The sequence below is a fragment of the Osmia lignaria genome, chromosome 2 (genome assembly GCF_051020975.1).
Source record: "Osmia lignaria lignaria isolate PbOS001 chromosome 2, iyOsmLign1, whole genome shotgun sequence".
NCBI lineage: Eukaryota > Metazoa > Arthropoda > Insecta > Hymenoptera > Megachilidae > Osmia > Osmia lignaria.
In genome coordinates, this window is record NC_135033.1 from 11,906,415 (window position 1) to 12,028,310 (window position 121,896).

The 121,896-nt window shown below is 37.1% G+C and overlaps 3 protein-coding genes across 6 annotated transcripts in view; 1 reads left to right on the plus strand and 2 right to left on the minus strand.

Annotated features, from left to right (window-relative positions):
* LOC117606873 (zwei Ig domain protein zig-8) overlaps window positions 1–16,702 on the minus strand; it is a 146,343-nt gene extending 129,641 nt beyond the window's left edge. Inside the window, exons 1-3 of one of the 2 annotated variants that reach the window (XM_034329867.2) lie at window positions 16,585–16,702; window positions 16,378–16,517; window positions 265–494 (exon numbers count right to left, since the gene is read on the minus strand). The gene's annotated coding sequence lies outside the window, so the exon portion shown is untranslated. The remainder of the gene's footprint in view (window positions 1–264; window positions 495–16,377; window positions 16,518–16,584) is intronic. The other variant, XM_034329869.2, reaches the window with a different exon arrangement.
* Window positions 16,703–58,051: 41,349 nt separating this feature from the next.
* Window positions 58,052–103,223, minus strand: LOC117606918 (zwei Ig domain protein zig-8). Of its 3 annotated transcripts, none has more exons than XM_034329949.2 (7): window positions 103,025–103,223; window positions 82,793–83,050; window positions 66,174–66,358; window positions 65,496–65,709; window positions 60,998–61,184; window positions 59,937–60,058; window positions 58,052–58,658 (listed from the first exon to the last, which is right to left on the minus strand). In XM_034329949.2, the coding sequence occupies exons 2-7, from the start codon at window positions 82,947–82,949 to the stop codon at window positions 58,525–58,527; spliced, it is 999 nt and encodes a 332-aa protein (XP_034185840.1). In that variant the 5' UTR covers window positions 82,950–83,050; window positions 103,025–103,223; the 3' UTR covers window positions 58,052–58,524. The 3 variants fall into 3 exon arrangements, with proteins under 3 accessions (XP_034185840.1, XP_034185841.1, XP_034185842.1); XM_034329950.2 differs by lacking the exon at window positions 103,025–103,223 and adding an exon at window positions 84,105–84,237; XM_034329951.2 differs by lacking the exon at window positions 103,025–103,223 and adding an exon at window positions 83,840–83,969.
* A 4,991-nt stretch (window positions 103,224–108,214) lies between these two features.
* Window positions 108,215–117,024, plus strand: LOC117606917 (cilia- and flagella-associated protein 58). Its single transcript, XM_034329948.2, has 11 exons — window positions 108,215–108,353; window positions 109,107–109,193; window positions 109,570–109,698; window positions 109,880–110,112; window positions 111,658–111,934; window positions 112,582–112,814; window positions 114,159–114,570; window positions 114,902–115,172; window positions 115,293–115,807; window positions 115,902–116,126; window positions 116,287–117,024. The coding sequence occupies exons 1-11, from the start codon at window positions 108,303–108,305 to the stop codon at window positions 116,557–116,559; spliced, it is 2,706 nt and encodes a 901-aa protein (XP_034185839.1). The 5' UTR covers window positions 108,215–108,302; the 3' UTR covers window positions 116,560–117,024.
* Window positions 117,025–121,896: the final 4,872 nt, after the last annotated feature.

Sequence of the window (121,896 nt, forward strand, 5' to 3'; positions counted from 1 at the left end):
ATACAACCCCCATGAAAAAAAGTGAAACGAGTCAATGATTGTACAGAAAAGAGGGCAAATATTCTTATAAATTTTAGAATCAAAATTTCTTATCAGTTTGTAATCTGACAGGTATCTAAGAAAACCATGACTATCATTAGGACGAACAATCTGCATGACCGTAAAAAGTTTATTCAATTTGTCGAATCTGGGTAGCAAATAAAAGGTTCGCAAATGGATGTCGCAATGAAAGGGCAAAACACAGGAACATACAAAGGTGCTTACCTTTTGATGGATGATCTCAAGGTACGAAAACAGTGAACTTAATGCTTCTTTCCACTTGATCCATCTCAGAGCAGTTTCTTCTGGCCGGGGATGCGGTGGAGCAGCTCTCGATGCTCGATCTTTTCTCGTACGTGACCAAAGAGAAGCCTCGGGAGAAACCACAAGCAAAACCTTCACCAAAGTCCATTATCCATCTTTGAAACTCCTCGGGAGACGTTCTCGTTCGCGAACTGAAGCAACCAAGTTATTCGAGTCCTCTAACTTTATTTACTTCACAATGCGAGCACGTTCGTTTGTCAACACCTTCACCACCCTACCACCTTCCCTTTAATTCGATCCCGTCTTTCCGGTCAAGTTAAGAATTCAGTTTCTAAAGTCAACCAACACAATGCACACATCCGAGTTCCATAACGCGAACAACTTTCGTGTTTCGTCTGATCGCACAATAACAAAACAAAACAGTTTCACTACACTTTTCACTGGGTCTCGCGTTTCGTCCCGCGGAAAGGGTAACACGGAACCGCCGAAAATCGTGCGGGTTTTCCCTTTCGCCTCCGAGGAAAGGTACGCGGAGGATGTATCGCTAACGCGGCGGAAGCGTGGTGACAAAAAGCGTTTTCCAACCGCAAGGATAGCGTAATCTCGCTCGCGAGGTGCAGCGCTCTTCGCAAGGGGCGCGGCGTAACTGAACTCGACTAACCAGCCCACCTCCTTTCTCTCTCTCTCACTCATTCCTCTTCGCATTCTCCCCCTATCTCACTCACGCAGACGCTGTCCCTCTTTCGAAAGATCCGTTCCACCCCACGTTTACTTGTTCGCTCTTCCTTCGTTTTGGTCCTGTCCCTTCTTTCTTTTCTTTTCTTTTCTTTTCTTTTCTTTCCTACCCTTTCGTTTTCTCGCTATCCATCGTTCCGCTTTTCTTTTACCCGCTAAACCCGTCTCACCCCCCCTCGCAACAAGCTAGATGCGCGAGCATATTTCTCCGTGACCCCCATACCAACCCCTTCTCACCTGATCCCTCAACCAATACTGTCTCTCTTCCCGCCGAGTTTTACTTCCTGTTCTTCTTTCCCTGCGTGTCATTTGCACCGCTCTACCCCCGGCCATTGTCGTCGTGTTTATAATAGCAAGCGAAGCCTTCTTCTGTCTCCCTGTCGACTTTCTATTTTTGTTCTTGTTGTTATTGTTGTTTGCTCCATGTCCCCCGTGTTTCTCATGGGCTGCTGAACGAGGCATGCATTTCAGTCAGTCTTTAGGTGTCATAGTTATCAAACTGATACCACAGGGGAGGATGACTTGTAACTTAGGGGGTGAACGTCTGTTATTTGTACGAGGCTTATAGTTTAACGGATAAATGGGTACATTATTGCTATTTGGTTTTGTTTCTTTTGATTTTGAAACCAAAGCTCAGTATATCAGAATGGTGGAAATGTTCATTTCATAAATTTTCTTATATTTTCTTATACGACGGTAGTCACAAAAAACGCTTTTGTGTCGCAGCTGTGTATATTCAGCAGAGATGAAAAATAACTCGATACTTCGCTTTATAATGCAACTTGACAGGTTAATCATCCCTTAAATCGATTTCTTCGAGCACGTGTCACGGAAGTGGCGAGTGTCTGTACTTCTGAACTCGTACGAGCGAGAAAACCGATATATCAAGCATCATCGAGATTGTTGAGACTTCCAAGTATTCCTACACGAGGTATTATCAAGACGATCAGTTACTAATTGATCGATGTTCGTAATTGTCGGCTATCTGTTAACATAATTATTATGGTGTTGCTAGTCTAACAAGATTTCAAGACAGTGAAGGTTTAATTAGAATATTTGGCATCCAATTACATAAAGGTTCAATTAAAATAAAAAAGTGAAATGATTGCATGATTCCCTTTACAGCAGTATGTCGCTCGCAAAAGAACTAAAGACCTATAGGTATTTGAGAAACATCTCAACTTTGGAGACTGTTTAATAATGTATCTTTCCTTTTTCTGTCAGTTTTACAAGTCTTTGACATTTATCTACTTATTTCTTTTTTGACTTTTATACGCGGTCTAATCCAAAATTAACGAGACTATGTTTATAGAAGTTTTCTCATGTTGCATTTTTACTCTTTGAAGTACTGCTAGAAGTTTTCATAAATTGCAAAATTTGTAACTGGTCATTTATTTTTCTGAGTTATTAAAAAAAGTCACTCCCGTTATTTTTTAATTAAACAACATACAAGTGCACCTAAGTGCCTTAAGAAGTTTGTTACAAAAATCAAAGTTTTCGCAGCTGTAATTTCAATTTACAGATATAATCATAAAGAGAGTTAATTTTCTGTAAGTACCATAAAACTGCTACCTGTTGCTAGAAATGGTACAATTAACGAAGTATTATAAGCTCATTAAATCAATGATTCTTTGTTTATTAATGCTTCATATAACAGGTAATTCAAATGATTTAAATCATTTATACATATGTATCTATGTCGGTCTAACGTGCTTTACAATTTGTTTTCCCACACATAAAAGGGTGAATAATATTCAACAAAGTTTAATTCGATCAATCATACCACTTCAATCGCGCGACAAACGATCGTTTCATTTTATTATATATAACCACACAAATTTGCTTTGAAAATATTTTAAAAAATCCTACCAACGATTCGCTTTAACGTTCGAACAACGATCGCTCTTCTAGAACGGTGCTTACTGCGACGATTTCAATAAAAGCCAACATTCGATACGATTTTATTGGCCTTCGAACCCAGATCAAAGGGACAATTCGGTTAACCGTCAGCGATCGATCGGTTAGCAGTGCCGTTTGGGGACCGAAAAACTTAATCTGTCGTACAGTCTAGCGAGTTCGGAAATTAATTTTGCGAAAAGCAGATTAGCCTCGGACGACGAACGTTTCGTCGTTGTACCTTGAATCGAACCGTTCGATGATAGAGCGCTGTTTAAATCATCGACGATTACGCTTGTACCGCGACGGTACTCCTGTAGCGACTAAAACGCTGCATAACGCGTTGTACGACTATTATAGACCCGACAGGTTGTAATGGCGAGACTTGATTTACGTTTAAGGCTTCAATCACGTCCTACTTTCATTGCAACGCTCGGTCATGTATCGACGTTTACGGATGCTGTCATGAGGTGTCACGATGATTTGGCGTTGAACAATGATGCTCGAGGAACATCGAGAATATTTGATAGGAACTGCGATATCATTTGTGCGGAAATAAATTATTTGCATTAAAATATTAATTTAATTATTAATGATAGTATCGAGTACTAGTCTGAGCTAAGAAAGTTCTGTCAGCAGGTTCATTCCGAACACTCTAACGATGGTACCTTCTCATTGTCACGGAAAATTGAAAACTCGATCTTACACAAAGGGGTGATGTAAGAACACAGATGACTTTCATTCCTGACGATTGCAGTGGAAGATGAATCGACTAGCCAGACAGTTGAAGTAGAAATCGAGCCTTTGAATGATATCTACTTGTTTGTCGAACAACTGCTCTAATTGCGAGGATTCGAAGTGACTCTGAAATGTTTGTGAGTAATTAACTTTTCATCTAGACGACAGTTCATCTAATTGTAAATGAATTTCATCTTTAATTTTGATTCTTGTAAATTTCATTTGTTCTGTAAAATTTGAATTACTTGAAAGTAATCTATCTAAAAATTATCAAAATTTTAAATATTTTCTGCAGTGTATTTGAAAATATGGCTGTTCATATTTTCCATCTGTTTTCTAAACCTAAAATCGAAAATTCAATTGTTCCCTTTTGCACTGTCTCTGGTATTCACGTACGAGTTCTTTCTCCCCGTAATCTAACATTCAAAAGGTAGTCCGCAGTCGAAAACAAAGAAGCTTCATAGCATGAATTGTCCGCTGATCGTTGACCAACGAAACCGAGGAGAATGGACGGAGGAATAGAAACGCAGAGTATCTCGAACATGTCAAGTCTGGTTGTTTTGCAATCGAATGTCGAGCACAATCCAGCCATGTCTGTCGAGGAGCAAATAACAGAGTCCCTCGACAGACAAAGTCCACGACAGGCTCGGTAAAATTTCAAATTTCGTCACGTTGCAACAGCTACGCCTATATAAATATTTTATGCGACCAAACGACAAGGGAGATCGGCTGCGCGTACCATCGATGGTTCGTCTCATAAATTTCATGCTTTTATATCATCCCTTTTCGACGAAGGGATGCACTCCCTGCTTTTATGCAACTGCGTTCGAAATACTTTCGATGCACCTTTGCCCTGATTCCCGACCGACCATTTTTATTCATCCTTAAATTCTACATTCAGATTCCATTTCACATGGATGCCAAAATAATGGTCATTTTTTAAGCTAGTATCGATTCGAAGAATTGGCACACTACTGTTTGATTAAAATATTTGGTGCATGCAAAAACAATGGTTATTTTTTATTTCAGATTGGTATTCATTGATGATTAATTGATACCGGCTTTACTTTTTGCCTCGAAAATAACTTTTAATCTTCTTGGCATAGGATGTACTAGTTTTCATGAAATTTTTTGTCATTCTTTTTTCAAAACACTTTTAAGACATTCTGTATTAGTTATATCGCATTTTACTATATTTGTTTTGTAATAATCCAAAATGTGGTCTCGGGTTTAGTAAGATTCGTTTATCAATCTTATTCTGATATTACTATTTCGAAGTGAATCGAATATCGCACACTTCTTTGCACAGTCAGATTTTTCGAAAGCATTGCAAAGCTCTGAAGGCATCACACTGAAATCATCGATTTAACCGCGGACGGTAGAAAATATTTAAACTTCCGGAACATGACGTGACACAAGAGCCCTTCTAGTCTCGACGGGCTGTCAATAGACAGATATTTCTTGCGTAGCTGCAAGTTACACACGAGTGTGGCCACACGTTGTAATGTAAACTAACGATGTAACACATTCAATTATAACTAATTGATTGAAATTCCTTAACTTTTAATGAAAATCCTTTGTTTTTTTTTTGTTATTTTCAATAACATCTAAATATTGACATTCTCCTATGATAAAATTAAATTGACAGCGTGAAATTGGAAATGAAAACAATACGTCGAGGGATTAAAATTGACCTGGTTCGATACATACGAGCGAGTATTAATAAAACGGTTGAATGATTAATAGGTTCACGGTTTAAGCTTGTGCTTTACGTTCTCATCTCTAACGTGGAGAGTGGTAAATCATTCTCTTTATAAAAGGCGGAAGGACTACTCATTTACGGTACGGTTTTAAGGGTAAGTTGGGAAACCTGAGGAGGAAGAAGGTAACGAATAAATGATCTACTTTCTGACGATACCTTGGAAAGAGTTTTTTAAACCATAATAGAATATGATCCGTTCAGAAAGAGGGGTATTTATGAAGCAAACAGAAGACATGATTAAAGAAAATTTCATTCTCTTCTCGCAATTATGAATAATACAAATAACAAAATAAATATTGTAAAAATATTACGTGATAAAATTTTCAACAGTTTTAGAAGGGTAATGTACGAAAATTATTTGAAAAAGTGTGAAAATTTCGATGTGCCTAAGCAGGGTGGTAGGAAAATCATTCAACTTCGATCGATGCCACAAGTCGTATCCCAGCGTAGGTAACTGGAGTAGGTGCGGTCGAGAGAGGCTAGTCGGTTTGCCTCAAATTTCCGACATTGCACCCACCTTAATGTCGTTCCTGTGCGGATATTGGAGGTAACAGGTATATAGGTTGGTAGGTACGTTCTACAACACGACCAGTATTCCCGATATAACCGTATCTATCGCTCGTCCGTGGATCTGACACACATACGACCAGCATCCACCTACGCTACCGCTAAAAAAGTTCTGCGTAAAAGATTGAATTTTACATCGAATACTGAAAATTTATATAATCATTAAAATTGAATTTTTTAGCATTTATTTGAAGATGGATTAAATATGAAAATCCTCCTGATACTTTTGAGCCATAGTGTACGTATGCATACATGTACAACGTTCCAGAGAAATGACTGCTGGATGAGAGGAGAACCAGCGAGAAATAAGACGGCGAGAAGAACATTACTGAACGACGAAAAATTGGCTTCCTTTGCAGATTAAAATGTAACTTCCATACGATGAAATGAGAATGGAAATGAAATTGCTGCCACGTCCGTGAACGATATTTCTTTCAGAACTTGAACCACATCCATTATGTTGACCTTATTCGCTATGGAACGTGTGATGCTGTGAAAATGTTAAGTAACTTGTATATCGCTTCTCTGCGAGTTTAATCTCTTGCTAATTACCGTTTCAAAAGAGACAATTAGTAAGCTCCAATTTTCATCTCTATGTATAGTAAGTCATATAGGTATTCCGTGTTCTTTCAATTACTTCGTAGTATACCTCAATACTTTTTCGACTCAAAAGATACTACCGCTGAAAAGCATTCGTCCATTTATATCTCTGGTGTAGCAGGAAATTCTTGTCACAGATAAGAGCATTGGGAATTGAATCCCAGGTCTTCCGCGTTGTAACCGACCGCTACATTGTCCACGCATCCCTATTCCAACAATTTCTCTTATTATTGGATCTGGGAGATCCTGATCCCTCATTCGGCCGCCCTGCTGCGATTCGCCCAGAAATATCCGCTTCTCTCTTCCGTATCTCGCAAAATCTATCCTTTGTTTCCCTGTTACATGGATAGGCATCAGAGTAATCTCTCAGAGCGATGCGATGCACGGTAACTCGAACAATAGTGTTACTTGAGATGCTTAATACATTGTCTATTACGTCACTAATACGCGAATGATGTTTGAATTTCCACAGTATATCGTACATATCATTAGAGATCCTTTTACCTAATCAAAAATAAACGTAGTTCATCCTGAATTCAGATACACGATCCGTCATTTATCTACTGAATAGAATGGAATAGGTTCAGCTGAAATAAAATCTAGCTCAACATTTATTTAATCCTTCCTATGGAAATATTTATTCACTGCATACTTTGGTTCTCTTCATTGTTTACGAAGTGCACTTCTCCGCATTAACAAGCCACAAGCTTAGGAAACTTTGAAGTCAAATTGCAGAAGGATTACACTGCACGAAGCAGTAGAATATTCTTGGCAATTGCATCCCTTATCAACAAGCACGATGATAAGAAGGTTAAAAGTGCACCGAATGATATTTATGATCGGATGTAAAAGCATCAGAATGCAATGGTACAAGTGTAATCGAGAAATCAGTGTGTCCCAGTAAACCACTTGGTAATTAATTAATTGGACGGAAGGCTGTTACCCAGTGCTCGAGTTATTCGAATCATTACTCATTGAGAAAGGATGAACCGTGGGAGGCTTAACGACTTCGTCATGACAATTTTCTTCTATCCCGATAACGATGGAGAAACGATGCTCTTAAGGGACATTGTTCACCGACATGTAACAAATGCTTCTCTTTTTCCATGCTTTCCGCTCGATCTTTTCCGCGAACACGTCTCACAGCCGTTTTCCGCCAAGTTTTGTCGTTAAGCAGAGATTTACAATTAAGTTAGATTATGTTATCGCACCTTATTTCTGACTATTCAAGAATGTCTATATTACGTTCGAAAATTTTTATGGATTTTCGCGTTTTATACATAGAATGTAACTAGCTTCGCCGAAGTTAGGAATCTTAATTAATTAAACTTTGTGATGTCAAAGTACCCAGCAGTAGAAGTAGTGCCCTCGCGATCAAGAAAGTGCAATTTATCACAGTTATCTTCTGCTTACCTTTAACGAGTTTCCAACAATTAAAAAAAAGAACGGGATGGAACTTATGGTACTAAAATACATCAGAAAAATCTCATTCTTCTAATTAAGAAACTACTTTGCTACAGTTATTTCTCACTTGCTTTACTCGAAATGAATGGAGAAAGTTTGATATTATTAGAATAATCCTCAAAGGAGCAATTTACAGTTTCTCACTTACATTACAAATATCCGAGGCTATAACATGAAAGCTTTAACAAGCGTTCAAGATGAAAGGATAGAAAAAAAAAAAGATGGCACCGAAGCTTCATAGAATAATGGAACGAAAGCAATATGCAGCCCGTGAACAGCCACTTCCGTTCAGGTGGAGGCTGGCAAAACCGTGTATTACTTTCAATGGCTGACAGCGTCTGAAGTGTTGATATCTCATTATCATGGAAGCAAGGAAGGAGGAAAGTATGTGTGTTTTGATAAGCAACGTCTCGTAAACGTCTACCCGCGGCATAACAATTACGCTCGAAGTTGTAGAATGCGAGGAGGCCGCCTAGCTGTTACGTGTATTCGGTGCGGAGCGTTGTTACGGCACAAAGCGGATTAATGCATTCGCTAATGTCACATCAACCGAGTCATCCTGAAACTCCTGCCACTCGACCCGACGTGCACGTAGTCACGGACGGGATATCAGAACGAAGCAATTACTTTTCCACGCGAAAATGTTTTCCCCGGTTCCTTGAACTGTACACGTTGCCGAGATACGCTTCCGAGAGGAAACGGAGTCTCTTTACGTGCACTCTGTTCCGGCCTAGTTTGACGGTTTAGCTTCTTAACTACCGATGTATGTGTACGTTTGCACGCGAAACTTTCCCCCGTCTTGCTGCGGATTTGCGTTACTCGATGTGTTTTTCAGACGCTCGTTGACAAAATAAACACAGCTCGATTTAACACGATACACCGTAGCATGTCCTGTAGCAACTAGAGGAGGTTACCTGTTCTTATTTTGATCAATTCTAAAGCGTTCGAAATAAAATGACAAACAGGAATAAGGGGGGAAAACCTTCGATTCGACTTAATATCGTGGTAGATTCGAATGAAACGTAGCTTGAGCGGGATGTGATCGATGTAGAAAGGTCGTTAGCGGATGCGCTGATCCGCTTCGGCCTCATTTCGATTCCATCCCCGATATACAGGGGTATAAAATTGCACCAGCGAACCGCGTCGCACAGCACTCGCGGATGCGTTTCACGATATTAAAAGTAAATCCGTTTTAGACGGTGATTCGACGGAAATCTACAATCGATTGCTTGATTAATATCTTCGTGGCTACGAAAAACATCGCTTCTCATATATTCGTATCCCCACTGTGTACCGATCTACTTTCGGCTCGAGTGCGTGTGAAACACGAGAAACGCTTATATCCCTCTCCTTTTCTTCGATTGTTCTTGCTTGATTATTGAAAGCTCGCGAGCTTTCGCGATGATTTCAAGGGGACGATTTTTACAGGTTGCAATTTAAACGAGTGCGAAATTAACAGATACGAATTAACTTAATTAAAATAAGGGTGTTGCACTGTGAGATTACTATATGGTTGTGGTTGGTTGTTATTTTTTAAATATTGGAAAAATTTTTGTTGTTAATTGAAACGTGAGATTTTAATTGCTTCACTTTAATTGACGTATTATAAATTGGAATAAAGTCAAGTATACACCATGCCAAATGAAAGGAAAAGTCATTTCGTATATCTACGAAACATAGAAGCATACCAATCTTCCCTGTTTCATAGTATCGTTCCACGTTCCTCACCATTTCCCTTATGCTTCTTTCTTCTACATATTTAAACTGTTTGTCCTCCTTTCGGATGTTCTTTCATGCATTCTTTGAGTAGCCTGCTCTTCAGCTGTCAAATGATTCTACACCATCTCTCATTTACGCTCTCTTATTCCAATTTTATTTTTCCTTGAATTCCCATTGTCATAACCCAAATATACCGACTTATGGAGAATTTTTAAAATTTCAAAACGAAATTTTACCTATTTTTCTCCTTAATTAAAACAATCTATTTATCATTTTTTCATTTTTCGAAAAAATTTTGCAATATTTAAAATTTGATATGTTTTTCATCTGTTTCACAAAATTCGAAAACAGAAATCGAGCTACAATCCGAAGGATCATTTGGAACAAATCTAACGAATCTAATCAACATCTGTGGCTTAAGAATCGTTTGCACTTTCCGAGGAAGCTCGTAAACCTCAGTTTCACCGTTGCATTTTCTATTTGCCATACAACATATTGCCTCCTAAGGATTTCCGCACCCCCTCCTTCCATTACTCGATGTTTTAGCAAATTGCTTGCACTCGCTAACCGAAAGAAGTGCAGGAAGATAGCGACAACAGTCATTGGTTTAGAGAAAGGAAAAAGGGGATCGGTGAAGAGTATGGGCGGTCTAGAGATGAGAAGAAAAAAGGGAGGGAAGAAAAACTGGCAAGCAGTCGATTCTGCTTTTCAGTAACGCTGAGAAACGTTCTGAAATTCAATAAGTTTCGAGCGCACTTGATCGAGTTTGATTTGGGCTGAGTGCAACGAACCAAGCCGAGGTTTTAAGGACAACAATGGCTCGAAATGCAGCTTGTTAAAATGCACACACGAATGAACCAAGTGGAACGTAACAAACATGCATTGCTAAATAAAATCAGGAGAAACCTTGAAATTTATTGCGACAAAGATTCACGAATGTTTCATTTCGTCAAATCTTTATGAACAAATGTCTCCCTTTGAAAAAAAACTTTTGTACAGTTTCTATATTATAGATTTTGGAAGATAAAAGCATACGTTACGATATAGTGAAAAATATTTTTCTTACCTTAATGTCCGTATGACATCATTCTAAGTCATGGGATTAAAAGTTACAGAAAAACGAATATTCACAACTTTCTCGTTGCCATCGAAGACAAACGTTCCAGAAAAGAGTAATGTTTGTTGAAATCACCGCAGGAAGCATTTGTATTCCAGAGATAGGTGCTTCAAAAGCAACGGCGACTACAAAGAGAAACGTATGAAGATTTACACCACATCCCCAAGGAGATCGAGCTCAAAGCTTCAGGAACGTTTTTCCTTTACAGGAATTTGTTTCGTGAATTCGATGAAATAAGAAGAAAAATATATTTGTGGTACAAAGGCAATGTTACGTTCCTTTCGAAGTTTATTCCTTTCTCCATCTATTTTATTTTCTCTCCTAAGAGGGATGGAAATTTAAAAAAAAACAAAAACAAAAACTATTTTTATATGTTATAATGAATTTTCATTTGCACAAAAATTCACGATGTACCGCGCGCTAAAAATCAGATAGAAAGGAAGATTTTAAACTTTGTTGTTCGATTATCGATATCTCGTTTAGAGAGTGAACGAAGAAACGAGCTCGATCATCGAAACGGAACACATAAATCCGATCGGAACTGGCTGGGTTTAAACAGTACCGAACAAACCCCTTTTATTTTCTTTCGTTTTTCGTTTATACGATGCTGTTTCAAGAAGGATCCAATACCAAGCGTTACATTATCCACCACCCCGGCGGAAGTTATGGGAAAGCGTGCAAAGGTGTACGATCTGTGTTATTAGTATCGCGAAGCTTCGATCTTTGTTTGCTGGACGATGAAACTGGAACAATCGTACCACCACCGTTCCATTATTCTTCCTTCGACGCTGCTTATGATTATCAAATTGACGATGCAATCGATTCCAACTGATTCCTTTCGATTCCCTGATACACGATTGTACCAGATTCTTCTGAATCGTACGGAGGAAATTTCTTTCGGAATACTTCTTTTCTTCTGAATTGTATTAGCATCGATATATCTTTTTGCAAGCCTAGGCTTCTTACGTTCTTTCGGGTCTGTATTAGACAGTACCGTCTGGGATATTGAGAAACGTTGAATTATCGGGACTATTGTAGTACTATTATTAGTAGCTTTTCAATGGTATTTTGTAGTTTCTTATATGAAATTTAAATTTGAAGGATCAAACTTCTTCGTTTAAGTAAGGGCGGAGAAAGGTAAAGAAAAAAAGAATTCGTCTATTGGAACGGCAAAGGTATCGTTGCTAACGCTAGAAATTTTTCCACTTTGCAATTTAATATCATCGAAGCTTGCGACAGATTCTTCGTTCCAACGTCTAGAAAGGAAACTCAAAACGAGAAGGACACATCATTGGAAGTTTTACTCTGTAGAAAGATGCCATGAAGTTTAGCCGATAAAAAGGCAAACTTGCCGCGAGAAAGTTCGCCACCAGGGAAGGAAACATGATTTCGTTATGCCCCCATAACGAGTTTCTATTTTACGCCGGATTGTTATGCTGATGAGCCAGCGTTTAACGAGCTATCTGTATGTTTCAATTCCGTGTCAATTGCAACACAAAACATCCGATACACGGTTTTTCTTCTTTTTTTTTAAATTTAATTTCATTACAAAGGTTACAGATATTAATTAGAATAAAATTAAAACTACTTATTAAGATCTACACCTCATGTTTCTTTTTTTAAAATATTTTTTTTTTAATTGCCATCAACAATATTTGAAATAATTAAAATGTCATTTATTGCTTACGTCCAAAATTGAATTTTTATACGAGTTAGGGTAGTTATAGAGTCCAGAGTGGAAACTTTCGTGAAGAGAATAACGATTTAAAGAAACAGAGATTCGGACCGGTCATAATCTATTTTCAAATGCCACTTACGAAAGAAACATCCTGAATCTTTCCACACTGGCCACGATGTCTGAATTGCAATGAATCCAGATTACTTTTCGCATCAAAACATAGAAGAAGCTAGTGGAACGAGTTCAGAAACAGATTTCACGATCGTGACCAAAACTTTTCAGATTTTCCATTTATTTAGAACATTGCATCCTGAAGCGTGTACGACAGTAAAATTGTATAAAATCAAGAAATACATTGAAGAAGGTATTGATATATCGTGTAACCGAATCGTGAAAAATAGCAACAGTTCATCCCCTTATCGCCTCGAAAAGAATAACATTTTGAAAAGGGACAGATTTATTCGCTTTTCTTGCGACAGATACTATTGATTCTCACTTCCCAACCATCCAGAAATATTTCGAATTTTTCATCGACAATGCGTGGCTATGAAAATAACGACGGGGAATCTGTCTCCAGTATAATATTTTAGAAATAGCGAATTTTGAATATGGATATCGGTAGAAACCTCGCGAACCATGCAGGGTTAAATTAACCCCAGCGATTTTAAAATTCCTATTAAAATTTATATTCTGAAGCCCGTGCAAAAAATAAATTTCTCAACATTTACAATTCTCTTTCACTGTACGTATAAAAAAAGACAGAAAAACATTGTTATATATCTCTGGCTGGTCAATAAAATGTTAAAACGTACCATCTACTTTCACGCTTCTCGGCTTGGAGAACATTTTTCGTGGAAAACACGAAGCACGGATTAAACCACCCTTTAGCCTTATTAAAACTAATCCCGGTAAAGTTTGCAGCCCTGAAGCGAACATCTTAGCGTAGCAGGTATTTCAAGGTAGTTAAGACAAGCAATGATTTTATTCGTCTGAGAAACGTTGATTTAAAAGAAGTACAAAACGCCGTAAAGTTTTTGTTCAAACTCTCACAGTTTGGTACGTGAGAGATCCGAATAAGGATTTAAATTTCAAGAATTATTTTTAAATAAATACTTTTTTCTAAATCTTATTAGAAGCAATTGCTATATATAAATATTCGAATAATATCTATATTATCTTTCTCGATTTTAATTATCATAATTTTCTTAATTAATCGCATTATCGTTGGAGTTAACACTTTGGTCGACAAATTCGTAGATGTGGCTGGAACGACGTAAAATTAAGAGACTCCTAATCCTCTGTTTGACGAGGCATTTGCATTTATTTACCGTAGCTGGCGTGGACGGCTAAACTTTATTCGAAAGTTCCGAAAGTCCGTAGTCGGTGCACACACGCGCGGACGTATTACGCTCTCAAAATTTCCTAAGTGCATCGAATGGATTCAGCGAGCGTACTTTGAGGGACTTACTTTTTCCATCCTCCTCCGACTCGCGGAAAAAAGTAGATAGTAAAAGTTTTGCGAGCATCGGTATTGCATAATTAATCAGCGAGATCCTCTACAACATCGAAGCTCAATGATGCTTGAATCATTAACTTACCGACGCTCTATTAAAAGAAAAAAAAATGCAATTCCACTTAAAAAATCATCAATGATTTTAAAAATTCCATTAGGAAAATCCTTTGGTTATCGTAAAATACCAGACGGCAAGTTTTTGGAGAAAATCATCTGAATTGATGGTGTTGGATTATTCAGAGCTGGAATTTCGTAGATCTACTAGGACGTAGAGAGTCGGCAGAAGTTAGCGACGATGTAACGTTCGAAATTCGTGTCCAGCATTGAATTGCATGCACGGCCGTTTCGGAAGGTTAATGCGCGAGAATTGCTTTGAAAGTGAGAACGTTATGGGGAAAATGAAATAAATGGAGTTGGACTGAAACGGAACTGTTTAAACGACTACTCTCCTATCCGCTCGCGGTTAGTCAATGAAACTTCGTCACGTTTCCTGGCCAAATTAACAACTGATTTCCGTGGGAATATGTTGATCTGCTAACTCGTGATTAATTATCATGCTCGACGAAACGAACAGTTGCCACGGAAATTCAGTAGAACTCGTGCGTTCCTTTTGAATTCGATTCGTTGATTCTTTCAAAACTGTTCGATTCCGGATCCGTACACGGGATTTTAATTGAAAATTTTATATAAATCTTCGTTGTTCCACGGTTTAATTGATATATACACAAAGGTGGATCATAAATTATGCGGTTCAGTTTGCCTTGTCAAATTGGACCCAGAAATAAAGTGGATACAGTTTTTAATTTCTACGGAAACATTTTATCCCGTGGGGAATTAAAAAGTGTCCGTCGTACGGACTTGTTAAGTGTTAGATAAAATATAACGACGGCCCGTGCGAAACTTCTCCTCGTTTGCATTTCACTATATTTCTCCTTAATTTGCATTTTAGTCGCATTATTCGAGTCTGTCGGGCGAATTTTTTGTTTCGCCAGGGAACTCCTCGTCGCTGACTTCCACGGAACGTTGTCACTTGTTATCGGACGAAATGACAGTGTCGGTAGCTTGTATTTGACTTTGAATAAAGAATACTTGAGAAGATATACAGCGTGATGTAGGGACAGGTTGCATGACCAGATAATTCCCTTGCACGAAAATAAATCGAAATTGTGGAATAACAGTTTCTAGTTTCGGACTTCATTTTTCAGGAAATTGAGTTTGAAAATTTTCCCAATTCTAACTTTTAATTTTTTTTCATTCTGACAAATTGGTGATTGATTGGTATTAGTAATTATTGTCTAAATTGGAAGGCTTAGAACAGGTCCCTCTGGAAACTGAAAGCCGGGGTTAAAACCCCCTTAGATCTTTCAATAATTAAAACAAAATATTGTTTAAAATTGTTAAGTCCATGTTAGAGAGCGTGATTCGCACCCACGAAAGTACAGTCAGGCACGTACGTTTTTTCCACAAGGCTACGATGTTACAATTCCGGTAAGGAAATTTAATTTCCGCAATAACCGTAGTCACGTAATTTCCTCGAAAGATTATAACATTTTCTCGCACGTTTCAATTATGTTCTATAGAATTAGTGGACGGCATTAAAACGCACATATTCCACGGCGTCTGCCGATAATTTGAAGTCACGTTGCCTCGCACCGGTATAATTAGAGTTGTGTTCGCGTTCATTTTCGAGTTTCGTTTAATTTAAAATTCATACCGGTACCCCTGGCACGCATATTTTAAATAAATTTTGTTGAAGGCACTAACCATTTTCTACGTTCATTTAAGATAAATTTGTTACAATTTATTATGATAAGAGGCACACGTGCGACGAAATTTCTACGCCTGTTAATCTTGTGTGGCATTTGGAAACGAGTGAATTTATTTCAGAAAAATTTAATGAGATTTCTCATGTTACATATGAAGATCATCCTGAAATTAAAATTGACAATAATTTGGCCAACCTTTGGCCCTTTTCCGTATAATTAAATTCCTTTCCAATAATTTTCAATTTTATCTTCTTTATTATACCTATCCGCAATTCATTGGAAATCAGAAATTCAGTATTTGTGGAAATGAATTTCTTTCTAACCTCAAACGGATCGACATTTCTGTTTTGAATTTAACCCACCTTAATCTCGTTTACGACTAAGACGACGTAACCTGACGGAAGAGACGTGTAATTTATTGCAAGTAAGCGTATTTTCATACTCCTCGTACCTTTCCCATTCGACTCTTCGCTTGAAAATACATGAATATGTAAGAAGAACAGCGTTCAATGTTCTTACCTGCGAAATCTGTATTCAATTCCTAGGTTAGTTTCCGCTTTTGGAACCCGAACAGCGTCGACCGAGTGAAACTTTGCAGAATTTTGATAACTGCAGCAAATTTGCTGCTCAAGAATCGCTGTAATTTTCCAAGTCTTCGTCTAGAGGTTTAACAATATTTCAATTTATGGTGCAATCTCTAAACCCCGCCGTTAAAGTTCAACTTACGATGCAATTTTGAAAACAGTCCTCCGTGTTAGGCTTTCTCATAAAAACTCAACAAAATTGCTCGATGCCGTACGAATTATACTTGGAAAATGGCTAATTTCACGTCGTTGAATAATTTAATTAATCACCAAATTCCATTAACATTTAACGTATAAATTTTCCCTATCAAATGTACCATACATTGTTTGTTTCGCATTAATTTTAAACAGCCTTTATTTTCAATCTATTCATCAGGGTGTAAATACGTATGCTACAGAAAGCAGCGAAATGTTTGTTCTCGTTACTCGAACAGAAACGAGTGATAATTATCAAGAATTACTTGATTAACGAACGCAATAAAATTTTCCATTCGGTAGCGAGCACGAATGCAATTTATTTCATTCAGCACATCACGCATTGTTATCGATACAATAATTTCTTGTACTTTTTTGAGAAATTAGGACTAGTTTATTAGGTAATGTTCAAGATTGTCGATAATATCGATTCCGACAAATACCATGGAGGCTTGCTCGCGTATAATCAAGTATCGATATGCTTCTGCAAAGTATTGCGTTGGAACTATCGAGTTTTGAATCGACTCTGCGAGCCATGTTCGCGTCATATGCGACCAACGATTACTCGGACTCCCAATAGTGTCGCGAGTGATCGCTATTGTCGTTCTGCGACATTCTTGTTCGTCTTAGGTCGCCATCTTCATCGCGTCGTAGTTTTTTTCCCATTTACGTTCTAAAACGTGCCCTGCCTGCGATAAGATCTCCGCTCGTTTCGCGAACAAGATCTCCGTCCGCGGATAACCCACAAGATGTCGGATTCGGGGAGTGCAGTGGCACGTGGACAATTTCCGTCGAATCAACGTTTTGGCGGCGTGCTTTGACGTTCCATACCACTGTACAAGTGTAAACCATTGACGTTTAGTGCGCGTTCCGTACTGCCGTACATGTGTTAAAGTGAAGAGTTCATTGTTTAAAGTACATTTTATGTTTCACTCGGCGTCTCTCCACCTCCAAGTCCTCGTCTTCAGCTAACCGCTGGGCGGATCCGGTTGCATCAAACAGGTAAGGTGTTAAAAACATTGAAAAATGGTTGATTAGTGTCGTTTGTTTTAAAATTTGGATGTTATCAATGTTGGCTGTTATGAACATGGTATATGCCGTTTGAAGTTGTATCAAGATGGTGGTTCTTATGCTAGCCAGGGACGCACAGCGTGACGTCATACGAGTGACTAGGGAACAGGAAACTGTGTACACTCTGGCTTCATAAAGCAGCTTTATCTAGATCGCCGTTGAAGTCACGGCCCGAAAGTACAGGCTATTAACTCGCGAACTCGGTGTGAGAGAGCTGTGTGCCGACGGGGGATGGTTCTGACAACCCTCTGAGAGATGTTTATGCTCATATCAGTCTATTAGCACCGACGTGTTCAACGCTAATAATTGCCCTAGCGGCGCCAATCATCGTGTTTGCTCGTATTGCGTCGAGTCATGGTAAACTTTATCTGTTTGCCCAAAAGCAGGTGTTCTAGTCGTCACAATAGATACGGTTATCTTAGTTTGCGACAATTAGCTGTTTAGATAGCACGGATGTTGAAGCAAAAATGAGGGAATATTAATCCTTAGGCTTAGGCAATTAACAATTAAAAATGTCAAATATTTCATGTTTTATTTCAATTTCTTGACGTTACACTAAATTTGAATATTCCCAATTATTGAATCGTATAAATATCTAATTACTATGTGGAGCTATTAGAGGAATAGTTTTAATTAATTAAATTCTTCAATCTCCTCGACGTATCCAATGTTCAATTATAAAAATGAATAGCAGGTGTGATATTAAATCAACGACCATTGAATTTCTGATATTCCATAGTTGCATCAACGAGCTATTTTGAAGTACATCTTTATCGAGTAAAATCATGTATCCGTAGTATCTACGAAGATAGTATATTTAGCTCGGTAAAAAAGTTTTGTTCGTAAAGTTGGTTTGGTTTTAAAGTTGCAGCAATTCTGTCCGACGATAAATCTTCGGTTTCGGTGAGAAGTTTTTCCAGGGAATTAGGAGCCGACTTAGGCCTCTCGAAACTTTTCCTCGATCGAGGATAAATCTCAATTACCTGCAGAAACCTTATCATGAATTAGATCTATTAGCAAGAACGAATCTAAAATTTTCGACTGTACGAAGGAGTGTGATTTATGACTCGGAGCTTTCTAATTACTCTTTCATCTAATTATTCCACAATCAAGAGAAGAATCATTAATTTTTATATTTGATACTATTACATTCTTAAATTTATCATTGTACAAATTAGAATTCAAGTAACATGCTTGATTTTAATTTTAATCCTTTCGTGAAATTTTAATTAGCGTTCTAAGATCTTGTTGAGCCATCTTGTACATATTGTATAATTATCAGACAAATTTTCCCCGTACAGAGTTTCAAGCAAGCAAAACAGTGTTTGCTTACAGTGCAGCTCTAATAGACTATTTAAAATCAAAACCACGTTGGCCAAGTTTTGGACCGATTGCAATTTAAACAGTTTGCTCATGTAAACATACTCGTTGACTCGTGATACTTTAAGCGATCTAATTTCGCGGTTTGTCATATTTTGATAAGCCTTTTTGTCTCGCAAGCAATTGTACGTACTAGAAACAGGAAAGCTTAACGCTTTAAGAGGAACACTGTTGCTGGATATTTGAGGAAGCGCTTACCACGGACACGTTAAAGTTTAATCCTTTGAAAGGATCATGAAAAGGTCGACGGTTAGGTCCCTAGTGGTTTCTGGACACCATAATATAATAGTTGTTGACAGTTAGAGACAGTTGTTCCTGAAAACTCACACTGGGAACGTTAATTCCTTCTCTACCAACTTTACTAATTCCTCTGTATAAAATTTAAACAAAATTGTCTATGTATTCACACTTTAATTGAAGCATTGTATATTGTTGGTATAGAAATGAAAAATTAACGTAATATAAAATTTTATCGTTCTCCATTTGCACCGCAATTATAAGAAAATTCTCTGCCAATTCTAAAAAGTAATTTTTACTTAGAGGATTAAACAAAATTTCCCGCCACATTTATCCGAAACAACTGGATTATCCGCAAAACTCCGAGTACAAATATGCGCTCGTGGTTTGACTTTCTTGTTCCCATTACGTGTCGTGGAAACTTCTCTAAAAGATCGTGCAAGGCGTTCGGTTTCTTTTTTCTCCTGTTCCCGAAGAAAGAACACACCCCGTCGCTCGATCCCGGTGAAAACAAACTCGCAAAGTCAAAGTTTAATCCCCCTGAAAGATTATGGGGGCTTCGGTAGTTCTGCTATCACGTAACGAGTATCTTATTGAGAATCCTGATGTCGTTGCTGCAGCTAGGCTCATCCATGGTTCCATGAAACTTAAACGTCCTTTTTTTTTCTTTTCTTTCAGACATCATCTTCGTTGCACAAAACATATTTCCCAGATTTTATAACGATCCTTGAACTTTGGCTGCCGGAATCTTTTCGAACTTTCTTCGATCAATCAATTTAATCTTTCTTCGATTAATCTTGGCAATAAGAAAATTAATCGGTGCATGGTACAGTGATCCGAAAGAGGGAAGAAATTTTCGTTGCTTTAAGTTCGTTATTGTGTAGCGCAGAATTCTGTCGACATCAACACCGCGTGAAATTGCTAGCCACTTGAGAAACTATTCTATCATCCTGTAAAGTCAAAGTTTAATCCTTTGTAGAAGCAGATTGCCGGGTCTGTTATAGACGCGTAGATTATATACATACGTTGTTTGTTCAATTTGCATGACAACCTGTGCTCTCGTAAATCTTTGCTTAAATATTTCATGTAAAGTCTATTTAACTCGAACAATGTCAGAATTCAGATTAAGGATCTTTCGACCACTTTTGAAATAATAAGCAACACGTATGGAATTAATAATCTTAATGCACATAACACTTGATTGCCTCCCCGTTTATTACAGTATCCCTTAGAGCAAGCATTCGTGAGTCCTAATGCTAAGTTCCGACGTTAACTAGTTATGCAGTTGGTGGGCGATTATCGTGCTGGTGGGAATCGAAACGGGGATGACCATTAAGTTCAGGATATGGAACACCTCAATTGTAAACTTCATTAGAGGTGTATAGTTGGTTTCAACGGAGATGCTTTTATCAAAAGTGAAACAACAAAATTAATTTATAATACTTCTTATCAAAATATACGTCACTTGAAAATACTTATAAACCTCGCTAGAACGTGTCGTTGATAAATTAGAAAAGAAAGGAAAAAATTGGGGTGCAATTGGTTAAGAAAGCTACAGACACCTATCCGAATAATAGTTAGCAGAGGCTAATGGAGTTGTTCAACACTTGGTGTCACGTTATTTCCCGTCAGCGGGAGGGAGAGGCAGTTGCTCAGCAAGTCTGCTGCTTGCACGAAGAAGAAGGAGGTCAGCTCGTCTGGCGGGTGTTGGTCGGTTGTGTTAGTTTGCCGTTGGCGAAGGGAGGTTGTCACCGCGGGAACCTGGGACCGAGGAGACATTAATTACTCTTATCTGTGCAAACAGTAGGTCCGTTACAGGCAACCGAGGTCGGCTCCGGAGACTCGGCAACTCGTCCGGTTAGTTGCGGCCTGCCCTCGTTCCGCAAGCTCTAAAACCGCGTCGCTTTCAATCGCGCTACACCCTAGCCCGAAGATACCAGCCTTTCGACCCTGTGCCCTGACCACCCCTACTAGGCTCCTCCATTCACCGGCATCAGGCTTTCGTGCCACGAAATACGAGGCTTGCCGCAGTTTAACGAGCCGAGGCTTGTAGGCGGGCTAAGCTGCAGCCGGCCGAATGGCAGAGGACAGCTATACGTCGACACGAGAAAGGATTAATTATCAACCCTTTGCCCCTTGAATTTTCACTTTGATAAGTTCTTTTATGTTTAAGCCAATTAGCAAGGTGTATAGGTATTGGGTCTTTATTTTGGGTCTATATTTATACATGTACTATCAGTACTTGGTTGAAAGTTTATCCATCATAGAGTGTCCTCCTTTTATTTTAATTGTCAAGCAATTAAATTAATATTTTAAAAACACATTTGCTCAGATCCACAGAAATGGGCCATAATTATTATAATGCGATATTAATTTTCGAACGTAGTGAATCGTTGATTACTCTTTCTCTCAGATTACATTTGCTACGTACAGGAAGTGTGTCATCCCAATGACATTTAATCGATGTGAAATGAACGACAGTGTAAGGTAGCAGCTGTCACGTTAAACGAACGCTACCATTTTTCCACGGCCGTCGCCGTGGTCGACGCGAGTGCAAATAAATCCCCAGACAATTCTGCGAGCGTGAAAATTACTTTCACGTTTTAAATTCGCAAGCTAATTGCGACCGCAAATTTTCCAGCGGCGAAGTGCGTCAAGAGCACGTGTCCCGTGTTGCGGTTCTTCCGCAATGCTGATCCGCAACTGTGTGGCGGAATAACAAGCTGGAGTAATCCACCAACCCGCGAAGCGATTATATGCTTAAAAAAATATGAACAAATAACTGGGAGATGTTGAATCATCGGTGTTTTGAATTTTCCATCGACGTTCCAGCGTTTTGAAATATAAATTTCGCGCGTACTTTCTTTGCTCAAGTTGTCATTCGAAGAGGACAGGGAATGGTCTAACTTCTTTCATCTAAAATTTCGTAGTAACATGGCCAACAGTTGACCCATTTGGCTGAAGTTTCCACGGTGTGGTATCGCTTAAGCTCAATTTACGTAATATCGGCGTAGCCGAGGCTGGCCGAAACGTAATTAAGATCAGACAACCGTACGGAGATAGAAGATGATACAACAAAAGACAAAGAAAAATTGAAGGGAGAAAGAAAAGGAGTTTCTACGTTTCCATGGCATAAGTGCTGGAATTAAGAAATCGTATTCGAAAAGACGAGAAAAGTGCCCTGGGTGAAGAAACAGGGAAAGAACACTTGAACGAGCGAAGAAATACGACACAAAGCGTGAATACTGTACAAGAAAAGTAGAAGATGCAACACGAATTTCAGTAAAAATATTTACGTTGCTCGGTGGAAAGAAAAAGCAGCCAAGAGGCGCGCTGGGAAGCGCAGAAAAATAAAGGGCAAGGAAGTAACAGAGATCGCGGTTTAAAAAGTATAGAGCAAAGAGAGAAAGGCGAGTCAGAATCGAGGAGAGCGAAAATACAAGCGAAACAGAATGGATAATCATAAAGGCATCCTAGAATTGAGAAAAACCTTAAGTGACGTTAAAGTGATGCGTCGTCTAACACCTGACATTTTGAGAACTTTGTAGGTCCTTATCTATTATGATGTCAGTAGGGTTAACTGAATATTTCAGCATACTTTTGGGCGTCATTGTCGCCTAGTGTCAAACCCTAGTACTTGGAATCACCCTATACAGGACGTTCCAAAAATGGTGATAGAAACTTAGAGTGGTGATTTTCTATATTCCCATATGGAAATAATCAAATATGGGAATTTCCTATTGCATTTGTAAATAAGCCCACGAAATCGAAGTTTAAATATTTATTTAATGCTCTCAGACTTCCCCTGATTAAGTTTTGCCGACGAAAGCTTCTCGAGCAGAAGGCTCCCTCTTTTTCTTCTCTCTTTCCGCCATGGAGTTACGGTGTTTACGCGGACCTCTTCTCTCATATCGCGGCTCGTTTCGACGCCAATGACGTTTGTGACGAGCCGAGCAGCTCACCTACTCGCTTCGCAAAAGCTTCGCAAATTTACGAGACGTCCTCCTGATTCGGAAAAATCCCTGGTCCCACCCTCCTCGAGTGCCACTTACCGGGTTTACTATTCGAGACCGCACGAATAGAGCCATTCCTCGTCTCTCGTGACCGCGTATCTGAATGTCTCCGAACACGAACCTCCTCTTTACGTTCTTTAAGCTGATACCTTTTAACCCGCGACAGCTTCGCAATGGGATGAGGAATATTGAAACAGCGAAAGGTTTATCGGGACCGCTATCGTTTAAACGGAAACAAGAATAGACGATGAATAAGAATGAGGGGTGGATTTTCAGAGACTTTCGTTTCGCGAGTATCGTTATTTACTTGTCAATACGCGAATTGAATTTGCTATTTTTTTTTTAATTCCGAAGTGGATACGTTAGATTCTGCTTTAAATGTGTTCGCATTCATGGTTGAACAAAGTTAATTCGCTATTAGTAAATTTTCGTTCATAACGCCCCTTGTTAGAATTAATACCTGATTAAGAGTTTGGTAATTAAGTCTTGATGAAATTACTTCGAGAAGCGACTGTGCATTTGCAGCTGTTTGCATGGCGATCGTGAACATAACGCAGAGTTCTCGATAAATTTTTTCTCGTAGCAGATCGCTGAAACTGCTGCGAGGAGTTTCGAGTGCTCTTTAGGGCGTATTGAAGCGAATCTCCGAGAAGAAGTCGCGTTAATTATTATCCATTAATGAAACAGCAGCTCGGAGGAATCTGAATCCTGGATTACATTGGCGAAAGTTCCGCCGACCGTGATTTTAAACAACTTTACGTAACACTGGGCCTTCTTAACTAAGTGTCGCCAAGAAATTTTAAGATTTTTCATGAATTTCACAGAAAATTATATCAGACGAAGAGAAGAAAGAGAATTTATGAGCATTTCTTTAACAAGAACTGTTTTGAAGTCTGGTATTGTTATTATTGAGTTGTAAGTGTAAAGTTTTCCACGTTCTCATTTGTGAATTCTTTTCATTCCCACTGAAGAATCTTTTTTCTCGGATAAAGACGTCGGGGACTGGAGTTTCGACATCCGGTTTCCAGCTTCCTGTCACAGTATGCGGCGCATGCTGTGGCGAAGCAGGACATCGGATAGAAAGGTGGAAATACAGTGAGTGTACGAACTGGGATAACGTATAGGGGTTGTAAAAGTAACAAAAGTTTTTTCCAAATGTGATACTACAGGAAAGATGAAAGCTTTATCCTCCTTGAATGATAGGTCGTATATTAAACATATATTTAGTTATATTAAAAATGCCAGTGTCAATAAAAAATTTGTCTGAAATTGATATAGCGAAAGCAGGAAAGTTTTATTAATGTTTCAGAATTCATCTTCTTTCATTGTATCTGATCATTCGAAAGCCATTAATTTGAAAATCGATGCGTGCACGCCATCCAATGCGTCAACTAATTACCAAAATAACGACATTATCGGAAAATGATTAGTTCGCGTGAACGACTTTCCCTTCGAGTCGTGACTTGTTCTCATTAATGAATTTCACGGGGTCATCACTAATTAGCGCGCCTATATTTTTTCCCAGTTCTCATGATCAGCCGAAAACAAAATTCGAAGTTACGAGTGCCTACTTAACCGGAAAATCAACGGGATGATTGTTAATTAAAGCTAGTGGGTCCCTCGAGTGATTCGAGTGATTCGGCTGAAGACATGCACCGACCGCGTTCAAACATTCAGACCCTTGAATATTCCAAACTTCTGCTACTTCCGTCCCTGTCAAGCATCAATTTTTTATCGACGACGATAGATAAATTTTCCATGAGCCTCCTCAATGCTCTTTCGAAACCTCAGTGACTCGTCTACCCTCATTTTTCAATAGAGATTCAGCTTTAGAATTCCATCGATAAGATCAGGTAGACTCTGTTAAAACTTCTTCCTACTTCAAAAGGAACATTAATTTATTTATAAAATATGGTCTTCGTTTAATACCTACCGCAATTAAAGAGTTCCGGGATTAAATCATTCGGCCAAGGTTTAGCGACATCTATTTCGTTACGTCCTCATTGCCGGGGAATATTAATCAAGCAAATTGAAAAGAAATTAACGCGCTACTTCACTTTTAGTAATAACCTGAGAGCGTAATGAACTGGATTTACGATTGAAATGATTTCGTGTCCTCAGAAAAAATTCGTATTTAACGTTGCTTATTTGCAGTTTAATTTATAATAAATGGAAATCGGGTAATTAAGTCAATAATTTGATTATCGTTCAATTTAATTCAAGAAATTCTGATCACAATTGCATTTTCTCTTTACTCGAACTGTTGCTGTCTTCGAGATTCAAAGTTGAGCGCATCTTGCACTAAAATTTCTTATGTACCTCTCAGAGCGTATGCAAGCACTTGTCATTCACGTGCTTGATACGTCTTCCGCTTTTCTTGCGGCGTCCTCTCGAACCGGCGATCAACGAGGTCGTCCCCTCGTCGACGACGACGTTAATCGTTCCTGCAAACTGCTCGACGTCGTTGTTACAAACCGGACGACCTGGTGCATCGCTGAAGACGGCGATAATCTTCCTTAAAATTCGCCAACGTCGACGGCCATTAAGTACGTTCGAGTTTGCGCGTCTCTTTACGTGGATGCTGAGGATAAGGGAGAATGAAAGAGTGACGGTAAGGGTGGCAGAAGCGGAGTCACGTTGGCTCGGTGCCAAGCAACCCTCTCGGGAAGCCTCGAGATCGAAAAACTCATCTGTCACGACCTTCGACCTTCTCCAATCGAATTTATCTCCCCAACTGACAGAAATTATACGTTCCCTAAAAACCAGGACACAAAAGACCTTATTGAGCATTTTTTAAAGTTTGAATATCATTAACTTTGATCTACATATATATGAAGCAGTCCATATCAGTCCATATATTAGAACCAAAAGGAAGCTAATTGACTATTTCTATTCTATCATTGAAAAATGGTAAAAAGTATCACTTGCATCCCTTTGGTTCTAAGTAATCGAGCTATCGAAAAATTAAGACTATAATTGTTTATTCATTCGGTATGGAATACACGAGAGAAGAGAAACTATTAATGCTTGCTACGTAACACGAGCAACGGAAGGATGAGTTCAACAAAAACGTATCCTTTCTGGACAAGCTTATAAGATCTCGAGGCTGGGCCAGTTCAGCCTGAGCCATTCTGTTTCGCACGCTAAATATTCATGACACGAGACCGCATATCTCGGCCATTGTTCCAGGTTGCGGCATGGAAATACCATGAAACCACAGGAGGGTCGAACAGAACCCCCCTTGGCCTTTCTTCGTTTCTTTGCACGACATACTTCACTTCTACCACCTTACCATTCAGCATCTCTTGTTTGCACGCGCAACTTATATCCCCGAAGCCGTTGTCTTATTCTACTACCGTCTGTTGTGTATATCTTCCTCGGATTTACGCGAAATTTATCGGGTATCTTAATTCTTTTAAGAGTTAGCGTACATATATCATCTTTCATGAAACATACACCCCTAGTACTCCTTAATCATTTTAATTGTCAGCACTTAAGTCCGTTAGCACGCATCAAACACGCCATCAATACTCTATTTATCTTTCCGATGCGCGACAAATGATCCTCCCTTCTATCGCAAATATTTGTTCCCCTTACAGGGAGTATTCCAACTACCCCTTGACAACCATTCGTAGTAGCTGCCATTATCGTTGGAAGTGTTTTGTAATTTAGACCGTGCTAAGCTGACAAGCTTTGATAATCAATTACTCCATCGCACAGTTGTTTACATTTCCGCACCCTTGTACAGAGATGAGTACGTACCTGAGCTACATAAACGTGTACTCCAGCCACAATGCGAGGCAATTAATTGAACAGGATCTTATTATCTATCGAACAACCCCGTTTCTTCGAGTATCGTTGCATATCAAATTTAAATTCAATTTTTAATGAATCAAGTGGTTCATCCAAATTTCATACAATTTTTTTTTTTTTTTTGTTCGGTTTCCCAAGAAAGTTTAAAATAATGATATTATTTTCTCAGAAAAAGTTCAATTTGCATCAAACAATCTCAAAGACCTAGATTAATGACATTCCACTGAAAAACTTACATCTACCTAATTGCCAGCATTAGTGTGCCATGAATCTACACTCCTTAATCCATCACGCAGTTTGTCTACGGTCATCCATCATTATTCTCTATTGTTTGAAAAAACTTGCAAATTACAAGATAAGCTAACTTATCTTGAGGTTCCACCTCAGTTCAATCACTATAGTGACATATATGTCACACCTACTTCGCTTCCTGTAAGTAGTATAGAATTTTCGAATTTGTAGCATGGATATTTGAAAAAATAGTATAATTAAATTTAAGTGTTTTAATGAATTATTAGTACAGGAGATGGTGGATTAATTCCATTGAAATGTAATTCGAAGTTAATTCATAGCCCATCTGAAACATGTTTTCGAAAAGGGTGCTCAAACGAAGCAGCTTTTACCCCTTTACTGGAGCAAAGCTTCGTCGTTCAAACAAGAGCGTTCCTGATGAACAGCTTAAGGCACTGTAAAGACACGAACTCGTTTCGAAACACAAAGAAACGTTTCCTTTTCGCTGGAAGCTGTCGCTCGTTTCACGCGCCAGCTTCCGCGTTTGGAGCGTAGATAAAAGGATCGTTCACGGGAGAACGGTTTCAGAATCGTGGGACGTATTAAGTCAATTTTACCGGATTTACGATCAATCATACAAGCTGTTTACGTTTCGAGTCTCGCGCGAGCTGTTTGGATTTACGATTAGACCCCACAAGATCTCGGCGTTACGGCTCGTTCTAAATGCGATACAGCAAACGGTAGTAAAAATTCTGTCCATTCTTCCAACGGTGTCGCAGTCGTTTCCTTTCATTTTCACTTCGATCCCAATCCCGCGATCCAGCGGAGCAATAAATTCACTGTCCCAACGTGGACAATCGTGAAAACGACGTTCTTAAATTGAACGTTATAAATGGTGATCGAATCGCAACTTGCTGTTACGAAATACAATTGTACAGAAATAACAATGTACAACAGGTGAAAGGGAGATGGTTATATTGAAATCATTGACGATCGTCTTTCATCCACCATATTTCCACCGACGCTATTTCATCGACAATTTTAACCATTATTGCGGATACTTTTGCAGATTTATTTCTCGCACTTGACACTAAAAGATTATCCATAATTCTTTCATCCACTTTTTCACGAATTGTCACCTACATTAGGGTAATTAGGTGAAGTTTAGGGTGAGTCTGATTCACAAATTATTAATTACCCAAATAACAAATTCATCTGTTTTTAGAATTTTCTTCTAAATTTCTTCGATATCATGAAATTTCACATATTCATGAAGATATAAAGCACGTGTGCCGCGTGACACTTAAAAAATAGCGCATAAATGGAGGGCTGCAATCTCTTTGACGCTTTGCAACCGGTGCTTCTGCAACTCTGTATAACACTTTCTTACCTTAAACCTTTACTAGCTGCATTCTTTGTAGCTCCCTCTGGCACAATTTCCTCTCTGGTATTCTAAAGAACTCTCATCCGACACTTTATTCACCCTTCTCACCCGACACTGAGTTACGTATTCACACATACGTGCCCTTATCCATCACACGATTAGTTGCAGACCGTAGCTAAAATTGCATGCGAAATCTTCGAGCTTTATGCGAATGCTCGTTACTATGCATAGCTAAACGAAATTTACCCCTCAACTTTTAATATTTTGGTTCACTGTCCTGAATTCATATTTCATGTACATTTTATTTATATTTATATTAGAAATTTATCTGAAATTTTTTAGATTATTATTATAATATTTCTTGATGAATAAGGGAAATAATTACTTTTGATTCATTAAAATATTAAAATATCCTGATTTTTTGTTGAAATTTGTAAAATCGAAGGTGTTACTTTTTATTGGAGGTGGAAAAGTTCGATACAGTTTTATACCCCGACGCAATGTGTTCTGCAGGTAATAAATAACCGGGTTAACCGTACCAAAGAACGTAATATCTCGCCGTGAAAGCGGTGTCCAGAGCATGGTTTAAAACAGGGCTGCGCAATTCAAATTCTGGCACGAATTCAACTGTAATTGAATTTACCGTGGTCGAACGGTGGAACCTTGGCTCGCGATATTATTCTTACGCAAGTGTGTGACACGAGTATTGCCGGTGACATCGGGAAAGAGATGTCAACCGGAAATTACAGTAACAGCAGCCCAATTAAAGAGTTTTTCATTAAGGCGGAACATCTGCTATTTCTACAGAAAATTTTTCTTTATTAATTACAAATCAAACTTCAATAATATTTAATTAATGTCCTCGAATATCAATCATCGAAATTGCAAAAATTAAAATTTAATTTGAAATTATATTTATTTTCATTTTCTAAGCTTTCCTATTCTACGCTTAATCCCAGTATAGAGTAAAACAACGAAATCCTCGAAATCTGCTTTCCCTTTGCAATCCGATCACATGAAATCTATTAACTATACGTGACCGTGCTCAGCCATTGTGTACCCTTAATTCAAAAGCACAATGGCTCTGTAGTTCGCCTTTATATCGGTCTCGAATCTCACGGGGGTTACAGGTCGTGGCGGAAATGTTGACATGCATGGACGCTCGCCTTAAAGAAGAACTACAATCGTTGAAACACGTACAAGTTTCGGAGTGGCGGTGCTTGCTACGACAAGAAAGATCTTGTTCTACGACGGCACAAAGGGAACTTCGTTTTGTCATCCAGCGGCTGTAACTTGTTTTCGACCTTAGACCATTGTACGACCAGGCTAAAGGCGTAGTTAATCAAAGAACACTGGTCAGACTCGTGTACGGATTTTGAGAAGAACACGACTAACAGAGGACCATAAAACAGACTTTTGTGTGATATTCTGGGATCATGAAGTGAAGAATGACTTTGAATTTACAGTTGCTTGCGAAAGTATTCGAATTTATAACATTTTCTGCTTTTCAATAATGTATTTACTAAATTAAAATCAATTTGTCAATATTAATCTCGAAGACACAAGTGAAAATTATTTTTTAAACATTTATTAGATAAGAAAAATAATATATTTTCTAATTGATGAGATTGGAAGTATTTTCTGACATTCACGATTCCAAAATAATATTGCAAACTTTCAAAGATATTACAAAAGTATTCGATTTCGTCTTAATTTAGATTAATAGGTACTTAATAAAACTATCTTTGATATGGTATTTGGAAAATTCAATTCATTATTTTTTGGACCAGTTATTACTCTTAGACATGAGACAGTTCCAGGACTATGTATTAACAAGTCTCATTCCAATTGTTATAAGAAAGAAAAGAAAAATTTTGCTGAGAATGTAACGGGAGCATGTGCGGAATTCCAAACAACTAGCGGAGCAGAATGCTAGGCTAGTGGTAGAGAAAAATTGTGGTCGAATTCAAACGAGTTTCGTCGAGACGATGTTTCATTCTTCCTTTCTCTCTCACTCTCGAAATTTCCCTCTTCATTTTCGCCTCTCTACCTTTTTTTTTCACCTACACTCTTGCCATGCTCTTCACCCTTTCGCCTCTTTTCCATCGGGCTTCTTTCCCGTTCTCTTTGCGCAGCGTCGCTTTAAAACTGCACCGCTCCGCCGTTTCTGCCCGCGCTTTTATTGCACCCGCTTATGCCCTGATAGCCTGCTGCACTCGTTTAAGATCGTATCGCGGAATTAAGTTCGATTCAAGCATATGTACTTAGCGCTTCTCTGGCCACGATAAGATCCGTGTACCTTTCTTGTTTCGACCTGTCGCCGCAGGTGAAAGAGATTAAAAATCGTAACGCTCGTTCTTTTCGTGGAAATACCAGCTAAATTGCGATTGCAGTGCTCGGTTTATATCATCGTCGACCCTTTGTGTGCATCAAAACGATTTTGGAACATGGAGCATCCCTTTGACAAATGACCTCGTGTTTCTTATGTCTATTCATCAATGTTTGAAGTTGTGCTCGTTGTTCATCATCGTCTATTATTTCCACAAACCTCTGTTCAGCCGTATGTTTCGGGACAAAATACCTTCTCCCTGTGGGGACAGTTCCTCCACACTTGCAACGGATGAAATCTCATGGAATACCCATGGTATTGTTTGCGCGGACCACGGTATCCGTCTACCTAGGTCCAGCTACACAGCGTTCCTTTATTTCCGCAGGGACCGCGATGTTCCTTTTTGCAGGCAAAACGTGGGAACGTTTTCTAAAACCATAATATCCTGGAATATATTGGACGATTGTTCGACTAAAGGTATTTCGAAGTCGCTGAATTCGTCATATCTTTATTCTTTTGTGCAAAAAAATCTATAGAGGTTATTGTAAAATTTTGCTTTCATAAACATACTAGTATCTGAACCGAACGGGAATGATTATCTCTTTTCTAGATTGATAATAACGAGTTTTTCGATTCGCCCCATCGCCTTCGATCTATCCTTAACTCGTTAACGAGACTTCCCTCGACTGGCGATCGTAAATTTCGATATCGTAGCTGCCCGATAGCGTAATTATAAGGTACACCACGCGGGAGTTATGGTGAAATTACGCGACTTCCATGGGGATTCCTGGCTTATTGCCGCGACGTACGTCGCCGTGGGATTGCCCTGTCTCGGACCTTTCCTTGTAGACTGAATCCTCGTCCTCGTGTCCAGACTAAGATTCTGCCCCTGAACATATATGACTTTACGGACAGTTAATTTGCAGGGATTTGGACGCTATAGTTTTTGTATTATAAAAAAGAAATTGGGTAAAGGAAAATTGTCAAATTGAGCTAACTGCCTGTATGAACTCGTTTCAGAAGTTTGACAGAAATATGAATTACATAGCTCCTCTTTCTTCTCTCCTTCTTCTCCGTCATTGAGTCTAATATTTTTTTCGAGCTCAGCCAATTTTTTTTTTCACGGCTCTGCCAGCAGATTTGAGCTGCATGATCGCAGAAATAGGCTGGTTCACAGGGTCCTCCCGTAAAGTGGCGGATTTAAGTGAGACGAATCTTGCCGGCGAGGATAACCGCGATTAACCACGGATTGGCGTGGCAGAATTACCCGGCTTGTGAGTCGCGTCGAGTCCAGACGAACGGACATTAGAACGATCGATAAGCTTCCACGGTTATATAGCTATCGGATTTTCCTCGGCCTAGAGCCGGTTAGATTAGCCGCCAAGCGAAACCCATTCCCTCGGTGATCGACGACAGGTGCGAGCTTTGCTCGGCCAAAGGGTTATTGCTAGCCAGCTAGGGCTTTCAGTGCTAAAAATCCGGGTTATCGCATGTACAAGTTGTGTTATAAGCTGTAAGAGTATACAGAATAAGGTGCAAATATGCTGATATGGCCCTTGGGGTGGTTTTGATGATTTAATCAAAAATATGCAAATGGAAGGTTGCTGTAAAAAGTACCTTTGAAAATATTTATTTTTATTACAGATTTTTCATTTTATATATTAAATTTTTCCAAGGTTATCTTAAAATCGCTTGTTTTCACAAGTAATTAAGAATAAGCAGGTCCTCAATAGCTGTATAGAAACTGTGAAACTTTAACATTATATATAATCAATATGGGTGGTTCGGTAAGCTTGTCAAAGCTAACAGGTTGGCATCAGAAGAGCAACAGCCCTACTATCAACGCTTCAAGCTATCGCGTTAGTTTCGCGAACCGAAACGAGATACGCCTGTTAAACGCCCTCTTCTTAAGCTCCGTTCACACGCCCACGACTGGCAGCTTAACGCATATACCCGTACATGTAGTGGAGCTCGCGTCATAAACAGTTTCGAAAACTTTAATTAGAACCCAGCACGGATATTGGTAATTAATTCACTTGATTTGCCTTACTTGCTATTATCATCCATATTTCCACTTACACCAAGAATGTTAATTTTCTATGTATAATATGACGACGATCTAATGATAAAAATCAAATGATAATAGAATTCATTAATTAGAGATCGATCGTTAAAATGTACGTTTAGCTCGAATTAATGACACTAAATGCAAGACAACTTCAGATCTCGATGAATTGTCTTTCGCTGCGAATCTTCCACGGTCGTTGGAAAGTAAAGAAAGTTAATGAAAATTCTTAGTCGATCGTATAGCCAGTCGAGCGTCATAGTGAAATACCACCCCTCTTTACGCCCGTCTTACTTAATCGCACGCTCGAAATAACTTTCTATCGGGGGCGTTTCTCTTTGACGATGGGCGACAACGAATTCGATAAACTTCAGAAAGGAAGGAAAGCTCGTTAAAGCGATGAAAAGGTTTATCCTCGGAGTGTAGTGGCTCGATCGAGGAGGACGATCTTCGTTTCCCCGAGCAGCTTCCGCATCGATGATCTTTCGGCCATGTGTTTTTCAATGTAAAAGTCGTCTCGTGAATGAAAACGATCGGATAGCGTTTAATTAGATGCATCGGACGTGAAAATTGAATCGTTATAAGGAAAACGGTGATAGAAATAGGTGAGAACGGTGAGAAACAACGGGTGAGTATATAGGGGATGAAAAATAGAGTCAAGAAAAAAAAATAACATAAGATTACAGCTGGTAATTTGGTGTGAGACAATTTAATGATATTAAAACAATTACTATTAATTTTATGTTTGAAAGGTTTAGATTGGAAATTAATAAATTTATTTTTTAATCAGAATTTTTATTCTTTGAAACTCAGTCTTACATCATGATACATTTTATGAATCTCCAAGAGCTTTTATAAGGCACTTTGGAAGCTTTCCATCCATTACACTCTATGAAAATAATTACTTAATTTTACTCAGCGATTCTTGATTAACGACCGAGTTAAAGAAGCAGTGTTTAGGAGGAGGGTGAAACCTTTATTTGCAACATAATGGAGGGTCGCCGATAAATATTCATGTTTAGAAGAACCCGTAGGGCGGACTAATCTCTTTAACGACTCTGTGATCACAGATAATGATCAATGTGGTCCTAAAGCTTATGTAACATCATCTGCTTGATCGAAGGGCATTTACGATGAGCTTCTTACGTGATCATTTAAAAATAGCCTTCAATAAAAAAGGGAATAAATTATATTTAAGTAAAAATCTAACGAACAAAATTGTTCTATAATCTAGAACAAATAATTGAAATATTTGAAAAATCGACAAAACATCCAACCTTTTATCATTAAAAATATTGAAGGATAATTGGGTACTATATTCATTTTATTATACGAGGTTTCGATAGTAAGTACAGACTATCCTATCATTACGCATATATGTCGTTCAGCTAATTAGCATTATTGTATGGTTTGTGTAGCAATATCCTGACTGCGTTATGGTTCATTGAAGAGAATTTCCACAATGCATATTACCGGCTGAAAGCGAGACAGCTCGACGTTACAAAGGGAGCGAGGGGGCTGCTCTTTGCCGGGGAGTAGTTTATCAAATTATCTTGAATATGAACGTGGAAGCTTGCATCGGAGTAAATGACGTAAGGGATTTAGGGAGTTTTGTTCAGACAGAATGGATGAACAACATTTGTTGTTAGAATCGGTTAGAATAGAAAAAATTCTGGTTAATTGCCTTTTTCAAGTACCGTCGCAGCAGCGAGAGCCTTTAACAACAGCGCTCGATAGGACAGGGCAATCAAGCTGTAAATCTCTCACCCCTTTCGTCAAGCCGCTTCTTTTGCATAGAGATTCCAGCGGGGGCGGATTAGCGTGTCGCGAAAGCGTGGCCACGTGGTGAATAGACGTTAAGGGAAGAGGGATCGCAAATTACGTTAGTTTAAAGGAAGATTGAGCGTGCAGACTGATCGACGTGTGCGTGCTGATCACCTGTACAATCGATCAGTGACGTACGATCGATCGGGAACGTTAATCAACGCCAGTCTGCAATTACGTTGCCAGCCACCGTGAGCGTTACACGCTTTGTCGAAGATAATTCACACGACGAGGATTACAAGGCAGAAGTACCGAGCTCGCGTAATACCAAATGAACCCAGGTCTTTTTCAAACACCGACAGAGATCGTATAATTAACCGTGTAATCTTTTCAACACGATACGTGAGAATAATCATCCGATGATTAAATCAGCTTCGCTGCACTGGAAAATCATGATTTCAATCTGTGACCTGAGCCTCGATGATTACAACACTGTATGATTACAGTTAATCCAGAATGTGATCTTAATTCTCTTTCAAAATTTACCCTTCGCTTGGTGAAATATTAATTTCGCCTAACTGGAAAAAGGAAAATTGCACAAGCGTTAAATTATACACTTTGCGCATTGCATAATGAAGTACGTCGGGATTAAAGCCTCAGCGATCACTGCATTATTCATTCTTGTGGTTAGGGGTTGTTTCAGTGGAAGAAAAGTGTACGTTTTCCTCTAATGCTAAGACTAAAATCGAACAAATTTCGTTGTTGTTAAAATAGAATAATAAATTTCAAACTATTAATCAGTACGAAGGAATTGTTATAATTATTGTTTACAATTTACCAAGTGCTACATTTGTAACACCAGAGCTAGGTCCACCATTATGGAGAGGAATAATTAATTCTATAAGTGTACACGGTTTAGTTTGCTTTAAGCTGTCGGTGTTATTTGGTCGTGCACTTGATTACAACGAAATGGTTGCATGCAACAGTATTCAGGATGTATGTAATTTAGAGAAGTATTAGTTTAACTTTGGACAGGGATTAATTTAGATGATACTTAGGTAATCGTAAGTTAGAGTAACATCGTGCCTCACTATTTCAGCTTCAAGCAAGGATAGTTACAGCTGAAGGTACAATATAAATGCTAATCACTTCTGATGTAAGCGTTGCGTTGGTACTTGAAATTGAGACGTTGAAGCGTTCGCTATGCTTCTAATACATGCATGTATACATATAAAGCACTACTTCTGACAGGTAGTATTAAATTTTCTTTTTCATACAATTTCGAAAGAAAATATTCCAACGATGCTCGGTAACGTACCATAGGATAATAGAATACTGTATTTCATTATCCGAACTAATTAGATAGAATTTCTTAAATAATCATGTTGATATGATTTTCTTTTCACACGTAGAATGTAATTACGAAGTAGAATAATTTCCAATAGGTGAGTGAAATTATTCTGACGCGATAGCTAAGGTGAAAGTCTATTCGCGAGCGATGAAGCGCACCCCGACGACATGGCCGATGGAAAACGAGCACGACAGAAGCGAGCGGCGCGTACCAAGCTAAATTATCAAATTTGCATTCGATTTCCGGCATAGCGGCACGCAGCCGTTGATTGACAAACAAGAGAGCCGACACGTTGGTATCGCGCTCAATAGGAAGTCCGATGTTCCATTTAAATTACAGGACGCGCAAATGAATCTGTGCAAGACTAGCTTATACTGGCGCATCGTTAACTTGTTTGGTTGAATGAACCAATTTGACTGGCTATCGGTATATACAGGGGTCATTGTTCTCCTGTTCTAATCTCATTGTTTCATCATACTGTCAATCACATTATTAATCTTCCGCAATCTGAATTTTTCATGTTTTCAGTAACAAATGAAAATATATGAAGATAAAATTATTTTTATCTATTGAAATTGAAATTAGTTTTGATCTAAAAGTAGGAAATGTGACAATCAAAGTATTAAACCTACAGAATGAGGGATCCAATATTGACGACAATGGAACTGTCTAGGCTCAAAGACAATATAGATTGAATTTAGCTGGGCTCAAAGGAGCCGACACGAAGGTCCTAGATTAAAGGGAAGCGATAGGGATGACCATGTAAATTTAACAGAAGCTACAGTGAACCTTTGAGACTTGGTAAAAACTGTCCAGAGTGAATTGAGATTTCTTATTTGAAATAACAAAATTTATTAAAGTGTTCTAATCGAGATGAATCTTAATTTGTATTTTCTATTATAAACTTTCCATTGAAACATCAGACGAGATGTGCACACGAATGAAAGAAAGTTTGCTCAAACCTTCGCGGAATGTAATGCTGCAACATTAACTTCTACGGAAGCTCGCTCACCGCGTTTCCGTTCATGTTATTCTTCTATGTGGTTTACATTTAATTCAAGAAGCCTCTGTGTTTTCATTGACAAGAACCTATCACTTTAATGGAAGTTTATTTTCAAGCTTTCTAATTAATTAAACAAATTAATATACTCGGAATTTGTCATAGCACAGTATAATGTTGATGTGACATTTTACTATTGCAGTTATATTTTTATTATTACTTTTGCAAAAGTTATGCCATAAAGGTTATGATAACAAAGGTTTCAATCCCACGGATCCCAGAAACGTTCAAACTATTATTGTCGATCCATTTCTGTTCCGGTAGGAATCCGTACCGCGGTGAAGTGAAAGGAAACATAATATTTGTACCCGAGAATTGGGTGCCGTTCGCCATTGAATCTCGTATAAATTTTCAGAAATAACGCTTCTGATCGAAATATTGGCGAGGCAATATCAACGTCGTCGCATTGAAGTAGAACAACAGCGTTGTCTATGTCTTTTTGATATAGATAATGCTGGGACATATGGTCCATGTAGATACAGCACCCTTCTAATTTTAATTTGATTAAAAAAAAAAAATTCCAGAGTTTATGTTACCTTGACCCTCGTTAGATCAAAGCATGGTTAACCTTCCACGAATAGTCTCGTTGATTCGCACGAGCGGGTAGTAGAAGATGAAAGAATACTTTTCGGTACAATGCATGAAACTAGAAGCAGGTAAAACCACAACGCAGCCTCAAAGCAAGTCGCTGAAGTACGTGACCACGCAATAAAGAACATCGGCCAACCGTAAAATCGTGTTCGCCAACTTTATCCGTCGGATCGTTTCCGTGAAAACACTGCCGGGTACGAGCCATAAAAATGTCTTCTCGACGTACCCAATGTCGCGGATAAATTATTTGGTGCTGTTCGAAAATTCAAAGAATCGTGACCATCGTTTACCGATAGAATTTCGATTCAACCGATAGATCAATCTTCTAATCACCGTAACTACTTATTACTTATTGGTAATTGCGAACGTTCGATGATTTACCTTCAATGAAATCTAATTCAGACCGTGTCCATTAAACTTCTGAAAGTGAAACCACCTTTGCTTCCATTGTCAATTCAAAACGGTAGCTTTTAAGATACAATAGAATACAAGGATAGCCTCTAAAATAGCGGTATTTTCAAGTTGCTCGATTTCAAACGATCCGCTGGAAAGGTTTCTCGGTGAGGCAGCAGCACCGCAAGAAATTTAGGACGGCATCGTACTTGAAGGAAACTTGAAGAACGGTCCATTTGTCAGACAACGGGCTAAGGATTCCCTGTAGCTAACCGAGCCGGATTTCAGGTCAAGGAAATAAACTTGCGAAGCTCGAAGCTGGTTGATAGCTGGTATTTCGTAGCCGCAGTAAACACGTGCTCGCACCACTAACGGGACATGAACTTCTACTAAAGGATGTGCACCCGGTAACTACATAGGGAACGTTGTAATTTTCACGGGTAAACGAAGGCTAACAAAGCGTTGGCCGCTTCGGGAACTGGAAAGCAAAATTAATTTATCTAGAAAGGGGCACAATGGGTAGACGGACGCGTTACCGCCGTGCCTCGAAAGTTGTCTCGTGCTTATAACTCGCGCAGCTACTTTTTTAATTAACGTGATTTCATTGATCCAGTTAACAAGCGCTTATTTTTTTTCGTTGTGTAGATTTTTAATTGCATCGCTTATCCTCTTACCAACGCCACTTGCATCGAAATATTCTTACTTTGAAACTTCTGGTTTACCGGTAGAAATTATATTGCTTTTGTGAAAGAAATTTATTGAAATTTCAACAACTGTGCGGCAATTGAATGAGACGTAAGTCGTCAATTCTGATAGTATTATAAATAACCTAGATAAATACATTCAATATTAATAATTGAATCTGATGCAGCGCTTCCAAGAAAGCTAAATTGACGTTAAGTGGCATTTCGAAGAATACATCCGATGTATGCTTCAAGGGAAATAAAAATTCTGAAATTACCTGGATAAAAATAAAATTCAGTGAAGTACCATTCAATTGTCTGTAGGGAATAAATTTATATTTCTTGAGGATATCATAAAACAAGGGTTTAAACCAAGTATACCAAGTAGAAATCTGATAAAAGATGTTTAAACTAATTTCAGTCCCTCTCGTAACAGCAGCCACAGTATTGTCATTTAACTAAGGGAACAATTCCGGAGTCCACTGGCATCTCTCAACACTCGCCTGGAGTTATAAACTGCGAAGCGTCCCGTGGAAAACTAACAAGTGAAATTCTGTGAACGACAAGCAGGACGAACAGTCCTCATAAACGACCATGACCCTCTAATAAACTCACTCTTCCGCCTCGTAAACTCAGAAACTAAGAACCCGACCCTCTCCCTAGCTGTCGGTCATCCTAACCGACCATAAACATTAAAGATTAAAACAACAACGCTTGAGAACAGGATGAAAACCATGATCGGTCGTTTAACAGTTGGAATAAGGTCACTTGGCTTCTCTAGTTCGTTGGGTAACTTTTATTCTAACAAAACATCGCGCCACTTTAAGCAAATCCCAGCCTGGTCGAGCTTTGCCAGAGTCCCGTTTTCCGCTCGACGCGACGCTCCCTCTGTTCCAGACACGCCGACAGTCTTTGCACCCCGTGTTTCTAGCGCACGCCTCCATTTACTCGAGGAGAAGGGGATGCAATCGCCAGCGGCACCTTTTGTCTTCACTTTTATGAGCTGTCATTTTTCAGGCTTCCACTTTAACAGCGTGTCACGCATACGAAAACACCTACCTGCGAATGTCTTTCCCGTCGCTCCTGCAACGGGTCTGTCAAAGGGACGCTTTGTTTCCTACACGGCACAAAGGGCCAACAGCGTTTAGGAAGCTGCATGTCCCTGCTATCAGAGTAAATAGCCCTTGTGCTTAGGTGACTCGCGATGAAATGAACAGCTCACGCCTGAGAGGGTATGCGTTGCCTGTAGCACTAGTAACACGACTTATGGCACCACATTCTGAATAAGACCCTTAGTAAGTCAGTGTAGCATTATATTTCATAGAATCCTTCTTAAAATTCTCAAATTTTCAAGCATAGATCATTCGTTTATTAGTCAATTTTCAATCGTTACTAATTAAAGAAAATTTCTAAAATTCTTAATTGATTTTATCGAGTAAGGAATTAAAGGAAATTGAAGCGATCCAATTGAATCGATGTCGATAGAAGATTTCGATAGCTAATTACTCGAGGAAGCGTGGAAGACGGAAAGAGTCACGGGTGATCGGGTAATTCGAACGAAAGGTAATTGATTTCGTAGTTTCGGATATGTGTGCACGTGAGAGAACTTGTATGATAGCTAGCCGTGGGGCTAACGATAATAGATAGATTTTACCGAAGCGCATCACCGATCGCGATAATATCTCGGCTAATTGCTGGTTACCCGCAAACCACCGGCTGCACATCCCTTCTGCAACCAGCAACGGTATCACCCCAACCCCTCCTCGCACCCTTACCATCCTCAGAACTGTCTACGCCAACCTTTGCTGCCTCCTTCGCGGCATCGTTCGATCAACTTTATAGAAACGTGGTAAAATTTATTCGACGGTACTGATTTGTAATTAGTGCATCAATTATGAATTGGCCTAGATTATTGAGATTTAATTACTGGAACGAGAAAAGCATATCCGCAATAACGTTTGAATATCTTTATTGCATCTGGTAACATCATCGCTTAAATTAGAAGTAATTAGCGCGACTTTGGTACAATCATTTCTCCGACGAAAGTGCAATAACAACGAGACATTTAGTAAACACCTGCAATTTTCGATTCCATTTGTACCCCGTTAATGTGTTCCATTGCAAGGGCATTGGATGAAAAGAATTTCAAGGAATTTCGGTCGAAATTAAAGCGAATAAATTGCCACCCTCATCTGCTACCATTGTGTTATGGTACAAAGGAAAGTTTTCAATTGTGTCTTGGAAAATGAAATGAGAGATGAAACATTCAATTGTAAAGCGTTGAATTAAAAGGACGGAAAATTGGTGAAATTTTTTCAAGCATAGATAATTACGTGATATGTCTACTCCATTGCTGGATTTTCTGTAGTAGATTTATAAAAAATATACGCGCTTTTCGTTAATGAGAAGCGGCTGTTAAATGATCATCCGTTATTAGCTAGAGGGGACTTCGTCACGACTCGGTTTCAATTAACACAACAGCAAAACTGTGTCGACCTAAATTCTCGAATCGCGCAGTGGTTTGTAACGGTGGATTTCTTCATTCCGCAAATATTAGCGAAATAATCGCTAGTAACCGCGGAAAAGACGAAAATCCAGCCAGTCATGCGATAATCCCAATGCGGATGCGGTATCATGCTGTAAAGCTGCGAAATTCTGCTTCTTTACTCTGTTAAATTGCACGACCGTATAACTGAGCTCGTTGTTAATACGTAAGATTTCTTGTTCCGCGTACACTCTGCTTGTTTATTTTCTTATGTCTAGTAAAGTGGATTTCCTTGTTAACAGGGAGGAAAGTAACTTCAGCAAAATCTCGGTAAACGTTGTTGCAATAAAGAATACATGTTTGCAAAATATACAAATAATTATTCATTTTAATCTAAATTATTTTTAATAATTTATAATGTAAAATGTAGCAAAAATCAGGATGACAATTTCTTATTTTAGTAAAAAATGTACTGTACGGTAATATAGTTCAGGAAGAGTTTAAAAATATCGCTTTCGAAATTTTTCAAATAAACGGTACAATTACCATATTGTATATGATTTTGAGATTTCAGATCATTTATACCGATGGATCCTGTTTATTGTGTATTCGAGAAGCACGGAACATGCTAAGCGGAATGGTACGGTCAATTACTCCCCGAGGTGCGGTGTATAGTAATTGCGGTCTTCCTTCGTTATATACAAGTATATGCACCCTCCTGTTCAAGTTGATTCAGTTTCCATGTAAAATACGATAATATTTGTTCTACGAAATGTTTACGTGTAAAACATTAGCCCTACAGATAATTCTCGGGGGAACTGAAACACTTCCGGAGAACACTGGATAAATTCTATCAAAGAAATAAATCAGACAATTATCTAAGCAAAATTGTTAAACGATAGGCTAATGGGTATAAAGGTGTTTCTGTGTTCCGAACCTTATAGGTAGAAGGTCCTTCAAGAAATCGTCGCTTTCCTATTAACCTCTATCTACTTCTTACCCTCTCGTTTAACGACACAAAACGAATAGCCAAAAGATATTCCCATTCTCTCGCATTTTATTATCCACGAAATTCCCAAGTACCGTATTCCATTCGCTGTGCTTCTATCACATTCACGCAATGCGTATTCAAATAAACGGCACTGGGTGTTCGATTGTACTCATGAGACTGCAGTATCTCTTCGTTGATGAGCTAAATATATTTAGTCAGAATAAATGCGCCGTGATCCATTTGTCACCGAATAACACGCTCCTGTAATTTCCAGTTTCGAAAATAAAATACCCATTACATTTACAGTTAGACTGTATATTGCATTTTTGAAAAAGTAATTTTAGCATAGCATAATTGGAACTCTTAATTGTTTTTTTAATATTCATTTTTAATAAAATAACTTTGATTTTTTTGGAAAAGCTGTATTTGGTGATGAAACAAGTAGTCGCTTGAGAAACCTAATACAACAACATAATGGATTCCAACCTAAACCAACGTTTTCATTTTCCAAAGAAAATCAGATGCTGAAATTAAAATGTAATCCTTTCAGCAACAAAGGATCTGCATCGCTCATACCTTTTTTTTTATTCGCCAGTAAACCAGAACAAACATTCAGTATACCGATTTCATTCGATCAAACAGTGCCATCCAATCAAACAACGAATAACGATAAACAATTTAAAATTCAATTATCGAGCAACCATCCATCGAACAGGATGTCTGGAAAATGGCTCGTTCAGTGTTCGTAAGAGTTTGGCGTAAGTGCTTTAGCCGAGTCTGTTTAAGTTCGTTCCCTATGAAACGCTATTCCGTGGATTCTTAATTTCATCCCCTTTCTCATTCTTCAATTTTCCACCGATTGAGCCGTTTCATCGTCCTGATGAACGATTGAGATTCAATTATTGAACACGTATTTATATCAAGACGTTTGGCCTAACTCCAATTGGGTCGATTCATTTTATTTATTTCTTACTCCTACAATTACTGTGTTAATGAAGGCAGGTGTTATTAATAAACATAGTTCTTGGTAAATGTTAGACATTATCAGCATGAGATACTCATTAACCTCACTAAAAGCTGTACCCGTGAAAGATGTACCGTGGTATATTCACTCACCTCTAATGCAGCTTCCCTACTTTCTTTGACCAGGTGTATTGTGTTCTCCCTATTCATTTTTCATTTCTCTGAAAAATGAAGTTTATCGCGATCCACCCAAGAATCCGCAAGAACGTATCATTACCTCGTGTCCTATAATAACTACTTCACTTTATCCTATGAATAGCTCATATGTAATTAGATGAGCATTCCTAATGGAATTACTATAGGGATGATACAAGAAAAACAATCACAAAGACAAATATAAAAAACACAATTGGGACACGGTACAGGATGAATGTTTTGGCTGAAATCGGGTCAAGCTCGAACGACAATTAGAAATAACGATCAGACAATTTTCGCTGCTGCTGTTTTTAGAATAGCAGATTACCTACAAGCTTTTACAACTGGTGATTATGCCATCTGAGTGGAGGTAATCAGACGAGTTAACGAGGAAACAGAGTAAAAAGGGAAGAAAGTAGCTGCGATTACTGTAACGCTGAAGTATCGATCGGTCAGCTCGTTAATGTTTAAATGAAAATGAGAGGAAAATCGATTCTTCGATATTTATTGAAGGAGAACCTGGAACACGGACGTTCGTGGCATCAGTCTCCGAGAAAAAGAGAAGGATTTAATGCGAGTTTAAATGTACTTTTGAAAACGAGAAACGATGCTATGAATGGCGACAGGAAGAAGTTCAATTAGCAGTGAACGTGAACCGATTTGCAAAATGGGCTTGAATTTAGAAATGATACGTTTTTCTTTCCTGAATAAAGTGTCAATGGATGGTTCGTTTCAATTTACTTATTTTCTTTATTATTTATTTTGAAAATTTAATTTAAATAAATTTGTTTCGAAATGAATAATCATTTCATCATTCGACCACTCGAATTAGTTCAGGTCGATCTCCTCCTCTATTCTCCCTCTATGAATATTTCTAGTGATAATGACTCTCTGAAGATAGGGAGTCGCCGTTTCACCTCGTCCTATTCCTTGCAACTACTGGCCGTAATGTTCTGGACGGTTAATACCGGGTTTACAATCGAGATAAGCGGACCAGGTAGACTTTACTAGCTCGCCTGGATTTTTCTTCGTTGGAAAATTAATCCCACGTGATCGTTTCACGGTTATCTGCGAACGATACGAATGTGTTCCCCGCTGCAGGTTGAAATTTTCTTTCAAAATTTTGAAAGGAAAAAAAGGTAACACCAGGCCGACCAACGAGGTTCAGGATTATCTACAAAATTTTTATCCATTTGAAAGCTTCTTCTGGTTGGGTGAATTTTGCTAGTGAATTTAGTTAATTAAATGTAATAGGTGATCGTTATTTCTATTTTTGAAAATTAATTTAACATTTAAGTGAATGTTAGACATGAGAGCATGTAACAGTGACGGCATTAATGTCGTCGAGTAACATTGTCACAATGAAACTCGATAACGATGATGGGAGGTACCAATCAGATTTCACAAGTCCAGATCCGTTTCAATTCTGTCTACCGATTCCGGAAATGTTCACGCTTCGCTCTGTGCGCACGAGGTGAACGACATGAAATTTCATGACCCTTGAGACCTAGATAACCATGGCTACCCGAGTTCGAGGTCATCGTTATTGCTTCACCATGGATCCACGGACTCAGAAATCTTGTCCCACATATTGGAATTCTGGATATTACGTTTCTGATTCTTTGCCACGCTGACTTGGTGCAATCCTATATCAAATCGACTTTCAAATTCCTCAGGTATTCAATAGTACGAGCTTCATAAAATCGGTATTGTATCGTAACACTGTTATTCGAAATCCGATCTTCTAAATGACTATAATCCCTATTGAACAAAATTTTGGATTTGAAATTGAGGACACCCAGTTGTTTATAATATTACCATTTAATTTTGTTAAATTAGAAGAAAGGGAAATTTTAAATATTAATTGCATAGAGTAGCAATTAATTAAAAAAGGCTAAAAATAATTGCAATTAAAATGCTTTGTCACTTCGAACAATCAAGCACGCGATATCGCCTGAGTTACAAAGAAGGGGTTAAATTTCTTAGCACAAAGTTCATTACGTTCATTTGTCAAAATTTCACCAAAATTAGCGCAAGGTAGAACAATATAACCAAGACGTTTTATCAGGCTTTTTGTAGCCAGCCATCATATATTATAAATATTCCCTTAAATGGGACTAAAAGCGCCATTAACCCTAAAAGGCTGAACGGGATGAGGTAATATAGGTCAGTGTCGTCATCTTGCGAATCGTTGGCTCGATACATTTACCAGACAAGTTTCTTCGTAAGATTTGAATACAGAAGTTTCGTTTCAACCAGCCGGGCATAGATAAAACCTCAACAGAGGATCGTTTGTGATAAGTTCGCGTGTAGTTAGCACGTGTTTACGGACCTTTTAATGCTCGACATGATTTATGCAACCAAGCTTTTAATCCTCCGAATGATAAAACTTCACTCTGGATGATTTATTATCAATTATGATTTATCGCCTGCTCGTTGATTATTCGCATGCGCTTACCACGACGTATCAGCCAGCCTCTACGAAATGTTTTCTAATAAGCCGTTGATGGTTTCGACAAAAGCTTCCTGGCTTGTTTTTAAAAACAATGCAAGGGAAATTGGCGACAAAGGAAGCGAAGTAGGCCATCCAAGGCCAAGGTCTAACTTTCAGGAAAGCCTACAAAGCTGAGGTATTCTAAAGGCACGCTATTATTCCAAGTTATTTCGTTCCAACAGAATTAAGGTACAGCCTCGACAATTTGAATCGCTGCCAAACTGTTCCGAATAATCTTACGATTTCTTCTTCGCTTTAAAATCACTGTATTTTGCAACGAGTCCTGGTTACCTGAAAGTTATCGCTTTTATAAAACATTTGAAATATTTATTAAAAGAATCAGCGCCAGTTGCAGTATGCTAAATATTTTAGAATATAAATAATATATGCAAATAAATGCAACTTCAAAGTAAGCAGGATACATACATATTTCAAAATGTGAACATTGTAATCGGTTTTCGGATAATTGACGCTCTATTGCATAATAATCTGACCTATTATTCTGCCACGAAATTTTAATAATGAATTGGTCTAGCTGGTAGCATAGCATACATTAGCGCATTGAAATCGGACACATTGTTCAAAGCAACATCGACACGGATTGCAATATCGAAGCGTCGGACAATTACAATCGGAACCGTTGTATTTCGGATTCAACGGGTTGATGGGCGCCGGCTACATCCACCTCTAATATAGTTTTAGAGACCAACGACCATCTCCATCGACGAACTGGCTGATTGGCTGGAGTAATTGATAATGTATTGGACTGGAAACAGTCGTATGTTGAACATGAGCAGTCATTCCTTGAATTGGGTTGAATATTGAAGGATTTGAATAGAGTAAATTAGAGTAGTGGACTTATTCTAATACAATTGTAATTGATAATTCATTATTTTTGTACGAATACTAAGAGTTTTTATCAAGTTTTCGTAAATAAGAATATCTTACAGTTCGTGAAATGTCTCTAATGGAGATTCCACCAAAATAATGGTATCACACGAAACCATCCCTTAACTTCCGGTAGGGAAGGTATACTGTAGAACTTCTGGACTTTGGTAACTTATCTTCTCGAAGTCTCATGTTAAAGAAGTTTAGGAAATAATGACTCACGTTGAGACTTCGACCATTTAGAACTTGTTTAAGCGATACGAAACAACTAGATGCACGTGAAATTGTCTGAACGAAAACGACCAAACTTAAGAGCTTGCTTTATCTGTGTCAACGGAGTTCTTATCCTAAAGGAAACTTTAAAAGTCATCAAAGTTACACACAATAACAGAAACATAAGTATGTTCATATAGGCAGCTAGAATTTTATATAACACTTCTGAATTTATTGACAAGTCTAATAGTTGGTAAATTCGGGGAAGAAGTGTTTTCTTTTTAAAAACAGCGCCACGGAAAGACGTCACCCCTGCCACCTAATAGTCAAATTGTAGATTATTTCCAAAACGTTGAACTGTTGAAATTTAACCCAAAGTCGGGAATTTTCCATATGTAGCTCTAGGGGTTAGTGTATACTCAGGATGCACCGCTGAGTGGCGCTAAGGTGATGTTTTAGTTCGGGGTAGTTTTCAGAGGTGTAATCCGCTATCGGTAACATGTTTCTTTCCTCTTAGAAATTTTAATACCATCATTTGATGTAAAGTCTAAAGATGTCAAGAAGGTAAAACAGACCACAAATTTAGTTCCTCGTTTTTCTGTAGGGCGCAGTTGATTCGTTTAGTATGTGGGGACCTTTAGCTGTATGCGAAAGGTTGCGCTTGATAGGAAAGTGTTATTGAAGCAATATTCCCCTTTATTTATTACATAATTACAATAATATAAAATATAATACAAGACGGGTGTTGTTAAAAAAAGTACATCATTCGATTTTTTCGCTGATATTTATTGTATAAACGATTCCATTACGATTAGCATTACAGTTTCGAAACTTCTACCAATGTGAACCAGTAAGTCGATTTTTGACGCAGTACAGCATTCCTCTTCGAAGCTTTGTTCGTCTTGCACGTGTCTGCAACAGGTAAGATTAAATTATCTTCAAATATTAAATTAAATTGTCTTTCGGGTGTTGAAACTACAAAAAACAGAAAGAATAGCCGAAGAGAAGTCTAGCTCTTTGTTTTTTGACGTTAATTCGAGGTTATCTTTAAAAATACGTGAGGTTAAATTTGTTGCTCTTCACGATGAAGTTAGAACAGCAGAATCTGAATTATATTCCCTTTATATCAATAATTTTTCGAATATTATTGCATTTTTTCATGTTTTTAGTACATTTTTCCCGTAATTTATTGTTATATATCGTGATAATTGATTTTCTCGTTTTTTACTATTACGCCGTTATAGATACGAATTAAAATAACATTTCCTTCATTTATTCTGCTTCTATATCAATAATTTCTTAAATCCCGTCAATATCTTATATTTTTTCTACTTTGTTTCTTATATTTTGGTGTTTAAAGTTGAAAAAAGTAATCTTGATTTTATTTCAATATGGCGTCGATAATTTTTAACGAACCTTTCCCTTACGATTAGTATTAAAGTTTCGAAGCACTTTGAAACTTCTATCGATGGCTGTGATTGGTCGTCCCATGTTGGCGTCCTCTCATTTCGACCAATCAAACACGTCGTTGTGTGAGCGAGTGCGTCGATTTGTGGCGTAGTTCATCAGTCCTCTCTGAAGCTTCGTCCGTCTTTCACGTGTCTGTAACAGGTAAGATTAAATTATCTTCAAATATTAAATTAAATTGCCGATCGGGTGTTAAAAGTACAAAAAACAGAAAAAACCATCGAAGAGAAGTCTAGATTCTTGATCTTTGACATTAATTCGGCATTTTCTTCAAAACTACAAGAGTTGAAAATTTGTGCTCTTGCCGCGATTGTACGATGAGGTTGGAACAGCAGAATTTGAATTACTTTCCCTTTTATATCGTTAATTTCCGAACCGTAATTATCGTTAATTGAACGTTTCTAATATTCTTTCACACAATTTACTGTTTGATATTTAATAACCTTCTTTCTTGAGCATCGTAATATTATGAGATCTGTTCTTCTACCGGCTTCGGTTCGGCTGGAAACGAACATTACCGAATAATACCGAATCGTGCTGATCGGTCTTCGGCAGGAAGGAAGGTCTCGTCATTTCTCTCGCGAACGTCCAAGTGACAAGACGTGTTGAGAGCATCCTTCCGTATAAGTAGTAGGTTCGCATCTTACATATTAAAATATTTTGTATAAATTATAGTTCGATCATTTATTAGTAATAATTTTATTATTGTTGATTAAATTTTATTTACATAAATTGGTATTTCTTATTTGTTACAGATATTTGATGAATATTGAAAGGACGCCGGGACATCTGATATGGGTTTGAAGTAGAATTTCGTAACAATTTATTGTTTTAATTTATTCTAATCAATTAGTAACATTTATTATTACTTGTTTTTTATAGTTGTTAATTGTAAGCATTTTTGATAATTACTTGTTTCCAAAGTCAAGAAAGGAAAGATCAGAGACATTTTTTTTCTTTAACCAATTCATAGAAAAAGAATAATTAATTTTTCATTTTATTGAATAATTTCGTCCAGTATTTTAATACATTTGTTTTAAACTAGAACAAAATTGAAATAATTCGTATTCTACTGCAAATGATTACTTCTCTTCTGCAATTATTAATTATTTTAAACAATCTATTTTTGTTAAATCATAGTAATTATATTATAATATCCAGTTTTCGATGCAAGATTAAATTAAAATAGAATCACGTTTTTAAATCACATGCTGTTTAAGCATGGTTAATTATTGGACTTTGCTTATTGAAACGAATTAGATAATTTATAAATCATACTGTAATAGAATTTCTAACAATTTGTAGTATGCTTACAATCTTAACAACAAAAGTCCTCTGCTTTAATACAATAGTCTATTATCCTGATTACAAAATGATTTTCTATCGATGTAATACTCATTGAAATAATTATCAACAATTATTTAAAACATTTCATTTTAATCTAGGATCAATATTCAGCTTTAACAATATTTGTGCTCGTCGAATATATTTCATGAACATAGATAACAGTATTTTCGCCATTAATAACAGTATTTTCGTTACAAATGCTCAATAAGAAGAATGTTGTTTTGTATATTTCCACCCAGCCCATCCCTGTTCACTAAGTTTTTCTTTCAGGAATTGTTGTGGCCGCGCGCAATGCGGTCAGTAGAGTCAGTGTTTGTACGAAGATATTTCCAATGTTTTGATTTTTTCAAGGGTGAACTGGCCCTGAATAAAGTTGCGTTTGTATAGTTAGGAATCACGCGAAAGTAGAGTCAGTGTTTGCTACGTATTATAAAATATTTTCTAGAGCATCGCAGCTCTGATTTTCCTTTTTCCATCGTGAAAGTAGAGTCTTTATAATTGTTCGCCGGAAATTATTCACGGTCGCGTTACTATTTTTATTTTTAATTTTTTTTTTAATTACTCGATATACCCGGAATTAGAGTCAAAGCACCACTGAAGAGGAGTCTTGGGCGTTGCTCCATAAGGAAAGAGTGTAAGTATCTTATTACTGTATTTAATTAATTTTAATTGAAATAGAATAATTTACAATTTCAATACTTGATAATTGAGAGTTCTTCTTAATTGCTATTACTAATATTTTATAAAATTCAATGTCATATATAACTTTATTAGAATAAAAATTGATAACTTGCAAAATTAACCGTAATTCTTTTTTGTTTTGTTACAGATGAATTTTTTGTTTTTGCCGAATTCCTGGACATCCTGAGGATGGCTTTCTTCACGACTTCCGTCTTGGTACGTCACTTAATTGCTTTTTATTAAAATAGAATAATTTATAATTTCTATACTTGATAATTGAGATTTCTTTTTAATATTTTGCTAATATTTTATAAAATTCAATTTCATATATAATTTTATTAGAATAAAAATTTATAAGTTTCAAAATTAACCGTAATTCTTCTTTTTTTGTTACAGATGAATTTCTTCACGACTTCAGTATTCTCTAACAAGGCAGCCTCCTACCTGGTGTTGTCCATCCTCCTACTTGACTGTCGGAAGAAGAGTATATCTGCGAATGGTGAGTCGCATGTTTTATGATTCCTCTGGTGCCCAATCATGTCGTAGGACGAATGGTCCGAATCGACACGGGCTACCAGTTGTATACGTGGTAGACAAGCATAGTGACCATGGGTATGATTATACCCATGAGTAGTAACATTTTTATTGTTTCATTTCATTTAGATTAGGCTAGGTTTTCTTGTACTCCGCGTTTTAATATCATTTCAATTCCACATATTCCAATAGCTATTTTTGAAATATATGAATGCTCTTAAATATTCTTAACTGTGGAATTAGAATATTTTTATACCGAAACAATTGTATTTAGTTTGTTTGTAATAGAAAAGTCAAATACTGTCTGACTTAATTATTGCGATGGTTCAAAGCAATATAATATTGATAGTATTATGTAATCTGTATACTAGATATACATATTAATGATGCTATTACATTGATTTATTTACATTTTGTACACTATAAATTCAAATATGATTTGAGAATTTTTTAAAATTTCATTCATTCAATAACGAAGTTTAACTTATTTACACGTTCATGAAAAAATGAACAATTTATGTGCAAGAAGACAATTCGTGACGGGTAGATTTCCAACTCAGAGTGATCTATTTCAACATATTTTGCGTATTCTTGAAAATTTACTCTGAGGAGGGAGTCGCCCGAGGATGTTTTATTAATTTTCACAACCAATTCTTGTTTCATTGCAAAGAATTCTTAATTAAAGACATTAAATTCTTTTTTATTAAAATTTTGCGAGAGTAAATATGACAATGCACTGACTAGTATTCGGTGGGAATCCTTTTGGTTTTTAAACTCAATCCTTTTTATTATTTAATTAATGAAATTAGTTAGAAGGATTCCGCGGCATAAGACCGTGAACACCATCTCTGGGAGATATACCCATGCATTACTAGGCCTTTGCAGGCGCAGCTTTAGGATACGGAACATATGAAAATATGTTACCATATTCTAAACTGTAGTCCTTTTGTCTATACTATGGGCGTCCGTCAATCTGACACCGTTGGATGCAACGTGTTGGACGGGCGGGTAGCGCTCTTAGCGAAGGGGTGCACTCTGTCCTGGCGTTACGACGTCCAGGCGGGGTGGGTGGTATGTAGCGTCTGGCGCAAGTCTAGGGGGCGTGAGACCCTTCGTTGCCAGCTGATATTAGCAGTGCACCATGTTTGCGTCATAGTTGCTCTATTTTGCTTTTCAGTATTTCTTCTTAAAGCTTTATATAATATTTACAAAGTCGAGTCACTTTTATTATATTAAATTAAAATAGTGAAATATTAGCCCGTTAGATGTTTATGTACTAATCATGTTTCTAGATCAGGATTTTCAGGTTTAACCCCTTCCGTGTTTATTGCCAAAGCCCATTCACGTGCCCAGGTGCTACTTGGATGGGTAGAGGCAATGGGCACGATGACCTAGTTCATAAGAATAATAATTAATAAGCGGCTGGCATTGTGTTAGTATATCGTGCACGACGTAATTTCCACATATGGTGTGTGTGTTTTTAGGCTGTGGGATTGCGTCGGTTTAATAACTTTTTCATCTAACTTTTAATTTGAAATAATATTTTATTCAATAAGATGCACAATGAACGTACAAACCAAATAGTATTAGTATTATTACCATTACTATTACTATATTGCCATTACTATTACCATGATTATGAAATATTCTATATCAAAGTAGTTAATTAAATTTTTGTAATTATCATTATACGCAATGATTGCTAGCCTTGCCAGACGATTTCAGTGAAAAATGGTACGTACCGTAGAGTGTGATGTGAGATGAAACTCGGGTGTCGGAGGCGTCCCGGGACGTTCTCCCTAGTTTAGGCTCTGCGCCCGGGTGGAGTGTATGGGGGTCGTGGAATGAATTTTTGTGAGAATGTGATTTTGCCTTTTTTAAATATAGCGTTAGGTAGGTAGGTAGTATACCTTCTGGTGTGTGTGATAGATTGTAAGCAGGTAGGGCCGGGACAGGTTGTCACAGTCTCTTGGTCGGGTAGGCGCGATTTCGCGTGATCAACCTGTACCTGGAATATATTTGAAGAATTGACGATACTATCGATACGAACGGAGTATGTCGTTCGCCTTCGATTCTATCTGTATAATTTTTCAAATTTTTGGCGACTTCATAAGTCGTCATACGCGATCGCGATGGCACGAAACGCACAAGTTCTGCTCGAGCACGGCACGTGTGCACGAACAACGACTTATATAAAGTCCTTTTTCGTCCACGTGTCAATTAGAGTTTCGCGATTTTTCATTTTTGTTGATTGTTTTTTTTTTTTTTTGCGAATTTGCAAGTCTCGAGCTTTAGATATAAGTTTCAGGTGGGTGGACCGCCCGAAGAAAGAAAAGGCTATATGCCGAAGCGCCCCGACAAACTGTCTTTCAAGAGGGGAACTACTAATGATTTTGCATCCTTTTGCAAAAAAGGATGGGAAATCATTATCGTTACTACTTTGTCACTGTGCTTGTCTGTAGTTGTAGTTTTGTAATTGCAGGAGAAGAGGGGGCTCGTGACCCCCATGATTTTGGGCAAATCGCGTTTTCAATTTAGTGTTGCGAATATTGACCACGGTTCAATTTAGTGTTGCGAATGAATATCGATCACGGTTCAATTTAATGTTGCGTATGCATGATTATCGCGATTTTCATTTAGTGTTGCGAACTTTAAATATCGCGTTTCTTTCTTGCATTGCTTTAAAATAGAATTTAACTTTTCAATGTTGATTGCTTTAAGATTTTTTAGAGTTTTGCTTTTTAATGTTCATTGCTTTAGTGTTGCGAGTAAAAGATTCACGGTTTGAGAATCCCCTTTTTTTGCATTTTAATTGCATGTCTGTTAAAGATAGCGTTGCGAATGACATTAGCGCGATTGGTTCCCAGTGTTGCGACTTATAAATACGCGATTGTTTTGCATTAGTTTATAGAGTTCCCTGCTAATTAGTGTTGCGGTAATGAATATTCGCGTTTTGCATTAGAGTTGCGATATATGATGAAATGCCCAAAAACGATCCAGTGGAGTTGCCATGGTCCATAAGGCAGCTATGGACCAGCTGCCGTGATACAGCCTTGGATTGGCTGTACCCCTTTTTTAGATTAGTGTTGCGTCTTACAAAATTCGGTAGATTTGAGTAGTGTTGCGTTACAATTCGCGTTTTCTCTTTTTTTCTTTTTTTCAGCGTAGCGTTGCGTATAATGGAGCAGCCTTCACGCGTACCCTTTTGTACATATTATATAATTAATGAAATTAGTGTTGCGAGTAAAAAATTCACGGTTTGAGAATCCCCCTTTTCTGAATTTTAATTGCATGTCTATTAAAGATAGTGTTGCGAATGACATTAGCGCGATTGTTTCCCAGTGTTGCGACTTATAAATACGCGATTGCTTTGTATTAGTTTATAGAGTTCCCTGCTAATTAGTGTTGCGGTAATGAATATTCGCGTTTTGCATTAGAAATGCCCAAAAACGATCCAGTGGAGTTGCCATGGTCCATAAGGCAGCTATGGACCAGCTGCCGTGGTACAGCCTTGGATTGGCTGTACCCCTTTTTTAGATTAGTGTTGCGTCTTACAAAATTCGGTAGATTTGAGTAGTGTTGCGTTACAGTTCGCGTTTTTTCTTTTTTTCTTTTTTTCAGCTTAGCGTTGCGCATAATGGAGCAGCCTTCACGCGTACGCTTTTGTACATATTATATAGTTAATGAAATTAGTGTTGCGAATGAATTCGCGATTGCTATTAAATTTTTTACTTTTTTGCATTTATTAAATTAGTGGAAGTAACTATGACTCATATTCGGTGGGAATCCATTGGATTCCGCGGCCTAAGACCGTGAACACCATCTCTGGGAGATATACCCATGCATTACTAGGCCTTTGCAGGCGCAGCTTTAGAATACGGAACATATGAAAATATGTTACCATATTCTAAACTGTAGTCCTTTTGTCTATACTATGAGCGTCCGTCAATCTGACACCGTTGGATGCAACGTGTTGGACGGGCGGATAGCGCTCTTAGCGAAGGGGTGCACTCTGTCCTGGCGTTACGACGTCCAGGCGGGGTGGGTGGTATGTAGCGTCTGGCGCAAGTCTAGGGGGCGTGAGACCCTTCGTTGCCAGCCGATGTTTTGTCATAGTTCAGAATGTTTGCAATTTTAAAATTAGTGTTGCGTGTGATTTCGGTTTGTTTTATAGGGTTTGCTTAGGGATTGCTCTTATGGGCAGTCAAACTTTTGTTTTCAGGTTCCCCTGTACCCTCCCTCCCACTGCCATGCCCTCATTCTTTTTTCTTCCCATTTTTTAATTTTGAAAATATTGAGCATTTGGTTATTGGAAATACTGTTAAATAATATATGAATTTAATTTTTTCAGGATATTATTAGATACGATAAAGTTTTAAAGAGAACTTTATTCAAAGTTTTATTTAAAATAGAAGTTCATTTTATTTTTTGATGGTTGGTGATAATTTATTTCAAGGAATATTTGTTCATTCGAGATAGCTTATTAAATTTTTATTTTACTTTATTTAAACAAAAGTAGTGGATAATTGTTGTTCGAGTTGTTCAGTTTTAATTTTTGATCGCGATGTTTCGTTTCAAGCTTACGGAGAAGCTAATTAAATTACTTTTATAAATTTTCAAATTCTTTTCCTGAGAAGCAAAGTCCACTCGTGATTTTCTTTTCAGTTTTTCCATTTACAATAAATTTGCATTGAAAGGTGTATTGAATAATATAATGCAATAAAGTCAAGTAGAGTCATGGTTGTATGTACGTAAATTGCAGTATAAGATAGTTGTTTCAATTAAAATATCGTGTACTGTTTGTTAACAAAAGAACGAATATTAAATACTATAAAATGAAAAACAATTAATCCTTTTAAATCAAATCACTTATTGAGTGACGATATATTCTTTTAAATCTTTTTTTTCTTTATTTTGGTACTTTTCATTGGAAATGAGTCATTAACAATGACTCTGATTTTTGTGAAATTTTGTGTATACTAATGCATCTTCTTTCTAGCTATTAAACTTTTTGTCTTGATGTGGATTCAATTAATAAGTTTCTGTTGCAGAGAAATATCTCAGGACGTATTTTGGTAATTAATTCTTTTTAGTTTGTTTCAAGAAGTATTCTGGTATTAAGGTAAAACGAGTCTTAATATGTTTGAAAATTGAATCTAATCCTTTTCGTATTAAGGTAATATCCGCCTTATTATTTTTGAAAACTGTATCTAATCTTTCGTAGTTTCTTTCAGGAAGTATTCTGGTGAGGACGACATAATCAACAAATCCATTGTATTTATTTATGTACAGCCCTTTAAATTTTTATATAAACACGTTGTAAGTTTATGGTTTCGTAGAATGATTATATCTTAATGACTTTATGGTCATTAAGTATAATCGTAAAACACTGCAGTGTTTAATTAGAAAGCGTTAGATTTAAGCGAATTTTTAATATAATTACGAGCGCTCGTTTAGTTAGGCATTCTTAGTAATATAAGTATGTAGGACAAATATGCAATTGCATATTTATTAATTACAGATCTGTAATCAAAATGAAAATTAAAAAATGTTGCGATAGGAATAAAAAGCAAAAATCTACGTAAATATATGTATAGATAAGTAGATAGGTAGGTAGTGAATAAAAATAATGCTCCTTTTGTTGTTCGTTTGCATAACAGTCAAAAACGTTTTGCAAATGTGCATCAAGAGGATGATGATATTGAATAAAAATAAAAATTTGCATAAATGGAGGGTGGATGGGATGAGGTAGGGCGGGTCTCCACCCGCAGCAACCTCCCCGTGGTGAGACCTGGGCAATCGTTATTATTTGATGACTAATTAATAACTGTATCATTATTTCTATGGTATATTTATTAATTATGCAGCAAATAATACGAGCGAATTGGCTGCGCAAATGCTTTTTTTCTATTTAATCGCTGTTATATTTTTTTCAGGAACTACGTCTTTAAGATTCTGAAGTGTACCACATTGCAGATACAATTTTACGAAAAGAAAATTAATAATAATGAATGCATGGTCAGGCATTTGCGAAAGGTAACGTAGTATAGCATTCCGTTAGTTGGATGCAATAATTCAGGTAGCGCTTAAATCAGTTTCTGTTCAGCTTAATTTTCGATCAAACATGGCCTGTTTTACCGATGCGGAATTCGGAGTTCAGCCTCGACGCTTGCATCACCTTAAACATGGGTTGTTTTACCTATGCGGAATTTATAAAGGTACAACATCTACTCAGTATACTTTTAAAAAATTAGAATATTTAGTTAAAAGTTACACGTGTATCTAGTAGTTACTTATATAAAAAGTTCTCAAACTTTACTTATTTTTAGATATAAAGGTACCTCTTTAATAGAACAGGTTGTGCAATGAGGTTTCAATTATAAAATGGTACAGAATAATCTCAGCAGAAAGGTTTAGATAAAATTAATTAAGTACAGTTTATTAACTGAAAACGTATGCATTTCGTTACACATTTAAAGGTAAGCGATTTATACATTTGTCAAATTATATCAGATGGCAGCAGGTCGATCAATCGAGCACAATATTTTCTCCGCTATACAATCATTGTTGCGTATTGCTGCTACGGCAATTTGTGGTACAAAGGGTTCGCTACGCGACAATTATTTTATGTACAGGCCATTGAGAACAGGAGAATGGAATGTTTATGATCTTATTTTTAAACTACAAATATACGCATTTTCTCATTGCAAATAGTTTATGCACCAATATAATAAATACATGTTACAATTTATTTCCAATTTCCAATGTTTCTTTTCTTTTTATGCAGAGGATGTTCATTTTTATATCAGTTATTTTGTTATTATTATAATAAAATGTAGTAGAACAATACGACCTAAAATTATACAAAGGCAGTAGGAATTTTTCTTACGGCTTTGACTGCGTAAAGCGTACGTGTGACCAGTAAATTTTTTAAAAATATCATATATGCTAATTCGAAAATTTTCCTTTCCTTTTGGAAACATATGGTAACATGTATTTACCAGGTTCAACGAGATTCCTCAAAAAATTTCTTTGTATCCTTGTTGCCAGGTTCGAATCAAGTTAATCATCACACTTCTGTTTATATTTATTATCGCAGTATTGTATACAATATACACTAATTCATTGCATACAATAATTGATTCGACAATTTTCGTCTATTGTAATACTGATCTGTCGTTTGAACGCTTTCTGATAATCATCCATAAACCGATGATTGTACAAAGTAACGTGCAGTGATGGTTTCAAGATGTTTTGATGAGATTCACGGTGAATTAATCATCCAAATTTGAGACAGGAGCAAACTGACGATCATGATGTATAACCTGCTCAGTTTTTCATGGTGATTTGTTTGTGCTCCATTCCACTGATCATGGTGAACTGCTGCTTGCTTTTCACCTATAAAAATATATATCAATATTATAATTAAGTAACCATCACAATATCATTAAATTTATTTAGAATTTCATTTCATAGTATAACACTAATTGGGTTTTTATTAGAAATGACAAATATAGAAATCATTTGTAAAGGTTTCCTATGTTTCGATCTTTAACATTCGCTATGAAATAATTTGATATTTCATGAAACTAATTAAGGACTATGTAAAATAACCTATTTTATTTGAATGATTTATTACATTTCCATAATTGAATATAAAATTCGGTTTCCAGAAACGGAATTAATATCCTAAAACCGTAGGTAATGGTAGCTTTAATTTGGCGTCGTTCCATCTCAAATAATGTTTAAATATCAAAATGAAATAACCGATAAATTTGCGCTTCGTTCCAATATATAACAGATGCTGTACATTTAATAAACACGTGCTTCGTGCAAGCAAACATTGAAATTTCGATAAATATACCCGGTAAATACAAAATTAATGGTAAAAGGATTATAAAAGCTACGTATTTTTACCGAATATGTGGAGGAGGTACGATAAAAATTCGAATTCGTTTTAATAACTGTTTGTTGAGATAACACGCGCAGAAATAACACTTTTTACGAGCAGAAATTAATACCGCTTAAATTTTCGAGATATTTATATGAAAAATATTTGATGCTTAATTTATCGGGTAATTTTTATTATTGAAATTTAAATATTTAGATAGTGGACAGGTAGTGGACATAGCAAAATATTTTGAGTCAATTTTAAATTATGTAATTTTGATTCCATAAATTAGAAGGTTAAAATAATTTAATTTATTAACAACCAATTATTACATATTCTTTTTGAAGAATTTGCTAATGTGACAGCTGAACAATGAATAATGTAGTATTATAATGGAATACACTATGATTGACGTACAAAAGGATTGTTCAAAGTAATATGATTGATACTGTTCTTTATTCGAATAAACAATTCATTTATATGTATTTCCTGCATATACATATGTTTAAAAATCATTAACACGTTAAATGCCACGTCACTCTTATGTGGCTGACACTTAGAATACTTATAATTAATGAAGCTTTGAACAACTTCAGTGCGGCAGTCAAAGAGTTAAAGCAAGTTCCTTTCATTTGTTATGATTCTGATAATTAATAGTATCTAAATTCTTGTTCAATTGTCTATTAATTTTTCATTTTAATTACTTTATATTTCTTTGATCTCAAAAGAAATGTCATGATAATTGTGAATGAAATTTTGCTTGCATCGTCTTTAATTTGATTTACCATTCAGAACGTGAATATGCACTGCGGCGGTACTGAATTGGCTCACTGAGCACGAGTATTCACCGCTGTCAGTCTTTTTTGCCTGTTCGATGTACAGCTTGGTCACCAGATCTTCGTTCGACCTGAAAAATCGGTAGTCATGTTATAGGTTGGACGTACGATACAAATTTCAATAGATATTTGCCGGGAAAAATGCGATCGTTGGTAATTTTTTTCGGAGAAATTGATCTAAACTGCAAATTACCTCTATTGAATTCTAATAACTCTCAAAATAATTATTTCTAGATCCGAGTTTCATTAATTAGAATAATAACTTGTTAGTTCTTGATTATTTCCTGATTTCTATATTCGCTACTAAATTGTATGTACAAATTTTGTGGGTTCAGCATCGTCTATTAAATCGTAACTGTTTCCCTAAACACGGGGGATCCTGACTAGAATTGGACAGACAGTATTATAACACATCTAACAAGACACCATTGTGGTATCATCTAGTAATTCGGATGCTGTTGAGGCAAGCAGAATCAGATCGAAATCCCCGTAAGGCAAGTTAGTTAGGAGTAAGCAAGGATTATCATAATATACATCCCCTGTTCTCGTCTTCAGTTTTAGCTAAAACTAGGGGAATGTTACATCCAACGTGAAATATTTTGAACCCTCCGGGGTGACATAACTCATTAATAATTCTTCAGAATTTTATCAAAAATGGAAGGATATAATTCGTTTCATTTTTTTGCCAATTATAAACAATAATAAAAAATTCTCGCAACGCGTGTTCTAAGATTGTTCGAACGACAATGAACAGATGCAGAAGAGGGAAAGTACCGAATCGAAATAGAAACGATGGTCGTAAAGGCATTCAGCATTTCAGAGAAATGCCTCAAGGGAGATTAAACGGTTCGCTCGTTATCCAGAAAGCGTGTAGTCGATGTAGTAGGGAGCTTTCATCGAAGAGTATAAAGCACACCGATACGCGGGCACAATTGAACATCGATAAAAGAACGTAAATCGGAACGTGGCCTATCTATCTGAACTTCCGTTCTCTCGCTACGTATGCTCACCCATTAATGTGATAAACGTTGACGTGATCCGGCAACGTTTCGCCATTTTTCCTCCAGACGGGATGCGGTATCCTGGAGTCGGGACAAGAAGGTCGGGCCACACATGCCAACTCGATACCGCTTCCGGTTTTGTAGTAACGGTCCCGTAGCTCGTGTCTGGCCTCGTCCACGATCCTGATATCCGGAGCTGGAAATGCGGAAGAATGACTAGGGAATTTCGCCTTGCTAGAAATCCTTTTCTTTAGAAGGCTATCAATCAGCGATGTTTCCAGCAAATTAATTGCTATCAATGAATACGGATACCTTTTTATTGCATTAATTGTCAAAATGAAAATGGGCACGTTTAAGGTGAATCAAGAAACTGGAAATCATAAATTGTTGATTCTTCCTAGTCGCTCTTACAATTAGAAAAATCAAGCGAAAAAACAAAAGCACGATGGTACGTGACACGAAACGCGATCTCGTACCACAAAGTATTCCGGTCCATGAGGTTCCACAAGATTTCCCCAGCATAATTGAATCATTCGCGGGATTGAAACTCGTATCGAGCACACCACGAACCGCAAATCAGTTTACGCGATTTATTTGCGAACGCTAGCGTTAGATACGCGGCTGGATTTTAAAAGCCGAATCGTTTGACAAAGCTATCGCTTCGTTATCGATAATACCAACGATGACCATTGTTATTATTCGTTAAACGGGTTTAATTCGATGAATTTGTATCAGAGATGTGAAACGTGGTTGAGAAATTCCAATTGTGATCCGGTGGGAAAGTTATGAAGTCATTTCGAAGCTTTGAACTATCATTTATAACATCAATCGGTCAGATCTGTCGATTCACTTCGAAATAATTTCTAAATTCAAAATTTGAAGTTTCACGAATGAAACAACCTCTTTATTAATGATCTTGATTATTATTTACAACGACCAATTACAGTCTCATTCCAATTAATTCACCCCCTTAATTTCCTACCGAAAGGTTTATGGATGAAGGATCCTGAAGGTACGATTACCAGAGAACAACTAGTTTCCCAGGAAATCATTCCATGGTGGTTGACAATGATAAAAGCACGCTGGGGGGAATCATCTTATTGTACCTTCGCAATGCTATCGATCGAGAAGCTTTGCCGTGAGAGTTTGCTTCGTTGTGCCCTAATTGAACACGAGCTTCGTCGACACCGTGTAGTAAGAGTGATTGATATCGTATGCGAAGTAACACGGACGCCTCTGGCATCTTCCGCTATGAACAACACTCGCGAGGATCGCGAGGACCGATCGAATTCGATCGATAGAATTAAAAGATTTTTTATTTATTTTAAGTCAAAAATGAACAGATCAAGATCCTTCGACGGATACGCAAGAACAGAATCGAATGTTTTTCCTGTTTTCCGTATTCTGTTTTGTGAAGTGCCAGATAGGGCGATTCTCCGGAGTTCCGTGAAGCGGACCACTTTAGAGCCTCTATTCACGCGGAGATAAAAATCGCTAAAGCGACAAGGGTAGTCCCGATACCATATATTTTTGCATATCGCGTATGCTCCTCGGGGAACGACATTTTCGGCTTTCATCGTGCTTCGGATCTAATGTAAGAAAATAAATGATCCTGTTATAGACAAAAAAGAAGTTGAACCATTTTAGAGTTAAAAATTCTGTAGAACTCTATTGCATTATAGTTTACTTATTATTTTTAATATTGATTAGGCATTTGAAAATATTGCAAACTGAATTGACAACATAATTCATTAGAACATTCGCAAATTATGTACTCTTGTCGTCAAGGATGAAATTACGGATTCGGGATTGCCGACTCACAAAAAATTCTCTCAGTGAGAACTTGTTCGGCTCATTCTCTATTCGAACGAAACTCCGACCCGGCCCGATGCCGTCGATAACGCTTCAGCTTTACGAATTTAATTCCGCCTAACGAGCACGCGGAAACACGTGAAATCCCTGGTGGTCTGATACAAAGGAGGCCTCGATCCGATGTATTGACCCGGCTTTCGACAAAACTGCCCGACAAATACACTCGACTTCCTCCTCGCCCCTATCCTTTCCCTGCCCTACAACCAGCTTCTCAATTAACCTTTTATTATCCGGCTCATAAGTGACCGAATAACTCGGAATCTTGGCCAGGTCGAAAGAGAGCCAGTGAAAATCCAAGGACGGCCATCTTCTAATTAAACGAATACTTTCCGGCTGCCGATAGCCACGAATGGAATTACAAAAAGAAAAGAGCAAAAGAATAAAAAAATAACGAACACTTTAAGAAGAGGAAGAAAAGGACAGCAAAGGAGGAAGTGGCCAAATGAACCTGTGGAGGATGAAAATACTGTCCCGAACTTAAAGATTCCACGAAGTACGGTAAAACGAGGACTTCCCGTTTGGAAGCTCGTGGAAAACTTCTTCTACTTTTAACTGGATTAAACGGAAGTTTCGCCAGAGTAACCGATAGAGAGACGCGGAAATGTGCTGTGATCGGCAGAGGATTGCGATCGCAATTTCATTGGCACATATTAACTTGTTTAATTCCTTTGAGTCTATGGACCAGTTATTTCGTCCAAAGATTCACCTTACTCGAGAATATGAAGAAATATTATTTTCTTTCGCACATATTAAATTTTTATCAAAATTATTATCAGGTTTATTAAATCTAACGGGTCCGTTGATAGAATACCTAGGAGAGACCGCAAACTCAGTTAAACAGATGCTTTGTGCACGAAATTTCCCACACAACTACGTGTCTGATTTGTTCGCTCTAAGCAGAGAGCACGTAGGAAATGCAAGTGACGAAGTTGAGAAAGTTTCATAAATCTGTCGCATAAGCCGATTCCGTTCTCTCGTTTCGCTGTTTCGTGGCAAGTGAATCCGTTTGTGTCTCTATCTTCAGAGGATTTATGCGACGATTCGAATAGAGTGAAACGTATAGATTGCCTTCGTGCCGTATTTTCAATGTATTGTCGAGCTTTCGACGCAGACGAGAAACTTGAAGAGAAGTCTGAATGATGTTTCATCGAGTGGAATAGGTGTATTCATTTGTTCTGTCAAACGATTTATCATGAAACCAATTTAAATTTAAAATGTTGATAAAAAGTTGTGCAGTTGCTAGTAACTAATGATCCGAGGCAAAGATCGTTTACAGGATCGTGTTTTATAAACAGCAGGCCATCTCGTTGCTTTCCTGTGCCATTCTAGTTGCGATCCTCCTATTAACCGATAGAATAACAATTTTTTTCCACGGTCCAAGTGATGCCCGGTGAATTAAAGATCAACCCGGGCTGGAGGCCGGGCGAACGTTAACGAGAATTTAAAATAGGCCATCTCGAGTGTCCGCTGAAAGTTTCGCGTCGACCCAGGACGATCTGTAAATTCAGTCGCGAAGAGAAAATAGCAATTTGAAGCAGACAGCAGCTTCGTGTCCGACGAAGAGAGTTCCTCTGTTCCGCAGTCCTCGATCGAGTATTTTCCGATTTAAAAAAAAAAAGCGAGAACCAACCGAGAATTATGCCCATCAAAATGACAATTTCCAATTTTTTTCGCTTAAAATTTTTTTTTAGATAATACGGGCAAAGAAGAACGCGTTTAAAAAATTTTTTAATTGCTAATTTTGCACTCGGATATAAGTCAAGGTGTTGTTCAAAATTTCCATCGAGGGTCCGCTATCGCGAAGCTAATCAACTTCTCTTACACGCGGTAGCAGTTCTAAACGACAGTTGTACCAAAAGTTTCGCGTGCTACAAGTTGAGATTTTCGGGAAGATTTTGCCCGAGGCAAGTGGCAGAAACGCAGCAGGGGCGCGCGTTAATTTTATACCGCTTTCGAAGGTATTTATACAAGAATTTGCAATTGAACGCGGTACGAGATTGGTCGGTTCCTTTATTTTCATCTTCGACGATATAATAAGGGAGAAACTCGACGAAATGATCGTTTCGAGCACCTTCTGTTCGAATATTTCTTAAACCAAACCCCTGAAATCCTTCGGTTGAATAGTACACGGTATAAAAAAAATTACTAAGCAAATAATAATGAAGCAGAAGTTCTTGTAAATATCAGGTGAACATTATAGATGCCTACCTTCCGAAAAGTCGGGCTAATTAACAAACTGTTGGCGTAACAAACTTCGCCGGCATGCTATTTACTCTCGAGACAAGTGTACCAAAGTGCATCAAGTTCAATAGCAAGTGATTCGTTAAACAGAACTACTTTCTGCAAACCAAATGTCAGATAACGCTGCTATGAGAGTTGTAATCAATAACAGAAACCTTTAAACAGAATTTACTGTACGTAGTATTTCAATGAAAAGTTTCGTTTCCTGTTAATATATTCCTTTGGCTAGATTTTCATTGATTGGAGAAGTTTGATTACATTTCTTATCAAAAATATCCTTCTTCGTTTAAACATGCTTCCGGAATAGGTATCTTGAGAAATCTGTACTTGGAATATCAGAAACTTTTTTTTCTGATAAATGGATAAATTCGTGGTGAAAGAAAGTTTATATTACCTAGAACGGTGACATTAGTGATGAGCATTCTCGGGGGATGCGTGTTCACTTGACAGACGTATAATCCGCGATCTTCCTTTCTCACCCCGGCGATCGCCAGTCTCCAATTATTCGGATATTGAAAGCTAACGCTGTACCTGGGATCGGAAATGTGAGTAGTGTTACCCAGAGTTAAAAGGGATGCCCAGTCCGCGTTGCGGCGTAACCACATGACCTACAATTATGACACAGGGTTCTACAGTTGCGTATATGATACCGTGTAACAACGTGTGCGGTTAAAATAGGGGCAGTTAAATGAAGGTGTATCAAGGGACGTTAACTACGTTCCGTGTTACGCGTTTAGAAGAGTCTGCCAGTTGACGCGTTTCGGTCATATACAATGTTACTGTCATACTTTCAACAATTTATAGGGTGTCCATTCAAATTTCGGTCAAATTGATACTATCTTTACGTGAAAAACGACTCATATAATCAGAATATTTGATTAACCTTTAGAATTATTTTAATTAGCCAATTACAAGTAATTTTATAGCATTTTCATATTAAAAAATTTGTTTGAGCAAAAATAATGTAATTTTCATTTTAAATAAGTCTCTTCAAGTTCAGTAATAAGAACTGGCTCTCAGACGAAGTATGTTTATGTTTAGTTGTGCATGTAATTCTTTTGAGAAACAATACCTTTTTCCCCGCTAACATTGCAACACGACAGTCGAGGAGAGCTGTGGCACCAAGGTGTAACGCCACATTTTGAGATCCATTGATACCCTGACCTTCAGCATTTTCGAAATAAGGATCCCAGTCTGTCACTCGATGATGTCTCAGGCGAGGAATTCGAAGGGGTGGCAAATTGGCAATTATTTCCTCTGCAACAGATCGATGAATTATTATGGTTTTCTAAATTTTAGATAACATTTTCTTGATTTATTCAATGGGCAATTTTAATCGAAACTCCATTGTATACGTTCTGGGTATAAGATCTGGGTCACGATTGACCCAACTCCGCCCCCAGAAGGTTAATAATTAGTATTTTAATGTGCCCTACTAGAATTGTTCATTTTCACTGTGGCAATTAACATGTTAAAACGTATTCATTAATTCATTCTTTTATTTATTGCTATACAACTAGAGAACAGTATCAACTGTGAAATACGCTAGTTAATTATTTAAGTGTACACCTTGTGAATAAAGGAAGTAAAATGAAATCAGATTTCCTTTTGGTGGAATGTATTCATTGCAATTTTGTTTGAATAAAACCACCATAAATTGCACCGTGAACTTCCCTGTTCACTGATTATATCTTCTTAATGAAAGGAAGATCGTGGCACAGTAGCAGGACGCGGTACAAAATGCGAATAAAATATAACCTCGATTCTAATTCCTCTAAAGGTACAATTTTCGCTAAGATTTTCCTCTAAGCTACGTACATCCATCTTACGCGACGACGTTGTAATAGGATTCTCACAGACGCGACAGCTTTGTGTAAGGAAAACACGAAAAATACGAGCACAACGTTCAAGTAAATTGCACTCTCATTCTATGAATCATTCCACGATCGTTGATTTATCAGCTGCGACGTCATTTGTTAACAACACTATTTGCCGCGATATAAATCACGCGAACGCTTTATTAAAGTGTTATTTAATCACACCTTTAAAATTAAGGTGTTTCGTAAATCAGTGGATCGGTCTGAAACGATTTTCCAATTCTATTTCAAACGATTTTCGTTTTTTGCCATTGCCTCTTTTTTCTGCAAACCCTTCATTTTTCACCCCTGTAAATTTTGAAGTTTCTATCGCTTATTTCCTACACATTCAGAGATTTATACGGTTAAAATTTCTTCTGAAAAATATTTTTGTCGGTCAAAATTAATTGCTTCGTTTTTTCCTTTGCAAGTTCCTTCTTTTCCGCAGTCACGGGTGGATGTATGTTTCGTAAGAAAAACTGTTGCTCTCACCACATATTCTGCGCACTGATTCACTCGCAAAACGAACTTATTTATGTCCCTGAATACGGCTCTGATTTATGAAACTTAAAGGGTCGAACGGGTAACGTGAAATTTCCAGCAGAGTTTCATATTATTGTCTCGTTAATTAAGATTCATAGAACGCGTTGAACCTTCATCGAACTTCTTCCTTCCACGTTGAATTCTCTGATATCAGCTACAAATAGGAGCTTGAACTGATAGTAAAATATCAAAGTACTAACGATTATGCAAATGACCGTAGGCGTGATTTCACTTATACCCTTCTGGGTTGTGCATAGTTTCGATACAAAATGAAAATATTATTCTGATATCGCAAATTTCATATTTTCCATTTCCACGTTAGAATACCAATTTTGTTGCTCGTACTTATTTACAAATTTTTAGATACACTTCCCACGAAAACTTTTCATATTTACATATCCTACATCGAGGAAATTTCATAAACATGTGTCCGTTCTTCAGATGTAATCGTTTCACTACACGCGAGGAATGCATTAGAAAGCAAAGCGTCGTTTTACATGTTCTATAACTTTCGCGAAGTTTAATTACTGGTTCTTCATGACGTCAATGGTTATGCAGATGAAAGCTTCGCGTTTTGCTCGACGTTTCAGCGCGTTTGTAAAAACATCTTGTCGATGGCTAAACCGTGTATACCTACGAGTACCATACTTATGGCTTTTATGATTTCAATTGCATTGGAATGAAAATTATTGAAATTGACAGATGGAGGTGCATTAAATAGCATTTTCAGATCTGTCAGAAAATATTGAATCATAAAATTCGAGGTAGACGTATAATTTAGAAATATATTTAGAAGCTTTAACCTCTAAAAGATTGAATAGATACCATTATGTCAAATATTCAAATAATAATTGTTTATTGAGCCATAACCGTATGATAGAGCACTTTTATTACATAGTCAAATTACAAATATCCCAAGGCATTCACGGCTCCTCTTACCATTCACCCTTAATCCTTAAAGGCTATCAGGGGTGAAATTTCAGTCTACGTAAATTACGCAGTAACCATATATCTTTCTTTAATATTAAATAATACAATATTCAATTACCTTTTATTAGAAAGAATTACTAAGGCGAAATTTCACCTTTAATTGACCATAGTCTTTAAGGGTGATTTAAGGGTTAAATACTGTCATGTATTTCATTTTAGTATGTAAATAAAATTAATAATACGTCAGATATTCACTTGAAATCACTTGTCAATAAGAAAATATTATTGGGCAACGGAGCAAATCAACACGTTACTTTTCGAACTCATAACAGGCTTCTTGCGAAAAGTCCATCGAGGTCAACCCTGATCCTTTTTTAGTCATCGAGATCGAAATATCCAATATTTTCTTCACTGCAAAGAAACTCCATTTTCGACGGAAAGAAAATTGTTCGGGGTCGGAAGTAACATTTCAAGTGCGATGAAATTGAAAAATCTTTGTGATTCACCTATCTGTATTTATTTCAAAATATGTTGACTATATTGAAAAATCTGATGACAAAGAACATCTGCAATTATTTATACGTGGGTGACGCTTCAATTTCCATAGGAATCCATCATCCATAATATGACAAATTCTTTAACTTGCTTAATTAAAAATATGCATATTAGATATCTGAAATGATGGTTAATCTAAATTTTAATTACATAAAAATCACAACAATCTCCCGATTTCCCGGCAATAAATCGTTTTCCCAGGGACTAGGGGATCGCAATTACAATTATCGGCTCTTTGTCCACGTGAATTTTTCCGTTAGACTCGATATCCCACGAGTGGGCCTCTTTGTTCCGTCTTCCAAGGAAATTACCCATCCGTTGTTGATTCGATTGTGCCAGGGTACTCGGGGTTAACGGAGTAGAGAGCTAAATGTCTTTGGCAATGGGTGCATCCCTCGCCCCTGTGCTTCCCTCCTTTCTACAGTTTGCTAGAGAAACTCGGTCGACGGCTAAACAATCCGTTCCCTTGTATTTTTTTACGAGACTTTCTATTTCTCTATTCTAGAGTTTTTAACATTTCCAGTAGCCACTGTCATGCATCCATGACTTTGATTCGTAGCTCTCTAATCATTTTTTTATTTCATTTCTGTGTAATATAGCAATTTGGAAATTAATATTTTTAATTTTTTCGTTATTAACACCTTGATTAAATTAGATTCAGAAGAATTTTCTAACGCCTTGATTTTTAAACAATCGCGTATTCAAATGCAAACGTTAAATGAGCACAAAATCACATCTGAAAGATAATGTTTCGAAACAATACACCGCCGTATCAAACCGGAAGCACTTCTTAAGCCCGTTTTCGCAGCAAACAAGGCGCTCAAAATTTTTCAGAAGCAACGCGAAAACCACCAGATTAAACCAACTATACAATAAGCGAGAATGAATGCCCGCAGGGTATTCATGATAGAACAAAAGTGTGTAGGAATTCCAATTCTTGAGGCTGCTTTCACAAAAACAAATAAGAACAATATTCAGATTATCAAATAAGCTGAAAATATTAAAAACAAATAGAAAGCCATCAATTCGTGCTAAATAAAGATTGTAGCAGTAGAAAATACAATTTTTCTAGAAAATTATATTTTTTGAGATAATTGGATATAAACATTTATCACTGTTTGTAGAACCTCGGAAGCTTCATTCAGATTTACATGCAATTGTCCACATCAAATGTTTACAAAGCTTTTTCCTCCATAAAAGATACAGCGACACAATGAAGTAATACTTTACCCGAAAACGCATCTACACTTGTTTGCTCGTATTACAAACATATTTGCCATTACCAAATGGAAAACAAAAGACCGAGAGGCATTTAAATGCTTTTAAACAAATATTTGCAAACGGGTTTTGTACATCTGTTTCAATGTTTCCGAGCAAAAAATATGCGGGCGAAAATGGTTATTGATTGACTGGAATTCATTGTGTAAAAAATTTGCTGAAATTGTTTTTACATTTCACAATTCACAAGAGTATCAATCCCTTCTCGTTTTAACCAATTCAATGACCGTAACATTCATTAAAAAATATCAGATTATTTTTGCGCCTGATGAACGAGCTCATTAATTGGGAACGCCAGAACAAAAGTTGATAATAATTATTAAAGATTTCGTCGGGTGAGCAGAACACTGATTCGGTCTAGTGACCGAAATTTCGGCACATTGTAATAATCGGTGAAATATTCGTCTGCGCAAATTAGAAGATGGCCCGGTCCGAAAGAACATTAATTAAGCCCTGGTGTCCTTTTCGAAAACTCGTGTATAGGAGGGCGAAAAAGGGAAGCGAAGTCACTGTACGGATCTTTCATTAGCGCTAATGGGAAGCGGCTGTATTCGTGCTGAAAAATCCCCTCCTGTGTACAGCTACCTCTTTTTGCCAGCCGATTCGAGAAATGATCGGGATTAAAACGTTCCAACGAAGTAGCATCGATCGAAGTTACCCATCGATCGAACCGCGAACAGCTTGCATTTGCTGATTAGGCAGTGATTACTCTGCGAGAAGAATTTCGAAGTAGCAAGATAAATTTCGGATGCCCTGAAAGAACCGCGATCTTTAGGTACCTTTTCCTGTAATTCGGAAATTTATTTACCCACGATAGTTGTTCGATGAGCTTAAGAGATTGTAGAATATTCCACAAAATCTACGGTTATCGAAGTGTTAAATTGCAAGCGAGGAATTTTCCAAAATAGGAAGAATGTAGAATCGTTGGAACGTTCTGCATTGTTGTACCGTGACCTAATTAATAGCCTTTAAATGCTAAACAATAACGATAAATTGTAGTTCAGCTTGTACTTTAAAATTGCAGCTATAGATCACATTGCAATGTGCATCGCGCAATACATTCGATGATTGTATTTTGATAGTCACTTTGAATCTCTTCAGTGCAGGTTGCTTCTACTTTCCATAGAATCTTTGTATAGTTAAATTTGAATTTAAGTTTTCCATTAAACTCAAAGTAAACTTCCAAGTTCTTGCAATGTACTATAAAGAGACTGAACTAACCAGAACTTCATCACTCAAACTAGAGTTTGAACATCGGAAACTGCTGGATTTTGATTAATAGAATTAGAAAAGTCATAGTTTTGGGTAAAAAATATTTGTAATTATAAATCAAATGTTATTTCAATATTTAGGATTGTTTTTCATTTATAGAAGGTTGAGCAAATTTTGTATAATACTATTCGGTACAAATAACAGTTCTTCAAGTGGACATAGTAAAGGTAGCTTTAAAATTTCATCTTTTCTTTGCCGGTGCACTCTGAGAAACGTCGGAATAACAGAATTTGATGCTACCACAAAGGGTTGCAACTTACTATTTCTTGCATAAACAACGATCCACTGGAGAGTATAATAGCCTCCGGCTTTAAAGTGGTAGACAGTTTCTACTTGCTTATCCTAGGATGCATGCAATTGTAGTTATCTTCTAAATTAAGTATTATACTGTTCATTAGAGAAAATAAACCGCGAAGATGAGGGCATAAAAATATAGGAAAATTGCTTATGCGTACCAAAAGCATTCATTACATCAAAAGAATAAAAATTATTTTTCACATAGAAATGCAAGAAGGATTAAAAGCTTTTCTTATTAGTGAGCACATTTCTTTTTATATTATACTATTATCCTCATCACCCCATTTCCACCGTCTAACTACACCCTAAGTAGAATGAACCACTGCTCCTAAACAGCACCTACATATATACATTCGAGCTGCCCTAAGGAGCAAACGCGCTTCATTACAACGATGCTGAAGAAATTTCTCTATCTCACCCTAATGCGATCGAAAAAAAGCAGAACTGTTTTATTTTGAGGCACTTAAACCGCCTGCTGCAAGCATCCCAAAAACCCAGCTGCCCTTGTTTGGCCTACAATGCATCACATTGAGCGAGAGATTGCCACGAAGGTAGGCCCTGTTCCAAAGTTGAAATTCCTCAGAAAACTGGCGCCGCTAACTATTTCGCAGGGTGCGCCAGTTTCTTGGAAACATAATTCGAGGAACTCGTTCCGCTGAATTACCTGCGCTCCGTAAGAAGCTGCATACGGCAGTCACGAAGAATTATCTAAAGCACTTCCGAGTTATTTTCTCTCTCCGCCACGTAACAACGTCGCTAAATAATAATCTCGTTCACAACAAGTCCATGGCTCCCTTCAACCCTGGCCCCGTCGCGAGTCTCCAGACGCTCCACTAGAAAGAAACTCGTCGACAAGGGATGCATTGTCCCCCAGCGTCCTTTTTCCGCGTGAACGATGCACCCAACGAGGTCAGAGCGCGATTCGCAATCGAGGTCGTTGCAAGCATCCCGATCCGCATCGCCCGATGTAATAAATGTACATCCAAGACATCATTTGTTTCCGCGGATTGCCTTATGGCAAGACGAGGCGCGAGTACGCTGCTAAGCGCGCCAGAACCATTCGTCTTGTGGCTCGTTTTTCATCGAGAAGTGGCAAGCTGGCTGATGCCTCCACGAGACGTCGAAACGACGTTTAACGGCCTCTTATGGACTCGCTCTGCAAATACGAAACGAACGAAGATGCCTCAGGGACGAAGGAAATGCACGAAAGCTGTGGCAGCTCGATACTCTTCCCTCGGTGTCGATGTTTTACCAGCTTCTTGCTGGTTTTACTCGATACCGATTTTACCCCCTTCGAGCCTGAAAAATGATGGGAAAAAGTTACAGAACACAGGGGGTGTAAAATGAATGCAACGTTGAGGAACTTGTGAAGAGGATGTGGAAGGTGGAAGGGGAGCTTGAGGAAGGGGAGTTATAAAGTAAGATTGTGTCTTTTCTAGGATGTATTGTGTTGGTAAATGTAGAATTTTAGAACTGGATTTACCCCATCTGCCCTTCAAATATTTTTGTAAGAAATTATTGATTTTAATAATGCAAATATTCTGCTTCCTTTTTATTTAATGTTATTATTCATTTTCAATCGTAAATTCTGATCAACCATTGACACAGAAAAATTTCAACATTGATTTGACCTATTTCTGAGTACACGTATTGTACAAAGAACAAATTTGCATGGGATGACCTATTTTCATCTATAAACTGATTTATCGTAGAAAGTACGTTCAATTGGAAGGATTGAATGAACAGGTTTTGAGAAAGTTCGAGGGGATCATTAGAATTCCCTGAAAAATTTGTAAATGAGAATGTCGAAAGATATATGCGTTTTTTAAGTAGATTCTGCAACGTAATTTGACCTCGTTAGATAGAACAAGTATCATCAGGTATGCACCTATTTCTACGGTATATTTATTTTCATATCCTAAATACAGGAAATCGTGGATCTTAAATTTAATTTTAATAGATTCAAAATTCTCCTAGTAAAATTATTTTCCATAAAAATTAGTTAGAAATAGAAGAAAGGTTTGAGAATTTCATTTCGAAAAATTATTCCAACCCTTTAAATTTTAGGCAATATGGTTAAAATTTGCATTGATCAAAGAAATAATAAAAATTCCTATGGTGTTCGTAACTCGACAACGTAGATCGATGATTGCATGGTTACATAATTAGGTATCTTCTGTAGGACGACACCAACTTTCGTGCTTCCACTTAGCGTACTATGTTGTACGATAGAGATTTCCACGATACGCGTTTTCTCGTTATCAGGCGTGAATCTTCTGTTCTAGTACTTGAAAAGGAAGATTCTGGTGTTACCAAGGTACCATTGAGGTCGCTTATCCACCGGTGGTTACAGTTGTTCTGATTAAACGTTTGTGAAGTGTAACGTACAGTATTGATGGAAAGTTTCGAAGCAGTGTCACTTTATCAAATTTCAAGTCTCTTCGAAATTTCTTTTTCCAAAGAAATTTGCATATATTGCTGAATAATTAATTATTTGCCATTTATTGAATAACGTCATAGAATTAGTGTTACTGAACAGAAATTACATTATCGAAAATATTTTAATCTTCATTCGAGTGACCTGATTTTTACGGCAGGATAGCCTGTGTCCGACAGCAGAGTAAAATTTGATAAAAGCGTAAAAACATTGAAGATTCTTTAAATATTTTTCAATGCTCTCAACACCGGCATAATTTCATTTTCTACTCAAAGTGTCATTTTTTTTTTTTACCTTTTATTCACTTGACCCCATTTTTATAACAAAGCACGAGTCTGAAGCCACTGAAGTGAAGAATATCGAGAAATATTGAAGGATGTTTGAACATTTTTCATAGCAAAAGTATCAAAATTATATAAAAATGATTGTAACTGTATTGAAAATATTTTTAAAAGTATTAATTAAATTTCTCGGTCGTATATAAATTATTTCTCATTTTTATATGGTAGTAATCACATATTACTACCTGTCTATATTATTATATTAATAAAATCCACACTAGAGATATCAGAGGATAGGTAGTACCAAGCTAATGCCACTAAGGCGACATGTTCCCCGGTAACGATGAAACTTTGAATTTAATCCTTTTGGTAAGCCTTCACCTGATGCGCGATATTTATTATGTCTCACGAGGTTTCAAGTTCTCGGTTATCGCTGCTTTCCAAAAGATACACGTATAGTATATCCGCTGACAATCTTCACCTCGACTCTTTGCGAGCAACTTTGAAAATTTTCACAGCCATACGGAGTCTGTTATTTTGATTTTTCAATTTTTCACTTCCTTGAAAATCCGAAACTAAGGATTTTCATGCAATTCTGTAAATTCTGATATCCTCTTCTCCGTTTCCCCTAATTCAATTATACGGAATTCAAGTGAGCTCTACGGTAGTGAACGTGTGAAACACTTCAAACTGTCGTACTATTAGTACCATTTTATCACTCGAAGCTCTCGATTTCAAACGGCAGCGAAAACAAACGTCGATCGTGTTTAAAGCCCAGCAGCAGCTGTACTTTAATCCAGAGATATGGAAAACATTTCGCGGCTTAACGCGAATTGATCCAACATTCCAACATCCGACGAATGTTTTGTCCTCTTGTTAGTCGTCTCTGAGCTCGTTACGACCCATACTTCGATCGATCCCTGCTGTCCTCGTTCCTGTTCCCTGTTGTTTATCTTGCCCCAACGTTACGAATCAACAACTGAGACTAACTGTGCTCGTTGCTGATCGCATAGTCTGATCTAGAAATCGATGAAACAAGCCTGGAAACAGGAGGGATTATCTACTATCCCGACCTATTCTGAGGATGGAATTCAATGTTCCCTGTTCATGGATCCCTACAATTGTAATTGTTTATGAGAGTCGTATATCTTGTTCGGTATGTTCATCTTTCCTCGAAGTGATTGCATTCATCCTCTGTTCATTCAAAAACAGTGTTTGTTCAGAGAATCAATTACAGTTTGGAGATTTTAATTAAATACATATGTCAGGCTTTTGATGTTTAAAAATCCCTGACATATAATATGCAACAATTTAATGCAAAAATTATTGACTGAGAGAACGTCACCTCTGTATTATGCTTGATTTTCATTTTTATTTTTATTTTAATTTTTGAAATAAATTAATATCATGAGAAGCGTCTAATGTATCGGTTTTTTTAAAACAAAACTGGCTGAATTATTATCAATCGCTATCAGTAGCAATGATAGATGACATTAATCCTTGAAAGCCCGGAACTGCTGGTTGAGTCGACCACAATGCTTTTAGATTTCTTTCAAGGATGTTCCAACATTTTCTTCCATCATCGTTCAAATTCACCGTAAACGTGTAACTTCTTAGAGGCTAAAGATTCGAAAGCCGATTTCCTGCGAATCGATTTACACTTTGAGCTCGAGATCGGTTCGATCTGTCCATTATAATAGAAGTCTACTTGAAAAGTTCTATTTGTCGGAGACGTCTTTCATTGATTCAACTAACAGACTGTTCGAATCTGTAGGATATCCTTCGAAGCAAAGTCAGTTATAACAACAGTGAATGCCTTGAATTTTATTCTTCAAGTTGCACGCTGAAATTATTCCATTTTCGTAAGTCAGAATTTTGGCAATTTAATAAATTCATGAAATGATAATTTGTCTATTTTAATTTGTCATAGATTCTATCAAGTTTTGTAAAATTCATTCAATATTCAAAATTGTTCAAATTATTTAATATTTCGTCACAGTTACAGCTTTATCCTTCATTATCCTGAAATTGTAAAACTTCGAAATTACAAAATTTCAAAATATTTTTATTTTTAAAGAGCAGTAAGGTGGTTGAAACGAGCTAACCCGAGAAAGAATTCCATTCGTTCGGTCTGCTGCCATTACGAGAGGCATTATAGCGCTTGAATTATTATCGAACGTCGTCAAAGGATTCAACCCTCTTGTTGCTTGGGAATCTGCTCGTAAATGGGACCAGCCGCGAACGGTCGTAATCCTGGAACGCCTGCATAAATAGGTGGACGAGGATGGCTTTTAACGGTTTTTCATAAAAAAAGAGAATATCGGAAAATAGACATTTTCTGCGTCCTTAGGTCTTCATTTTTATTTCGTTCCACTTCTGGCATCCGGTTATTTCGCGATATTTTGTAGCTGTTTCGTTCAAAGGGTTCAGACTAAAATTGTGCATGGTTATAATGAGTTTTCGATACTCTTCAACTTTTCTTGTCCAAAATGAGAAAAAGTAAAGAAATTTGTAAATTAAACGTGACAACCAAGATTTATAGATTGGTTTCAATTTTCATTTATCAAAAGCACAACGTGCAGTTTTTAGCTGTTTCTGTGTTAATCGTTAGGGAGATCGGTATTCAGCCAGCATCACGGAATTTCACTTGGTCAGCCGCAACGACACACTTCCGGTTGACGAGACGACAAATCATGCGTATTTCCGCGCGCTGTTCGGATAAATTTTGGCGTTGAAAATGGCGCGATGGGCACCGATATATATTTCTGACGGTCGAGTGGCACTCTGTAAACGATCTCGTCAAATGCACGCGATTTGCATATGCACATGTGTGCACACAGCCGATGTGCTTATATCGCTCTCATCTGCTTGAATTTCAGCCTAATCCCCGCCTAATGCTGTAATTTCATTTACAATTCTGTCCTTTGGTAGCAATCTTTGTTTATGTTGCTTACATAATTATAGATAATTAAGGAGCTTCCACTATGGTATGTAATTATCCAAATTGCACTCCAGTCGATGAGAAGAAAATGTTTATTCAAATCGTAGAAAGCAATGATTAACACCCTGATTCGTCATTCAGAATCATGACTAACGATGACATTTTTCTAACAAAGACAGATAGAACGGTTTTGCATCATTCATTTAATGATCGTGATCGAAACAAAGGGGGATTAAAGGGAAGGTGAAATGATTCATAAAACGCTCGACAATCGAGTTGGAGGCGAAATTCCGAAAAGAACGATTGCACGGTGTTGATCGATTAAATTTTAATTGCAGATTTCTCGATGTCGGCCAAACTCTTCAACGAGTGATTCCAATTAATTCGGTATTGACCGGTCGTGGAACAGTGAAAAAGAAAATCACGTTGCTCTTTGATCTGTTTCACCGTCGATTAGATCGTCGCTTAAAAACGGCGGATGTGATTAAATCCATGACGATGCTTTTTAAAAAGCTCATTAATTTCATTGTTACATGTTTGATTATCTTAATTCCTTCTTGGATTACAAGTGTCATGTAAATTTTTCAATTATTCGAATGTATTCTATCAGATATTAATTGCAATTTGATAATATAATTAATTTTATAGTGTACATTAAATGAGGCTTCCAAATATGATTTTTGAAATTAAGTCCGCGAGTTTTAATGTGCATTCTAAAAGATAAAGAAACGACGAAACTTTGAAGCAAAATTAATCGCTAATAAATATTTCTACCGGTGTATTCAACATTGTGCTCGTTTAAGAACAGAGATTTTTGAAATACAAGCACGACCCCTCGAATGGAATCTCGGTCGATTAACAGAAGCTCCGAAACGAAACTCGTTAAATGATATAATTTACTTTCTTCGTCTATCCAACCTAACCAGACTTAATCAGTTTCCGTTCTCGTTCCTCTGAAAATTCATCCAGCTCGTGTTACATGTAATACTCGCGAAAGTAAAGTGATTAACCGTCGAATGAGACCGATGATATGTCTGCATTCGGGACTGAGAACGATTTCGGAATTATTCATCGTGGTTAAATGTTTCCTTCCGTATCCTGTCGCGATTCTTCTCTCTTCTGCACGACGATTCAGTTTCACGGGCATTCGTTTTGGAATTGAAAGACCAGCCTGTAATTCTTCTAATTGTTTAATGGCAGTTCTTGTGGAAGATAGAGGAAACTTCTTCTTTAATTGCCTTTCGACTGAGGACTGTTAATCTGAATTAAATTACGCGAATCAATCAATATTTTTTCTTTATATTTTTCTAAAATAAATATCATAACGATGTACGAAGTTTCGTGATGAAAAAGAAATAATTGTTGAATTGTTCATTTGGAACGAAGAGGTTTCCATTTGCAAGATTTGCGCATTAAACCCTTGTTCCGAACGTTAATTAACTCCTTCCGCGTTTATACTATACATATATGCTGACATAACGAGTTACAGAAGCACCACTTTTCAACTGAACGTGCATTATTCGTTATTTTCATTACGTTTTGCACGATATATTTATTGCATTAAAATCTCAACTACATATAATGATCCCACATACTTTTAATTAAAGTATACGGCCTATTAAAAAATCCAATGAAAAATATTGAAAAGAAAGAGATCAAAATCCAGCTGTGAAAATTTAAGCATTCTTCATTACATGTAACAGATCCGTATCGCGCTTGAGAAAAGCTGATAATTATAATCGATAATTGGAAGAAGTTAATTAACCAGTTAAATGAGACATCTTAAACACCTGTTAAAGGTGGAACAATTAATTTTGCACAAATTATAGGATTTATCTTAAGCTTCTCATCAAAGCTAATAAAATACATACAAAGTTCCAAATAACACAATTAATGATCAAAACACGTGGAAATAAGTTTGTTACTTTCAATAAGAGGAGGTTCAGCTGTCGAATTTTTACGTGGCCAAGTTCCTACGTAACGACACACAAATTTAAAGAGAAATCCCACAGACAGGGATTGAAGGAAATATCAGTGGTGTCGTGACGGGGTATAGGTGGAAGCTTTGCCTTTCGGCATCTTTGTCGCAACGGAGGGATACACATAAAATGTCTTTACAATTCGTCTCGCTGCCATTTGAACGTCGTTCCTTTTTCTCTGCCACCTCCCACCTGTCGATCCACTTATCTCTAACTTTTCACGAGCAGCTTATCGATCTTAACGCACGTCCTGTTTGACTTCGACCGACGTTGTCCTCCATTTTACAGGTTGATTCAAAAAACCATGAAAATTTCAATTTCTCCGTACCGAAAGAAACTATCCTCAGCTCTTCTGCCATTCTGATTTAAAATTCGATATTGGACTTTACTGAGTGCTTTTTATAATTGATAGACCGATAAATTGAAATATTGGCATTTCTACAAAATTTTGTGCATAAGGGTCTAAAAGTTATTCTTTCTTTAATAATTTATGAAAAGATTGACTTAAATGATATATTTTATAAAGAGAAATAAGGGTCCTTTGATTTTGAACAGAAACGTACGTGCTCTTTATTTTATCTCTTCTATAAACTTGCAGAATTTCATTAACGTTCATCTTCTTCGCTGGCGTAACGTTTTAAAAGTAATGAATGAAATGAAAAAAGCAAACTACGTCCGTAATCACGTGTATTTAGCATCAAACCGCGAACAGATGCACGGTCGAGGGGTTTATGTCGTAAAATTCGTCTGCGAAAGGAAAGTTTCGTACAGCCGTAGGTTCGAGGGGATCCGAGCAAGAAAGTTCCTCGTATAACTTTCTCGGTAGACGAATCACCGCCAGGTTCGGCTCGGTTTCTGGCTTTAGCCGCGCACACCGATCAACCCCGAAGCGGGTAATTAAACCCGCTCGCCTCCTTACTCTTCGACTTTGAATTCTCGCGCGTCGTTTACTATATTAAAACGGAATCGTAGATTCTCAACCGTGGCGCAGTTAATTGTAGGATTCGTCTCATTATTCTATCGTTGAACACCGACTAACTTTCCTGATTTCAGAAGATATCGAGTATCGAAGGAAGAACGATAGCTTCGGGGAATACAATGGACAGGAAATTCGTCTTTGATCGAAATTCCCTTTGAATTTTTTCCCATATGTTGGAAAACATAACGAATCGGAAAGTTCATAATTTTGGGACTTAAATAGCTGAAAATTGAATGCTCGTTAATGGACGATACTGAGCTATAAATTAGTTAATGCATTGTTTCAAAAGAAAACCAGCCATTTGGTATTATGAATATTGATGAAGTATTTATGTATTCATTTTCGTCAAAACTTTAAACTGATGTGCCATTAGTGCCATTTTGCGGTACTTTTATATAATTAAACCATATTAGAGCTCGTATGTTTCAAAATCCATCATTTGGTATGCAATAACCTAATAAGTTGAAAAAAGGGTTAAACCAAAAAATTATTTTTCTTTTATTACAAACATGGTTCTTCTAACAGTTTGATTGACAGTCTAAAATCATCAAAAATCTATTTAATTAATAGTTGCGCTTTCCATCAGTGTAGATATTATTTGTAGGGTATAACACTCGACTATTCCAGAAGACAATAGAATTGAATTCAGTATACAAATAAATATGTGTTTGGTGTAACTTGTTGTTAGTATTATCAATAATTATGTGCGAAATGTTTGCTGTCTAGCAGCTGCTCGTATCAGCTTCACAGAGCCAAATTCATGTTACTGAAATGAAACTAATTGAATGTACGAGTAATTACATATTGCATCTGGTCTCCATTGTTATAACGAGGTCAAGCATTCGCATAGACATGCACAACGCAACAGATGTGACCATCTTCCTTGAATACATTACCCTTAGACAGGTATCACAGCATTCTACAGACCCATACGAAATTGCATATAAATAAACATTTGAACCTAAAGAATGTGAAAAAGGACGTAAACGACGAAAACACAATTTTTAATTATACTCGCAGGTTATTTGAAGTTTAAAAATAGAATATTTGCGCTAGTTGAAGCAACAGCAACTAAGTAGAATTAACTGTTATTTAGCATACCAGAATCTCGTTATGAAGTATCGACGTAAATTAGAAAAGTTTCACGCCGGATACCGTACTAGGTGGATTGTTTCCGTTCAATCGCTGAGCTTAACAACAATTCTCTGTTCTCCTGCTAATAAACATATGACGAGAAAGAACAATTCCATTGCATAATTTTATATGACGTAAATTTATATCCAAAGCACGGTGTTTGAAAAAAAAAAAAATCAGTGTAAACTGATGTAAAATTTAGAGATGAATTTTATTGACATATTCAAGAATGACGTGATGCTGGCACCCGTTTTTCAGGTTTTTATGGGCTACGTCTATGGGCAAAAATCAACTGCTAGGTTCGCGATATCTCTGCTTTTCTATTCGCTTCGACGTGGTCGAAATTGCTTTTATGCCTGTCAATTCCATTTTTTGTTGCTCAGAGACCGAATCCTGCACACCGATCATAGTGTTTCTGTTTACTCGACCTTTCTATTTCGCTGGATCAACTTTTAGGCATCGTTTTACGGCTGCGAGCTTTTAACGCGATCCACGATCATCCTATTTCATTTTCCAGCGCCCACGACGATGGTTTCTCGTCAGTTTAGAGTTTATATGAGTTTATTGCTGTGGATTGTAGTTCAATATTTTTTTTTTTTTTTTTTTTTTTCTACAAACGGTGTATACAGAGAGTTTACAGAAACACTTTTTAAACAAACCTCAAAATGGTGCAAAGTTCTCTTGCATTCGTTTTACGCGTGACCGTAGAAAAATTAGTTGTGCTTGGGTTTGAACGAACGAGATGTCAGCAACAGTACTGCAGTAATTGTTTTGTCTCTGCCACAGTTCAATTTGTTTCGAACGTACAAATACTGATACTTTACTAAGCTTCTTTTCTGAATTGAAACAAACATCATTCACTATAAATTACTATAAACTTGCATACTCTATTTAACATAGACGTGATAAAAAAATAAAATTCTCATGTAGGCTATGACAATACACGTAGACTCTGTTGTATCGCACGATCGCCTCGTACTTGAAGGGTTAAATAGGGTAAGTTTAATTATAACCACCCTGTAAATGAGCCTACCCATATCTCTGTCATGAAACACGCTTCATTGATACAAAACAATGTACGCATTGATTAATATTTATAATTAACAACTGAAGTCTAATTTCATCAATTACAATTTCTTTTTTTAAACGATAATTTAATCATTGACTGATTCTTGTACAATTCAAGGATTCTTGTTAAACAGGACTGACCTTGTAACTTGGTGATGTTCCTCGTTACTTTGTGCCCGTTAACGAGCTGCTCGCGTAAATGGGTTCTCTCACGATGACGCTGATAATTGCCGATAACGATCGTGGTCGTCATCAGCACGAGAAACAACTTCGGCCCCCAGGCCGGTCTCATTGACATCGTCCCCCGGTTTTCGCATCCCCCGAAGCTTCTGATATTCTCCGACGTCTGTTGATTTTACCCAGCCTTCGGCGTGGTGGTAACGCGGATCCCTCGACTATCTGAAATCCAAATAACGATGAAAATCATTTGTCGTTCAATCTTTCCGTTGCGAAGTGATTGCGTTCGATATCGTCACGGAGATATCGTGTGCTTGATCGTCGATTAATTAAGTACCGTACGGTACCATGGAATCCAGTGTAGAATCAGAGTTTTATCGGTATTCTCAATATTAAAAATGAATGTACATCAAATATTTGACAGCAAACTACAAGCGAATAGAAAAATGGGTTTTATATTTCAATAAAACATAGTAGAACTTTGAAACTATCGAAAAGGTTTCGATTACAATTTTTCTATCTGTCCTCTGTTTTATTGGGAGAAATAGAATATTTCATTTGAGATACTATAGCGAAGTTTGTACGTTTTGAAAGTCAATCTTGTTTGCAATCTAATCCGCCATTTATCTTTCATATCCAAACGAGAACATACATTTTTTTATTGATGGCATATTGAAATTCCTGACAGCTTCATCGCCATTCATCTGCATTCTGTTACAAGCATTTATATGCATCAGAATTGATCATACCTTTTACAACAGATTTCATTCTATGGATAATGTATAACACATTCTGTCATTATTTTTAATGATATGTAACGCAATCTCTTTATATTGAAGAATTATCTTCTCATATACCCAAATACATTATCACTTATTCACTCTTTGTTATAATTTTGGTTTCCGCTTTGTATTGGAAATCAGAACAGATTTCGTTGTATAATATGTAATGAAATTTGAACGAAGTCAAATAATTGTTTATAGATGAATAATTTTAGGTAATTGTAATTACAAATAAGGCCGGGTTATCCAGGTAGAACGTTTCCAAGGGATTAACATCGAAATGAGAAATTTTAATATAAACTATAATAAAAATTTGATATGAAACGAAAATGCTTTCCATGAACGATATCAAACACGAACCTCGAAATAGTGTAATTATACCAAAAAATTGTGTTCCTTTTTTTTTCTTTCTTATAAAATATAATTGTCATAGGATAAAATGCAACAGAATTCATTAATGTTCTCGATAGTGAATAGAAATGTGTTTGACGTACGATTCAATTCTCGTTATTCGTAGTTACAGTTGAACGGTTCATTCCACGGAGGATTTCAATTATCGAGAAAAAGTTTGCAACGATGAATCAAACCCAATCGTCGAGCGAGATGTTCTTGTGACATATAGAAGAGATAAATATTTAATTGAAAAAGTTGAATGTATGAAGCATTAACGTGTCTGCGAACGGTTTTTGTACCACGCTGGTTAATGGCAACCAGAGTTATGAATATTAAATTATATTTCATGGGATAGCAGAAATACACGGTACAAGTAAAAAGATTGAAACAGGAAGCTTCTGTTGCGTTACTCGTAAATAAAATGTTAAAAACATCTCATAATTGCAATTCTATTAAATTGCAGTTACAAGTTCGTTCAAAATAATAACTCAGACTTTTAAAACTGCTAATTGTTTAAAACGAAATACGCTCGTTGTTCGCTGAATATTGTATTAAATTACCAGTAACCTTCACTGCGGAATGACCCGATTGAGATCCGTGAACGATACGCGAACACGTGAATTAATTAAAGGTTTCTGTAGCAACTTTCATGGAATTTTAAGCTGGAAATTGACACGGCGTTGGTGCTAATTTAAAATATCGAATCTTGTCAGATTTTTAATCAATTCCAAAATGATTCTTAGAAAACGCTAGATATTATTCATTTTTGTCAAAGTTCAAAATTTCTGGTTTTGTCCAGCTTTTCGGTAAAAATACTGCAGCGTGGGACGTGTAACAGAATTCGAAAGGGACAGAAATAAAAAAGGGGAGAAGCAATTCGGCGAGATAATTTCCCAAGAAACACGTTTCCAAACGAGTGTGCACCGTTTGACGTAAGCCACCAGTTTCAGTCGAACAATTTTTCGTGCCCGCGCGAATTACTGTCAAAGTCTCGTTTCGAGCGCAACGATAACCCGAAGCTGGAGAGAGACCGATAGATAGAGCAGCGAGGAGATAGAGGGAAAAGAAAATAGCAGCTATTCTAACGGGGATGTGATCAAAGTACGAACACGCGCCATTGCATGCACGTCGACAAGAGATGCAAGTATCCGCCGATACATCGCATAGGAACATTCGGCAGCCCGACCGAGAATGATCTATTCAAGTATCCAGGTCGTTGGCGTATCTCTTTCATCGCTGAATCTCGAAAAATTGTTACAGCTTCGCGAAATCTGCTCGAAAGTCAGCGAGAAAGCCGCGAGGCTACAATCAGACCAAAAGATACCGATATACGAAGATAAAGAAACATATGCTGAATAATATCAAATTATTACCTTGCAAAAATAACCTTTCATTTTTCTATGGAAAGGTATTCTTCGTTAATTTTTATTTTCTATTTTAGAAGATTATAAATCATATCAAACTTACAGATGATATATGTTTAAAATTAACATAAAAATTTGTGTTAATTGACATTCATCTGACTCTTATTTTCCATAATTGAGCATCAATACATAAAGGAGCCACATTTAAAATGAGCTGCAAAATGATTCGCTGACTTTTCAAATGATTTGATAAAATAAATGACGTTCATGTGAGTGTCACGTCAGTGCGTTAAGTGGCAAAAATAGCACAACTTCGTTTAATCATCGCGTTAATCCTTGTTGCTTGGTAGTGAGTAGGAAATGAAAAGCGAATCACGAGCTGTAAACCTAATGAGACGGGACGAAAAGTGCCCTCCGCTGATAGAGAATTCAGTAACACGCGACTCTCCGCTCCCACACGAGTTTCATCTATTCAATTACGGCCTCAAGCGCCACTTCCTTTTTGTCGTTGTTGAATGGATCAATAGAATGAAAACCGAGCGAGAATAATGAGACGAGCAACCGGTTAAAAGCTTAATAATCCGCCTTATTTTAGAATGACAATTCGCTGGGACCGCGTGCCCGCAGAAGGATCGATCAACACATTGCGACCCTTGTTCAAATATCACCAACTAGAAATACCTCTGGTTCGAATGTCATCCCATTTTCGTGTCGAATGATGCTGCATAGACAAGTAACAAGCACCTCGTTCTAGAACGGTGAATACCGATCGAAAAGTAGCATCATTACTGTTTAACGCTTCAGCAGTGACACAAGACACGATCATTTTCCTCGAGTGATGTATAAAAGACAATGTTTCACGAAATCACCTGTGGCAGATTTTTCCCGAAAACCTTTCTATTTGACCTGAAATAGAAAAGTGCAAGTTTCGAATAAAATAGCATCATTATTGTTTGACGCTTTGGTGGCGGGATTTGGAGGTACTTGTTTGCGAATTTTCAAGAAAGTCAAGCATGCGGAGTTTTTAAATTGCTTTGAGACCGATGTAGACTTGCGAGTTTTGAAAATCTCGAAAGTGAAACTTTGAAAAGCTTGAAACTTTTAAGAGCCCTGAAGTGACGCTGATTGTTGTGCGTTTTATTTCAACTAAAAATTTTCTTGCCCTGATGTAAATGTAATTTTTACAGGATAACGTGATGTTATATTTATTAAGGAATAACTGATAAATAATGATAATTCGATGAAATATTTCTGCTGCTGAAATTAAGGAAAGGGGGAGAACAATGAGGCGGTAACAAGGTTATTCGCCCTCAATTTCGAAGTGCTAACTTTTATACGGAATTTCTTCTAGCCGGGGTATTTGATTTCCCGAGTTAATACGAGCAGGGACATCAAAGTCTCAGAGACACTGAATTTCGTTCGCAAGTAGAAATGATTTCGTGGTTTCAGGTCAATTCGGTTTGCAGTTTGCTCAACGGCTAACCGTTCGATGTAGACACTAGAACAATGCGAGGATAATAGAAAAGGAGGCATTGATCGGGTTGTCTTTTTCAAATAGACTATATAGATTGTTCAGGTCATTATTAATCAGGATTTTCCTCTTACATGATAAGAGATAATAAAGAAAATAGCACAAAAAATTGTTTGATAAATGAAAAGCAAAAAAAAGATGAAAAAGGAAGGTAATCGATGAAGCTCTTAAAAACTAATCAGGTCAACTCCATAAAATGAAAAAGTAGAGAAAATTAATGAAGATGCTACGAATTAAAAATTTTCCAGCAATTTTGCTCAAATTAAATTTGAAATTTAATTACCATAAGTAAAAAGCATTGTCTGTAATAAATCCTCGATCATAATACCATGCACTGTGTTTCCAATTAAAAATTCTTCATTTGCATTTTGCAAAGTTAATATTCATCAGAATCGTGTGCTCGCGATAATTACGACTTTTTCATACGTGTTACCATAATCACAGCCTCGCTAACTTGATTCTTCATTTAAAATGTAAAACGCGTACCAAGGAGCCGATCATGTTGCAACAATGTACAAGCGTTTCCCGTCCTGGAACCTACGGGACAATTAGACAGTTGTGCTGGAAAAGGGGATTACAATTGGAAACGGTATGAGGACGTGACACGGGACCGAAATTAGGTGAACGACGTACAATACGGTGGAAGGCGATAGTAAGGAATGCAGAAAAAGGAGGAGCTGGTGAAGAAGACAAAAAAAATTTCATGCAGCTAACAGAAGAAAATTGGAGTAGTACATGGCGGAAGAAATTACAAAATATAAACGAAAGAGAAATTGTGAAAAAGGTCACGGGAAAGGAATGAAGTAAAGAAACAAGAGGAAGATAAACAGAGCACAAATTGAAAAATCAATTATGAAAGAGAAGAGAAAATTAACTGGATATCCAAAGGGCGATCAAATGAATCATACGGAGGATGATGGAGAAAAGTTTTATTTAACTCAAGAGTTGACACCTATTTCATTTAATTAAATAAAAGAAAAAAAAAGACCGACTGAAGCGAAGAATAAACAAAGGGAAGAAGTTTGATATTCGTGGAATAGAATTAGAATGCATGATCATCTCGGTGAACGAACTTTTCCCGGTTCCATGGGATTCAGCTGTGACCACCGGATGTTGTGAACCGGAAGCCACGACTTTTCTGAGCCTCAGCTGGTTTTCATCCTAAAATATGCGCGCGCCTGGTTAGCGTCGTTAGGTAACCGGACTATTGTGTCCGCATAATAAAGTAAATGCATTTGCAATGCAGAGCTTATCACCATTGCGCAAACGGCTATACGACGCCTTTGAAAGTACCCTGAACATTTTGCACGCGTTAAAATCTGCCTTTAAAAAATCAGATATTTTTTTACGAGTGCTACATCATACTGAAAGGGCATAAAATCGGCACGTATTTATTGGATTAAAACAGAAGCGAGTAAAACGTACTCCTAATATTAAGCGGAAATGAAACAATTACTGAATGAAAACTTGTTATTTAGCACTCTGGCTGCACTTTACCACGATTTACTAAGCTGGAACAGCGTTATTTGTTAATTTAAATGCTAGAATACTTAATCCTGATAATTTGAGAAATGTTGCACCATTATATGAAAGAGGCAAGTTTGCGTTCCTTGCATAATGCAATAAAGCACGAAATGCAGTGCAATTGTATATCACATTATCTCGTGTATCTTCAGTGGACAATTTTCATTCTTAAATCTCATCTACATACGAAGACATTTTGCTTTCTAATTAAGACTCTAATTGAAGGCAGTAACAGGTGCACTAATTAAGTATATTCAATCTTCAAACGAATTAGAACTTTAAGTGGAATCTCTTTAATTATAGATCAGCCTTTCGCGAACAGAGAGAGAGTCAACTTGTAATTCAAGCTTTAAATGTTAAAGAGCAAATGAGCCGAGGGAAGGAACCTTTAAAATTTGAGTGACGACAAGTTTCTGACCGACAGTAATTGAAAAACTTGCGACCCAAACGAAAGCAAGAGGAATTTAACTTCGTGACAGCAGTGAACAGTAACAAGGATGGAGAATAATTTCCCGTAGCAAGAGTAAAGGCTTCATTTCCTCTGTTCCGTTAATCTAGAAAATTTAAATTCCATGTTTCCATCCTTTGCCTAATATATTGGCTTATTTCATATCGAAAGGTAGACAATTTGTTTCATACTTGCTTCATTTTTTTAAATATTACATTTATTATAATTCCCAACATACGCACAAACAAAAATCGAGTAAATCAAAGATCCTGAATTAAAAGAAATCGTTTAATATGTAAGGGACGAATAAGTCATAAAACAAAGGACCATGAATTATTAAGAACTAGAACGCGTAACCTTGCCTTAGATTATCCTCTGGCAAAGCAATAAATTCTCTCCTATACACACCATGCCAGACGAAAACGTATATACAGTCGTAGATGAATTTATTCGAATAGCGATATATTCGCAGGGGAAATTGATATACTTTTCATTTTGAATAATGGCCAAATATTTATAATAGCCATCTTGAATTTAATACATATTTATTTTAATAATATCACCAAACGACAACGAACGGTTTTCAATATTTTTCTTATTCTAAAATTGAATAATCCAAATATTAGCAAATTTAGCTGTCAAAGGGTTAACAGGTCTCAAGCATCTAGAAATTGCGAAACAATGCGGAATTTTTTGAATTCAGAATGCAAGATAAAGAGAAAAAATGTTAGAATGCGAGGAAAAAGGATTTGAAAACAGAGATAAGAGAGGAATTTATGCTCATCCGGGGATTTACTCATAAAATCTGACGTTAGGCACGAATGGAACACGAACTTTTTCTTAGAGGCGTTCTTTTCGAGCGTCGTTGAGCCACCGCACCGCAATAACGAGGATGCTGGTCGTTGCACAAAAGAGGATCGATCGTCGCAGGGATGTTCCGAGGTGAAACTCTCACGAGATCTCAATAGTCCCTTCTGTCCCTTTACTCGTCGAAGGACGCTCATTGAATGAACTTCCTCGAAGGAGTGCAGCGAAATACGTACTTCGAAATGAAAAACGATTCTTTTCTTTTTTGTGCATCGTTCACGTAAAATTTTCACATTAAAAGTCATGAATAACATTTGTGAGTAATAAATTATTTAAAGAAGCAAAAATATATTACCAAAATTGAACGAAAATTTTATTTCATTAGTCAGCTAAGGTAGAAACGAAACGCAAATTTCACGATTACAAATTGTCTACAGAACGTAATTTTCATTTCGAAATATTTGCAATTTATTTCACGGGTGTTCAATTATTCATTGCCATTACAGCGTCTGTCGTTTTCAAGTTTCCCTGTTACGTATTCATTGGCGCGGCTAATCCAATAAAGTCGAATAAATATTTGTCAGAAAACATTTGTTAAGACCGACTGAAATTGGACGTTCTCCATATAGACGTTAATCTAGAATTTACAAAGAAACTTCATATCCGCAAGTTTTGGAAACTTCATTTAACGGAAGAACATTCCTTTCTGCCGCATGGAGTAATCCCGGAAAATTAACCAAATTATTTCTTTCCGACTGTAATTATAATAGAAAAAATTGTCGGAAGTAAACTTTCAAATTGCATTACTATTTTCTGGGTGACATGCCAGAGTTTGATATAGCGTAGCATTAAAATAGAAAATCTATGGTCTTACATATGTATGAAAATAGAAAATTGATAGAAAAATTCATCTTTCAACTCCAACACATTTTTCTAATTGCAATTAGAAAAAAGAAAATATATGACTTGTACCAGCGCGACTCCTCTGTAGAAAGATACTTCCGGTTTATTGTTTCATCTAGAATCAGTTCGTGTCCGGTTGTACAGCCCGACTCATTTCTAATGAGTCTCTTTAGTAATGTCGAGTGTATGAAACAGTTCCGGGTCCCACATGTTGTCCTCGTAACAACATCAACTTGTTGGAACGTCAACCGGGACAGTAAACTCTGTAGGAAAATTGGAATAAGGGACAATTAAAGATGCAACGTAGTTGCATTGTCGGTGTGGCGCGGTGAAAATGGAAGAATAGTTGCCTTTTCTCTTCCTAATGTACACATTAGTCATTTGCCTTTGTAAAGAGAACTTTGTAATGAAAATATTTTTTCTTCTTTTCTGTGGTTGGAAATATTAAGATCGTGTTAATATCTTTTCGTTGGTTGAATTTTAAAAGAAATTAATATCATTTCTAATTCTGAAGTGGTAGATCCTCATTCTTTAATATTGCTACCCTCTTCAGCGTACAAGTGTCACCTTTACGTTCGATCTGAGATTGCTCATAAAAATTCTCTTTCATCTTCTTCGATACGTACTCTAACGTGTAAGTTATACATCAGGGTGTCGTCTGGCTTGCAGCAGCTCGTCGAACAAAGTAATAAAAACAGACATTGCGATGCACTCGTCCATCGAATAGGCGATCGAAGGTGTTCTTGCTCGAGCTGCAGGCCAAGTTACTACGATTTTGGATTGCATTTCATGCTACGTGCTTGGACCACTGATTCTTCTGCAGAGAGATCCCAATAGGAATAGATTCGTGTGTATAAGAGAACCGTACGAATCGTAATTTGAATATTCGTCGGAATTTCATTTCGCACATCTCACGCTGATTTTCTCAATTACCTTCGCTAACTTTTGATAAAGTTATTTCAGATAAAATTACTGATGAATCGTGTTCAAATTGTAATCTAATTAAATCGTCAGCGTGTGAAGATCTCAGAATTTTATTAACATTTTCATTATTTCTTTCGGATCACGATACATCAAGAGACAGTAACACGATTTTCCGATAAATTCGTTAATCCAGGCCGTGAGCTGACCGATGAGTGGTCCGCGTTTAATTAAAAACTCAATTCCACGACAGTGGCCCAAGGGAAGTACGAAGCACAGGATCCACATGTCTATTTAATGTAATTATTAATAGCAGAGCGTAACTTTGAATCTGGTTTCAGCGTGTGCTTATGTAACGATCGCAAATGGATACATGAAGAGGTAACTTCCACTACCCTTTGGTTCATAATTATAGCCATCGCATACTTTCCATAATATCGGGTAATAAGCTTCGGATTTCGTAATACAGAAAACTATGAATCATCAGAAACATTCTGTCAAAGTTTTTGATATGTATATATTTATTATTAATTGAAAATCATTGTTTGACAGCAATGTTTATGATATAAAAGAATAATTAATTTCGCCTATTATTTTTTGTCTATTAGTTGCCCATAATAAACCTCGCTTCAGCTTACGTTCTATAGCGATACGTATTTTCAACAACAATCCAGAGAAATAGCTAGAAAACAAGTAAAAACGGGATGGAAAAAGGAGCGATAAAACAACGGGGCAAGAAAAAACGGCAGCTGAAAGGCGAAGAGGAAAAATTGTTCGCCGCTCATTGTGGCCAATCGTTCAAGCCCTTCGTCAGACCTTTGTTCGAGTTTAGTTTATCGAAGGCTACTTTAAAAAGCTCGACCTGGTCAATCCTGGTGTCGTTTAAGCAGAAGACAAAGTGTACCAGACCCGTATTTTCAGGAATCGGCTTGCCGAAGGTGGCTCGTTGAAACCTTGCCCTAACATTCACCAACGTGGCCACGTAACAGTTCGTAATCCAGCGAATTTATAGTCGGGATCACTGGGTACACACCAGCCACAATGCGCGAGAAGTTTTTACCTTGCAGAAAGGGAAAGAACGCCAACACTCTCGATTGACCTCGACGGGTTTGATTCTTTTTCATTGGGATTAAGTAGCCCAGACTTTTGACCTAGACTCCGGATCGAAGAATAGCATGATTTAGGAAGGGTCAACATTGGAAAATTTAACAAGGGTGAATATATTTGATAGAACCAGTGGAGCAAATAAGTAAAGGCCAAGGTGAGTCTACCTTCTTCAATTATTATTGGAAAATTGTACAAATTATTGCACAATTTCAGTTTAGCACTCTGACATTTCGTGGAACCTTTGACTTTCGCAAGTTTAAATAGCAACTAATATTTTAAATGACATTTAACGACACAATCATGAATACGTGATACCAGATATTCAAATATTAATAGAAATAAATATTTGAATCAAGAAGGAATAAATCATACGTATTTCTTAAATAGAACCATATTTTAAACATTTTCTATATATCAACTAGATTCATATAGAAATTTATTTTACAAATACAAATACAACAGATTCGTCTAGAAATTACCAGGAAGTGATAAATAACACCACACCATGACTGCCCAAACAATAATTTTCTCTTCGCTTCTCGCACCCTACATTTTTCATGTGAATCCTTGCCGTTTCACTAAGAAAAAACATCTCTATTATCTGTAATAGTGGCTCTCCATACAGCCCCATTTTTCTAGAATATAACTGGGATCACGAATGATTTTCTCAGGATTTCCTCCACTCGTTACGCTACTTTCGTTTCGAGCCCAACAACTTCTACCTTCGCTGTTATTTTATTTTTATTTGATAGCAACTTAGTATTGTTACGAGTGATGATATTAATTCATCATACGTTTATTTGCCATCAGTTGCAATATTCCAGCGATGTTCAGAGGAACGGGGTGAAAATTTAACCAACAACCGAAACAGCGTAAACCACGGTAAAACCGTATACCACAAGCTGGACCAACACCTGTGCATTTAGTAAAGCTGTTGTTTCAAAACTAATAGGATTTACGAAAACAAACAGACAAAAGTTCGACCAAAAAGAATTTTCCATAAATCATTTCCTCGGGTAATGAAGTTCGAAGAATAATGAAATTTAAATGAAATCCAAAATAAAAGGACGATTCTGCAGTTGCACGTATTTTTCCATTATCTCGTTCCAACCAACATAAGATAAACAGAAAGTAACTCGAAAATTACCTTGAATATTAAATGACAGAAAGGTGAAAAATTTACGATATAATCAAATGTTGAGAAAGCATGGAGGTTCCATTTATGAATCGTAAGTATTAATTAAACGAAGAAGCAAATGGAAGCAGCATTGAGGGTTAAAATATGAAGTTCACCGAGTTGGGAATTTTAGTGTGTGGCAAGGTGCCGTTAAACTTTACGGATTGTTCCTCTGCGTAGAGCAACGTAACTTTGCGGGCATGATCACGTCAACGTGGTAGGAGGAACTTGTAGCTAAGCGCATTAATGTAAATAACCAGAGAAAATTTTAACGTCCTCCTATTTAACCGGAAATCAATATTTCGTTACATACTTGATTACGAATATATAAGAAAGGAAGAACGGCAGTTCGCTATTTTTCACAAAAATTTCAATTTGAAAAATTATTTTAAGATCGATGAAATTTTTTGTATAGCCGTAACAATTAGTGATTCAAATTGAGTCAGGCAGTATTTTCTATATATTCGTCCGAAACATTCGCCTTTACCGTGTTAATTAAAGCAGTACAACATATTGCTTTATTAAATTCCCTGAAATCTACTCGTCGTACATTCCAAAATAAAAATACAACAATGGAAAGACAATAGAATGAGAGAAAAACGGGGTATGTACAATTCACATATCAGTAGCGACAACTTTAAATTTGCACGAGAACAATTTCCTGTTCCGTAGTATTGCATATCAGCCAGGCTAGAATCGAGGGTGAACAACGTTTGTAAAGCGCCACGCTTGTTCTACTTCGGTACGTTCGATCATTTTTCTTCTCGACCTTTCCACTTCCCCTGTCCCGGTATTGTCAGCTTTCAAGTAATTTCGAGCGGTTCTATCGGCTCGAACCAAAGCCTATTTATTCTTTAATCTAACACGTCCTGGCTGATCCTGATGAGCGTGCAGTTTTCATTTCGAGGAGCTGCAGTTCATCAGCCGCTTTACAGGATTTTTCAATTTTCTTTTCGTAATACAAAAATATTTAAAGGCACCGAATTAATTCGACAGCAATATCTCTCGTGAAAATTATAACAAATGTCCCAAGATTTTCGCGTGCATGTTCGAAACCATCACATCCTTCATTACTCCGATCCAAAAGCGTCAACCACTAAAAAACAGCATCCGTACGGTCGTAAGTCACGTCGCATGGTTTCCACGTCCCATAGATTTTCATTTCGCGCGTTTCACGACGAAACGAGGAACGAGTTTTCCGCGTCACCATCTGTATCGATCTGATTTCGGTTCGTTAAACATTGCCGAAGTGGCCGGTAATTCGAGCCTGTCGATTACCCACGAACAGTATTCTAATTAACCGACCTTTCTCTTTCGTCAACGACCAACGGGAAACTGAAAGGGTTGCAGTTGACTGCAAACTGTGGCCGACGCTTCTCTCCCCTCGCGGTGTTATCTTTTCAAGCTCGAATAGCTATTTAACGTTTGTTGTTTTCAATTAGATGATCCGTTTGTCCTGTTCCGTCCCCACCTACACCCTCCGGTGACGCCACGACCATAATTAATGAGCCTGTACCGAGCTAACTGGCTGAGTTCAACTATACCGTTTAATTTACAATTTCTGCACCGCAATGTAATACTTGCGTGCGTTTTTTTCTTTTTTTAACACCTCCTCGGTTTAATTTCATCGATTTATGCGCCGCACTCTGCTCGGCTTACAATTTCACCCTTTATGACTGCTATACGTCATTCTATCACGGCAAAAATGCAAGCATATTGGAAGCGGATAACGCATGGGAAAACGGCGTTAAGCTGACCGATGGCATTTGAAAAGCTCTTAAGGGATAAATATAATCGCCGGACGACGGATGTCGGGTTAACTGTAATTCAAATCTGCTTTCGTAACGAAGAATAATTATCAGAAGGAAAATTTTTCATTGAAAAATAGGAACAAAATTCGGGCGAATGAAATGCAAAAAGATAAAATGTCTTGAATTTCATGTGACGCGAAATGCGATAATGGTAGAGGAATCCCTTTGGTATTCCCGCTATTTGTGAGAAACTTGTCAGTGTATATTCTACTGTGAGAAAGTCTAGCAATGTAAGTCCTCGTTGCAGGGGCCTTTTCCTGGAAAAAGTGAAAATACGACCTAAAGTATTGATCCTTGCACGAACACAAGGTACGTGGCCATTTTTTGCCGACCATGAAGGCGGCAGCTGTTTTTTTTTTTTTTTAAGAGTGACCTATTTCCTTGAACGTGAATGAAACAGTGTCAAAAAGCTTGCAACAAATAACAATCTTAATTCTGAAAATATTTTAATTATGATTGAAGCAGTGTTCCTTCCTTATTTATCTATTGACCTCTTCGCTTAAGTTTGAAAAGGTAACTCTTAAACTTCGAAGAAGTTTACGAACAGATAATCAGAAACGGGAGAATTTGATTTAAATTATAAAAAGTTAGCGTACTTTCATGGGTATAAGGGGAAGCACCCAGCTTTCATGGATTATAAAAGGGTAACATTTTCGAACATTTTGCGTAGAAAGTAGCTAAGAAGAGAAGTTTGTAAATTCAATTGCCTGAAAAGCAGTGCTCGACGCTCCCTTAGTTAGGCATGTTAGAAACTGTCAAGGGGGTTGATGTATGAGTTTTACTTTGTAACAATATGGTTATGCGGTAGGCTGTACTCGTCTTTAGCTATTGTTAACAGTTGTTCATGGAAAGTTAGTAACATTACTTCACACCTCCATAAACTTCGTTTCTCAACTTCGTTTGAACATTCATCATCTAATACATTTATCTTATATTCCTTAGAAAGTATAAATTTCATAACTGTTTTCCTTAGAAAATTTTCAAATAGAAAGGGTAATATTATACCTTCAGAGCATAAAATGATTATACATTCCAATTTGCATTCTACTTTCAAAGTTCTATAATATACCAAATAATTTCGTACTTTGTTACAATTTGTTTATAAAAACTAATAATTACAGTATTATGCTTCATCATGTTCATCCTAATGAACGCTTAATATCAATTTTCCAAGTTAAACCGATAGTATAGTGTATCGGTATTAGTTTCATCCAAAAAACAGTAAATTAACTATGAATATTAAAGGCCTTTATAACTAATTTGCTGTCGCTGGTTTTGTTAATTAATCATTCAACTATTACAAAACTGAGAGTTAATTTAACATTACGATATGTTTAATTGGATATTTGATATAATACTTCATAGAAAATTAACAACAGATACCGATCCTTCCAACAGAGATAATAGTTCCTTCGTTATTATTCAACCATTACACCCATTTGAATAGAAAAAACCATTATCAGAGAACAAATCAATACTATCCTCCAATGCAGATTTATTAAAACGAAAATCTTTTTTTTATATTTTTCAATACCTCTATGCTTCATCGTTAGTTGGTAAAAAGGACGACGACAGAAAGAAGCATACTTTTTTCACCAGATTTGCAATACCCTTCCTTTTCCTCTTATTTTCCGCAAAAAGCACCATCAGAAACATGCTAGTCTTTTCTCATAGCCGAAGGCGAGTTATCTTTTCGCGCTTCCGTTTCAGGGTGGGGCATTATTCGAATAATCATCGAACACGAATTTCGAATAAAACGAAAACATTCAGGAATTCGAATAAAAATTTTGGATAAAACCAAGTTATCCGCAAAATATTTTAAATTAAAATATTAAAATATAAAATACCAAAAATTGAAATAGCTGAAATTGGTATTAGCGAAATTTGTATTCGGAGATTATCCCAGTGATGTCTAATGCTGTTTCATTGCAGCATAGGTCCGTGATTTCCGTCTACGATGAAATCATGCGTCAACCGCAGCAATTTCAACAGCCCTCTGCTGATATTGACTGTACTAGATAACAGCCAGTGGATAGATACTGGATAAATGCAAGATGCATCGATCTAGTCTGGTGCCAGGTATACCGACCAGGAAAATAAATAGTTTACGTGTCTGATTTCCCTCAAGTAATAAAAAATTCAACGAATCTGTTCGCGCGAGACGGGCTACAGCAAAGTTTTAAGAGCAGTATTCTCATAGTAGAAGTCTATAAATTGAAAGGTTATACGGAATCATTGAAAACCGGATTGCTGTTTATCTTTTCATTGTCGTGAATCAAGCAATACGTCATTTAACACCTTACGTTTCGCTTATTCCTTTTTCTTCAATTTCAATATTTGCTCTCTCGTTAGTTCTCCTTTCATTCCGTTCGACGAGTATCTTTAATGAAGCAATTCCCATTGGTAATCGAATTAACTTACATTTAATAATGTCTCATTGAAAATGAAATATCGGATTTATCGGTTGAATTTGACGCAATCAGTTTTCAACCACAGATATGAAACAGGTTGATTATTATTGATCGTCAACCTTTTTGCATTCTCGAAAAGATGAAGTTTTCTCTTTAAAATTGACTGCATTAGTGGTTGGTTGGCCAGGAATGAAAAATTACCCTCGTTAAGGAAAGGGAAGCCGGCTTTCTTTCACCTGGATCGTTATTTTTAAATGCCATCGACGTATTTCAGCGTTAATGTAACACGTGAAGATGATCTTATACCAGTGGGTAGAGATAATTTATTGGCCGATCGACTTTCTGCGGATGATGAAAAGCTGGCTTGGAGTATCGCGTGCGTGTAGAAAAAATGGCGTAGTTGGGGAAAAAAGGGTGAAGTGTTTTTCACGATATATTTCCCGCGTTTCGAAGGGAAATGTTAAAATTTAACGCAATTTCCCGGACCCCGAAAGTACGTTTAGTTTGGTCCGCTGTTACCCTCCAGCTGTGATACATGATGCATGTTTCATAGCATTTTTCGACGCGAACAACGCTTTATTAGATCCTAGAAAGTATTTGGATTTATTAGAATATATATTTTTATTTTACCTAATAAAATTAAAATTCACAAATTTTCAAATATGGAAACGTAGTATGAGCTCATAGTATATTTTAAGTAATTTAATGAATTGTCCAAGATAACGTAATGAGAAATTTTGTAAAATAATAAATTTTGAAATTTTACAACTTGTAAAATTTTACTAATAATACGTTTAAGTTCATTTGTGCAATAGGATTCTAGTATTTAATTATTATGGAATTGATGCAGAACCGAGAAGTTGATCATTAATGAACAGTATCAGAAGCTCATTATACCAAGGCATATGACAGATGATTATCGATAACGTATACGTATGTGCAGGCTAACGACAGATTAGGCGACCACCAAGGTAACGTCAGTCAAAGCCTGCACGATATACTTAATTTTGCAAGTAACCGATCACGATCAGTCTCAATTGATTACCCTCATCGATTGAATAATAGCGGTAAATTCCGTGTTTCGTCATATATGAATTTAGTGATCGTGTCTGACATACTATTGATTTATACTACTTGCGCACGAATGATAATGCTTTCAAATGCGTGTGCGTAAGATAATTAATAGCAATATATAAACATCAATTTGTTTTAAATTTAATTTAATGGTGTTTTATCTTATAACCATAGATATATCGCAACAGATACGAATTCCACAGGAAGGATCTGTAATCTTAAACAATTTAACCCTGATCCCTTAGTAATATCGATTACGTGCTATCCACCGTTGACCCGAATCCGTGGCTCGACATTTCATTACACGATCGATAAAGTAATGCGTCCGATGATTGAATTCCGCGTCTGTAAATCGATCGTCGTCGTTCGATCTTCGATTCCGCGTACGTCAAGGGAAATCGTCTAGCTGGATTGTGCCTCTGACGTTGACACGTTTGTCAAGCTTGACTCTATTCCTGGCGGTGTACAGCTTCCATGGAAATTGAACGGACGGCTTACGTGGACCGATCGTTGTACCGAGTCGTTTACATGCTAGACCCGGCTAAGATGGATCGTCGATAGAGTCAATTATTATCGAAATAACGAGCGTTCCCTATCCTTTGCAGCGCGTGTGCGATCCAGATGATCAGAACTTTCGAGAGTATCGATACCTTTGGACGCGTTTTCAAAGGCTGCGATGCGTCCCCACGGTACAATATCGCACAAAAGTATCGCATTACATATTTTCAACAAAAAGATTGAACAGCACAGTGAAAATTGTAGTTTCATACATGACGTTAATTTGTTAATTTTACATTGATTGGTCATTAATTAATCATCTGTTTTCTCATAATTATAAGTCAAATTAATTTATTTTAATTTCTAACGCACAGTTTACTGACGATCAAAACTTCTAATGAGTTTTATTAGTTAGCTCAAAAAGGACGGAGGAACTAATGAAAGCACATTTGGAGGGAGGTTTTAACATTCCCAATTTATGACGTGAAATCAGAGAATTAATTAAAGAAATTCTGAGAATCCAACCATTGGCTGAGGTCTGTAAAGCTGTACAACGACTTCTTATTGAAATCTTGAAACTCAAAAATAGCAAATATTCCCGATCGTATCGTAAACCACCCCCCGTTGATCATTCTAACGCGCCATGCACAACATTACGCGAAGGAACTCTTTGTAAAGCTTGCTAGCCTTTCACAAACGTGTTTTTACATCCATATGGACATGCAATGCTCGCGTGTCCAAGAATTCAACCAATTCATCGCGCGATCATTTTTCAGAACGCTGCGTGACATTAAATTTGTCGACTTCCTTCGAAAGGATGCGGGGAGGAACGGGTGAAACGGAAACGACTGACATTTAATCAGGCTGAAGCAGATAAACGTGAGTTATTTTATTCGTATCGTTAATATCTATGAATTCTATAGATTCTGTGCTTGACAATTCCATTCATATAAAGTGTTCCGAGTTCTTCTGAACAAAAGATGTTCACTTCTTACAAATAATTATATAAATGAGAAGTTTTGCAATTTGTATGATTTTGTATAACTTCATCTCAATCCAACTCTATTAACTTCAACATTTTATGGTCTTTAATTTAATCTATCGCAATGAAAAATATTATCATCGTGAATTTGAGAGGAAATATCGAGTTCTTGGAAATTGATTAATACAAATAGACTCAATGAACCCACAATATGTTCGTTCAGAAAGAGAACAATAGAATCGCAGTTAAAGCATAACGAACGTCCAAACTGTATAACGAAATCAATATCGAACTTTTCCATTGTTATCATCGGATTATAACCACTCGTCGAATCAAACATTAAAATTAAGTTTCTCATGCGGTTACGACCACCTCATTATTTCGAACGTTTAAAACTGGATATAGCAGATGGTGGCAAATTTTACGATTATTTTTCAACGAGTTTCATAATATTAAGGTGGGCTTATAAAATGGAAAAACAGGAACGTTATTTTGTAGATGAAACACAGTAACAACGGAAGTATGTCAGGAGACATATGATGTTACTTATGAAGCATCGATTGCAAGCTTTCGTGCCTCGAGTAATCAGTTTTCTCCAGCTTTATAACGAAACAACTTTTTTTTTTTGTATCGAGATAACTTCATCTTCCTTAGCCTATTCTTCTTTGTATTTGACTTCCTTTGTAATTTAAAATTCGTCTCATATTTTTCTGTTTTCAGTTGTATTGTTTACACGACGAATCGCTTTCAGAACATCAGTAAATAAAATTCTATTTCTTACGATATTGAAATTGCTACCCTTATTTTTATAACATTCAATCGATTGGATCAATAAAATATTAATTATATGCAATTTCTATTTCGTTATTTAGTTGATAACCATGAATTGCTAGATTTTAGACAAAAAATTGTCTAAAAGTGGTTTCAAACATTTAAGTATATAAAAATCGTTGACAAAGCTTTTCAAAGAGGTGGCATATAGAGAGAGGATAAAACGACCATTCAGCTTTACAAAAATACCCTACTTTATATCCATGAAAGAGACGGGTTTATTTATTAAAAAGAAAGAAACACATAAACATCAGTATTATGGCTGTGAAACGTCGTTTGCAAAAGGAGAGTAATGCATACTGTAACACAAAGGGAAAACCTTTGCTTTCGGAAAAGCACGTAAAATTAGCCTGAAGCGGACTTGTGAAAATGTTTACCACGATTGGGACAAAGTTGTTTTTAATAACGAGTGTCCTTTTCAGACACCGTTTCCTCTATGAAAAGCTTGACCTGTGAATGGAAATCCGCTTATTCGAGCCATTGTTGGACACCCCATAAAAGCACAAGCTTGCTGTGGTTTTCACACTTCATGGTACTTATAAAAAATTCAAGAGATTTGTGCGGTTATTTGTTCTTAATTGATCGAATTATTTGACCCTCGGACGGCGGACCATGGAGAGAGCCATAATTTTTATTTAATTTTGTATTTCATATTATTTTCATTTTTTTAATTTGAAACTCTATTATTCGAATATATGAAAATTCCAATTTTTCATCAGTAGGTATTGCATATAATTCTAAAACGTTTCAAATATACAGGAAGGAGTTTTAGCAACAGACTGGTCGTTAGACAAGTTTTCGAGGTTTCATTTAAGTTGACGCGTGCTTACGAACGCATCAACGTGTCTCGCGTCTTTCTGCCACTGTTTGAATACACTCTGCCACCACACACGTCATAATTATCACGAGTTAAGACGTCCGCGGCGTTTTTTTTTTTCTCTCAGACGCCGTTCAGGAAACTAATTAGCTACCGCGTAACGAGCGTCGCACGAACAAAAAGAAGCTTCGTAATTAGTCGTGGCTACAGACTCAAGCTTGTATCGATCCTTGAAAAGATACATGCTCACTGGTCGAATATTATGAAAAATTAAATTCGATATCTGTCACTTAAAAACTGAGAAACGAGCAGACAATTAATACCGTTGATAGAAAAACGGTTGATTGAAAAATCTCAAGTCATGAATAATAAAATTGCCAATTTATTTTTATGTATTTCCTATTGAAAATTTATTTCTGCAACGTTACTTATTCCAGTATTATTTCTTCAACGATTATACGACTGTCACCAGTTGCTAATCAAAGCCAGGAACTTATCTTCCCTCTTTACAATCCTTCAGTATTTCCCGCGCGAAACTCTTCAACTTCGCGAAAGAACAATATTCGCGGAACAATGTGTTAATTCGCGGAAGAAGAACTTGAAAACCTGTATAGCACCCAGGCGAATAACGAGCTGAAGTAAAACTTCCTTAGTAAAACTTTCTCATTGAAGATACAACTGTAAAACCTGTGCTATTCAACGAAATAAGAAAGAAAAAGAGAAAGAAAGAAACTTGGTTCTTTCGCGTGCAATAATCGTCATTTATCGCTTCATGAATTTTCAAATAAAAAATCTTCATTTGAAGTTTGACTCACCTTTAATATTTACATTCCTTCGTTCTGCTGCAGGGTCATAGAAGTCCTCTTCCGGTATCACAACAACATAACTCACATCTCGTGCAGCACGGTCGGCTGTCGACTGACTGTTTTCAGTTTGAAAGCTCGCAAGCTTCGGGGGCGACATCTGCCACCACCACGTGGATCCGTTCACTCCCACGCCACACGTGGTGATCCTACGAAACAGCCATTGTCCTGGAAAAAGCTCTGCTTTTCCATCTGCAACAACGGAAAACTGCGGCTCGGATATCGCGACGATGATCAACGCACCCTGACAACTACGTTTCTACCCAGTATAAATAAAAGGGGAGCTTGCAGTCATGGTAATCCGTTCGCACGCTGCAAGCTGCATTCATTGGACCTGGCCAATTGGAATTTACGGTAACGACTCCTGTAACACATTTTTCCTTTCAAAAAACCCTATGTTTTTCTATTGAAACCGATGCTCCGTGTTCTTTTGCATATTCAACGGCAGACTCTTGACAGTTTTATTTTAGATCAGCGAAATTACACTGCATCGCGCTGGGCTGTTTCAAACCCAAAATATTCGAAGTTAGATATTTCAAAAATTTTTCAAAGTTCAAAGTGAAATATTATCCTGCATATTGCGTGCAAATCTCAATTTCAATTTACCTAATTAATTGAATTTCGATCTGGAATCCTTATTGAATTAATTGCTGTTTCTATCAGTTTACAAACAGATTTTTAATTAGCGTCGAAATTGACGAAGATTGATCAATTTCTGAATGTGTATCCTCTGTCAGTATTATTCGTTGGAATTGTCGAGGAGCATTCGTATTCTTTCGATTCCGGAATAGTCTTTATTGTCGTACGAGCGTTTTCCGTGAAAAAAAACAAAAGCTGGATGACTTGTATGGACCACAGGTGCTCGTAAATTTCCGGCTTGTGACACCCCAGCGACCTTCCAATTACATTCGATGGATTAATCTCACGATCGAGTCGAGTTGCTGGACGTTTTCGGGCCGACGACCTATCCGATCGTTTGTTTTAATTCTGCAACCTCTTCTTCAATTCTTTTTCTAATCATCCTTCGCGTTGCCGATCGCTTCCTACCGCGATTGTTGAGCGTGTTCGTTCGTTTGAAAAACTCGTTTAAACCTGAATATTCAGCGCCCATCCTAGCCAGGGAATAATCTCTGCTGACTTTCCTTTTTGCCGTCCATTTTTGATCGCGTTTGCGATTTACTTTTTCGCTGCGACAAGAAATACGTTCGTTCGATTTTGTCCGTTAGCGATCAAAATAAGCGATGCGAACTTTTCGCGAGAAATTGAAATTTTAGCTCGTCGAAAGTTCTCTTTATATTTAATTTTAGGGAAGATATTAGGTTGCTTCTATATTGCATGGTGAATTTTGAAATATAGAAAGTTAACCCAGATTAACCGAAGGAATTATTGATTTATCCAACGAAGATTGTACACGGTAAAGGAATTTCTTCCTCATTTGAATGGGTGGCGAATGAAAACATTCGAAGATACAACTTCCTGTTTTGCGAAACTGAAAGAAGCTTTCCACGAAAAGCTTTCACCCTTCTTCGAGACTTTTAAATCTACTTTATTCCAAGCTGATGAAAGATTTATTCACCCTCGTTGATCTCATAAATTCAGAACGACGAACCCTACTTTCTTTACCGATTATTCTACACGAATTTTCAAATTGAAGGAGCTCAATTATCGATATAGATGCAACTAAATTACAGTTTAATTTTGGTTGGAATAATTTTAGTATTTATAGTAGCTTGTTTGAAATTTGCCGTTTGGTGTGCAATAACCTGAAACGTTCAATCATAATTTCAATAAAGTTTATAACAAGTATCTCGTATAGTGAAGTAACTTTTATCAAAGATTCTGTTTGCTTTCTCCGATTTCTTCGTATGCAAAGTCGGGGCTGGTTTCGTCTATTCCCGCGTGGCACATCCTCGCAAAAGTTTCCATAAAGTGGACTAGGAAACTTATCGATAGGATCTCCTTAATCGGTTTACCTCGATATCCGGATCGAAGGCCGCTTATCGATCTTCGATGGTTCTTCCTCATTGTTGCAGCCGCATATCTTCAACGAGTAAGGTGCATGCTTAATGCAAACTTGAAGAGGAAAATTTCCTTCATATCCTGCATAGCACGTAAACTGTCCAACCTTTAAACTATTCCATCATCGATACTATTATCGAATCGCAGTTATTGCTTGTGAAATGTTTCGTCGTTAATTATTATTGTCTATATTATATATCTGCTCGTTTTTCTTAGAAGCACTGTAGGTGCAACGAATAAGGTTTATACGGTTATTTCATCCTCAGCCTCTTCTTTGTGTTCTCCAATAACATCGTAAAAAGCCACGGCAACTTTCGTGGTAACCGTGATTAATGATTATCTTTGTCTTAGGCTGTGCAGAGGACCCACGCATTCATGCACTTAAAGTCGATCCACGGATTATCGACAACGATTTCGCGTGGATCATCCTTCGTCGAGCTCGTTCACCCCCGATAAGACGATGAGTGTCGAATAAAAGACAAAAAGCGTTTTAAATCGAGCCCATTACGGCAACGTTTATCGTACGGATAAGCGTAAATCAGCTTGCGTATAACGTTCAAATTCCTTTATTTAACGCCTTACACTTTTCTTTATTATTTTAACCGGAAATTCAGGAACTCTGTTATTTCGTAGGCAACACTTTCTCCGCTGCAGCTTGTTTTTCTTCTTTCGAGTACTTGATCAATTTCATTTTTGATTAGGACGATCACTTATCGAGGCTCTCGAAAAATTGATAGTAAAAAGAAGAAAAACACGATCTAATAATGCTAGATAAACATTCCATAATTCATCTGTCAATCGCGTGCTGTATAAAGTTTTCGCTTTCACGAAGGGTGGAAAATGTGCTTGAAACAGCAAAGGAAGATTCAACAGGCTTTTTAATAGCGAATCAAGAGAACCTTTGAACTTTCACTGAAGGGTGCTTGAAGTTTTTCGCAATGTCGCTTTCTATCCTCTGTTTTGTACAATTTAAAAATCGCTGCCACTATCTGTGACCGATCTTCTTTCATGTCGTGTCTTTATTTCAGCGATCATTTGAAGTGCTCGCAAAACAGTAGTCACATTTTCCTGGTTTTGAAGCTTATCGTCTGTGCTAGTTTTTTCGTCGACGGGACGCATTGACATTTGCAGTGCTCGCGAACTTCTGTTTCGGAAAGAATACTTCGCGTATCTCTTGAAAAAATTTCGTACACAACAATGGAAGAAAATTTGAAGGGATCGTAGAGGGAAAATTTTTAATTCGTACGGTTTAATCGATAAAAACAGCAACAAGCGTGAACAATGAGGAAGATGATGAAAAGGGAAGAAATTAAAGAGGACGTTGTTCGATCCAAGAGGGTTGGCACGTAACCCCTTAGGATGATCTAGTTTTGCCGGTTGCACGACTCCTAGCATTAAGCATTGTTTGCGGTCGATAGTTTCCCACCCTGTTCACGTATATGTATATATACCAGGACATGGCAGTTGACAGTTTTTGCTTGATTAATTGTAACGCGTGTCATCAGCCTACGGGAATAGTTTAGTCAGCCGCGAGTGAGCTCGTTGTCGCTTCCATTGCGGTTTTTCACTCTCCTCTCCTCGTTGCATTGCCCGCCACCATGAAGAAAAACGTACTTTTCAAGTCCCACTGGGAAATTTGCGTATAACGATTTTAGAATTGCCAATTCAGACCGTCGTTTTTCATCTGAAATTTCGGACAATTTAGCGAAACCGCTCGATTCTTGCGCTTCTGATTTTGACTTTGTTTGATGGCTTTAGGATGGTCTCTCGGAAATTTAAATTTGTTTGCTACATACTTATTGCTACGATTGTGGACGTTTATATAGATTTTAAAAATTCTTTTTATTTTGTTTGTTTTTTATAATGCATAGGGTTTGGATGGTGCATTTTTATACATTTACATGATGTTCCTATATTAATTTTAATAAATTAATTCTATAATTAAGGTACATTATGAAGGTACATTATCTATCGGTGCTGTTCTAGTAAAAAGTAAAAAGTGTAAAAGTATTATAACAGCAGAGTGCTTCGATTCAACCCGTTACCGATCGATTTTCCGAAACAGCGGAATACTGGCGCTGTCTATTTGGAATAAATTGAAACTAGTTACTGACTTATCGTCCGACCCGCTGGCATTCGATAAGTTGTCGACTTATAGATCGTTCCTTCGGCAATCGGTAAATTGTCGTGTAGTTTTCCCTGTTTCTTGATAGAGGACGTTACTCTTCCGGTATTTCGGAAAATCGATCGGTAACGCATTGACCCGGTAGTTTGAGCCGTTTTTGTATAGACTCCTGTACAGAAGTAGGTTTCATATTTGCCAACCAAAGTTAGCAAAATTGTTAAATATTTTTCATCACTGTAACAGTGACTACAGATCCAACAAGAATGGACATGACTTTGTTTTCGAGGAGTAGTCAATTTGTGAATCTTCCTGTACAAATGTCTTAGTTGAAGTAGCATTGGGTGCTTTTTATAGGTCTAGGTCACTATTAACCCTTCTCTGCCGTTTGGGGGTTGAAGAACGCCTCCATGGATACCAGTCAATAAGGGAAATCGCGATACTAAAAGTCGCTTCTATACCACATTCTTCCACTCAATATTATTTTTCTGTTACCCAGTAGTGTTTCAATACGAGATTAATATTTTATTTTAAGATAACTTGGATTAATAAATTATTAAATATAAAAAATAGGGAAAGTTTATAGTGCAATCTGTATTTCGTTAGTTTTATTTAAAAATTTGGGTAAACTTACTTTTAATACGAATCACTATTTTTTATTAATTATAGCTCTGATCGAAATCCGACATCATGATGGACATGGAGATGAACGCAGGTTTAGACGTAAGTACATCTTTTTATGTTAAATAATTTTAGAAAATTATATTTTATTTAACGATAATTGTTCGAACAGAGACTTGGTAGTGTTAATAAATAATTGAGATTAAAATAGAATCTTAAAGGGCTTGTCAGATACTTTCAAAAAATCTGTTAAAATAAAAATAAATTTAAGAAAAGAATTATTGTAGAACAAGATTAACTATAAATCAATTTAAACAACACAGTAGATAAAAAAACAAATGAATTGCTGCAGCAACGTGAAATTTAAATCAATTCTAACTCGACCCTCGACAAAGATCACTTTTGATTTATATTAACTGATTTTAATTAATCATATCTCGTCAAGAATTGTTTGAGAAAGCTGTGAAAATGGATAATGACAATAACGAGAAAGATGATGGAACAGCAAAGCAAGCTGATGTTGTTATTAAAATTCAACTATTTCATGTTTCTATAACCTAACCGCGCGACTATCAGCGGTAAGAAATCTTTTAATAAAAGATTAAAAACGACATTTAAAGCTTTACTGGATAACATTGTTTTTAACTATCATTTTCCTTGCACTTATTAAAAGTTTTTACAATGATGAGTTTCTATGTGAGACTGCCATGTAAATTGTCAAAAGGGTAATAAGAAATTTCTTTTACAATCTTTATTTATTCCTTACTTCAATATCAATCTCCAATAGACAGACCACTGCTCTCCAATGAAATATTAATAACCCCTAAAAAGAACCCATAAGATAACTGAAAAAAACCATCCCATAACTTGACGATATAAAAGAAAGCCAAAAAAGAAAAAGATAGCATGGAGTCTCACAGTATAAAAACAATGAAAATCCAGACGAGCAATATCGCGAAATAATAAAAATCCAGATAAATCATAAAACGTGCGAGACGGTTTGTCGAAGGACGAATCTTTCGAGGTTCTTCGAGTAAGTGGCCGGTAATCGATGTGTCCTGGCTACGATTTATTAGCGAGGCTGGTAAAGTGTCGCGAATAAAAAGAAATCGCTCGTAAATTTCGGCTGGACCCGGTCTTATCGGGTACGAGACGCGATTAGTTGGGGGTAGACCGACGGTTAGTGGCGCGGCTGGGTGACGAGGATCGTGAAAAAGTAAGGATCGACGAGATGGATGTGTCCTGTCACCTTGCTAGAATGACACGTTTCAGGACGATGGGAGCGAGGACAGCGAGGCACCTTCGGAGGGTAGCTCGGCGAGCAGCACCTTTTGTACTCTGGAGAAGCAGTACGAGAAGGTGAGGAGGTTCTCTTTCCGGGAACATTCTTTCTTCTTGTCCGATAACGTCAACGTTAAACGTCCGATCACGCGATATCGCGTGTTTCATCGTCACCGTTTCATCCCTCAAGTTTTATCATTGGTTCAACTAGGATTTTTCCCATGGTGGACTAAATTTCTTTGAAATTTTCGAAATCTAAAATTCTAAAATATTGAAATTAAAAAATTTTTTAAATTAAGCATCCAGATTGACTTGTATTCACAGATCCTTTTTCTCGAAACAATAACTGTCAATTAAAAGGGTAATGAATAAGTTGCAGAGTTTCTACACTTCCATTTACTAACGATGAGGTATCTTGATGCATTGAAATGATATCAGTGGTTTTGTTCCTTAGGCGCTGGGGGAAATAAAAGACAACGAAGCATTGGTTCGTTTTAAAGACAAATACACCACTCTCTTTGAATCTCTATACAATGCGCACAGAACGGAAAAAGAGCTGACGGAGAAGTATGATGCACTGCAGGTATAATTGCACTTACAAATAAAAAATTAAGTAAAAATTCTAAAATATTTTATTCGAAATTTTGATTTCGATCTTTCCTATCGAAATGGTGAAATTTTAGGTGTTACGGAACACTTTAAGAGTCCTTGTCGAGTTTCGAAGTGAAAGGTAATCGAATCTAACCGAAAGCTGGTAATTTCAGGAGGAAGTTTTCGCGAACGAGGAGAAAATTCGCGAGTTGACGGAAACTATCATGAACAACAACGAGGAGATCGAGAGGTTGAACCTCGAGGTGATGAATACGACGAGGCGAGCTGACGCGGCTCACACGCGCGAACAGAATGCACAGGAAGTGATCGAGAACCTGCGATTGAACGTCACTCAGTTGACCCAGGAAATCGCTCAGAAGAACAGACTGCTCGCCGCTGGCGAGGAGTAAGTCTCTCCTTTGCTATTTTACCCATTCACATTTTCACACCATTTCTGCCTTTTCGTTGCAAGTAACTGCTCTACCACTTTTCATCTTTCATCTTTCACCACTTTTGAATAATTTTAAAGTAACCCAAGGAAATTTCCAATCACAGTTTTAATTAATAATACATATCGCCAAAGTGAAAATAATTTCGACCCACTTTTGAGGCTTGTATTTGGGATCACTATGCAGAACCGTCGAACGAGAATCCGGTTAAAGGGGATAAAGTTCCTAGTGACAAAATAATCCTTCGTGGGACGTGTCTGCGGGAAGCTTGAATAATCTAATTTCGTAACACGTTCTACGAACGAACGTGCAGGATCATTTTACAAAGCAATTTTCCTCTTCGAAAGAAGATCGTTGGATTATCGGTAGCAAAGATGTATGTACGTGTGTGTATGAATCCAGGTGAAATCTGAACAAATTCCATGCCTCTAGGATAGTTATTTGATAGCCTCAAGCCTGTGGTGCGCCACAGGAAGCTAAATTATCCTTTAGAGATCCATATTTCAGTACAAGGGTCAGTTTGCCAGAGGCAATCAACAAATCTGAAAATTAGAAATTATATAAAATAGATGTTTAATTAACGAAATTTAAGGTAAATTTCAATTTTAATGGCTACACCCCTATTGCACTCTGGTCTATATTATCATCTTCTTCTTAAATGAAGATTCCCTTTGGGGACTTGGAAATTTCTCTCTTCTTCTGTGCTTCATTCCTAAGATATATTATAAACAAATTATATACCATATTCCAATTATTTGTCTTTGATTATTGTACAACGGATGTCGAGGATTAAATTTGCTCCAATTCCTGTAGGTTGGTTCACGTGATCAGGTTGAATAAATGACATCGTCATCATGGCATCGATGGTGTGTGTGTGGGTGCATCGTGATCGCGTTGAAGCCACAAGGATGTCCTGAGAGACTAATCCTCGAGCAAGAAGGAGCGTGTCCAATAAAGGTCTCTTTGTTTAGTCAACACGGTCAGAAATGCAATTCCGTTCCAACGGAACCGTAGGTTGTGGCATGGTGGTCCATAAAGATGTTGTGCTTCGTTTCACTCGGTTTAACAGAGACAAAGGACTGGCAGAGGCTGTCTTTAACTTCCGGCCAACTCCGTCGCAAAGGGTTGAAACACTCGATCGATGCTTCTCTCACGACAGCTTTGTAATTGCTTAATAGGAACCGACGCGACGGTTTCGTCCTCTCCTATTCACGGTCTTCTCTCTGCTCCTGCTTTCGAACTGCTTCATCTTCTCTATCACTTCTTTTCACATTTGTCACCTTCTTTCTTAAATGTTTTCGTGAGTTAAAAATTATGGGATATGGAATTCATCAAAAAAGTAAAATTTAGAAAATGAAAACAATAGAAAATTAAATTAGAATCGGGGCTCACCATTCAAGTTAATAATTTTAATCTTTCGATTTATCTACAGTGGAATTCGAGTAATTATTACATGATTCGCAGCGAATGTGTTAAATTCAACAATTCAATTAATCTTGTAGCAGCACAGCTACCAAACAAAAGGAGATGCTTCAGCAGGAGAAGGAGAAACTGACGAGCGAGGTGGACACGTTGAGGGAACGGTTGAAGAACATGTCTTCGTACACCGACGAACTTGAGAAGAGGAACAGCCTGGTGGGCCATCAGATAGAGCAGATGCAGGAGAACCTGGACACCCAGCTGAGTGAAATCTCGAAAGAACGACGAGCCAAGCAGATTGCTCAGGATGAGGTACAACATCTACAAGAGGAGCTTATTGCAAAAACGGATAATCTCCATGTAAGGGTTTCTTGATTATTCTGCTGACTAATTTCTAACCACGTTGTATAGTTTCATGGTTTATTATAAGTTACAATAATATCAGAGAAATTAATAAATAAATAATGAAATGTTTATTGGCATGTATTAGAAAGAAAAAAGAAAAACAAAACGAATCATTTTTATAAATAACTACATTTCGACATACAATTCTTCTTTTTTAAATTTTTCAGTTTTGTTAAATAAATGTTCAACTTTGCCTTACTATTTTAAAACTTGAACTTCCATGTTGACTCGTATCCGACGAGAAAGTCGCGAGTTTCGCACTTAAAACTTTTGTTCCCAGCCTCCTTCCCAGGCTTTTTCCGAGTGAAAATCAAACAAATAGCATCTTCCTCGGCTACCTCGTTCTACGACCTCAAAATTCACGTGAAAGTTTAACAAGTTTCGCGACAGGTAACAGAAACGAAGCGACTCTGCTAGGTTGAGATAGTAAGTGCCGTCTGACAACTTGAAGAAACTACATTTTAATGTTTCTCCACTTTCGAGAACAATGCTTCCTTTCATAACTACTGAGATTCATTGAAAATATTAATATTTTATGTAAATTATGACGACTTTTAGCAACTTCATTACTTGAGATTAATTACAGAATTGAACTTATCTAGGCTGCGAATTCGTCGATCCAAGCAGCAGCGGACAACATATTCAGGCTAGAAAGTTTAGTGAAAGAGCATAAAGTATCCAGCGAGAAAATGCAGAAGGAGATAAACAAGCTGTCTGTAAAAAAATCGAATCTTCAGACGGATCTCGATAACGCGAACACTCAAATAGAAAATCTTGAAAAGGACATTGCATCGAAGGAAAAGCAGCTGAAGGAAACGAAGCTGGCGTTACACAAGTAACTGTTGTTATCTTGATTATATTCATTAAATTTATCTCATTAAATTTATTAACATGTTCTTATACTATGAATATTTTTCATATAGGAGTAATAGAGGGTAGTAAAGGGGGTAGTTTTTACTCCTTAATATGAATTTCTACAGATAAAACAAAATAGGTTTTCTAATATTTTTCAACCTTCTATCCACTTGTCTCCTCTTGTTAATTAAAATCTTTTAAAAAAAAATAAATGTGAATTGTTGTACGTAACGAGTTAACTGTCACGTAACCCATAATGCATCGTTTCGTTTCACGTTAATAAAATATCAGTCGCGACAGAAGCGTAATTGATCGCAACGACGAAACGGGTAATTCGAGCAGCATTATTCGTTGGGTTATTTGCGAAATTATATTCGTGACGACCGATACCGATTGCTAGTTGCAATGCACAGGGAGGAAATTTATTTTCCATTAAATTTTGCATTACAATGCAACGTCGATACGTACGCGGTGTACGTATAATTGCTATGCAAATCGTTCTGTATTTCGCAGGGATACAACGGGGATATTGTTGACAAGAATCGCGCTTATTTTTCTTTCCTTTGACAAAATGATAACAGTTTTTTGCATACAAAGAGGAGAAAAGTGTTTTCTTGTCCCTTGGTCTGCGAGAAGAAATAATTTTCAAAGGATTAAGCTCTAATTTATTTATAAATAAGCAGCAGTTATATGTATCTTTGGTACATTCAGAATGCAACAATGAAGACGGTCTTAAATTAACGATCGTTAGAGCGCATAATACTAGGTTGAATTATTAGGTCTATGCAGAGGTTCTGCCGCTTTCCTTAGCATTGCAACGAGAACAAATAACAGGATCAATTTGTTATATAATGTGTGCTATTATTTAGAACTGTTTGCTACTCTTCATTACCATAATGCAATTTAACATCATAATGCCAGTGCATGTTCCATTAAATTTCCTTGGCTTCTCCTTTTCGAATTTATCCTTCTCGTGAGATGTTGCACGTGAAATGCTAATTTCATTTTACTTAGAAGATTGCCTAAGCTAAATTGGGAACCGGCTGAAATTTAATTGAATTAGAACTTAATTACTTGGAGAATTTTCTCATTGATCTGTGATCAGTTGAACTCTTTCAAATAAAGATTTTAGTCTTTTGCTTTGCTAATATTATTTTATGAAATATGAAATTCTTTCGTTTAACAATTAATAGATCGTAATTGACAGAGTAGTAACTGACCCGGCTCGACCGTCTGAGGGTTCTTATTAATCAGAGTCGTGTAATCAACTTCCCAAAGAAAATAGATAATTTTCTAAATATATTATTACTTTTCCACGTTGCAGAATGAAAATAGAGATGACGAAGATGAAATCCGACGCGGGTACCACAACGAAACGGTTACAGAAACTCGAGTTAGAACGATCAGATTTCGAGCAGCAGATGAAGCAAGCTTTGATATCAATGAGAAATGCTGAACAAGAGACGCTGATACACCGGAAGCAGTATACTGACAAACAGCAACAGATCGAGGTTCTGTTGCGCGAGAAGAACATCCTGGCGCGTAACCAGGAGACCCTAGGAGAACAAATTAAGAGGCTGAACCACCAGCTGGTGGTGAGCGACTACGGTAGGCGAAAGATCGAGGCTGAATTGGACGATACAGCGCGAAATGTCATGGAACTGACCAAACAACTGCAGACGGTTGAAAAGGAGAGGGAAAAACATAGTCAGACGATAAAGGACTTGGCATATCAGGTGAGTTTTTATCATTTGGTGTAGTGCAATATTCAACACGATATGTTTTAATACTTTAAAAGCAACGATATTTGAAGAAAAGTATCTAAATGAAATTTATATTGCGTGATTAGTTCTATATAAAATGTATGACTGCCCAATCGTTGACCTGTACTACTGAATTTAGAATGTATTTTTAGATTTTCTTATACCATTATAAAATTATTATTCACTATGTAATTTTCATTTATTAGAATCTGTACACTGTTAGCAGTTCCCTCTAAACATTACGGCGCATTAATCGTTGACTCGTACCACTGCATTCAGAGTGCATCTTCGATTACGTTAACAGGTGGAGGATCACATAAGTGAAATTAAGCTAAAGCAGCTGGAGATTTCGAATTACAAGAAGAAGTTAATAGAAGCTGAGACAAAATACCGTCAACAGCAGAATCTATTCGAGGCTGTCCGTGCTGAAAGAAACGCGTATAGCAAAAGTTTGGTAGAGTCACAGGACGAGACACAGGAATTGAAGAACAAGTTGTCAGTACTTAGCCATCAGATCGAGCAGTTGAAGGAAGATATCGTGACGAAGGAGACCAACCTGATCAAAGAAGAATTTCGTACGTGGTTTTCATTTCTTATTTTTATGGCAAACATAAAATACCATTACGTCCCAATGCTGAGAAGATCTCTCTAATGCTTCTTTACTCGAACTTCTCACGCTATCGTTTGTCTTCCAGTTCGCAACAAGGTAGAAAAAGAAAAGGAAGGCATAAGAATCGAACTGCAATCTGCTCGCAAAGACGCGAGTGCTCTGAAACGCGAGATCGAGAAGATGAAAGAAGAAGAGAAGAGCCTTCGTCAGGTAATCGCGAAGGCAGAATCAGACATAGGACGCCACAAGAAGGACATAGATACCGTGATGAACGAAAGGGATATTATTGGCACCCAATTAGTCAGAAGAAACGACGAATTGAGCCTTCAGTATAGCAGAATAAAAGTGTTGCACGGTACTCTTCAACGTGGCGAGGTTCAGTACAATCAGAGGTTGGAAGATATTAGATTGCTGAAACTAGAGGTGAACAAACTGAGGACAGAGAATACTCTGTTGACGAAGAACATAGAAAACATGAGTGATCTACGTCAGGAAGTATTTCATTTGAATCGTGATTTAACCAGAGAGAGGCTGAAGGTTATGGCACTGGAAGAGGAAGTACAGACTCCATTGAATATTCATAGATGGAGAAAACTTCAAGTATATCGATCTTTATTATTGTTAATGAAGAAATTTTCGAAAAACGTTTTATCGATATTTAATATGAAATCCGTTTTTCTGGACTTTTTAATAGGGTTCTGATCCTTCCACCTATGAATTGTTGAGGAAAACTCAAATTCTTCAAAAGCGAGTGATTAAAATGGCTCACGATATAATTGGAAAAGAAAAGAAAATTAAAGATACGGAGAAATTGTACACTAATCTTCGTGAAGTTCTGTCGCAGCACCCAGGACCCGAGGTGGCGATTTCTCTGAATAAAACTCAGAAAGCCTTGCGTGAAAGGGGAGAAGAAATGAAGGTAACTCAACAAATTTCTTTATATACGTTTTTAATTTTTCTGCTTATATCCATTTTTATAGTTTTCTAATATTTTAAACAATTCTGCGAGTCTGCAGCAGCTCTAGAAAAAATTCAAGCATAAATTTTTCAAACTCCAATTCATAAGAATATTTCTTTAGTGTCTGATCGCAGAATTGAACATGTATGAAGTCCAGATCTGCGATTACAAGGTCGACATGGAGAAGATGAACAACGAGATAACAGATCTAAAGAAAAAATATTACACTCAAAAACGAAAGTTACAAAAATCGAAGGAATTCAAACCAAGACGAAACAGCGACACAATGCTACCAGTGGTAACTCGTTCCGCAAAGAAATTCTGCGGTGGAGGCTTTAACATGGCAGCTCCTACCCCGCGAAACTGTTTTCTCGTACACTCTGCAAGTAGATGAACTCGATTGGGGTTTCTAAGGGTGACAGGGAAGGGGTGCAGCCCGTTCTATTTGCCAAAGGTGGCGATACGACACTGTAATGAAAATATAACAGTGTACTTGACAGAATTTCTGTTGTGTGCTTTTCGTGTTTTCGAAGCTTTGCTCTCTGCTCTGTCGTTTTTCCCCGGTCCTCTTAATGTCTGTCAATATTTGCGACCACAGTCTCTGTTTTGCTCGACCATGGGAATATAGCGTTGCTGATTGCTGTCCAGTAACTACCAGGGTAAGTCTGTTTTCCGTTTCCCCTTATCAGTGAAACAGGTATTTAACAAAGTAAGTCGTTATATCTTTTTCTATTGATATACGAATAATATATGAAGGTACAAGTTCATACGGGGATATATATACAGATGTGCGTTATAGTTTACCAACTAATATCGATTAATTTCCTATAATCATTCCTTTCCTTCCCCATTCCGAGTATTGGAAACGTTCCTACTGTGTCTGGCACAGTTTGTGGTTCATGGTACGCGGCAAGTAATAGCCAAAGCAATTGCAGGGACCGCAGATAAACGCTTCGGGAGTGTTCATCGACGCGTAAATCGAACGTTGCTCGAACGGACATCAAATTAAGCAATGATCCGAGCAAGGAAGCCAATGGAAGAGGAAGCAGGTATACGACGTCTCGAAGAAACCACTTCGTTTTCCGTTTAATCAGGTATGGTTCAATCGCAGGCGACTGTGTTGAATTTTTTCAATTTCAAATAAAATAAGAACAATATTAGAAATATTAGAAATATTATTTTAATTTTGAAATATTTTGTTATATTTATTGCTTATAATTTCAAATGACGTGGCAATCGACGTGATGAAAAAAGTCTATTTTCCTGAATTTTGCTCATCCCTGATAAAAAATGAAATTTCAGTCAAAGGTATAAATTATTCGTGAACATGTTCTTAGAGCCACGAACGAAATATCATTTTAGAAGGTGTAGGTAAAGGTAGCGACAGTGTAAGTTCACGCGGATGTCCTTAAAGGCACCCCGGAGGATCGGCCGGATGTCGAAGATTCATGCGGACAGCAATATCAAGCCACTAGAGATGTTCCGTAGCTGGTAATTCCATTTCAGATGAAAGTAATTCATCCCAGACCGAAATAGATACGACCTTTGAATTTACTAAGGAAATTTATCGAACCTTCGATGCCTAAGAAATCGCATTGGGAGAGACGAGTAATAAACGAATATAGTATCGAGTGTAATTAGTAGTCGAATGTAATTAAGAAGAATTATGTTCCTGGAAAAATCTGGATGCAAAATAGACGTTTGCCGGAGCTTAAACGCAGAGAGAAGCTTAAGCTGAAAGTAGCCTTAATACAATTCTCCGGAAACGAAAGTAATATTCTCAATAAGCTGAAGACGAAAGATGAATCCTTGATTGAGCTCGATACTTTTAGAGATGGGTCTTCGAGAAATTTATAAGAGTTTCAACATTTTTTATTAATGTCATAGTGGCAATAATGGCAATAATTGAACATTATTACTGTTACTATTAAGGAATGATGATATTATCTCGATTTCAGTGCTGACATCAAAGTATAGTGATAACGAGGTAGTAATACCGGATAACAATGTATAGGAACCACCCAGTACATTGATCAAATTCGTATCACGATTGCCGGATTGATGCACCATCACGCCTTGTTTACATAATTCAGGTTTCGATTAACATTGCATCGGCAAGAGCCGTGTAATCCGCGAGCTCAGGTAGAACAATTGTCAGAATTAGGATGCGTGCTATCGTACGTTGTCCAGTTAATTGCATTATACATATTAATATAGACCTCCTATTTACCAGGCTTTAACGTGCAATATTATTTAAAGATTTATGCTTGCTCATTTAAGCATTACAAATTTTAATATATTTTATGAAACTTTATTGTTGAAAAGGTGCATAATTTTTCATATTTTTGCAATAATTTGATTAAAAATATCATATTGGTGAATTTTAATGACTCCGAAATTTAAAATTTAATTATTTTATTTTGAAGTTTGTTTAATTAAATTTGTTTCCACCCTCGTTATTTTTCAATTCTCATTTTTGAAATTTGCAAACGTAAACCATATCCAATAGGAAAATTTTCCTGTTGAACACAGCTTACACCCACGGTGCAAACTGTAAACCACGAAAGCCTGAAATCTCTAATCTAGTCATTTTTCAACTTTAATCTACCTCCATAAATTCCATAAGCTAAAGCTATAATATTTCAACTTAAAAGAAAAAAAAAAAAAAAAAAAAAAAAAACTATCTTCTGCGTGAAATCTCAGCTTGAAAATGTTCGAATCGAATATCCTGAGGATCAGAAACGATTGTTGAAGTTCAATTATACAGAAAATGTCTTTATGTAGAGGGTGGTTATTTTTCGAGAGAGTACGTCAGCCTTTCCCCGGCAAGAAAATCCAATATCTGAGGTCTTTCACTTCCTTCGAATATCCGGCTCGATTCAATTCTTCCAGAAGGATGCGCAACGACCTCGTTGATTTTCGGAAATAACATACGAATCTCAGAGGAGAGTCGTTACTTATGGTTCGACTGTAACTCCATTCGATACGGTAATATCGCGTGTTATGGATTCCATCGACACAATCGACATTTTATCACTTCCACTTTTTGTCTGGGGAAACAAATATTTTAAAAGGCGATTCTTCTAATCTGCTTTCGAAATAGAGGGATGGTCAAGAAGGACTTTTTCTCGCAAGCGACTTTTATAAATTATCCTTTGTTCGTCGCGTGCCAGCGGCGACGTCTTTTTTCCAGCGACGGCTTTTGCGGCTAGTTTCTCCTCTAACAGAGAAACGTACCAGCATTCCTGCTGGTTCTTGTGCATTTTTTTGTCCGTCCAGAACGCGTTGCTACCCCTTTTTACCAAAGCCGCGTTTCTCTTACATATTCCGGCCCATTCTTTGCACAATTATTCAAACAGGCTGCAGCAGCCTTTTTTCGCGTCCGCCAAGCGTTCTTGTAAAGGAATCACGGTTATTCTACCAGCTGATACCGTTTAGAAAATGTAACGCTTTCATTTGAGGCTCGAGATAAGAGTACTTCTTTTTTATTGGTTCTACTTTGACGGCTCTTTTCAATTTTTCCATATGGATGAGAGTGAATAAAAAGGAACTAGCTGGCAAATATTTTATTAACTTCTTAAAAGTTTCTGGAAAATCGACGCGTGTCACTTTGGTGGCGTTTCAAAATTCTTGATATTATTCTTTAATACAACGTGTTCAATTTTGCGGAACGTTTTTAAGGAATCAATTTTTTAACACCGCAACTTTCTTCCTTCGACAAACTTCCGTGTCGGCTCTTATTTACTGTCACATGTCTTTCCTTTCAAAGTTGAAATTGGCTTCGATAGCTGCGCTGAAAGGAGAAACTATCTCAGCAATATTTTGAAAACTTCCAGCTTTCTTCTGTTGTTGTTCCATTAGCCGAGTACTGGCCACTAGAGTATCTCGAATTCGAAGGTAATTTCCTTGAAAAAGAGAAAAGAAAAATAAAGAAGTAGATTAGAACTTCATCTTGAAATTTCGTCCAATTTTGCTTCCTTAATTCCATTTAATGGAGACAAATTTGAAACTTCTTCAAACTTTTATAGTCAGGTGAAAGGAAGGTATTATAACTCCTTTCCTCTATCTATAACTCTGTGAAAATGATTGTTTACACAAGCTTTGCATGGGGAATTACTTGGCGGTGCTCGTCTTCACTGAAAATTTGAAAGCATCAGAAACGAAGGGAAATATACTGGATCGAACTGGTAAATAGAACGAGAAGCATTATTTGTGCAAATTGTTAAAGTTTGCTCGCACAATATTTACGGTACCGTTTGATGAATACATATCACGCGACGCCTCTCTTTACTCTGAAAATACACTTTAGGAACGTCGTTTTTTTTCACAACTAGAGAAACGAGCTTTGCCTGAACATAAAATATTTTTGATCGGAATTTTCAATCAATTTCTCTGACGAATGTTCTTTATTGAGAAAGTTCAATCGTTTATCCTTTAATTAGAAGCGAAGAGATAGGTCAGCTCCCGTAAAAATTTTAGAATTTTAGAAATTTGAAATTTTGGAATTCTGAGATGCAAGAAATCGGAAATTTTGAAATTCAGAGATTTTAGAATCTGAAAATTTATAGACGATGAACACCGGTAACTATTTCCATTATAATTGTAATTTTCATTTTTTTTTTTTTTTTTACAAAGAAGTTTTTACTTTTCTGGCTTCATCATTTTCATAGTAAGTATACATTTAATACATCCTCGCTGTGGTTCAACAGTGGAATCACCAAAGTTTTCTAGCAACTCGCGATCATAAAAAATTACGATGACCATAAAATGGCTGTGGCGCGGAAAACAGAAGGAAATTCCGTATTAAATGTCACAAAGAAACATTCCACTTTCATTTCAAGATTAAAGTAATTTCTGCAACAAAGTACGTGCTTGAACCGCTTTTTCTACCCTTAAGTAAATGGTCCCCTTAGACCTCCTCTTGATACGGAATTGGTACGAGGCCCTTTTCCAATTCTACTAAATATTGTTCCATATTTTAGAAAATATTTCATTAATTATTAAGAATCATTAATAATAACAAGATTAAATAAATAACGATATTCTTATAAATTCCTTGTATTTTATCAAACAGTATGCAATTTTAAAAGGGTCTATGTTATCTTTGTGCATCGTTGGTAGATAACTTAATTTCATCTTCGACCGATTATCGATTATCAGTCAGTGTCGTACACGGAATTCGAGTTAATATCCGTGGTAGCCAATATTGCAGGCTTTGCCACACGAAGGGCAACTTAGTATTGTGAGGCTAATGCTATGGGAACGGTTAATTAAATTTTGTTAGCTTCCAAATTAAAGTCCCCTCAGATCTCGTAGAAAATCTCTGCTATCGCACTTTATCGTTCTCCGTAATTATTTAGTCTCTCTACTTTCCTCGAATTAATTAACATGTTCCAGCCCAGTAAAGATTTAGAATTTAATTACTGTGATATCAACACGTTGCTCATTTATAAAATCTTCTCTTTGATTTATTATTAATCTGTAAGTGTTGAAAATGTTGGGTACACTTGGATATGCATTTGTTAGAAAATATTGGAAAAAATATATATGTTTTTTTTTAGATGTTCATTTTTAAATACTATATATAAATTATTTATATATAGTTATTAATTAAATAAATTGATTTTGCGAATTTTATCAGTATTAAGAAATTCGGACACATTTGTGCCTATCATTAAATTCTGAACTTTGTCTGCTGTCTGTCCATAACTACTGTCCGACCATGTCTGTC

What these genes read in the sequence shown, in the direction of transcription:
- LOC117606918 (XM_034329949.2), bottom strand. Translation starts at nt 82,949, where the DNA reads ATGTCAATGAGACCGGCCTGGGGGCCGAAGTTGTTTCTCGTGCTGATG. An exon ending in GAACATCACCAAGTTACAAG is followed by an intron (nt 66,359 to 82,792) that starts GTCAGTCCTGTT and finishes GATCTGTTGCAG; the next exon opens with AGGAAATAATTGCCAATTTG. An exon ending in CAATGTTAGCGGGGAAAAAG is followed by an intron (nt 65,710 to 66,173) that starts GTATTGTTTCTC and finishes TCATAATTGTAG; the next exon opens with GTCATGTGGTTACGCCGCAA.
- LOC117606917 (XM_034329948.2), top strand. Translation starts at nt 108,303, where the DNA reads ATGGATAATGACAATAACGAGAAAGATGATGGAACAGCAAAGCAAGCT. An exon ending in AGAAGTATGATGCACTGCAG is followed by an intron (nt 109,699 to 109,879) that starts GTATAATTGCAC and finishes TGGTAATTTCAG; the next exon opens with GAGGAAGTTTTCGCGAACGA. An exon ending in CTGCTCGCCGCTGGCGAGGA is followed by an intron (nt 110,113 to 111,657) that starts GTAAGTCTCTCC and finishes TTAATCTTGTAG; the next exon opens with CAGCACAGCTACCAAACAAA.